At 36.9% G+C, this 121,896-nt stretch overlaps 2 protein-coding genes across 4 annotated transcripts; one reads left to right on the forward strand and one right to left on the reverse strand.

Annotated features, from left to right (window-relative positions):
- Positions 1 to 62,817: 62,817 nt before the first annotated feature.
- Positions 62,818 to 104,698, reverse strand: SLC6A15 (solute carrier family 6 member 15). 3 transcript variants are annotated; one of them, XM_054054928.1, is made up of 12 exons: positions 104,571 to 104,698; positions 93,239 to 93,722; positions 84,461 to 84,618; positions 82,770 to 82,896; positions 80,750 to 80,931; positions 79,082 to 79,192; positions 75,522 to 75,763; positions 75,227 to 75,419; positions 73,712 to 73,904; positions 70,619 to 70,778; positions 67,838 to 68,000; positions 62,818 to 64,180 (listed from the first exon to the last, which is right to left on the reverse strand). In XM_054054928.1, exons 2-12 carry the CDS (start codon positions 93,525 to 93,527, stop codon positions 63,809 to 63,811), a joined length of 2,190 nt encoding a protein of 729 aa, XP_053910903.1. In that variant the 5' UTR covers positions 93,528 to 93,722; positions 104,571 to 104,698; the 3' UTR covers positions 62,818 to 63,808. The 3 variants fall into 3 exon arrangements, with proteins under 3 accessions (XP_053910903.1, XP_053910911.1, XP_053910920.1); XM_054054936.1 differs by lacking the exon at positions 104,571 to 104,698 and adding an exon at positions 104,331 to 104,463; XM_054054945.1 differs by lacking the exon at positions 104,571 to 104,698 and adding an exon at positions 103,583 to 103,606.
- A 190-nt stretch (positions 104,699 to 104,888) lies between these two features.
- LOC128852235 (cuticle protein 16.5-like) lies at positions 104,889 to 105,398 on the forward strand. The gene has a single exon (XM_054067068.1). It carries the CDS (start codon positions 104,889 to 104,891, stop codon positions 105,396 to 105,398), a length of 510 nt encoding a protein of 169 aa, XP_053923043.1.
- The last annotated feature ends 16,498 nt before the right edge of the window (positions 105,399 to 121,896 follow it).

The raw sequence follows: 121,896 nt of genomic DNA on the forward strand, positions 1-121,896 counted from the left end.
ATGCTGGTGTCACTCCCCTCAGCCAGAGACCTGAATGGCTGTGTCTTCCTGGGAGCTCAGTCTGGGTTGACACATCCCTTCTGGCAGGTGCAGAGGATGCAGCCTCACCTGGTGGACACCATGGCTGGGCTCCCTCTCACTGACTGAACTTACCTCCTGAGCCTGCCAGGTACGCAGGCAGCTTGCTGGGTGATCCCATCTGTATCCTCTCCATGCATTCCAGAAAACCACAAATGCCTCAGGCTCTTTCTATTAGTTCTGTTCACAGAGCAAAGGTGGCACCAGCAGCTCTGTTCCTGTACCATCAGTGTGCGCAGCGTCACATGCAGGAGGGCAAAGAGCAACAACATGCAGTCATAGCCAGATAGAAGCCTTGCAGGGCTACGCAAGGAGAGAGTGCCCTGCCTGGCTTGCTTGGTTGCCAGGACAGAGGCAGGCGCCTGCACAGGGTGGATAATGGACACACAGGTGCTGACCATGTGGGAGTACAGGAAGGGTGCAACCCACAGCCTTTCCACTTCACATAATGAAATTCACTTCTGAAGGATGTCGTATGTCATAGAATAATATATACAAACACATATATATATATAAAAGTGACACTTGAAAGCATAAATTAGGTGTTACACCATTAAAAAAAGGTCCAAAAAATGCTTTTGCCTATGGTTCATATTTTTTTTAAATGAAAGAGATGTAGAGAGACCTTTATGCATCCTATTAGCTTCCTTGCTCAACATCAGATTCTTAAAGAAGCTGTGAGTTATGTTCATCTTTCCTATTTCAAACATCTAAAAGTTGTACAGTTGAGGTGAATACCTCTTATAACCTTCAGTGATGAAAGAGGCTTTTAGGATTAAATGGTTCCCTTTTTTCTAGTGCCCATATCTCTTTACTAAAAACAGAGGAGTCACAAAAGGAATTATTTATGTTTATACTTTCAGACAATGAACTTACTGCTATGTATCCTACAGAATGACAACTTAGTGCTCTGCTTCACCAAACTGCCAATCAGCTGATCAGTGGCACTTATCAGGATTAAGTTTAAAATTTCTTTCCTTCTTAAGTAATAGTTTTAAGTCATTAAGTGTCCAAGTTTAATTTTTTGTTTATATTTGTCACAGGGTCTCCTGTTTAAGAATTTTATAGGAGATGCCAAGTGAATGTGACAAATTTATGTTTTTTCAGAGTAAGAAGAGAAAACAATTTCTGTCACATAGTTCTCCCTCAAGTATCTTCTTTAATTTTCTTTCATCAATCTCATTCAAAAACATAATTTACATTTAATCACTAACATAGCTTTTCATAAATTGCAAGAGTTGAAAAGGATGATCTCTTTATGGGGAGAGAAACGCTGTCCAAGTGAAATTTTTTGTTTATCTAATCCATTATGTAGGCAAAACCCTCCAGTATCTTCTGAATACTTCCTTCCTATATACTTGACACCCTGTCCTTTTACCAATACTGACAGCACAAAGAGTGCCAACACCTGGCCTCTTGACATCCTGCCCGCTGGCTGACATTGGCAGGATACTGCTTACATTATCCATGTATGCTATGATTCTCTGAAATCACACTACCATTGGTCGAACCAAGGGAAGGTGTAACTCTTACCAACATTCAAAAGGCCTTTGCACAACTGGATGCCTCTGCCAGATGATCCAGACACCAAGTGCTCCTGGCGGTCCGCCAGAGCCATAACATCATTTATAATCCTATGTTTGCTGTCAGCGATGGGTGAGTTGCCATATGAGCAGGTTGTTGCTCATCTTTCTTACTACCTCAACAAAGCTTTGTTTTATAATGTGCTGTCAGACTCCATTACTGTTTGAAGCACAATTCTTCAGTCCCACAATCATACAATGGCATAATGCACAGAAATACTAGCGACTGGCAGAGCTACGCAGGGTGATAAATCCAGTGATGTAAATGTGAACGAAATGATCACCTACCTGAGCTTGATATCTGTAACAGAACCAACTGGAAAACTGATGCTCAGGAGTCTGAGACTCACAGAAATTGTCTTAATAAAATGAGATGCTGACAGAAACCATTCTGCAAAAACTGGAATTTGTTCATTACATCTACTTATACTGTAAGATGTAACAATCTTTTACAAAACTGAAGGTTCTGTGCTGCTTTGATGGCATGGAAATCCTGTTACCAAAATTATATCCTACCTTTTTTACATAAAGTAATTCAAGAATACAAATAGTATTAGTTTCACTAGGGCACTGGAAATAAGGACTTGTGGGAAAGTGGAAGAGTTCTTGCTGCTTAACAGTTTAAATTTTGGGTTGCCTTAATGTTATCTTGTAATAAAAATTGAAAATCACTGCCATAGTGTGGTATTACATAAAATTGTCTCTTTTAAAATACAGTTTAATCACACATAGTGCTTGCAGTTTTAGTTGACATGATTATTGATGTGTTCTGAGTAATTATAACAAAAATCCCTGAAGTTTTTTATCCTGGAGTGAAAAAAAAAAAAAAGAAAAAAATATTTATGACTAAGCATTCGCTAAAGCTGTTCCTCAGCATTTCGTGTTTTCAAGCAACCTTATGTTTCAATATGAAAAAACATTCTATGTTGATTAGAAGCACTGCAAAACCCCAGAGCAATCAATGCAATTAATTCTTTCCCTAGATTTTGTCTCACACCATAATCTTTGAAATAATTTGGAATATTTTACATTTTAATTTCTATTTAATGAGATTGGCCAAATGAAAGTTTGACATAATCGACAGGACAAAGCACTAACAAAACTGGAAAATTTGTTAGAACATGACCTATGATGTTCTAAGGCATTGTATTTATCAGCTGGGCTCAGTTTTGTCACAGAAACATCCTGCCTTGTCTGTAAAGCTCCAGTTTGTTCCATAATCCTGTTGATTTTCAGGCTGGCTTAATACATTTTCATGATTAGAGCTTCCCACCTCCTTTTTGTAACTATAAAATTGCAAGATAATTCTCATTTGGTGCTTCAACATCTGCCTATTTCACCATTAACTAACTTTTAAAAACCCTTTAATTTTGGAAGCTTATGTCCTAGTTAGAAATTAGGAACTGTAAAGACTAAAAAGTCCATTTTCATGTTTTTCTAGTGCAGAATACGTCAGCAGTTCCCAAGACTTTAGAAGACACTAATTTTGTAACTTTTATAACCCAATGGCTTTTCAATGAACAGCAGAGTTTCTAAGGGTGACACATTAGCTCCCTTGAATTTAATAATATTGACATGAGTGGGAATGAAATTATATATTTGCAGTTTGTGAAAGTTTTAAGAACAAGCTTGCAAAATACAGGAGACCTATTTTAGCCACATTTTTGCCTAGCTTTTATGTAGATACAGTAGTTCAGAATATCTGGTCATTTTCTAAGACAACTACAGCTATCCTAGTATTTAAAATAGTAATGGTAGTATTTTTAAACTCCTAAGAAGGCGTGAATATGAGTTTAAGTTATATTTTTGCAATGATTATGTCAGAGTATGGTCTTATTCTCTACCTGCATGCCTCAGAATTTTGGAAGTAATTTACCTGTTTTAGAAAGATATAGTATTTATTGAACTAGTTTGAAGATATACCTGAGGAGGCATATAAAAAATGCCAGACTTGTGCGTAAACTCAGTTTGGTAACAACGCAGGATGTTAAATCTTACTTCAGTCTTTCCTATATCTTAGCTACTTTTACTCTGTTCCCTTGTATCAGATATTTCTCACTGAAATCCTTAACTCTGTTTGTTAGGAATCATGTTGTTTCTCAAATTATCCACCTGTCTTGTACACATTTGAGAATGCAGCAGAATAAAATTTTACTAAAGTTTTTGACTTGCAGAATGTTGTATAAGAAACCCTCCTCCAAGTATTTTCTTTGCGGTTATAACTCTGGGTTGACAATAGAAAACAGTGATTAACTTTACACCACAAAGGAGCGTTGACACGATCTTTTGCATGCATTCTTTTGATTCTTATTTGTATGTCAAAATTATCCTTTGTTGTTTTATTCATTTGCCTACGGAAGGCAACTGCTTCTGATTTAAATAAAGAAGCAGAAAAGCTTACTGTACAGAAATGTCATGCTAGGCTTAGAACACTTTTCTCAGTAGAGGCCTAAACACTCATAATAACATCTTTGTTATGCCTAAGACAATAATTGTGGTTTATAAGATCAGAACAATTATCACTTATTCTGGCTGTGCTCATCTTTTTTTCATTTCCATGAAAAATACTAAAATTAAATATTGCTCTTTCCAAAACTGAAATTGGTCATGTTCACTTTTGGCTGCTATGCAGACATATTTCTTCCCATGAGGTTGTTGTGGTATATGTCAGCTTTTTCCCATAAGTCTACTCTGAAACATAAGCCCCATTTCAAGGGATTCTTTTCCAAAGTTCTGGACCATCATTCTCACTTATAACTGTAACCGCCAGCAATCCCAGTAGGATCTTTCATAATAATTGAGTAATTCTGCAATGGTTTATGCTTTTCCCAGCTGAAACACTAACACATAACAATCTTTTAAGTAACTTTTCAAACATTATAGAGAAGTAGATGTAAGAATAAAATAAAAACTGATTTAAAATTCATACACAATGAAATGAAATATGTTTGTCTGTACACTTTTTGGTGTGTTTTTACCATACTTATTCTACTAGCTTTTATCCTTTTTTTCCTAGGTTTACTGTTATTTCTTTGCCACTTTTCTATAAAAAAAATCTTACAGTCCTTGCTATTGAGCCAGTATCAAACTTACATGTTCAGTGGCAAAGGCGTGCCTGATATTCCATTTTTCATCTCTAAAGGTGGTTTTCTTCTTTCACCACAACTTCGTAGTGGAGGATTTGTAATATTCTTGTGAACCCTCTTTGTCTTAATGCTCTATTTTTTGTTATGAATGTTTTGCTGCTGTACATCTGTTATCATTTGCACCAGCTGTCAAACCATTGTACCTTTCTAAATAGAAGCCTTGACAAAGTTGTTTGCCCATACTGAAACCTCAATAAAAGTGTTCCTTTATGCAAATCACAGTGACTCTCTTTTTATGCAAATCACAGTCAACAAGTTCTTGTAAAGGATTGTTTTGTGAAGGACTCCTAGTGAGGTGGGTTGCTTAGCTATCAAGGCTTGATTATTCCTTAGCTGCAAGCAGATATGTAGATATCTGCTTATAATCTTGTTTCCTGCAAAATGAAGTTATTTTTCAGGCTTCTGAAATAATTTCACTCAAAACTTGTTCATTTTTGAAGGTCATTTTGATGTTCTATGGAGCTTCTGTTATGACTAGATTTGGCCTGGACTGCATGGAGGGTTAATCTCTGCAGTGCTTATTGGCCCCATCTTATACATGATGTAGTATCTTCCTGCTAAATTAAATTATGTGTATGTGCCATATTCCTGACAAAAGGTTGAGTGAGATTTAGGGACATTAGTCTAGTGAGGTCTGCATTTCACTGTTAAGTTGCAGCTGAGGCAAAATGGAAGTCCACCTCAAACACAGGCATTTCCTCGCTGGTTTGCAAAATAACACTGTGGTTCCAATAATGGGTTCTACACCTACAGAAAGGGGATGGGGAAAGAGAAGAAAAAATCGCTAATAATGTGACAAAAGTAATTGCAGCTAGAATCCTCCTTAAGATGACAAGGTATATTCAGGCTTTTACCTACTTTTTGTAAATACTTATAATGAGGCATTTCTGATTCTTCCAGGATAAGTTTAGAAATATGAGTTAAATTATATACTAAAAAATCTTACATATACAATGTTCTGACAAGAAACCAATCCTTTGCATAAGCAAGTTCTGACATTTGCCAACTGTACTGTAATAACATTACTAAGGGTAACATTATTTCTTAAGAAAACTTAAGCCTGTTGTTTTTTCCTTAATCATCCTTATACCCTCCCCTTCCAGACATATTTTTCTACTGTAGTGTAAATATCTCATCCTATGAATTTGTGCCAAGTTACTATTTACATGATGGTTTGAATAACACAAACATCCAACGTCTTTCCAATAAACTGAGCAAATGTCTAGCCTGGCAGGGCATATACAAAAAAAACACAAAACATTTTGGATTTTTAAAAGTTATTTTTTCTAGTTTTACTTGCGTAAATGAATCTATAGTAGGACTGTAAATTTAGATAATGCTTCTAATAAATCAGGGACTGACTAAACCTGTGACAGATGGCTTCTTGAGTGCCTGAACACTTTAAGTGCTCATTTTTTAAAAGAAACTTTCTTAAAGTGATCTTATATGATAATGCAAAGATAACAGCAACAGCTCTTTTTCCCAAACTGAATCACCTTGACAGACGAGACAGCTTGATTTCTTATGTAACTTCTATATTATTGCCAAATTTCTATGGTGTGCCTGGCAGATACACGGAAATATGATGCTCAGATAGATTATTGTATACACACTCTGGTTGTCTTTCTATTTATGTGTGTATAAATCAGTAGGAGCTCAAGCAGTACTGAATTACACCATTGGCAAACCAGTGAAAATAAGAGTATAAGGCAGGTTCTGCTGAGGTCAATTTGAAGTAACAGCATGTAGTTCAAAGTCTCCAGGGTGGAACAAAGTCTCAAAACATAAGTTGTCCAGGACAAAGAAGAAGGCATACTGGCTGATAAACTATGCTACAATAGTAACATGCTTTGTGAAGAAATGGAAGATCTTTATGTCTTCTAACAAAATACAGTAGAAATAATGAGGAATTAGTGAGGAGAGGCAATGGGAGTGAGTTTTCTATAATAATATTCATCATGACTTTCTGAAACAGAAGTAAAAAACAAAAGAGAAGCCTGGAACACCTTCCCCAAAGAACTGTGTGTGTGTATACTTATCAAAAGTAAATTCAAGAGGCCACAAATGCCACTCTGTCTGGACACAGATGGAAAACATCCCAAAGACCTAATTATATGAGGTTTCTTGAAAATCTTTGAAGTATCATTCTCCAGTAATGATGCCTATGAAGATTCAATTCTTCACAATTCCTCCCCTGCTGTAGACACTTGGCAGCCAGAAGAGGCTCTCTAAGGAGAAATGGAAAGAGAAGGAACATCTTGAAATTCTTCTTGTCTTATCTTAGAAACCTGCTTACTCAGGAACTTTTGTGATCACTTATTCTGCACTGTGAGCAATCCTACATCCCAGACTCTTCTGAGAACTAGCAATACTAGAGGGCAGACTGTCAACCTATCTCTGATCATCATGACAATCTCATTTCATTAGCAACAGACTGGTGCAGAGCTACAGTAGATCTAAGTGCTTAGTCTTTAACATTATTGTCCTCAAGGGAAAGGATAGGGCAAGGGACAGGATAATAAACCTCTATTGGAATGTTGAAGGACCGACACTTTCTTCTGAAGAGATTTAGTGCGGTCATTCACAATTCTAGCAAGAAACCCATTTTTTTAATGTATAGAAACCTTGGAATACACTCTCAAAGATCACTAATGAACAACTAAAGAGTGTGCATTTAAAATTATGCTAGACTTCGGTGGTATTTGCACTCAAACATGTGAATAATTGTTGTCCTTTCTGGAACTCCTTCAGCTGGTGTGGACATCATGAGCTTTCTTCTCAATATGTTCTGAGCAGCAACATCTATGTTATGAACAAGAGACTGGGATTTCCTCTAATAAAGACTGAAAAAAAGTAATGTATTGCTCTAATTTAAAGTAACTAAATTAATTTCATTTAATTTCCTTACTAATTCTAATTCATTGTATTAGTTTAATTCATTTTATTTAATTAATTTTTAATTAAATTAATTTCATTCTATTATTGCAGGATGAATATACAGGACATTGTCTTTGACTAAAAAAGTTGTCAAACAATAAAGCTTCTCTTTTCATGGCAGTGATTACACATACTATTAAATGTTGTCAGCAGTTTTCACTGAGGGGAAGTTATCAGAAACTGCTCAATGGGCAAAGCTGATCTGCTTGTTATTAAATTGAGAGACATTATTGTGCTACTATCAGTTAATCAGTTCTGAATAACACACCCTTGTATGCGTAGCACTGATATTTTTCTGCTCTTAGGGCAAAAAAAATTCAATAACATATGTTACTTTGTTGAATGCAGAGATGCCCATACAAGGCAGTAAGTTTAAGTGTTTTCCATGTGGCAGACAACAGTAGCAGAAACAATGTTTTGGTTTGAGATGGAATGGTGCAGCAGGAACAGAGAGAGAGTGGCGTGACAAGGGATTGGAGAAGGGAAGACAGAAAGTTTATCCTATCTTGAGTTTCAGCTTCCAAGCTTGATCTAGAAACTGAATAGGAAATATAAGTATCAAAACACTGTGTATCTCAGTACTGCCACAATTCCACTGTTCAAATTCCTGAATTCATTTAGACACCGTAAAATAAACCTACTCAGGCCATTTTTTTGTTCTTTGCTAAGAGACTTAAACCTTTCTTTCTTTTTCATGTCTACCCAATTCACATCACATTTTGCACATTGCTCTTTTTCCCTCAGCATCTTATTCTATCCCAATCTTTGACCAATTGATAAATGTATTTTTGCACAATGCTGCAGTTACGTATATCTCTTTCTATTGGATTTATTTGACATCATCCAAACAAAGATTATAATGTGTTGTCCTTTATTAAGCTTATGTCTTTGAAACTATTAGAAACAGAAGCTCTGAGACAAGAGACAACAGTAATTACTGATGATCAAGGAAACAGAAACTGCTGCATTTAATTCAGAGCAGAAATTAATAAGACATGAAGGACAGAATAAGAGCTAATCAAAATAGTGAACACACAAAGACAATAAATCAGATATTTCTGCTTAAGCATTCTTTACCTTAAAGGCAAGGATCTTAAACCTTACTTCTGTTAAGTGGAAGTTACTATGAACTTTCTATTTTCAATGTTTTACATGTTTCCCGGAATACCAGATCATGTTTAAAATATTGTTAGTTGATATTTACCTGTATAGAGCTACTAGATCTTTGTCTTTACTTTCTCATATTCTTTATCAGAGAAGCTGTTTTTTATACTTTCCTCCTTATCTCAGTTTCTGTTTCTAATTTCTGCTTAAAAATATCCACAGATGAATAAGAACTGTAAATCTCCATTTTCCAATGTGATGATAATACATGGTGAACATTAAAGAAAACTACTCTAAAATATCATCAAGAAGACCAAGAGAAAGGTTTAGTCCTACAAACATGCATTGTAATACATGGAAATGAATACTGGAAAAACCCATGTTGACTTAAATGTATTTATCACAGAATTAGTATTTTTCCAGGTGTATAAATTGAACAACCAAAAAATAAGGCTTTCAAAATTAGTAACTTCATGTGGAAATGAGGTCTTTATTACAAATTATAACAAATATGGCTAAAGTTCAAAATCTTGCTTCTGTTGAAATTTCATACCTTAACTGTGGAAAATTCAACCTGAGTTTTGACCTTCTGTATTTTAACTTTAAACTCAAGTCTCAATTTATTTCCTTCTGAAAGGAAATATTTTTAAAAAAAATCAGACCCCCAGCATTTGTGGTAAATAATTCAAGTAGCTTTTTAATGAAAACCCAAGCCTGATTTTTTTACTTCTTAATTTAAGAAGTCCTTATGAGCTCAAATCTAATCCGAATCTTTATTCCACACTGATGACTTCTTTTTTATCCCTCTTTATATTCAATTGATTTTCTACCTTCAATTTAAAGGCAAAGGAAACTTGTTTCACATAATGGGACAGTCAGCCTCTGCCAGAAGGTGACCTTCTACTAGGCTATTCCCCAGATACTCAGTTACAATGTTAAGTTTCCTGCCTGTTTAAGTGAATGTATTCTAATATATTTGTTCTTGACAGCATGTTCCACACTGATAGACAGCTAGCTAAGGAGTGTAAAAGTGTCATGAAGAAAAAACGAGAACTTTCCTTTTTTTTTCATTGCTCAGGGAGTTAAAATGATAAATACATAAATAACAAATTTACCTTAGTTCAGTAATCTGACAGGGTTTATACCTCATTTGACTTGAAATATAAATTTCTAGATTACAATAGAGAGCCTGAAAAATTCTATAAAAAACATTTCTGTGATTACAGAAAGGCTGCAAGAATAGAGAAGGAATATAAGCTTTTTCCTCTCCCTCTGGCAGATAGAGGGATGCAAAAATTTGAAACAAAACCAGCAAATGCCAAGCTTGCAGGTTCTGACCTCTTACATCACATTCCTGAGTGAAAAAGAAACCTTAAACCCTGTTAAAGGAAACTTTAAATCACTTCCTAAATTTTTCTCTATATAAATTGCTTTGTCTGAAAGCTGTTAAAGATCTTCCATGACTGTTTACGTGTTTTATTCCATTTACTTACTTGAATTCAAGATGAAATGCAGATATACTGTATTAGAAGCAAATAATTTTTAAAAATTTTGAATATAAGGCTTTAAAGCAAATTAAGTTATTCATTTGATACACATAAATAGCTTTCAAATGGGCATGATGTATGTCTGTATATATGACTTGCATATATTTACAACTGCTGACTTAAAAAACAGTTATTTAAACTTCAAACGCATATCATAATTATTCTTTCCAATCCAGAAACCAGTGTAATTTTCTGTTGCAGAGTAAATCTTCTCACTAAAGATAACTTTTGATTATACTAAGAAAATTACTTTGAGTTCATGACTGTTTGTTGTATTGACCAATCTGTAATTATCTTACTTCAGAAAGATCCTAGATCTTCCCCTGGAATTTCTTAATTAGCAGTGATAAATTTGAGTGCCTTCTAAGTAATAATGTGATCCTTAAAGACTCATCTGAAAAATGAGAATTGAGGCCCCTCCTCTTACAAGGCAGTGTTGCAGTGCATCTAACTCGGTATTATAAGTAACCCAATGGCTGATCTAGAGGATTGCCAGCTGGATCCACGTCTGAACCAGCTGAACCACAGAGGCAGAAAACCAAACAAGAACCTCCCTCCACTTCTCAAATATGATGTCAATATGAAAGAAGTAGACCTTGGTGTCCACATCTTCTGTCCTTTGCTGCAGCAGTCTTCCCCTATATTGTCACTCTACAAGATGGAACACCAGGAGACTCTGGACAAAACTGGAAGTGGGATCAGGAACCGGTCTCTGTTCTTTGGTTTTGTAGCCAATATTTGTCTTGATGTCATGCCTGGCAGTGGCAAGAAAAGCAAGCAGCTTGTGAACAGAGGTACTAAGTACCATTTCAAGATGTTTTCTGATACTATCATGAACATTATTAAGCTAGATAGACATTACCAGTGAGAATTTGAAGCATATTTCAGGAAACATGGGACATTAGAAATGTTCCAGGAAAATGTTAGTTAAAATACCATTACTTAAACTGGACCTGTACTAAGACTATAACTGCCAACAAGCTGAGTTATAATGTGAAGCTCCAAAGCCTCACACTATATGGCTTTAATAGTTAAATCTTGCTTTCAACAAAATTGGACTGCTTTGTTAGACTTAATTATTAAGAAGCATTACTTATACTTCTGTTCCCTTGGGAGTAGTTTAGTGATATACACTGGAGCCCACAGCAGGAGGGATCACTAAACAGCTCTGTAGGTTGCAGAGAGTTGGAATGTTCTACTTTTCTAACCTGGTCAGAATGTTAATGCTTATAGAAATGTTTACATCTCCTAGTCTAAAAGTCATAGAATCATATCATCATAGAGTGGTTTGTGTTGGAAGAAACCTTAAAGATTATCTAGTTCCAAACTCCCTGTGATGGACAGGGACACCTTCCATCTAGGTGCTAGATTGTACTAGGTTGCTCAAAGCCTCAACCAACCTGGCCTTGAACACCAGCAGAGATAGGGTTTCCACAGATTCTCTGGGAAACCTGTTCCAGCAGCTCACTACTCTCACAGTAAAAAATTTCTTCCTAATATCTAATCTCAATCTACCCTCTTTCAGCTTAAAACCATTACCCTTTATCCTATCACAACACTCCCCATCTTTCCTCTCTACATCTTTCCTGCAGGCATCCTTTAAGTTTTGAAAGGCTACTGGAAGGTCTCTGTGGAGCCTTCTCTTCTCTAGGTTAAACAAACCCAATGCTCTTAGCCTGTCCTGATATAGGAGGTGCTCCAGCTCTCTGTTCACCCTTATGGTCCTCCTCTGGATTCGCTCTAACAAATTCCTGTCATTCTTGTGCTAAGGACTCCAGAGCAGAAAGTACTATTCCAGGTGAGGTAACATGAGAGCAGAGTAGAGAGGGAATATCTCCTCCCTTGCCCTGCTGGACACACTTCTTTTGGTGGAGCCCAAGATGCAGTTGGCTTTCTGGTCTGCAAATGCACATTGTTGGCTCGTGTTGAGCTTCTCATCCACCAACACCCCCAAGTTCTCTTCAGGGCTACTCTCAATTCATTCTCCTCCCAGTCTGTATTTGTGTTTGGGATTGCCCCAACCCACTTGCAGGACCTTTCACTTATCACCTTCTGGTCTAATCCAGACTTCTTTAGGTTAATGTGTCCCATTATGGTAAGCAGAAGTTTTCAAAATAGTGCTGCAGTCTCCAGAGATGTAGAACACTCTTGAGCAGTGTCTTCAACCTAGTTGCGGAAGGGACATCCTAATTTAGAACAGATATTTCCAGAGAAAGTCAATGTGACCAGATATGGTCATGGCGCACAAAATGTCCTAATAAGTAGTAAGGGAGCTTATGTTTCGTTTAGTCAATATTACACCAGGAAGCATTTAAGAGAACATTTTTAAATAGGTGTGAACATTTGTAAAAAAGACAAATCTGCAAATGATCTTTTACTCTGCTTAGGAACCAAAAAATACAGCAGACTGTTGACTGTTTCAGCCATCCTTTAGCAGTTAACTCCTCTTTAATTACAGCAGACACTTAATTTACTTTAAAAAACCTGGGGTCAGGCCCAAACTAAATCATCACGTACAAAAATCAAAGGCTGAAAAGTATGACTGGAACAGATGGCACTGGCGGCATCATGGTTTGAGAACAGCCAAAGAGTTATTGGTTTAATATAAATGAACACTGAAAAACACCCAGAAAATTTTACTATAATACAAATGAATAGAGTTACTGATATTACTCTGAGCCAGTGAAAAGTCAAAAAGTACCTGTGACATAATAGAACTAAAGGTAGAAAATGCTTTTAAAAAATAAAAGGAGGGATTTATTTTGTCCCTTTACTTGCAGTTTGTAGGGTACCTTATAAAAATGCTAACTTAAACTCATACTGCAGTTTGCATGGTGTTTCATTTTGCCAACAACGCTGTGATTCCATATGTATTTGCAGCTGTGTATTTCTCCTTGCCTAGTTCAGGAACATTAGCACATCTTTTTTTTTTTTTTCTTTCCTCTGCCAACTGTCTCCTCTTCTCTTTCTTACATCCTGAAAATAACAAATAATTCAATGCAGAAGGGTTGGGTTTTTTTCTACATAGAGGAATGTAATACAATATGCTAGTTGTGTTTCAGTAAAAGAACAACACTTTCTGCATCCCTAAGGAATCTTCCCATTACGTGCCATAATCTCAGTCCTGTTATCTCTTTCCATAATCTTCCCTGGGAATTCCACATGTAGAAACTTGCACAATGATACATGAAAGACTTTAGGCTCAACCAACCTTCAAGCAGAGTATGGTGGAGTCATTCACAGTACTGTTCCAAATATAACTGGATCACTGCAATTTTCCATTAACATTCAATGGTGTGTTTCCACAGTTCGATAACAGGTAAGCCATACACCCAGCTCAGGAACTGGGAGGCATACCTGGGGTTCCACAGTATGTAGGACTCTTAAAGACTAGAGAAGTTGATTGGCACATTAGTCAGATATATTATTTAACTGACATTTTTATTTCTATATTTCAGCTTCTGTCAGAAACATATACTTCAAGGATACAGGCATTTTGCACAGTTTGTCACAGTTTGCAACACAGCTTAAAAGCAATTTTTAAAAAAGAAGCAGCAGAACCTGAAATGTTATTGCTCTTCCTGTCATTTAATCTCTAAAGTTATGTAGTTAAACCACAAACTCATTTTTTGCTATTAATCTTGGCCATTTGTGCATATGAAAACTGTAACATATGGTTTGACACGTGGTCATTTCTATGGTAGTGAAAGCAGATACACTTGCAAGAGAGACACAACAGGGAAAAGAAATCTGTGTAATGGTGGAGGTGTTTAAAGGAAGTCTTGTGCTTGCTCTAGTATCTCCTAGTCTACTATACGAGTCACTCATTTCTACTTACATTTACTCAAGGAAATTTGCATCAATTCATTATTAAAGACATTTATGGACATATTCCACTACTATGTTCAAAAGATTTTCATATGTGATTCAATCCAAGTGGAAAAAATACTGTCTTTGTATGCTGAATTATGAAATATGGTGAGTTTTTTGCAGTGCTATAACTTTCCAAAATGAAAATCTTTTTCTATAGGTCTAAAACAGAGTTTAGAATTGCAAAACTGAAACTAAAAGCCTCAGTATGACCAAAATGTGTTGACTTGATAGATCTTTTGGGGTTTAATTTGCTTTGAAGGACTTTTAAAACATTTCTTCTTTAATTTGGAACAAGAAAAACATCAAAATAACGGAATTTTTGTGAAAGGGAAAGTCTACTTCTTGCCCAGTCTGCTCCAACTCCTCCTCCTCTAAAATCTGTTATTTTTAAAAATGTAAGTCTGTTAAGTTTATTTGTCCCACAGGTATGTCCAATGACCTCGTATTTTTCTTCAGAATATTCTTAATCTCGGCCACAGACACACAGGCCTTACTTTAGTTATTTATTGAGGCTGTCACCCTCTTCAAAAGTCGCACAAGTGGAGCCACCTCTGTTTGCCAGATGAGGTTGCAGTGATAGGCAAAAGAAGAATAAGTGGCAATCTGACTTCCAACCACTTTTTCTACAGTCTTAGATACCAAAACCACTTCATCTCTGTGTGATGAGGCAAAGAAGAAAATAAATATCTCACTTCGTTCCTTGCTTATTATCATAGACGTGCGGTGATGTTTTACAAGAGGGTGAAGAAAAAATATTTTGTGGGAGAAAGATAAGAAACAATTTAAAGGAAATGAAGGAAAATCAAGGAAGAAGTCACTGCAGGAAAGTAAAGGCTTATTCTATTGTAGCTACCACTAAAGAATTCATGTTTTAAGATCATAACAGGGCCAATTTCTTCCAAGAAGTCTGGAACACGTAATTTGTGTTACTTATGAGATAGAGTGATTATTTTAATATAAACAACAAGAAAGAAGTATCTTTCATATATGACTTGAAACTCTATTCACAATTCGTTATTCTTTACTCAGGTAAAGTCAAATTTTTCATAAATTTATTCTTCCCTAGTGAAAATACAGTGTCATGCTGAAGATTCTGGTTGTTCTTTACAAATAAACTGTGCACCTTTGACCACAGAGATTTATCAAAAAGTGGAAATACCAGCAGACTGTTCATTAGTGGAAGGGGCATGAAAGATTCAACTGATACTATAAGATTCTATGTTTCTAAAAAAAAGTACATTACATAAAATAAAACATCTTAAGATAATTTTGAAACCTATAGTTGAAAAAGTCCTATGGTACCATCCTACTTTTTAGTGCATAGTTTGCCCAGTTTTGAAGCAAATTCCCAAGTAACTTTTCCTATCATTTACTTTTTTATAAACAATTGAAATGTACTAACTCTAGAAAACTTACTAACAAACATGTCAGAAATACAGGATCTAGGTTCATTGTTTGTTTCTTTGGATGTTTTTCTTCACATGGGTTAGACACTTCTATAGAATAATATAAAACCCCAAAGGTAGCGCTGCAGCATATTGTTCAGAATGTGGTTTTGCTTGCTTATTTATATTAGGTATAGTTTTACTTTCTGCTGAATAATAAATGGATGAAATAATTTTCAGTGTTTATTATAGCAAGGAAGAATAGGAATTAAATCCGCTGGATTTTCTACTGTGTGTCCATCAATCCAGTGGTAGCATTCCCAACCAACTCTTAGTAGCCAGGGAAAGATTTCACAGTGTTTGTGTCTATAGTTTGTAACCTGAGGTTTACCACATACTGTAGTGTCATCCTTTATAGACTGAACTCTGCTAAGTTCCAAGAAGACCTTCATGGCCATGTGTATGCGGAAGTGGTATGTAACTTACAGCAAGAAACTCATTTAGTTATTTTTTTTTTCTGATTTTCAGTTGCCCAAGAATAAGTCAGTGTTTTTTCCTAAAGCTTTAAAGACATGAATGACTTCATAACCCATACAATTTTAATTTACTCCAGAAGATGATGAAGTACCAAAGGGAGTACATTGAGGGTAGAGAAAATCATGCGAACAGTCTTCTTTAGAATAAAGTCTAAATCAAATTACATAGATTCTTACAAGTCAATCCAGACATGAATACTAATGCTAGACATTTTAGATGTCAGTTAAAAATACTAGTTTAATGAATATTGTAAGACACTCAGGCCAGCCTAATTGAGCTTTGAATAATGAAAATGCGGGAGAGATTTGGCATGGTCCTTTTCACACACAAAGTGGTTTATCCTTTCAGACACCTGCAGTGACAGGCAAGATGAACTACGCTTACTTTTATTTGCTTATGTTTAGCTAAATTCCTTAGAGCTACCCTTTAGATTTCTGAGGAACATAGTGCCTGTGAAGCCATGCAGCTGTCCTTAGGGTTTGCTCATAATGAGTTATTTATTTTATTTTGCTTACTTCTGCATTTGCCATATATTAGAGAAAACTGTATTTTATCGTATTTCCTTTTGTTTGAAGAATATCACCATTGCAATTTCAGCCAAAAGAATTGTCTTCCTAGTCTTCTTTAGTCCTTTTCTCTTTTTCCAAATGTCCATATTATTTTTTAGTGATCCATTTATTTAGAAATGTCTTTATGTGCTTAAAAATATATTTGCATGATGACAAAGCTCCACACTTGCAGATCAAAGATGCTTTTTCATGCACACTTCTTTGCTTAAATTGAATAATGTACGGAATATGTGTGGATAATAAGGCAAATTTTTTGAGGTTGTTTCAGTTAGATACAAGATACTTTTTCACTCTTCTTGTGTGTAACGCTGCCACCTTCATCATTTTAACAGGTTCACTAGACCACAACACACCTTCTAAACCCTCTACAAGGATTTGAAAGCTTACCTTTTCCACAGTAGATCTTAGAGTGATGCAAGCTGAAGTATATACAAGTGCTATATCACAGAAAAGGAGAAAGACATATACATCACTGACTGGGAGGTATAGGACAAGTCAGCCATTCCAGGAACAAGAACCCATAGAGTAGACTGAGAAAGGAAGAAGAGATGCAAGGGTCAGAAACTAATTCTCCAGGAGGCTGAAAAAATGCAAGAAGCTGCCTCACAGTCTGTAAAGGTGTCAACACATTGTGCTCTGCAGTGTTCATGATGACTGCAAAAACTTTAGAATACTCAGAAGATTCAGAAAAAGGGAAAAAAATACAGTCAGTAGTAACTAAGGAAGTTGCATTGCTCCAAGACGATTCATATGTAATTGTTTAGGAATGTTTCTAATGGGTAATAATGAATTATTAATTACAAAGAAGTTATAGTTACTTAATTCACTTTAACTTAAATATGTTTTGCTTTCTATTTAGTAAGCTAGCTGACAAACAACATAACTCCTGTTTTTCCAATCAGTCCCTTAGAGTTTAATCTATGTTTTTACATGTTATGTCCATAAACAAATTAATGACACCCTAGAAAATCAAGAATGTATTTTCAAAAAGAAAACAAAGAAAATTAAAGCAGAAGATCAGCTTTTCAATGTTCACTCTCTATTATTTGATTTTTTCAATGTTTCCTCCCCAGTTTGTTCACACCAGTCTCAATTTCATGTTATGCCCAGTGCCTGACTTTCCTGTCAATGCTGGGGTTTTTTGTTTGTTTTTTTTTTTTAACTTCCACATTTTTTCTCTGATCAGTGCTGGCTCAACTCAGTTAATAGTCTTCCCATGACTGCCTCACATGCTGCTGTCCTCTTAAACCACAGGCAATTAACTTGCAAAGAAGCAAACTTTCCCCCTCCTCCTGTAAGATCTGGACTTTCCTTCACATTTCATGTGTCATATCTATTGACACTGTAGCATATTTGGAGACTATTATAATGTACTGTTACTTTATGTAATTTAGAGTGTGAAGCAGAACAAAGGCTTATCCTTCGCCAAATTATGAAAAATCTCTGATATAGAACAGAAGAAAAATTATACAACAAAATGAAGTAAAATAAAAAAAGTTTTTCTCAGATGCTCTTATATTGGGTAAAATATCACATAGCTAAGCAATCATGAATAAATGAGCAGTATTAGTTGCAAGTTTCAAAATATTGTAAGCAATTACATCAAATCCAATGGCAAATTGTAGAGTCCCAACTATTATTATACATAAATAAATAAATAAATAAATTATTAAGGTTCTTCTGTTAACTTTGTCTAAGAAAATGTTAATTTTTTTTCTTCAGCTATTGTTAGGTCCATAAAATGTGTAGGACTTTGTGCAATAGTTAATAATGCAGACATTAGTTCAACTGTAAGCCAATTCAGTGACCTTTTGAAACATCTTCTATCAGAAAAAATGTGTTCATTGACAAAAAAAGCCAGAGAAATATCTACTTGTCTTAATATTTAATATAGAATATTACACAATAGATGAAAAACCAACTTCGGACACAAAATGTTTTATCCCGTAATGCAGTTTAGGAAATGTTGCATTTCATAATGCTGAAAAAGAAATGTTTTGATAAGACTTTGATGTGCTAAGCAGTAAGGAAAAGAGACATCTAAAGAAATACGGTTAAATTTTAATCTTTGATTAAGAATTTGCTTATTCTTTTTGTAAAAATTCAGCATTCATTAAGAGTGAAAAATAGGCTTTAATAAAGAGTTAACAAAAATAGACATATACTAAAAACAAACTTCTGTTTTTTATACAACGTTAAGATGCTCTTGGCAGCACTTTTATTAATATTTAACACTTAAAAACCTTTCAGTAGCTAGAACAGAAACAACTCAAAATATTGAGAAAATACAAGTGCATATTAACTGCAGACCTCCTTCTATAGCATTTCATGTTAAAAAGGTCACTGACTGAAAAGTAGCTTAAAAAAAATATCTTTAAAGCCTAAAGAGCAAGAACAGAGTGACAGAGTATGAATAATACTCTGAAAAATAGTGCTATCAAGATACAGTTTATGTAAGATACTACACATCCCGTATCTCTTCACACCTCCATCTTTGCCTGAAAGGCTGTACTACTGAAAGCAATCGCTGTAGTGTTCCTTTGTTCCTTCTCATATCCCAGAGTCATCGCTCAGTGTCCCCTCCTCATTTCTTGCCCTTCATTCACCTTTACCTCACTACCAGTCAGTATTTCAAGGAGACAGCATCCTTCAGGCATTATCGTGAGAAAACTGTCCCTTTAACGTGATTTACTTTTAATGCAGGTAAGATATTAAAAGAGCAGGTCACAGGTGCTGTATATCAAAGCTTGAATGTCAAATTTTTTCAGCCAACAGTCAATCACACTCAGCAGAGAGAAATGGGAGTATAACCTTTTAAGTGCTTTTACATATAACATTCTGGACATTCATCGGTTTTTTTGGTTCATAAATTGATACCTTACCCATTTTTTTCCAGACTTGAATTATCACTTAACAGCTGATATTTAGGCTTTTACACAAAACATAAAGTGTGATCTTTTGTCTATTTAACATAATCCTGAGTGCAATTGTTTGAAACAGTGTTCATAGTAGTCTGAACTTATCACAACAAGCCAAACAATTCTCAGGTATCCTCTTCTGATTCTTTTATTGTCCCCTAAATACAAGATAAGGCCTCAGGAAAAATAGACAAAGGCTTTGGCAACTCAGTGGACTCTTTTTCAAGACCTAATGTGAAGGTCTTTCTCTACAACTTCAAGAAGAATAGAAATAATTTGTAACACAAAAGACAATTAGAAAGTGCAGGAAATTTCCTCATAAGCAACAATTTTCTGTTTTACTAGAAACATTTAGGCAATAATTAATTGCAGAATTGCATTTCTGGCTGCTCTGAACCTTGAGTAACCTAAGCTAAATTGAATGTGCCTTGAGCAAGAGGTAGGACCAGACAACTTCCAGAGGTTATTACTAACCTGGATGAATTTATGCCTAAACAGAATGTTAGACGCAGATTTGTTATGTGACTGGATAATGTACCACTCCTCAGACAAAGAAGAGAAATAGTTAAGACACTGATTGGGAGTAAAGCTACATGAAAATATAAATACCTTCTTGAATTTGTCTGAGAAGTCATCACAGCAAGGGGTACAACAGCAGTCGGAAATGAAAGGGACAGAAACTCTTTTCCAGTCACTCAGCAGCTGGTTTAAACTGTGGTTAATTTCATGGCTCACTGTGAGGAGATGTAATTTAAAAATAGTTTTATGAGAAAATATTTTTTTAACCACAGGTTTTAGAGAAATGAATAAAAACTGATTTGTTAGTTTTGAGATAGATTTTGCTACCACAGTTTAGGATAAAACTTATCCCTCCTCACAGTCAAATGAATCAGATTGTGCTGAGGGTTAGTAAAGTGAAAGAAAGACAGAGTAGGGCAATAAGGTACATAAAATAGATGTCCTCTGTTAGCTTGTATATAGCTCAAGGTAAATAGTCTGTGAAATATGCCACCAAAAAGGTGTCGTGAAAGTTAGAGATTAGGTTTAAAGACTGCCTTTTATACAGAGGCATCCAAGACTTCTTGAAGGTTTCTTTCTCCTAAGACTAGCAGGGACATGTAGCAAAACCAGCAATAAGTTATTGCTGGCATGCAGCTGGCCATGTGCATTTTGGTAGTACATTTACATTTTCAATTGTTTTCATACACATCTGTTTAAATAGAATGGAACCCAGCTCCATTTTTTTAACGGTCTTTCTATTTTCTTCTGAATTTTCAGTATAATGAACTTCTAACGATACAGTTCCTGTGATGACAGCAGTTCTGGAAGCAACTCTTAGCTTGTAGTTGATGCTGAGTTAAAACAACAAAGAAATATTTGAATTTTTGAAAACTTTAGCTGCCTGTTGAGATTGGCTAAGGCTGCTGGAAAACTCCAAAGACCACCAGAAGTAGAGAAGATGCCTTGCCAGCACAAGATTTCAAATTTTGAGTGAAAATTGTATCTAATGATTCCACATGCGATGCTTGTGAGGTGCAAGATTTTCCTTCCATGCAGGAACCTAAAGTGAAGGGCTTGAAAACAAGGCCTGCCTAGCAGCATTATTTTCTTGCTTCTTTATGTGTTTAAAGTTAACATAGTCTGCAACTTTCTTTTCAGCATTCACCAGTGCCAGGCATTTGATTTCCTTCTTGTGGGCTCAGGTTTCCTTAGGAAGATGTTGCTCTGGATAATAATTACAAAGTCTGTTAGCAGTTTTACCTGTTTTTTTTTTTATAAAAGAGTTGTGTTTCTTTTCTGGAAAACTGCATACTTTTTGTTTTCAATCTGATGAACACATTTTTCTGAGTAGTTACATTTTTCCCCATTAATTTCACTGCTCATAAATTATTTTTGGACCATCATCCCCATTTCCTTGCCTAGTGTTCTACTACAGTGGGAAAGGAATATGCCCATCTTACTAGTATCTATCCAGCTCTATGCTCTTTCCTACTCTGGCCTCCTGGCAATGGAGCACACAAAGCATATGAAACTAAACATCAGTTCTGCAACTTGGCAGGCACATAGTGACCTCTGTGGAAATAATCATTTCATCTAGATGACAATTTGATCCTTTTATTAACAGCCTGTTCTTTTCCTGATATTTTCTATATGAGGTAATCTAATTTCTTTCTAAAACCTCTCTGTGAACCATTTTACTACGGAGTCCTCTACTTCATTCTCACCTATCACCCTCTGCTTTTGGAACTAGTTTTTTGACCTACACTGCTTCTGCAATTTTTTACATAGAGAATGGTGCTGTGGTCACATACCTATATCACCTTGGATCTTGCAGTGCTTTAATTTAATTGACAGAACTCTAACTCTGCACAAATGGGTTTTTTGCATTACTGCTTATAAGGAAAATTAACTGTTGCAAAATGTTGTAATTCTTGTGTTCTGCATTTTCTGCAAATCAGTCATAGTGAAGATCATGGTTTTGCTGCCCTGCTGTAATCATGACAGCTGTGTAAGAACTGAGCTTTATCATAAACTGCTTTAATGAAAAACATTTAAAACCCTGTGAAAACGTATGATTTGGTCATCGTATAATTTGCACATCTGACTGCTCACACGTATATATTTCTCATGTATTAATATTCTCCCTGATGCTGCTTCTGTGTGTTGTAAGATGGAAGATTTTGGAGCATTTATGGTGAATTTGTAATGTAATTTTAGATCTGGTTTGCTGCTAAGTTCAAAGTTTCATAGGAAACATTTTTTCAGGTACACTTGCCCAGGAGAAAGAAAAACTGTGGTGATCAGCTTTGAAGTTAATCTCATTTTATTCTCTCAACCTCATTGGTAGAGTTGTTAAGACCATTAGAATGATATTATCATCTGCATATCACAAAATGTATATTTTTATCTAATGTTGGCTACAGGCTTTTCACCTGAAAACAGATGTAACGGCTCCATTCACAAATACAGTCAAGAATGAAGTATGAGAATGCAGGATTTATGTAGGAAGTCAGGAAATCTTGCTACCACAACTGTAAACTGCAACTCAGAGTTATAAATGAATGCGTCTTATCCTCGGAAATTCATGCTTTCTATTTAAAAAATTATCTTTCTTGGGTATTCACAGGGAACTGCTTTCCCTAAACATCAAACTTAGTACTGAAAGAATGAGCACTGTTTCATAAAACTCTTTAAGTAGATTATTAACTCTGCCCACTACAGATACTGTGCTTTGGAACTTCAGACAGCCTTACAATGAGTTTTTACAATTTTTCTTAAAGAACAATGGTGGTGTATAATTCATCAGAAACATTCAATAGTATGAGGGGTGCAAAATCCCAAACACAGTTCTGTGTGATCGGTGTTACACACCAGCTCTGAAGAGCAGAAATTTGCATGAAAACTCTACATAGATGCAAAAAAAGCAGTATTCCAGCCTCAGTACCAGTGAAAGGCACATATTTTGTTCAGACAGCAGAACTGTGTACTTTCAGAGAGCTGTTCAGAATGCAAGTGAGATAGAATGTGTTGGAAATCACCATGAAAGATTACTTATCTTGTCCAAAGGAAAAGAAATAGGAATGCACATTTCTCACCTGTTCATTCCATCTACTTTATCTAAGAAGGAAGGGTATGAGCAACGAAGTGCAGCACATTGGCTATTCCTTGGTTACATTCTGCAAGTCTTCTGCAAGAAAGCACAAAAAAACAATCTATATTTTTCCTACAGCAATGAATGCTGATGAGACAAAATTTGATGCAATCACAAGCATTCCTTCTCCAAGGGGTATCCTCATGGTACAACTAATTAGAACTTCTCTGACTACCTGGAGGGATGGGTTATGCACTTACCATCAGATCCTTGGCTCTATCAAATGGTTTCAAGCATATCAGATCAATTCTAAAATTTCCAGCAAAATTAGTAAATTCCTTCCTAAAGGTTTGACTTTTCAGATGGTATTCATATTTTTAACTTTTTAACAACAGTAAAAAAAATAACTATTTTTCAGTTATTTATCAGACAACTTTACAGCTCCTCCCCAAAAAAAATTTTCTGTCTTTTGAAAATAAAATTCATGCTGATTGTAATAATTACAGAGAATATAATTAGAGAACCATCCACAAGTTCAAAACGCAACTCACATTATACTCCATTTGAAATGCCATTACTTTGATGCTGATCACAGGGTTCAGTACATGCATGAGAGAATTTGAAATCTGACCACAAGTGCTCTGAGCTGCCGCATTCTTTCCAGCAGACTTAATGAAACTAAGCCATATGGTGAAGCATTAAATCCACAAATATGTTTTTAAATCTTTTTTTTCTGCCATAAATAGGATATCCTAGATAATTTGTAAGCATTTGTTTGTTGTTAGTGCATATTTGTTTTACCATTTGGCTGTTGCAACAATCCAAGAAGCTGACAGAAGTTGCAGTTAGTGTGTGTTAAACATTGTTTATTTTGGATAGCACTAGTCACAAGAACTCATTATTATTTATGTTACTGAACAGCCAGAAAGCTCAGACCTTGGATCAGGATTCCACAGTGCTAGACATGGCTTACATTCAAAAAAGGAAGAGGAAGGGGAAGGGGAAGGGGAAGAGGAAGGGGAAGGGGAAGGGGAAGGGGAAAGGGAACGGGAAGGGGAAGTTGTAGCCTTGAGACAGTCCATCATGATCCATTTTTTCACTGTGGTTAGTGGTGGCAGTAGGTTTTCACTTCATAACTCAAAGGTCAACTAACAAGAGGGAAGGGAAGGGAAGGGAAGGGAAGGGAAGGGAAGGGAAGGGAAGGGAAGGGAAGGGAAGGGAAGGGAAGGGAAGGGAAGGGAAGGGAAGGGAAGGGAAGGGAAGGGAAGGGAAGGGAAGGGAAGGGAAGGGAAGGGAAGGGAAGGGAAGGGAAGGGAAGGGAAGGGAAGGGAAGGGAAGGGAAGGGAAGGGAAGGGAAGGGAAGGGAAGGGAAGGGAAGGGAAGGGAAGGGAAGGGAAGGGAAGGGAAGGGAAGGGAAGGGAAGGGAAGGGAATATTAATAGATTTCCCAACTTTTCTACAAAATGTTCTGAAAATTTAAGGAGACTAGGACTATTAGTAATACTATTTCGTTCATACTGTGTTTGTCACTGAGTATTCAGAAACTGATACAAGCTTAGTCAGTTGGGCATGGAATGAGTCAAATACACTTATTTAAAGCATTGGAGTGGTGTTTGATAACACATCTTTTACTTAAATTGAAGCTAGGTGTCTAAACTTCTGCCTTAGAATGCCAGACTGTGTATCAATGTCTCTGTTTTCCAGGATAAAAGAGCTCAATCTAGCAAGTATTTTTATTGGGCAAAATGTGGTAAAAGCACGTCTCACTTTAATGTGACTTAGAACACACACTTCAGTTATAACTGGACCTCCAGATTCATCAGATTCAGTGGGAGTCTTTGTATTGATTTTCAGGGTTTGATTCAGTATGTGGGCGTATGATGTCACAGGATGGATGTGCAAGCTTAGGTACATTTTTGGTTAATTTTCCTGTAACAGTAGATGTCTTAAAATTCAAAACTAGGAATCTTATGCTATGATCATTAATACATTTCCATAATAGTGAATCAAAATACAATGTGCTTTGGTTAAAATATGTTCCAAAAAGGGAAATATTTTTCAGGCTTGAATTTTGGAAGTGAAATTTTGCCATAATCTCTCAAATGTGAAACTAATCAAGAGGGTCTTGAAACATAGTATGCTTTCAGGTTGATCCCAAAGAGAAGGATCAGATTATTTACAAAGATTTACTAGGCAACCATATGCCCACACAGCACAGTGAAAGACTACACTCTACTAGGAAACAGCTCTTAAGTGAGCCAGCTCAGGTATTGGACGTATACTTTTCACCCAAGCAAAGGTACTGGGCTGCACAAGGCAGTAGCCATGCAGCTCCCAGGACCTGATATGCCTCTCCACTTTCCAGGTGCAAGAGGAGATGCTGCTGCACTTGGAACTGGTTGGAAACCCATTGAACCATTTTGAATAAAATGTGACTTACCTAAATTGAACATTTTTAATATGCAAGCATCTTGCTTCGTAAAAAAACCCAAAAAACTAACAAACCTTTATGCCAGAAAAGATGAAACTATTTTATATTGGTGCTGTTCTAGACATTTCTTGCCTGTATCACTCCAACTTTTTGCTGAGGGAACAAGAAATATTTATTTAATCATAGTAGTTTATACTTTCCTGTTACATTACAGTACCTAGGGTTTGACTTTTTATCTTTCTGATGGGTCAGCTGTCATGACTGAGATCACTCCACATAATTTAGTATGAAAGAAACAGTCTGGGAAGCTATTCTAGTTCACAGGTAGCAGGGAATAAATTTCCAAAAGCGAAATGCTATGAGCCCATAAGATTTAACATTCATTAACCCATCTATGTATTTTTAGACAATTTTAGTAAACTATAGATAGTAAATCTATAAATAGATTATACTGACCTTTCAAAATTCTCTTTTTTCATTGTGTACAAAAACGTCTCTTACCTTAATACAGGACAAGAACACATCCTGAAATATTTGAAATGTGCAACTGAACAAACATTTGAATTCATTCTCCTTCATTTGGTATACAGGATTAGAAACAATTTATTTCCCACCACTTCTGTAATTCTAAACCCTATTGCTTTATAGGTTCTAAAATGTCACAAATAATGTCACATTTATATTATTGTTACTCAAAAAATGCACATAAGCACACCAAGGTACAGCAATTTAGTTTTCATTAAGTATTCTAATTCTGCTAGTTACAAAGGGGCATTTGTCACAGACAGTGCAACATCTCCCAGGACAATCAAATAAAGGGATTAAGAAGTATCTGGTCAATCGAGTAACTCTTGCTGCAACATAAGAGATGTTATTTATACACAAAAAAACCCAAAAGGATGTAGGAAATCTGTCATTAAAAATAGCAATGTGGAATGGCTTAAACTAATAGTCTTCCCTCAGTCTTTCTAAATTGGTCATTATCAGTTTTACAAAGCTTCTGATATTAACTGTAAATTATATACCTTATCTTATGGAAAATTACCCTGCTTAAGGATAATTTATTTCTAGATGTGAAGTGTACCACTGCCATTGCAGGAACTCTACTCCTTCTTGAGGTACTAGCACTTACAGATCATCCTGTACCGTTTCTCAGATGTCTTTGTCTACTGCCTACTCTGTAACTGGTGAACAGATTGATACGTATGTAGTCCTTGAGTGACTGGATTTATCTAGCTGTATGCAGAGAAATATTGTCCGCTTAGCACTGAGCTGCTGGGCTGCACTGGCTATGTGTTTTCCTTTGAGTATGATTTTCTAGATTTTACATTTCCAGAAAATATTTTTCTCTATCAAGAAATCAATGCTTCTCACTCGTTAGCTGTTTAATTTCATGAAAACTGTATGAATGAGTAAATCCAAGTAGTTCAGAATAATCTCTTACTCTAAAAGTATTCCAGGTTTATTAGATCTTGCAGAAACAGCATTGGAATACTCATCACCAAGAAAATTTACATTATTGTACAGAAGACATTCATCAGTTTTATTTATCTTCTTCTTTAATCACTAGCAAACACTTAAATCACTAAATATTTTTTTTGGTTTTTTTAACAGTCCCACTGGTTTTATACCCATGATAGCTTTAAAAATGCAGTTTTTGAAATGTAATATAGTTTCTCAAATACGTGAGATTTACGTTTCCCATTGAAATAAAGTGAGAGACAACAAGAGAAATTATTACTATTATTTCTTCAAAGTCAATTTTCCATTTTCTGTTGGCTATTTGATACAGTAACTTCCAGAAAAGATTGAAATAAATGTGGAGATTTATGATGAATCCCCAGTGATCTCCACTGAGGAAAATATGAAATAGTTTGTATTTCCAATCAATACTTAGCGTTTCTTTCCTTCTTGCCAATTCTTTTTAACTTCTTAATGTCTTCCAAAATTTCTGATGTAATGGTTTAAAGTTTTAGGAGATTTTTACTTCTCCTTAGAATTGTAGCAGTGGTGGTGAACCTGGAACCCTTTTTTGGGAATATTTTATGATAGTTCATCTTCATGATGATTAATTTTAGAGCCCCTTCCCATTTGTTATAGTATAATCTGTTATGGCTTTTAGCAGACATTTAACTCCCCTACAGGAATTCAGGTCTCTTGCCTTTACTTACATGACTTAATCTTGAGAACAGAGAGCCATGTTTACTTTAAATTTTACTTATGACTAAATTATTCAATTATTCATTCAAAATGTAAGATTTTGTGCAAGCAGAGTAAAAGCACCCATTCAAAACTAATCTTTAGATTCATGGGTAGGAAACCTAATGACAGGAGAGCAATTTTCTTCCTCCATCTCTTCTTGAATGATGAATAATTTGAACCATTTTACAGATCCTCATCTAACCATCATAGCGAGTAAAAAGTCTAGCAATTATTTCTTTATCTGTTTTAGAAGAGAATAAGCACAGCTGCTCTTTTCAGAGTAGGACCCTCACTACATAAATATAGAAGAGGAATGAGATTTGCAAATCTGAACATCTTTTAGTAGTACACAGCACTTTCAGACATTGAGAGGTAAGAATTAAAACCCTCTCCACAGAGGTACGAGTGCTTGGCTTGAGGCTACCTACTGAGTTTTCCAGACTTTATTCATTGAATTGTTACCCTTCTCTTAACCCTTTTACACAGGGAATGGGATCTAAGTCTTAGAGTTAAGCACTGAAATGCTTCTGCATAATGACACTAAAATTTCTTTATACATCTAGGCCTGAGTTGTCAAACACAAATGTTTTACTGGCAAGATCCCTTTTCCAATAGAATGTTGGCCTTTCCTTATGCATGTTGAAAAGTCATTCCAAGAAACAGGATATGTTTATAACATATAAGAAAAGTTTTGTATAATTAGTTACAATATCCATATGTTTCCCTTCTTTTCTCCCTCTTTCATTAGAAAGAGAGGAATGAATGTGATTTTACTCTTCTGCTTCCAAATGAAAGTCATCAAAGTATTCCACTGTAAGAAATTTAGTGTGGAAGTGATCCTTATGCCTTCTCACGACTCATGAGAAATATTTACATGAAATTTGATGGAAATAGGGGGCTTAGGTCTTAAGAAGGACAGAGAACTGCATAGCAGGAAAAAAATATAGTTCTTCCTTTCAGACAGCTCAAGCAGTAAAGCAAGCAAACAAGTTCAAAGAGGAAAAACCCGTATAGATAGTAAGTTGCAAGTGGTATTTTGAGCCTTGTTTTATGTATTTACTTCCTAGTTGTTAAGAAACGCCTGATCAGACATTATACTAGTTTGTCATTGCTTTAAATGCTTCCTTTACAAAACCTGATTTAGATAATACAAATCCTTTAGCTTATAGAAAGTTCTATGTCTCTGTATATTGTAATACATACTTAAAGAAATACATACTATTTATTGAAATATTAAACATAACAGCTCCAAGCCATATAGACTGTGATTAAATTTCTTTCCAACCTGCTTCATCTCAGTTCTAACTTCCTTCCTATAGATTACTTTAAAAAGATTTTGAAAAGCATAAAAAAAGCCATGTGACATTCGTTGGCTTAGAGAACTCAAGATTTTATGTTGATCTGGCTCATCAAGTGCTGTATTTTACTACAAACGCACAACATAGAGATGCAGACTGATACAAATAGCATATGTTCTTAATTCAACATCTTGCAATGGACAGAATGGAAAAAATATAAAAATGGAGATAAGATTTTATTTTATGATTAAGGTTTCAAAATTCTAATAGCTAAATTTATAGTACAACAAGAGAGAAAAGATTAATAATGCAGTTTCAACTGTCATGTGTCATATTTCCTAGGTAGTGTTTAATTTTTTATTGGAGCAGACTGCTAATTTAGAACTGAAATATAGTGGGCTTCTCAGAATACACTAGAAATTCTTCATATGCCACTACTCTACCACTATGGTTTAAAAAGAGGATTGCAAAGGAAGAATTTTGTGTATTTTCTTCCCATCGACCAAAAGTTGATAGTTTATCTTTCCCTTTCTTCCTTTTACATCTGCATTATTTCTTGGTGCAGTACCTCAGGTGAAGTTTCTAATAAGGATAGTTCAGTTTCTGAATAAAAGTGTTGAATTTTTAAGTATACATCAAAGGCGCTTCAAGGAAAATAATTTATTTTTTTTCTGCCAGCATCATCCAGTTCTGGAGCTAAAACTGCTCTTTTCTCTAAGTGAACATACTGTGCCACTTTTTACTTTCACCTTCCTCTAGATTTATGGACCTAAATTACTCTGCTGGACTTTTGTTACGCAATCTCTGATTCACCTTTCTAATTGAATGCACATATTTATATAAAATCTCAAGTTCATAGGCAATTTTAAGTCCTTTATATTATCTAGAAGTTGGGATAAGGCTTTGCTTGAGGCTCACTTCCACAATGTCTCAGGGAACTGACAGTGTTTTCCACTGAAACAATAAAATAAACCATTTTCTGTCCTTTGTAGAAGAGTTTCCTTCTTTGCTAACATAACTTCCCTGTGACACTCTTTAGGAGGTTCCATCTCTTGCAGGTAGCTAATGTCTTATACTCTGAAACCTACTGGGGAAAAGTATCTCAACAAATTCACAGATCATTTTGCTTCTCCTCTGACTTTCTCCCTTTTTATGACATGTTAGTAATAATAAGAATATAAAAACGTCTGTAATGGCTCAGACCATGCATCTAGTGCCTTTCTGCAGAGGTCAGGCCTGAAGAAGGACATGACAAGGATACACTGACACTTCCTTCATAACATCCTAACTTCCGTTGATTTGTAGTTCATGATTTCTTCTAGAAAGGTGTATTATTTGAGTTTATTAAACATTTATTGTTTTGTCTTTTACAATTTTTTTTTAATTGAGAATCATATACAGAGGAATTGCCTTCAAGAAGGAAGACAGCATTTAAGAATAGTCCAGCTTTTGTACTCATGACTGATAATTGATGTACTTATGTTTATCCAGGATGTTCTCTTCCCACCACCACAGGTTGCTTAAATTATAAGCCTGCCTCCCAAAATGCAAAATTATTTATAAGACTGCCTGATCCCACATTCCTTTATTGCTTCCTCTCTATTGGCATTTCTTTATTCAGACAGAGAACAGAACAAGAATGCTCTGTGCCTACAGAATACCTTTAGTACTTACTCAGTTGTATCAATGTAATTCTTTATACCACCCACAATCTCCACAGAAAATCTGCTAAAAAAGACTTCAATGTCCCTTCCTTAAGATGTGAAAAATACAATCTAGATCAATAAAGTCACAGTATTTGAGTTATAACATTTTTCGTTCATCAAAGATGTTACAAATTGTCTCAAATAAGATGTTTTCCAAGAACTAATTTTTTAATGTGTTTTACCCTAATACTGTAAAGGGTTAGTTTTATTTTTCACTATCTTTTTATAAGTAGTTTGGTTGGATATCATTTACTTTTACAGCTACATGCTTTTAGTCTGAGCTGGCTTTGATAAACATCCTGTCCTAAACTAATTTTACCATTTTCTTTCTTCTTTTACTCTTTCAGTACATCAGTTCTGCAAAACTACAGTTCTGCACTGAAAAAAAAAAGAATGTGTATGTTTTATCTTTGTTCTAAAATAATTGAAACCAAACAAAATAGAGGTTATACTCTGCCAGGAAAGTAACTGTTCAGTAAAGAGAGGTTTCAATTAATCCAGCCTGGTGAAGAATGTGTTGTCTGTGTTTGTGGATAAGAAAAATAAGGGGAAAGAAGCTTATGAAGTTGCAAATTTCATTTTGTCACCTTCTGGGGGACCACATAGGCTTGACAGCTTGCACAACATAGCGTAGAAGCGTCACTGATCACCTTTGCTATTCACATTTTCCTGACAAGGGCTAACCAAGTCAGTTATACGCATCTTCCAGACACCCATTTTCTCTGTGAGAAGCAGTGGGGGCTTTAGAAAGAAGAGATGCGAACTATCTAAAATGCCTTTAACTCAAACAAGAAACAAGGTGTTTCATAAACCACTCCAATGGCAGTCATTGTGAGAGAGTGAAGGAATCATTGATTTTTTGGTTGCAACAGGCATTTAATAATTGCTGCTAGACAAATGACTGACAGATTGAAGAGGGCTTCTCTTATTGATTGTATGTAGTACTAAAAAGCAGGACTAAAAATAGACACGGTATTTGTAGAAAATGAGCAACAAAAGGCTAAAAGGAGATAGCAGTGTAGATGCAGCCAAGTAAATATGATTTTATCCCTAGTAAAAGGCCACCAATGTTATCCAGCCTGACAGTGCAGGGTCTCAGGACTCACCCAAGCTTGCCTTGGCCTGACCTGGTTTTATTTCATTGTGACAACTGTCCAGCTGCCAGGTCACTATTCTCTAGCCCGTTTTAAGCAATAGGGTAAAGAGCTCATAAACATTGACAGTCCCTGTGTAACGAACAGTAAATCTTTTTGTCAAATGAGGCTCAGAAAAGCTGCCATGCACCTTTCAAAGCTTATCTGTAAAACAATGAGAAAGCATTAAACTCTGTTTAAAAACATAAATTAAAAACAAAAAAAAAACAAACCACGACATCCTACTCTTAAGCAGAGAGCTCGGGATGCCAACACATCTTCATTTCATTGCCCCTTCCATTTCTGTTACAGGAGAAGGGAATTATGGATCCAGAGGAGTGCGAAACATGTAAGCAAAGCACCAGAGATAAGGCACAGAAATTAGAAAGGGCCTTTTTTTGTATGATAGTTCTAACCCATCTCTTACTGAAAACTGTTCTGTATTTATTTATCCCATTCAAATACTGAAATGTTAGCAGTAGTAACAATAAAGTCTTACCTCCAACTATATGGTGTGTTCCTTGCTTCTCATAAAAACATTGTTTAGCTGTAAGAGGTAATTGGAATAAAAATCTTTAAAACCTCTAAAGCAAATAAATAAATATATGAAAATTAAATTATTTAAGTTAATTGAGGTGCTGGTAGTTAAATAGCCAAGCCGAGAGTATTAAGGAGTGAGTTTCTGCTTTTATAGGTCCAAAACTATTTCTTTTCAGGTGTGGCAAATACCTTGTTTTCTGCAGCTCCTGGTCAACAGTATTAAGTTTAAATGGCAGTCAGAGTTGGATTCTCAAAAAGAAGCAGGACATAAAATATGTGACAAATCAGTTCTCTCAGAGCTTCCTCATCTATGTGCACATCTGCCAGAGATACTCTGGGCCTGGGAGCAAGTGGAGCGATATTAAATTTTTCACACTTATTTCCTGAAAACCAACACTATAGACCTTAGCCTATCTCTGAATAAAGCCACTGCATCAGTGCTGCTTTGCAGATGCAATGAAGGTGAGGTTAACATCCATGAGCCACATGTGCCTGTTGCTCTGATGTTCAGAGATCTCCTTCAGACTGTCTTATTGGTAGTCAGCAGCAATGCTGTGTTTTTTCTATCCCAGACATTAACTGAGAAGTCAACAATAAAGGAAGGAAAAATTGAAAGGGCCAGGCTGGGGTCCTTTTTTGTTGGGACTAGACTCTCACACAGCCTCGGACTTTTTTTATCCCTATGAGGTTTTCTTTCTGATAAGGTTGCCTGGTCTCCATCCTTTCCTCTGCATGGTCCATCCATTGAAACCCTCATGAGAGAAGGGAGCAAGGTTTTGCCAGAGCCTAGTCTTCACTCAGCGGTTGCTCTCCTCTGTCATGAGGCTACTTTGCAAATAATGTAAGTGGATATGATGGTAAAATATGAAGCTGTTCGCACCTTGAGTACTGTGTTCAGTTCTGGGCCCCTCACCACAAGAAGGATGTTGAGGCTCTGGAGCGTGTCCAGAGAAGAGCAATGAAGCTGGTGAGGGGGCTGGAGAACAAGTCTTACGAGGAGCAGCTGAGAGAGCTGGGGTTGTTTAGCCTGGAGAAGAGGAGGCTGAGGGGAGATCTTATTGCTCTCTACAACCACCTGAAAGGAGGTTGTGGAGAGGAGGGAGCTGGGCTCTTCTCCCAAGTGACAGAGGACAGGACAAGGGGGAATGGCCTGAAGCTCCGCCAGGGGAGGTTCAGGTTGGATATCAGAAAAAAATTTTTCACAGAAAGAGTCATTGGGTACTGGAACAGGCTGCCCAGGGAGGTGGTCGAGTCACCTTCCCTGGAGGTGTTTAAGGAACGGGTTGATAAAGTGCTTAGGGACATGGTTTAAGGGAGTGTTAGGAATGGTTGGACTCGATGATCCAGTTGGTCCTTTCCAACCTGGTGATTCTATGATTCTATGATAAAGAACAAAGGAGTTTGTCATGGCTCCATATATCAGAAGATCTAGAAGGGTCTGAGTCCCTTAGCAGAGTGACAGACAACAGTGAATAAACTGAAGATACTTATTTCCTTGAAGTATGATTAGACTCATAGCTTCAAGGGACATGTGGAAGTGAGGCCCTAGTATTTTAAACTCGAGGCCCTAGCACTTTAAACTCAAGGCCAGGAAAACTCTGTTGATCCTAGTAGAAAAAATGTGAGACTCCAATGTTGATAACTTGAATGTGTTAGCTGAGACAAGGTTGTTTTAAAGTCTAATTGCCATGGTTTTCTCTTGTACACAAAACTATTTTCATGTTGCTAAATAAATAATGAATGTTTGCTTAAATCAAAGACTTAAATCGGCTAGTTTCAAACACTGGGAAGTTGGCTAAGGGACAAGGTCAAAGGCAGACACAGGGACTGCTACAGATTTTTTTTCTGTGACTGGTAAAGATGTTGCTTTCTGGTTCTGTTAGTTGAACCTTTATTAGGGCTGCAGTCCGGCTGTGACAGTCTTGTGTTCCTTCTCCACTAAGCTTCTAACAGGTGTTTACTGAGAAATAGCAGGTTTTTAGGACGATTTTGGAGAATCCCAAGGTAGTCCCACATATGTTTTCCTGAGTATTTTGCATCTAGGCCTCAGAGGGAGAAGGGTATAAGAATACTCCAGAAATGATTTACTCAGCAGAATGAACACCTTTCTGATCTTATTTCTTTTCTTGACACTACAAATAAAAGTCACGAAAGGATGCTGAGTGAGTTGTTTCATCTGCTTGGATTCAAGAATTTCACTGTAAAAAAGCTGGTCTGCAAAACATTTATTATGGTGTGCTCTTACATCCTCAGCAATAGTATTTATGTATCTCACTGTTGTAATCCATGCATGATATCCCGTTGTCTAAGTGTTTCTTATCAAATCCAGATGTTACATACCCTCCTTTCTTAAACTTGCCAAAACATCTGATGCTAGAGCTGTGATGGCATCCATCCTCTATCCACAAATACATTAGTACCTTGTTCTCCTAATCATATGGTCAACCACCTTTTCAACTCACATTCACACTAAGTCAATTTCTAGGAAACAGTAATTTGGAGAGCCCCTTTTTTCTTTGCTGTTGATCTTGTTGGAGCATATCAGGCATGGATGGTTTCATACTGTGGAATGGACATGTCATGTAGTCCTGACACAAGCTTGCAACCACTGTAGAGACTGGGTTTTCCTATGTGTTCTGATAGTATGTCCTCTATACCCTGTGTGGGCCATGGTTAACCACCACTTTTAGACAGCTGTTACCCCGTGTCACATCACTACGCTCCCTGACAAAGAATGCCTCCCTGTCTTTCCTGTAGTCATCCTTTAAGTACTGGAAGGCTGCTAGAAGGCCTTCCCGGAGCCTTCTCTTCTCTAGGCTAAACAAATCCAATTCCCTCAGCCTATCCTCATATGGGAAGTGCTCCACCCCTCTGATCATCTTTGTGACCCTCCTCTGAACTGACTCTAACAGATCGATGTCCTTCCTGTGCTGAAGGCTCTAGAACTAAATGCAACACACCAAGTAAGGCCTCATGAGAGTGGCGTAGAGGGGTAGAATTACTTTCCTTGATCTTCTGGTCACAATTCTTTTGATGCAGCCAGCACTCCAGTCATAAGATACATGCCACCATATTTCCATGATGCAAATGAGATCTGCAGTGCAGACATCCACGTCTTTAGCTCCTCTTATTTCTTACCCATCCTATGCGCTTTTTCATAGAGCCATTCAAGTTGTGTCCCCAATGGAGCCAACTTATTGGCTGGAAATCATTTGTGTTGCTCTTCAGGTGTTTTCCTGCTGACCTATGATCTTTTTCCAGGCTCTTGCATCTATTGCTGGCACTGGCATCGATCTGGTAGGTGTGGGATGGATTGAGGTCTCTCTACCTCAGCAACTTTAGTTTAAAGACCTTTCCACCAGGTTGGCCAGCCTATGACCAAAGATGCTTTTCCCTTTCTCCAACAGCTGGACTCCATCAGCCCCCAGTAGTTTCTCAAAGCAAGTCCCGTGGTTTAAGTAACCAACCACATGGCTGCAGCACAAGTCCTAGATTTGTTGATTTGCTAGACATGACTGGCCCTTTCAAACTCCATCTTTTTGACCAGGAGGATTGATGAAAAAACTGCTTGTGCTTTAGAGTCCCCTACCGATGCTCCCAGGGCTCTGTTGGCCTTCTTGATACCCCTCAGACTGCTCCTGGCTATATCACTGGTGCCCACCTAAACCAACAGAAATCCTTCACAATGAATGAAGTGTGGTGACACATAGAAACAGGTTGCCCAAGGAAGTTGTGGATGCCCCATCTCTGAAAATGTTCACAGCCAGGTTGGATGGTGCCTTGAGCAGCTTGGTCTTAGAGGAAGGTGTCCCTGTCCATTGCAGCATGGTTGGATCATCTTTAGAGTCCCTTCCAACCCAAACCATTCTATGATTCTGTGATTGGTGGGCTGTACAGGGCTTGGCAGCCTCTTGGTGACATACCTAGTAGGAGACACTGCTAAGCAGCACAACTCGACAGAGAGTAAGTCAGATCAGTAAATGGATGCCTCTGTCAGAAGAGAGTCTCCTACTACTATGTAGCCTTTTCTTAGTTGCAGTGGTTGTTTTCTGGGGAGCCAATTGGGCTGCCTTAATCAGCACCAGCATCTCTCCTCACTTGATGAGTGTTTCCTCTTTGATTTGCACAGTTCTGCAAGAAGTCTCTTGCAGAGAGGGGAAGTCTCTTCCTGCTGCTGGTTCTTATAGTCTTCCATTCTTCCTCACCATTGTCCCCTCTCCTTTCAGTGTGTGGTGGTGAAGTTTTTGGCTGGCCACAGACTGTAGGCTCACTGCAGACTGTACTTGGAACCAACTATCTAAGGCCTTCTTAGCCTACCTGATGTTATGCAGCCTTCTCACTGCCTCCTGCAGCTCAGCTACCTTCTATAGGAGGTCCTTCACCTGGTCACAGCTTTGCAAGAAGCTCTGTTGCTTATCCCTGCCCCACGAGAAAGACCTGGGCAATTCCTACAGTCTGAAGTCTGCGCTGCAACCTCTGCCTTCAGCAGCTCTGTCTGTGTGGAGGCATTGACCACTGCTGGGGTAGATTTTGCAAACTCCCCAGCAGGAGCTGCACCCTTTGCTTTTAGACTAGTGCCGACTGTTCTGCCTCGAGAGTCAAGTAGGATGAGTGGCCTTGAACTGTGCAGATGATCCCGGGTGCTGAGTTCTGTGTACCTCATCTCCCAGTCAGTCAGTGGAATGACCCCTTTCCAAGAAGCATCCTCCTTGCATGCTCTTGCTCTCAAACTGCCATGCAAACTGCCGTGCCATGCCCTGGCTGATTGCCACACTCTATTTTCCCTTGTCACAGCACTTCTGGTCACTAGGGCTCCATACGGCTGCCTTTTGTGGGAGTGGCTTCATGGTGGGTGGTTTCATTCTTTAATTCATTCATTCATTAAATTATTTAGGAAATTAATTTAATAAATAGCATACAAATCAGCTATGTTATCTTCAGAAGAGAGGAGATATTTATGCCCTCTTCAATAATGTTACATCACCAGTAAGCAGCAAAAAGCAAAACTCTCTATGTAAAATAAAATAGTATTTTTCCTTTGTTATACAAAACTGTAATATTGCATTCTGGCAAAATGGGATGCTGTTCAAAGCAGAAAATTAACAGTACTTCCTGTATCGTTTTGTCCCTCAGGAATCTGCCCTGAAGCAAAAATTGGTTTTTTCCAAATTTTTAGTGCAGATGAAATCCAGAGCACCCAGCAAAAGAACAGGCAACACTGTCCTGCAGGAATGTACTATAGTTAGTTTACCACCTCTCCTGGAACTCCTTACTAAACTTCAATTTCACATTATCCAGATAATTTTTTTTCTTTAATATTTTTCTGCCTTTTTCCATCAAGATCTCTCATGCTATGGTGGTAGATTACTCCCTTACTGAATGTCTCTGGCTCATGTTTCTGTTCATCTTTCTGTCCTTCTAGATATATATGCATGACGATGTAATATATACAAATATAAGCTGAGTAGTTTTCATCTAGAGTTTCATGTAATATATTGAATTTATACATTTTGTCATGTGGATTTTATTACCTTATGGTGGTATGAATGAATCGAGTGCTTATAGGTAGAATTTATAGTATGATCAACAACAGACATTTCATTTTCTATTATTTATTCTTCAATGTCTTTTGTACATTCTTAATCTTGAAGAAATCTTTGGGCTGCATTTATATCTGAAGATGCTTGAAGTGAGGACAGGTGTTTACATACCTGTTATGATATATTTTTGGTGAAGTACACAACTACTTCTGAAAGGTACACGACTGAAAACTGAGCAAAGCCACAGAAAAGTGAGCCTAGTACTATTTTACACCTGAACATTACACAGATGCCCTCAGAAGTAAAACATAAGTCCTGTGTTACGATGAAATTGAACACATTCTGTCAGAAGAAATGTGGAGGCAAATTAACCAGTATTTTTAATAACATTGCATGTATTAGAAGGAATGAGCACTAAATAATACTCTGAACTCTATTTCTTAGTGTTAAATATTGATATATTTGACATCTAGGTTGACATGTGAGCTCAGATGAGTGTGAATCCTTGTTCTTGAAGTAAACTTCTCCTTCTGAAATTACTTTTTTCATAAATGTTAATAATGGTTTAGGAACCAAATATAGGCAGGTAAATAAAATTTAAGTATTTGCTAATCAGTTAATGTGAATCAGTAACAAAAAGGTACAAGTTACAGGATTTCAGTTAAAACAACAAAGAAATTGAACAGGATCAAATAGATACAGAGTATACAGAGTATAATTTCATTTACTTGCAGAGCTTTGTAAACTCAATCTCTTGTGAAGTGCTGGAGTTAATTGGAAAGTAATGATGGAGGAAGTTTCTCATAAGCATATTTTCCCCTTTCTTCAACATTTTTTAATTGGAAATATACATTTTTCTCTCAAATCATAAAATCTGAACAGTGATAATTTTTCAATTTTAAGATATTGCAGCCTGGACATTTTTGTCCATAAACTTCAAAAACTTGTGTATCAGCTACAGAGTCAACATTCTTTCCAAACTCAGATGTTTGGTCAAAAAAAGTGTTTGAGGAAACTATGCACTCTTTCATTTAACTGAAAACTAATTTTGTTATTGAAAAAATACTGACAAAATATATTTCTTAGCACCAATAATAAAGCAAATACTGTGTGATTTAGGTCGTTCACCCAAAGGAGAAACCACTTATTAATTTCTCTGTCTTCAAACACAGTTTTGAAAGTATTTAATAACAGTGGTGGCCAGTACAATAAGTTTTCAAGTTCTGCAATTCCATTCTGAATTATGAAAGAGCCTTGGGAACTTTACCCTTATTTCCCTGCAGCTGAAACACTTCCGGGAAAATCTAGCTTCAAAATGAAGGAAAAAAGAAAATGTAAGCTATTATAATGAATTTTTTTATTGCACTCAAACAGGAATTTGATGTTTCATTTTATTTTAAAGCCAATACTGAAGCCTTAGAAAGCAAAGAGATTTCTGAGGTTTTAGATTGTGTGTTTTTCTAAGGTCCATACAAGAACTTAAGCTTTTTTTTTGCTGCTATCAAAGAAATAATGATTTAATTTAGTTTATTCTTAAATAAACAGTTAAAAAGCAATAGTTTCTCCATTTATAGAAGTACAAATATTAAACCTTACATTACAAAAGACAAATTCTTTCCAGTTTTAACCTTGAGAAACATTTCACTGCGTAGTATAGAGAGGTCCTTCTCATCCAATTCTAATAATGTTTGGTAGATCTTATGTGTGCTTTATTGTGTGAAAAATGAATGCAATTAGTGTGGAATCATCCTTTATAAAGCAAAAATATTGTATTACAGGACGCTACAAAAGATATGAGTCAGCATAACGAGACATTCATTCATTCTGCCTCATCGCATGAGAGCTAGATAAACCACATTGCCATACCCAGCAAACAAAACTCCTCTTTCAGATTTGGGAACACCTGTACATCAACCTCATTGTACCAATATAGATTAAAGATCAAACCGCTTAAATAATTCACCAGTTTTTCTTCACAGACATATTCTGACACTACAAAACAAACTGAAATAAACAGAATATAGAGGACGACAGGAATTTCCTGTGAAAGTCACTGAATACTCCAGATGTCATTGTGAAATTATAATTAACAAAAGAAGGGATCAGTTAAAGGTCTTCTAGAATAATGTGGAACCTTTAACACTGTTGCCTGTCCCATGCTGCACGATCCTTATTCACCATTACATTGCCAGGTTAAGTTTTAATAGTCATTCCCTTTTCAAACAGTGTGAAACTGAAATCTAAAAGGAAATAGTGTTGTAGTATGTGTAGAAGAAAAGCTTATTAGACTCAGAAATGGTTAATAAAAATGCAGCCTAGAAATAGAAAAAAAGATTTAGAAAACAGAAATATGAGATAAGACTTTTGTCTCAGTCAATAGGACTTTTTCCAAATAGTGTGAAATGTAACAGAGAACAAGATTACTTCTTTGTCTCATCTTTAACAACTTGAAAAAAAAGTACTAGAGCCAAAATGTTGCCTTTAATGTTGCTTTCATTACTCCAACACGATTTTTATCAGTCCTCTCCCTTCATAACAGGGCCTTTTTTCTGTTTCCGTGTTGAGGCCAGTCTTAATACAGAGCAAAACAGATCCTCATTTCCTTTTGCATTTTTAACAATCAAATGGTGAGAAGACCCATTCCAGTCTGAGACTGTGTTCCCACCTCCTTTTTCCTTTCTTAAAATGACATGTCAATAAAACCCTAAACTATTTCAAAGTGCTAGGTACAGAAAAGCTAGATATCTAAGGTGCTAAACATAACAGGAAACACACAAGTCATGTTTTAAAGAGCATCAATTTTAGAGTGTTTTCAAAAGCATTAGGCAAAGGAAGTGAAAAGAAAACAATTTTTAAAAGTAGGAAAAAATTATTTGAAGGAAGACTTCTTCCAGTATGGGGGAAAATAGCTATTACAATACAAGTTTTTTTAATAGTTGTGGGGGAGGTACTTCCAAGCAGATGAAAAGGTTTGGAAAATGAGAAATCACAGGGCGAAAAAAGTTTAAAAGGTGAAAATAATGAAATGTAAATAAATGAAACATAAATCAGAACCAGACTTGCTAGAATAAACTGAGCAGAATTTACAAGGGAAGGAGGAAATAAAAAGAGGCAGATTTACTTGAGAACTAAGGGCCCTTCAAAGGAACCTGAAACGTAAAAGAAAGTTGACCTAAGTGAAATGCTCTGTAGTTAAAACTGGAAATGTAATTAAAAGTAAAATGGTTGGAAATATTAGTATGAAAAACAATCTGAAGACTTAAAAATTGAGAATAACTAAAGAATGAAAATTAATACTGGTGGCCTAAATATAAAACCTCAAGTAAATAAAATCAGAATTTTATTCAAAGTGCAAAAGTAATACAGCATGAAAATCTGCAAGAGATTTGAATTTGTTCATTTCTAAAACTTGCCCCAGTGGAAGTGTTCTGACCTTCATTACAAACACACAAACCAAAATGGGAAACCATTCTTTTTAGTAGGCAAAAAGCAAAGCAGTCATTTTTTTATTTGCCGTATATTTAAGATATATTTTCTTACAGTTTTTCTTAACATAGAAGTTGAAGAAACTCATGCTGAAAACAAGGATTTCTTTTTTTATTGTTACTGACATTACATTGGCAAATACATACCCTGAAACAGACCAAGACAGCACCCTTTCAAACTTAATTTAGGATAAGACTGTTTCCTTTTCCTAATATCTTGCAATTTCTCTTATTTCATATATATTATATATATATATATATATATTTTGTCTTTAATTTTCATCTTTTCAGGACAGCCACTTATGCCGAGTCCTATTGACTGTCAAATGGCTATACCTGGGCAAGGAATTTTTTCATATAAGAGCTGATGTTTCTCTTTGCATGTATTTTTATACAAAAGGACAAAAAAAAATATTATTTTGTTCATGAAGTGAAAGGATAAGTGAGAAAAATCAAAGTTATAGCAACTTTCCTGAAGACCCATGAAAGATGCTGTTTTAATTAGATCGTTCCTTAACTGACTAAATGGGCAGGATCAAATTCATATTTATTTTATGTACTTTTATACACAGGCCGGGGTACAAGCCCGTTCTTTTTCTGTATTCAGTAATTCACACGGAGATCCAAAGATTGTATGTCCTTCTGAAGGTTCCTAAAGAGAAAGATTAGACTTTTGACTAATCATCAAAGACTTAGAAGTATGCATCTGGGCTTAAATGCCCTTTATTTTCTCTTAAACTGTCTGTTAATGTCTGTTATGTTTGAAATCAGTGAAAAATAATAAACTGCAGTGTGTGTCTGGTGAAATGAGGCTGACAGAGTGCGTTTCAGATATTTTTACTTATTTTGTTTTTAAAACTTTAAATTGACTGATGACATTTTTATTCACAGTACTGCCTTGAATCTACTGCTTGTATTAAGTATCTCTACAATAAATAGCTTTACTTCTTGTTTAAGCATCAGTTTGGGGTTATAATATATGGATCAGAACTACGGAAAAGCAAGACTTCCAAAATTAAAACACCATGGCACCTTGATTTTCTTAGATCACCTTTAAGAATACAGTACAATGTTATTCTGATCCACATTTACAGTAAGTATGCGTGTGAGAAAGAAACTTTCAAGACATAAAATCTTATTAATGAGTATTGTGTTTCCTGCTGTTGGGAGAATAATATACCATTTTCTTTTTAAATAGAGTATTTTATTTCAAAGAGTATTATTAAGGTTACAATTATAGAAGCAACCCTAAAGGTTTTAAACAGTATTTTAAAATTCATTCTGATGACAATAACAGTGAACACACATTTCTTTTGAGAACTCTGGATTCTATGGAACAAGCAATTACTTGAATAGATATCTTTAAATAGGATAGATTACCTAATCCAACATGGAAAATGATAGCTACTCTCCATACTATGGAAAGTTTTCTAACTTCATATTAAAAAAAAATGGAAAGAACGCACTGTTCTTTATGATTGTAACCTTAGATGTACAGCACCCTATTTTAAGCTGGCACTGAGCAACAGAATTAGAGAAATAAATATTGCCTGATGATTTGGCCAGCATTTTCTTACTAAGAGACAACTTTCTCTGCAATTCAGCTGGCACAAAGACTCATGATGGGGGAAAATGGTGCTCTTCCAATTTGTTGAAAAGGAGAAATTTCAAGGAGGCCCTAATTGGGATTGCAAATCTTTCATGAATTATAGGGCCAATATAAAGGTGATAGTGTTGTTACAGCAATAAAAGGATTGATGAAGTAAAAGGCTAAGAGAAGAAGATTCTTACAGTGAGGGAAAGGAAAGATAGACATCTGTTAGTGCAACCAAGGCAGCATTACTGCAGATCCCTCAACAAAATCCTACAGACTACATTCCCCACACATCAGACGAGGTGTCAGGAAAATACAGCTTTCTCCTGGTTTGCTTTTGTCATGCCCATATTATTTAAACAGTGTTTAAAAACTGTTGGGAATTGACCTATTCATACAAGGATCTGTGCCCCTAAGTTAGATCCTCTATCATAGAAGGGAGGGAGTGTTTGCTATATACACTATGCAGCCTCCACTATCTTAAATACAGTTTTCAAAAGCCTTTGTAAAAATTAACTTTTCCTAAGTACGGGGAGGGGGAGGCAAGAAAAAACATTCTGTGCTCTTCTGTCCATACTTGTTGGGCCAGAGAGGGGTTTTACTCACAATTTCAATTTCTTATTAAGGCTGCCAGTTAAAATATGGCCCCATGCTTTAGCATAACTTTTGGCACTGTTTTCTCATCCAAAGTAAGTTAAATCATCTGTATCAAATGTTGTTAAGTTGGACAAATACTGTCTGAGGGAAGACTATCATGTGCTTATGAAAAAAGGTATTGAAGTTCTAGAAAGACAATTAACTACTACTTGTCACAAACCTAGAGGGTGATTTGGATGTTTTAAATACACTTCTTAGTTATCCAGAAAAAATAAGCAGATATGAATTCAACACGTATTTGTCATTAAGCTGAGAGGACAGTTAAAAGTAAAGAATAAAAATAAAGGATACAAAGGAATCCAGTTAATGTGCACGTAGCTAAAAATTTTTAGCAAGTTTATCAATGAAATGACAGAAAACATGAAATTGTTGTTCATTAAATTTTTAGATGACACAAAAAGAGAAAGAGTATTTGAGTTGGACTTACACGTCAGGGTTTTGGCAGAGATGGCTGCTGTGACAATAAGTGAGAGTAACGTACCACAGTCCTTTCTGGTGCCACACATGGACTCTGGAGAAACATCAGATAAGGACAGTAACTAGAAGAGGTAATGAGGAAACCTTGGTCTGGACATTGGCTGAAAGCGGAACATTTGTGGAGAAATTTTTGTTGTTGTTGTTGTAATGTGGTGAAGGAATGAAGGTTGCAGCATGTGTATATTGTCCACCTTTGTTGGTGCAGCAGTGATATGAGTTTAACTTTGGTGTGGGAAAGTCTTTTTATTGATAAAAGTGAAGTCGTGCAGATTGTGTGATGAACATATATTTTAATGGCAATTCGTAAGTGTGTGTTTCACAGAGGTGGGGAATGCAGTGAGTACATGATCCAGCACCTCGGTGTCTCTCTTGTAATGAGGGTCCCGAAACTGAACAGAATACTTGACATGGGGCCTCACCACTGCCAAATATAAGGGGATGATCACTTCCCTAGTCCTGCTGGCCACACTATTTCTGGCAAAAGCCAGGATGCTATTTGCTTTCTGGACAAACTGCTGGCTTGTATTCAGTTGGTTGTCTATCAGTACCCCGAGGTCATTTTCCTCCAGGCATTTTTCCAGCCACGCTTCCCCAAGCTTGTGGCATTGCATGGGGTTGTTGTGGTCCAAGTGCAGAAGCCAACACTTCACCTTGTTCAACCCCATACAACTGGCCTTGGCCCATCGATACAGCCTGTCCAGATGCCTCTCCAGAGCTTTCTTTCCATCAAACAGTTCAGTACTCTACCATAATTTGGCGTTGTCTGCAAACCTACTGAGATACCACTTGATCCCCTTGTCTAAATCAATAATAAAGATACTAAAGAGAACCTGCCCCAACACTGAGCCCCGGAGAACACCAGTTGTGATCGGCCACCAATTTTCCTCAAGTTGAGTCTGTTTTGCTTGTGACAGTAATTGTGAGAGGTCTCCACCACTCACACCATATTTTTCATCTTACATTGTCCTATTGTCCTGCTGAGGAGGGGAAGGGAAGGACTGGCTGGGTGGGTGTCTGGCAGTCAGCCAAAGTTAACCCACTGCAGTACTGAACAACAAAAGATTAATTCTTATCCATATCTGTGTTGATACACATTTATGCAAGTCTTGCACAGGTAAAAACAAAGGCAATAAACTACAAAATCTGGAGAGTAATATTTAATAGTAGTGACTGAGAAAAAAGGTACTGAGGTAACCAGATCAAGGACAAAATGGTTGAAATGTATTCAATGTGCAGGTTTGGGGAATATCATGGTGAATCTCTTATGTGCAAGCAGAACATAAGGTGCAATTGTAGATACTGTGATTTCCTACTGCCTTTCTCTGAATGGGATTTTTGAAACCATTATTTGACAATGATGTCCACATCTGGTGTTTATTTGAGAGAAAAATAAAATTAGTTTTATTACATTCTGTAGGCAAGCATGGAATCAATTTCTTAAAATACAAGCATCTTTAATCTAACAAGCAGGAACTTCACAGTATGCAATGGCAGGAGACCAATGTAAGACAAATTCAGACAAAAATTGAGGAATGCATTTTTTACCATGAAGTAGCTAACCATTGAAATGCTATTTGTAGTGAGGCAATGAATTCTATATCACCTGCAGTCCTTAAATAAAATCTAGGCCATTTTCTAAAAAATCCTCTTGCTGAGAAGTTGTAGACTGTATACATCACTTACCAGTTTAAAGTAAACAGTTTCTGCGTGCAGGTCAGGTTATGGCAAATCCTTGTAGACTCGAAATCTACGTTAATTGTTAAGAGGGATAGTAAATGTGAATGACAGGTTGGAAAAGCAATTACCAAGAAGACCAAGGAAAGTTAGGCATAAATTTACAGTGAGGTGCTTGGAGAGGTGAAAGCAGCAAACGCGGATTACTATTTTTATAAACACAAAGGTCTGCACGCAAACAAGACGTGTAGATTCTGTGCCTGATTAGTGATTCACTTTTAATGTGTATCATTCTGTGTGTTATCGTGTAAAACAAACTGAAAATATTTTTGAGAAAATCAACAGTTTCATAAGGCAGAGATTATTTTTTAGTGAGGCATTTGACTTTAAATAAGCACATTGAATGTCTTAATGGTAATTGTGAAGTAAAGGAACATGTTAGTAAACGAGTACGGCTGGCAAGGATAGTAAAGATGAGATGGTTCAAGATATTCATCAATCCATTCTTTCTGTATGATTACCCTCACACAAACCTGCTTTATCAGTAGGATCACTGGTATTTCAGCATGTCCAGATTACCAATATCTTCAATTTTCACAACTCAAGTAAGATTTACTGCAGAAATTACTCTAAAAAAGAATGAAGCCACATGATTATAACCAACCATATTGCATATATAGTTCAAGATTTTGTTATGACTGTAGATAGCCATGCACCTACATTTAGGCTTAAACTTTTACTGATTCGTGGAAATGTTTACAGAACACTTTGAGGAGCTACAGAGGAAATTGCTCATAAATATATCCAGCTCTGAATAAGTAGCACAGTATTTCTCCGTGACCTTTTATACAAGCTGATTTTGATGCAATTGCTGGTAGCAACAGCAGAAAACAGCAAAAATAAGGTGTCTACAATTAAACCTGAAGAAAATTTACGATTAAGCTAATAATCCTAACAGACTGTTATGGCTGGGGCCGTGCAAATGGTTTCTTACTTTCCAGACTGTATCTTCTGTCAGAGTAAACATATGCTGTTATTACATTAACAATAATGCTCTGCTCCAGAAAATGAGAGTGATTAACAATTGATTAGCCATTGTTCCATACACTACTATATTGTTATTACTCTGTTTCAATTTAAATGCAGACTTTATTGCAAACAACTTTGTTTTGCTTCTCTCAAATCTTGTTTTTGCACAATAGGAATAGCAAGGAAAGCTGCCAAAGGAGTGCCAAACTTCTCACATAGTACCTGTGCACACGAGAGCTGCACACTGATAGTCTTTACAGGGCCAACTGTGTTGATCAGTACGCATCACCTTCCTTTAAAAGACACTGTATCTTGTGGAAAAGCCATGTCTGAAGTTTTATTGAGTCTCTTTCAGTCTCTTATTCCTAGTCTGAAAAATAAATGTTTTTCTCACTTCGTATCAAGGCTGTTTAAGTTTGGGAGTTCTGTACAGTGAAAGTTAGTTCATATGAAATCCGTTTATAGCCAGTTCTGGTTCCATGCTTCCCCTCACTGTCTTCACTCAGGTGTTAGAATCCTACCTGGTCTAGCCATCTGTGATCTTTCATTTTCTGGATGACATCTACAGGCAGCTCAGTTTTCACCTCCATGTTGGAACAGAGGTTTCCTGGAAGTGTTCTCCTTTCTCAGAACTGAGCATGACAGCTCAAATGTTGATAGAGCTTTTGTTAAATGGAATTTTGATGGTGTCTTAAGAACAGAGGGAACAGGATACTGATCAGGATGTCTTGCTCTACTAAACTAAGATGCATAGGTGTGGCAACCTTAAACCTTTTCTTATTTTCTCCTTGGCTGCAAGGAAAAGGCATTGTGTTAAACCACAGAAATGTGGACTCAAATATAGACAGAATCTGGTGTAATTTTATCGTAAGTATTACTTGATTCTCCCTATTCTTATGGGACCTGTCACTTTTGCCTCTTAACTAACCTGGCACCAAATCTCCATCCCCACATACCTTGCAATATAGGGATTACTTTGAATAAGTGTAGTTGATATTTTCCTTGTGCAATAGGTGGAGTGGCAGACATTGAAATGTTCCAATATTATATCCTAATTCTAGACAATATTTATCCTGTAAAATATATTTCCCAAACAACATTCATACTACATAGCTATCACCTGATTTTCAGAATCTTTTTTCCATTACAAAAGAAAAAAAAAAAAAAAAAGGAAAGAAATCTCTTACCTATGCATTTACCCTGATTACTGGGAGTTGATTATGTGGGAGTCACTTAGGGAAAGCGCACCTCTACTTGTGAAATTTGAAAAGATACCGTAGTGTTCTCCTTGGGTGGTTTTATGAAAATACAAAGCCATGAGTCTGTTTGCTTCAAATTATTTATTATTTGGTTCCTGTTGTACATGAGGATAAAAAGTACTTTCAACTACCAAAACAGAACAGACCATTTTTATATAAAATTATCTATGTCCCTTCACCAAAAAAAGAAAAAAAAATGCTATTTTCCTAGAAAAGTTGTGAAACAAACTGTACAGTCAATTTAGGAAAATTGAGATTTTCTCATAGCAAAATGTGACTAGCTGGTAATTATGCATTTCTTTGCAGCAGCAGGCAGAATAAAATGCCTTTCTGCTTTGTGCTTGTGGATTGAAAAAAATAGCTGCAAAGTTCTCAAGGTGAGAGTGTTCACCTTTATAAATTTGTCTTCTTTCATATTTTAAAAATAAGTTCATTTTCTGTATATCAAGAAGAGAAATTGAAGATCTATTGATAACTGGCTTTTTCTGCATTTTGAGAGGCTTCTCTAGCCCCTTGTAACTAGACAGAATGACACACCAGAGCAGTACATGTAATTTTTTTTCTGCTTCACTAATTTGGCTCTCAGTACTGTACATTTTCAGCACGTATATGACTATTCTGTACTATGTCGTTTTGCATTCATGAGTTTGATCCTTCCAAAGCTCAGAAGTCTGATTCAAAGAAACTATTAAAACTCACAGACAGCAGAAATGACATCCTCCAATATCGTCTGTGGTTAGCAGTGAATTTGAGCCATGACTTCTGACTCCTATTACTTTGTGTGGGTGGTCATTGGACAAGTTATCTGCAGGGATATTACTAATACACTGATACTTTTATTTGAAGTCCAAGCCTATCAGTTAGAATGAAATCATTCTGAAGAACAAACACATTTTACGAGGACAGGGAAAACCTACTTTCAAATGAAATTAAGCCTCATGAAATCCACAGCTCTGGCAAATGTCTCCTATTGGCTGACCTACCCATCACCAGCAATTTCTGTAGCAGGTTGAGGAAAACTATCAACAGAACACCTCATTCCCATGTGTATCAGAACATCCCAGCTGCCAAAAATAGCCTTATTTTTATGACTGTATAAAGAGTCTAAATATGATGATTAACCACAACACAGTGGAGAAAACAACAGCTTTGATTTTTTGAGGAGCTGAGTATGCACAGTTCCCCATGATATAATCACCCTAATAAGAAATTCAAGCCTGATATGGCCTGTGGATTGTCTAAGAAGAGCTACCCTAGCTGATGTCTCAACGTATACATGTACATTAACTATAGGATTACTATTTCACTAAATACAAAAGCCAATCTTCATTTAGCACCACTCAGCTAAATCTCAGCAGCTAAAGCAATCCAGTTGAACTTCCAAAATCCCTTCCCCCACATCCAGCAGGAAAAAGGAAGAGGGAAAATGAGAGGAAAAAGACTTGTGAGTCGGAAACTAGAACTACAGCTTTAATTAAGTGATGATGAGAAGAAGAAAAAGAGGAAGAAGAAGAAGAAGAAGAAGAAGAAGAAAGCAATAAAATATATACAAATATATGAGATCGTGCCCTCACTATAAGTCACCACACATGTTGCAAAGCAGATACAAGGGAATGGGTCCATGGCTAGGAGGGAGCTGGACTCAGGAACTGGACTGAGGAACTGTGCTCAGGAACACACGGATCTGGAATCAGAAACAACCAGACATATGAGGTCCCCACTGGACATCAGCTATCGCAGAAGACAGTGAGACCCCTGTGATATCTTGATTTTATATGTAGCATGACATATATGGGATGGAATACTCTCCTGGTCAATTTAGGGTCCCATGCCCTATTCACCCCTCATCACAGGTGCAGCCTCCTTCCATCAGCTTGAGGATGGCCTTGGTTACGTATAAGCTTTGTCCTTTTGCATACCAATGCCTGGTATTATTACTTTTAGAGAAGAAAACTGTCTCAAAAACATGCAGTTATCTCTCAGAAAAACAAAGTTACTCACAGCAACTGAGTTAGTCTCAAGCCAGACTCTAATTTAGCTCAAACCACAACAGCCACCAAAGCTGCTTGCATCAGTCTACACATGGTAGAGTTTTTCTAGAAGAGAAATATATCCTATTATGAATAAAATCAGACCTTGGAACAAAGTTGCAAAACATGATGTTTTCACCATGTTTCTTTGAATGCTTTTTACCAGAAATAGCTGGAATGGGATTTTTTTTCCAGGAGATTTCTACACCAAATAAACATGTTTCTTCCACAAAGAATTTCCAAGAAACCACCAACTTCAGCTTGTCATCTTTGAGAAATGATCACAAAATCCCAAACTCTCCTTCAAACTTGAACATAAACCTTTCTTTTTGTGGAGTCCTCTGAACGAAAGCAGCTTTGCCTACATTTCCTTCATTGTTTGTGATGTTGACTGAATCAAACCTGAAGTAAGAGTACCCAATTATGGTGCTAAACCACTTGAGAAGACGTGCAGCTAACATCCCCAATGAACGCTTTTTCAGGTTCTCATTCTGCAAGAGACAGCATTACACATCATTCTGCCCACTTTATACTTGATCACCTCAAGCTTGTTTCCATAAAACTGAAATATTATGCACCACGCTATATTGAATGGGCTGAATGCACACTTATGACTACACTTGAGCGGATGAAATGGATAGACATTCTGCCCAGGTTAGAGTGCTCTATACTACCATAATGGAGAAAACAGATCAGTGTCATAGATAAGTCTGAGGCATTTCTATCATTGAGAGAAATGGTTTTCATGGGAAATGACTGATCTCTCTGTCTCTGTACCTATCTGTATTTCTGTCTCCATTAATCTATTTCCCAAGAGCTATGCAGTGTTTTGCCAGACATGTGGCACAGATTGCAATCAGTGCTCTTATCAGCAAATCTTCGTACCAGAAGCACTTTGACACTTACAGTGAAGGAATACACAAGAAATGAAAATGTACTGTTGTTAACAAATCTCTTAATATCAGCTGGAACTTTACTATTTTGTTTTGAATTTACAAGCAAATTTCTGACTGAAATCTTAAAATACACCTGAACTTCCTTCTGCCTCTGAAGGGGCATAATTTTATTATCTGCAGATCAGGTCATTATTGTTGATATTACAGTGATCAGATTCATGGTTGTACTATTCCACTCCTAGTGTAGTAATATTGTCAGAGAAGCAGAACGGTACATCAATGACTCCTGCCCTTAAAGAGAGGATTTCTGTCCTGACCACCCACAACTTAATTAAAAAGGAAAGTGAAATGAATTATACACCTAATAACAGAAGTGTAAAGCCAGTTTCCTTCATAGAAAAAAGATATTCCAAGTGGCCCGCATCATATCTGGCTTAAGAGATAAGCAACCTGAGCGTTACTTGAGATCCCAGACTATGAAAGCCTATGTTTTGACTAGGTTAGTGGTACATGTTTTCTGTGTAGAGGAAAATTCAAGAGAGTCTCTGATGCCTGCAGTGTTGCCTGAGTGCAATACTGACTTACGCAAGAGACTTAGCACTTTATCATTGCTGATCTGATCTAACTCTCTTTCACTTGTGTTCAGCTAGAGTCCCTTATGCATTCTTGAGAAGAAACAATACTAAAAATAGAAAACTGTTATTAACTACAATAAGAATAGTCACTATCTTATTTTGACTGTCTTCTATATATCAGTGAAAAATTTACTGTTACGGGATTGTTAAGATATGGCTTGCAACATATTCATACTTTATGGAGGAAATAACAGATAGGGAGAGAGATTAATTAAACAATGTCACACAAGAAATTTGTGTCCAAGTTAGGTTTAGAATTGGTATTCCCTGATGGTCCTCTCACTTATTTATAGTAATTTTTTGTAGGTACTTTTTGCATATACGAAACAGACTTCAGCTTGCATTGTATGCTTGTCATGACATCCTCGACATTCTTGGTGCTCAGCTGTTTAGATGTTCAGTCACCTTATGTCACAACTCCACATGTACATTGTCCATACAGCATCTGCTGCCACACAATCTCATCCTCCCAAAGGACAGCCAGGTGCTATGCATAACTACACACTGTCAAGAAATGTCAATATGCATTTGATTTTTTTCTTTTAAAGTAAAAAAGCCCTACTTATTTTTTTTTCTGCTGTAAAAACAAAATCAATAGGTAAAAGGATAGTTAAAATCTTCAATTAAACTAGGTAAATGTCTGCTCTTGCTTTTAGTTAAAAAAAAAAGCCATAAAACAAGCACAGAAGAAAATGTAAGGTAAACATATTGGCCAATGGCTATAGTGCCAGACGGCTCAGTACTAGACATGTGAATTGCACCAGTATCCAGTTCCTAATCCCAGCAAAATACATTTTCAAGTAAGGACTCATTTCTTTCTTTGGTTTTGTAAGGAAGAATCAGCTCCTTCGTCTTCTTTCAATGGAGTGTGATTTTATCTTTGTATCTAAATCTGTCACAAACTTCATTCATGATCCTTCTAGTTTTCCCTACAAAACGCAGATCACATGCCCTATTTCATGGGTGTTTTATGCAAGTACAGACTTAAAGTGGAAGAAGAAAAATTAAAAAAAAAAAAAGAACATAACCAAAAAATATGCATCTTGTGCCTCTCAGTTCTGGGAAGGGGCCAAAATGGTCTGAAAGATTTTTGCATTCTCGTAGGCTTAAACTTTGGAGGGGCAGCAGTATCCTAACTCCAGCAAACAGGGAAGTCCTGTATAGGTTGTGCAACCCTCTTTGGACTGCACTGTTGTTTCCAGCAGCTTTCACAACCTTCATTCCTGTTTTCCCAATTGCTGACAGTGCCCTGCCTCCTGTAGGCTGGTACCTGATTCATTCCAGGGCTGGTGTACTTGCTAGGAAGCAGATGTGGCTCCAGAAAAATCCTCACCCATGCTGGTTTGGAGGTTTTTACAACGTTAACAACCATTATAACAGAGATTACAGTCTCACAGTTTTGCTAACAAATATGGGCTAGCTGGAATAAATTCCCAAACCTGTGTTTATTCCTCTCTCTTTTATAAAAAGATAGAGATGGAGAGTTAAAGACAGGGAAATGCCACACATACAGCCACCTACAAGTCATATTCCCTCCCATACAACATACAGTCTTGGCAATATTTTTTTTTTTTACAAATAGAATAATTTAGTCTTAATACCAATGTGTACAAATAAGTCCTCCATGAGGAAAGGAAGCTCTTGTCAGCACAAAGTCTTTCTAGTGCTGTCAGTGATGCAGCTGTATTAGTTCAAGACTAGACTTGTCAACCTAAACTAGGGGCCAGAGTACTGGAAATGAAAAACATACTCTCATATACTGCACAGTTAGGCTCAAATGTGTGATGCGAGAGCCAGGATGCTTAGTATATGTAAGATTCAAAAATTAAAATCTTCATCTTTAGTGGTTGTACGGGGACAAATTTCCACAGGGTTAAGCTGCATGACACCTACTAAAATAAACAGAAGTTTAAAGCTTAAATCTTCTGTCCCAGTTTCAAGACTTTCCTCATCATAGCATATACAGAGCATGAAATATCACATTTCCCTTAAGATTTGCAGTTCACAGAATGTAGGGCTCATTCATTTAGTTTATTATGCACCACCTGACTTACCTTCTTAACATCATGCAAGCAATAAAAAACTGAAAAGAGGACTTAATTTCTCAGGCTTGGGAGAGGTTTGCTCCTATAAAAGCATGGGAGATAAAAAAAGGAAAGTGGAGAGTGATGTAACTGAGCATCCCATTTAGTATTTTATTTTGTTGCTGTTGAATTGCTCTCCCTTTTTCAACAGCTGTCATAAATCTTCCAGAGTTAGGGTGAGGCAGGCTGCAGAGGCCAGAGTGATGTTACCCCACAAGTCACTTCTATCATAAAAGGCAATTGAAAGAACGTTCAAAATCTCTGAGACTGGATGAGGTTTTCCTTGGCTTTTGCTCTATTCACATTGAAGAGCCACATCAAAGTCTCACTAAAGCTGACTACTCATTTATCCCTGCTCAGTAAAACGCTATCTTGAGGGAGAAAAAGGTATTGCCCACTCTATCTGTTTGCCTATGCCACTGTTTGTCAGGTCAGATTGGAAACTGTGAGATTCAATCCTCTATTAGTAGAGTAAACTAAGAGAAGGGACTAATCTCTTTGTGTCTGTGGTGGGGGGTAATTTCTGGCTTTATTCTGCTTTTCACAGTTTATACCTTAGCCAGACTTCTGGAACACCCTAGCAGAATTAAAAAATAGCTGTCTTGATCAGTTTATCCCCTGCAAGGCTGAATTTAAATGAAGGATGGCCCAGAAGCATGCACTGTGCATCGTGCATGTAGTATATGTGAGGGGTTATAAAAGCAAAACACTAAGACAGTTTTTTGCCCTTTCTGTTGCTGTTTTCTTGTTCCAAGCAAGCAATACTTGTAAAATACCTTTCATTCAGAAGTCAGAAACATTAGATTTTTTTTTCTCCTTACTAATCAAATTAAAACAAATTATTTATGTCTATATCACTGAGAAATTACTCACTGAACATAATCTTTTCTTCTGCATTTTTTTTTTCCTACAGCTCTACTCCATAGCTATCCTTTTATTAGTTGGCATTGTCCGGTTACCTCAATATTTACTTAAGTACCTTTTAACTTCACTAGTATAGGATATCTTGGTGTTTAAAGTGATCATCGTATTGTCATCTCAATCAGTTTCTGGCTAATTGCATACTTATAACATATTGTTGAGGAGCTGATTCACCCTACAATGATTAAAGGGTGCTCAAAATCTGCTCCTGAAGCTGCCGAGGCAAGGTATGCCTATGCCTCTGAGACCAACGTGATACTTGTTGCCATTTTTGTTCAAATCTTTCATCTGAAGAAATTGAATTGTCTAACATTGCTTCAAATGCTTCAGGTTTTATCTCGATATTGTGTCTTCAAGCAAGATTTCTACATGTTATATGGCATATACATAATTATGCAGAGAGCCAGCAAGGACACTGATGTGTTTCATTTTTATTATGCATTTTTCTTCATTTCTAGACACAGTCTTAAGATCTGTTACACTACATGCTGAGTTCCTGAAATATTTTGCACAGGCAGCACTCAAAACTTCACATATGTCTGTAAATATGCTAGGAGTCAAATCTGAGATCAAACTTAGACAAATCTGCATTGTCTTTGAAGAAATGGATTCCTACAGCTAAGTAATGATATCCTGTAAAATAAAATTATTATAATTATGTATTGTGACTGTGATGATGAGAGGTCAACAGCACACTGAAGCACACATCAAGGCACAAAAGCCTACTATGTCAATTCAGCAGCAGTAAGCAGGCAGAGTTAGAAACTAAAAAAGCAACAAATTATTATATTCACATTAAAGATATGATAGGGCATTAACATTTTCCTCACAGTTTATTCTAGAATATTAATCTACTTTAATGAAAAAGTGATTTATGAATTCAATTAGTAATGCGTACTGTGAAAGTTCATGTACACATAATATAGGATTTTTAATGACATAATGGAACTGAGAATTATTCCTACTGGGTCAAATTTCAGATTATCCAGCCATACATATCCAGCCTGGGCTAATTTTATAAGGCTAAACAGATATAATAATTCCATTGCCACCAAAAGAGAGAAGTCCACCCCCCATCTCACTCCAGCTGTCTGTTCCTCTCCTGACTGCAGAGTTGCCTCCTCCCTCCTGCATTTGAGCTTGCACTCATTTCATTCTGTGATGAATCAGTTCAATTCACAACTTAATAAAAAATAAACTGGAATAAAAATTGAAGCATTTTGCTGGACTAATGAATTGGTTCAGTCTGTGAAGATCTGACGAATGACAAAGTGGGCAAGAGTGAGAGTAGTAAGATAAAAACATCCTCTTTTTCCTTACCAAATTGCTGGATTTGCTCAGTTGCTTTTTGATAGCACAACATCCCACAACAGGTTCTTCACCTGAGAATGGTTTGAAGTGTTTCAGAAAACAAGAATTAGAACCCTGGGTCCTTTACACAGCCAATACAGAGAGATGCAGTGTATGTACAACATCAGAGTGTGATCTGGACCAGACCCTTACTGGCCTGTGCAGTGTCAGCATGCTTTCTGTCTAGAGTAGTAGTAAAGATTCAGCTCTTTTGCATTCAGACTGCAAAGGTAATTAAGAAATCTAATGCAGATAGTTAGAATGTAACTTGTATGTATGTGATAGATGCTGTTAGGCTGCTTCTGCAAATTCCAGGTACTTCACTAAACTGTTAAACGAGTCCTGAAGGATGGGTGATTGCGTAATGCAGAAAAGACAAGTATGGAGAGCTAGAAATAGTTATCCATAAGAACAGAAGGAAAAGGTTGAGATAATAAGTTTAAGAATTTCAATTCAGTCTGTCATGTTGTTTTTTAATGATTGTTATAAACCCACAGTTCAGTGTCAACAGCACTATTTATACGGCCATATAACTGCATGCATTGTTGGCTAATTTTCAGCTACATGCCAACAGTAAATTAGGTAAAACCCTTAAGAGACAGCGGATATTTTTGCTGTTGTTTAGATGTCATAACATAGCTTTCATAGAGAGAACTGAATATTTCTGAGACTGAAAGAAAGATCCCATGCTTCTTTCTTCAGTGGCAGTGAAGGTTTAAGCAATTTCTGCTCTCAGCCTGTTTACACACCACCACATCCACTGTGCCAGCACAGGCGTTTGTGCAGCCTGTGGTGAAAATGCGAACCATCTGAGAAATCCTGAGGTGGCAGAGATGAATCAAACTCAAAAGGAATCTTATAACAAAGTGTGAATTAAGATGTATGAGAAACTGACCTTGCACAGGGACATCTATAGGGTATATAGAGGCCTTGATAAACTGACCTTAGAGGATCTGAGGTCTGACGAAGATTTTACAGAATCCCATGAAATTTCATAAAGTGTCTTGAGGACCCTCGTATTTCTCTAATTCAAAAGCCCTTTCTGTAGTGACCATACTTTCAGCCATTTGTCACTTTTAAGACTCTTCATGGAATCATCTTAAACTTATTTGAAAAGAAATCTTCTTGAGGAGTAAAGGCAGATCCTTAAGTGCCAACTGTTCCATCCTTCTTTTGCTCTTCTCTCAGAAAGTCAATTGAATTGCAGTTATATACATGTTTATGTGTAAGTATAGATACAGGTAATGTGTACGTATACTGCTTACAACATTTTTGCAAGCCACTCTATTTTTTACATCAAATACAGAGTTTGTCTTTCATGTTTTTGCTGCCTCAAGGAGAGCAGAAAATTCATGACATCTTCATCAAATACAATATCCATGTCATTAAGCTCTTTTTTTGTTCAAAATGTTTTATACTGAAACAGAGTTGAAGAATTGATTTCCATAAAGACCCACAGATATTAGTATCTCATCTGTCTGATTTGGAAGCTTCTCCAGAGTGCCCACGTTTCTCTTTATTTGAGAACAAGGGGTTCTGTCACACTTAAGTCCCACACCAAATGTTGCCCATTTATGTATCTATAATTTTGAAATGCTTCACTGCCCAGATGCATTGCACATGGGAGGCTGGGTATCTGGGTTCCATTCAGGGACTACGCAGTAAAATGCATATCATTTAGGTGCTTTGACGTTTTGGCTAATTTCAAGTCTGTAAGTATTGGCTGATTATTCACATCCTTGAAGCTAGGCAAATGCTCAGGAGATTAACAATAATGTTAAGTCACAGTAACACAGTGGTCTCCAACTCAGAGCTTTTAGTCACAAACTCTCATTCTTCTTCACCTTATATCCTCATACACTGAGTTTTCTGTGCTTTTAAGTAATTATTTTTCTCCTTAAATCTTAAATTCATGTCCCAATTTACCTACTATTTCACCATTATATTTTTGTCTTCAGTTCAGATGGCTGAAATAGAGTGATTTTGGAAATCTGCATTTCTTTGACATCCTTCCCCAGACCACCTCAAAATGCTTTATGAAAAATAACCAAGCTTTTCAGTATGTCAAAAGCACTTGAATACTTAAAAAGAAATTGATTCTGACACAGCCCAAGCCTTTCCTCCCAGACAAGCACTCTCTTGTCCTGACTCATTCCTTCTCTTTCCCTCTCCTCCTATACTAGCAAAACTTCAGGCACCTTTGATTCATAACTTTCTTTAACAGCTGTTATCTAACTGCAGACTATTTCTTCTAAAGGCTTGATTACACCATACTTCACACAGCCATCAAAACCTGTTTTCTATCTGAAGTCCATTTTTTTTTCCATACCTATTTATCTTTCCGGTCACCTCCTACCTATTTAATTTACACTTGATCATTCACTGGGCGAGTCTTATTTCCCCACTATCTTTTTCCCTCTTCCGTCTTTTAATGAGCTCTACTTCAGTTCCACCCCATTTCACCACTCTTGACTTTTTAACTTCTTTACTCTTTTGATTGCAAACCTGGCCCTTCCTTTGCATGTATTTTCTTTCTGCATGAATCACAAATCTGAAAATCATCTTCACTGTCTGTGAAGCAAATTTTCTTTTTCTTTCTATACAATTCTTCTCTTTGCTAATCAGTTCTACTTCTTTTAGTTAAGAAAGTATCTCTTATCCTTGAACTTTCAGTGACGGAAAACACATTCTTCTTTTTCTACCAGTTGATTTTCAATTGGACATGAGACATACAGAGGGTATCTCAAAAGCAGAAAAAGATATGGGACAGAATGAAAAAGGATAATGTCCAAACCTGCTTTTTTCATGGAATAAACTCTTTATCTTAACACCATAATTTAAATACTACAGCATGGGAGCTCTCTTTGTCATTCCATGTACTTTATTGGGAAAAAATCAACAAGACAGACGTATTCATGCTGATTAGAGACAAGAGTGCCTTAGTTAATATTTTTCACTCATATTTAGTGCTAAGTAATGACAAATACGTTACAAACGAAAGACAAGATGGTTCTGTCAGAGCCAGTAAGAAATGGTTTAAACCCCCTTTACCAAAAGGGTTAAACAGCTGTCTAGGGTATGTTTTAGTAGGCATACTACTTTTAAAACACTACCAGATATCACAGTAGTTGCTTTCTTCAGAAGCAAAGTTGTAGGCTTGAGTCGCTCCTTCAACTGCTGTCCCTTCTCTGTACTCCTTGCTGCCCCAGCTCTCATCTACCTCATTGCAACTTCCATCATTTACTGATGATGGCAGTGAGAGAAATTAAAGTAATTAATATTATTATTACTGTTAGTAGTGATATTGTAGTCTGAGATTCTCTTACTCCACTGATTAATTTGTCTACTATTTAATTCATTAAATGTGTTGTTGCTTTTACAAGAATTTGTTGTGTCTTTCTTTCTTGGGTATAGAAATTTAAATGTATAGGAAATCAGCTGAAAGTACAGAAGACTAGTAAAGTACTGAGTCTGAGCGAGACCAAAGAGTTCTCTGTCTTAGTAAAGAACAAAAATACATCATTCCCTCCTTTTAAAAACTCCTGAAGATGCTGTTTTACCAACACATACAAACTATGAGCACCATCCAGTGGCCAAGGAAGTAAATCACACCTTTTATTTCCTATTTCCCCTTTTTTCTTCAAACAGCAGAATTTACCTAGGCATTTAAATGTTTATATTAAATTTCCTGCATTATTTAAAACCGGTATAACTACGTTTCTGCTAATTTGTAAAAGATGTTGTAGCAGTAATATTTTTTTTGAGCACACTGCATCCCAGCTGAACTGTGCATGTTACTCCTTTCATGGTGGTCCATACAGTGAAGTGTTTTCAGAGTATCTAAAACTCTTTTGCAAACATATCCTTCTTTACTCTGCTATTTCTTTCACAAATACGATTCCTCCCTAGTGTGAGAAGCTCGCTGTTCCCCTTACACCAGCACAAGGATTCATCAGCTCACATATATGTGCTGTTCCCTGAGAACAGGGTTGATCAACTTCTTCTGTTCTTAGTTGTTTGGGGTTTATTTTCGTCCATTCTTATTATTTTTTTCTTTGTCCTCTTTTTTTCTTCTCTACATGACACTCTGTAAAGTGTCCATAAAATTTTGTTATTTCACAAATGACTAAATCAGTTAACAGGACTATATAATCTCTGTCCTGCATCTCACTGAATTTGAGAACCTCTGTTGAAAAGTATGCAGGTAATGACATGGCCTTCGCTCGTGCCATACTGATGCTGACTGATTCCATTATCTTTCTTTGGGGAAATCAGATCTCAAAAAGCATATTGGTCTCAGAAAACTTACATCTTCTGCAATAAATTATATCAGAGATGTATTTTCACTTTCCATGTGGAAGACCTTGTTCTTACACAATCAGAAATAGCCTAAGACACAAATAGGATTTTCTTTAATTTTAAGCATGACCATCTTTTGTAATCTTTTCTTTTAAAAAGGCAAATTAATTTTGGTTATGAATGACATGACATGCGTACATTCCGCATTTATAATAGACAAATACCTGAAACCTCTCTCTCTTCTACGCTACTTTTACTTCTTTTTATCCATAAGGACAGCAAGTAGTGACTTGCTCCCAGAGTTGAAGTATGGAAGTGGTGTGAAACCCCTTGGTTTTCATAGCAATAGTACATCTAAATTCATATTTTGCTGCAGCAGTTCTTCCATTAATATTCAAGGACTTGGATGTTACACTTTATAGTTATTATTTTTAATGTTTTTTAATCTCCACATATAGCTATTTTGTAGTCCAGACCTGCTTCCTTAGGCAGGACAGACAGTTCCTTCATTTTTAGCCCTTCAGACTAAAGCAGATTAAAGGAATTTCTGCACTTCAGGGTGTTTAATCGTGGTTGAGATCAAACTATGAATCAAACATCCAGCAGTAGACAGGACATACATTCTAAGCTTTCTCAGGCCTGAAAAATTTCATGAAGCTGAGGTGAGACATGCTAATGAGAACTATTAGAAGCAACTGCTTGAGAAGCAGTGGTTTAAATGAGTGGAAAATCCAAATACTCATTAAGTGTTGAAGGAGACAGGCAAAAGACCAGAAAGAAGACAGACATTCCCAGCAGAATAATCAGCAGTCTCCTTAAGTAGCATAAGTAGTCCCCTTAGCAATACTTAAAGCAGAAGTAGCTACTGCACTTTGATAGTAAGATCTTGGTTGTAGTCATCCTCACAGGTCCTATGTAGCAGTAGACATTTGGCCACTGCTTTACATTTAAAACTAGGGTCTATATAATTAAAACTCTGTGTCACTACAGGCAAGAAGCCTGTAACAGCAGGCTTCTGCACTCTGTGGTCTGGGCACAGAGGGTATGCATGACAATTACCCTGAGTAGTCACTTACTTTAGAAGCCTGATGTGATATGATGGTGGAAATCTGCTGTAGCTTTGCCACAGCAGGAATGTGCTGTACATGCTGTCTCTGTGTCTCTAATGCTGATGCATTACACACAGAATAATATTGCGAATTGATCAGCTACGAATGCACAACCTGCTTAAATTATGCCAGCTTTCTCCCATATGTTCTAGTACATGCATTTTAGACAACTACCTTCAACTGCCTTTTATGTGCACAACTCCTCATAGACGTAAGGCAAGTCTGGTAATTAAATGCAGATTGTTCTTAACTAATACTACTAGTTCTGCTGATTCAAAATCACTTCAAAAGCTCCCAGGTGAGATATAGAAAATTACTTGGGATTATCCCCCCAAAGACAGAAGAGTTGTCTTTAACAAATTTTATTAGGTTGCTAAGATATTTTGATTCAAGATTTTGCTCTGTTTCATTTGACATAGCTTTTCCATGTTGACATGCTTAAAGCTGTACTCTCGAAGCACACAGCTACAGTACATGTTAGAACCCTGTTGTTCCCCACATGGAGAAGCAGAAATCACTTACCTCTTGGGACACCAGCATCGTAATTCAGCCTTCACAATTTTTCTTCACACATCAAAGGGAAAGAAGTGGAAAATAAATGACAGTCAGAACTATGCGAAAGATCTGTATCAGCTTTTGGCTTCTGAAACAGCATTAAACTGGAGTATTGAGAGTAAAGACAGTGAAACATCCATACCTGCTTATGATTCTGAGACTTGCATTTACCTCAAGTGAATTAATCTGGTTCTTTGATGTGGCGACAAGGTAAACAGGTTCTGCTCTGTGCTTATTAGAGGTACCAAAGACAGAATTTATTCCTAACTTTAAAACTCTTTAAGTAAGGAACAAATCATGTACTAGCTTCTGGAGTACCATGCCAGTTAACAGCGCTAAATCAACTACTGGATTCACAGTAAAAGTCCTTAGCCAATAGTTTAAGATGACTGATTTAGCATTATTTGGGTTTAGTTTCTTTTAGCATCTCTATTCAGCCGGCAAACCTTATTCTTTCAGATAGTCCAGCTGAGAAAAATGCAGACTGTTATTGCCAGTTTAACCCCAGCCAGCAACTAAGTACAACACAGCAACTCGCCCTGGTGGAATGGAGAAGATAGTCAGAAGAGTAAAAGTGAGAAAACTCAGTTTATAATAAGTAAACAATTGTAAGTGTATTAGGAAATCACAGAGAAATACCTTGTCAATCTCTTTATTCATAGGTTAAAATGTAATGCCATACAGTTCTTAATAATTACTGACTGAAAAAAATTATCTGCATAAAACAGAAGCTTAACTGAAGGAGACCAATTAAAAAAGCCATCTTGCTTCAACTTTTGAAACGATTACATACAGAATAATATACATATTTACATTACAAGTATATTATATAAATATAAGATATATGTAATCTTGTAACCACAATAAATATCAAGGTCTTTTTTAGGCACACAGCATAGAAAAAAATGCAGAATCTGCACAATCCTTAAGATTCTTGGAGTGACTCACTCTTACATAGTTTTCACACTGAAAAAGCAAATACTTTACATAAAATATACAGCTGCAGTTTATGAAGTCCCCAGTGAACGGGGAATCTTTCCTTGTCTTACTGTAAGTCTACTCCTTGATTTTCTAATACTATTGCTCTATACAGCTATTACATAAGAAAATAGTTTGCAGGTTTGTTTTTCACTCAGCTAATAGCCTAAGTAATAATCAGTGCTAACAAAATAAGTACAACATATCTACATAATGTATATACAAGTGTTTGCTCAAACACGGGTTTGAACTACTTCTGAGCTCACTTTTAATACTGGGGAGTTGACCTGAAAGCAGAAAAAAAAAAGGGATTTTCAGTGATATTACTTCAGAAACATTTTATCATTTGAGTGAGACCTAGACTTCAGAGATAGAAAGCTTTAAATGTAGAAATTAATTTTAAAAACCCAAATCCTTGGCTGTGCTGGCAGATGTAGGCTGCCACTGATTTTGAATGTATTCCCTTCAGTGCAAATGAAAACCCAGAGAATTAATCCAAAGGGAGTTTTCTCAACCTATGCATACAGTCATGACATTTTAAAGACTGTCGCTATGGAGCACCTGAGATCGCATTCTAGTAAGTGAAGCTGACCCTTCTTGTAGCCGTGATCAGCGAGAGAGAAGAAACAAACAGCAGGGGAGTGAGGGATTTCTGCAGTTACAAATCAGACTCTGGCATGTCAGGCATATCTGCCATAAGGTACCCAATACCATAGCGCCCATTTGGAGCAGTGTCCAGAGTTGGTGATCCAGTCTGTTTTCGATATATATTTTTGCCAAAACTTGGAGATGGCACTTCACTTGGACTCTTCCCATGAATCAGACTTGTATTATCTCCCTCCAGATTAACAGGTTCCTTTATTATCCGGCCTCTTTTGTACGATACAGATGCCAAACTACCAGAGCTGTCATCAATAAGGTTGCAACGGCGCACCATGAAGACTATTGGGACTGGCAGCATTGCCAACACAATCAGAGATATACAGACAACCATTCCCCACGTTGGGTAGCTGCGGAACTCTTCTGTAGCCTGAGCAATCCAAGAGAAAAACTATTAACACATCTTTACTTAAAAATGAACAAACCTAATCCAAGGTTTGTTCTAATGAACAAACCTAATCCAAGGCCTGCAGTTTTGTCATCTTTTTGTAACTTTTGCACATAGTCACCTTTTTGTAACTTTGCACCCAGTGAGCACCACTACAGATCTCAAATTTGAACAGTCACAGAGATGTAGGATTGCTATCTTTCTGCCAGTAAGCAGGACCAAAACACTGTCCCACAGTGTCTGAGATGCTCAGAGCAGAACCCAAATCAAGATTTTCACATTAGGCTTTCTGCTGTATTTGTCTGTAGTTGTCCCCTGATCCTTTAAAGGATGTTTGGAACAGACAAATGTGCAGTGGTATCTGTAACTGTGGCTGGAAAATAAGTCCTTGTTCTGCAGGCTAAGAGCTGGTCTAGACAGGGACTGTCTCAGGTCACCTTGTGGGACTGTCCCACTTCGTACAAACTCCATGTTAACTTATAACACATTTACTGGGGCAGGGACTGCATGCCACACCTCTATTGCATCCATGAATCACCGGCCAACAGACTTAGTTTGCCTAATTTTATAAATGGAAAGGAATGGTATGTTTGATATTCTAAGGCACTTCCCTTTCTAATTTTTGAGGGCAAAAATCAAACAGAATGAGCATTTTAATGAGAATTCCTAGAAAGTAGTAGTGGTTGTCTGGTTAAAGGCAGGTATCTACCCACAGTAAAGCCAACCTTTTGTATTTACACTTTACTTGTCTATGCTCCAATTTACTCCCCCAGCTAATTCAGACTATTGTCCATTCAGGAGGGTCCCCGAGATTAATCTCTCTATCATTTTATTCTTCCTATATATTGTATGACAAGCCTGTAGAAACAGTTGAGGGCTCATGAGCCTACAAGCTAGCAGATCTCTTATAAGTTACCTTAACTAAATCTCTTCAGACCCAACACATTGCATACAGACAAGTTTTCTACAAATCAAACCTTCTTATAAGAGACAGGTTTAATGAGGCTGTTATCTACAATGTGATACGTGTTCCCAAAGGGGAAAATTTATGACATGTCTAAATCTCAGTATTTAATTCCATATAAAAAATTGATGTGTTTTCTGAAATGATTTATTCAGTGTTGTTATCCAACTACTTTATCACAGAATCATAAAACCATTTAGATTGGAAAGCACCTTTAAGAATATCCAGTCCAACCGTCAACATAACACTGCCAAGTCTATCACTAAACCACGTCCCTAAGTGTCATGTCTATATTTCTTTTAAATACCTCCAGGGATGCTGACTCAACCACTTCCCTGCATAGCCTGTTCCAATGCCTGACAATCCTTCTGGTGAAGTAATTTTTTCTAATATCCAGTCTAGACCTCCTGCAGTACAAGTTGAGGTCATCTCCTCTAGTCCTATCACTTGGTAATTGGTAGAAGAGACCAGCTCCTTTCAGGTAGTTGTAGAGAACACTAAGGTCTCCCCTCAGCCTCCTTTTCTCCAGGCTAAACAATCCCAGTTCCTTCAGCCACTCCTCACAAGACTTGTGGCTCAGACCCCTGACAAGCCTTGCTGATGTCTTTGGATGTGCTCCAGCACTTCAATGTCTTTCTTCTACTGAAAGGCCCAAAATGGAACAATATTCAAGGTGTAGCCTCACCAGTGCTGAGCACAGGGGCACAATCACCTCCCTAGTCCTGCTGGCCACACTATTTCTGACACAAGCCAGGATGCTGTTGGCTTTCTTGGCTACCTGAGCACATCATTGCTGCTCACATTCAGCCGTCTGCCTACCAACACCCCCAGGTCTTTCTCTGCTGGGCAGTTTTCCAGCCATTCTTTCCTAGGCCTGTAGCACTTCATGGGATTGTTGTGACACAAGTGCAAGACCTGACATTGAGTCCTGTTGAAACTCATACATTTTACTTGGCCCATCGATCCAACCTGCCCAGATTCCTCTGCAAAGCCTTCCTACCCTCAAGCAAATCAACACTCTTGCCCAACTTGGTGTCATCTGCCAGCTTACTGAGGGAGCACGAGATCCCCTCATCCAGATCATTAATGAAGATATTAAACTGAACTGGCCCCAACACTGAGCTTTGGGAAACTCCATTTGTGAATGCCAAATGGATCAAAATCCATCTACAACTCTTTGAGCTTGGCCAGACAGTTTTTTACCCAACAAAGCATATGCCCATGAATAGCCAGTTTCCGCAAGAGAATGCTGTGGGAAATCCTGTTGAAGGGTTCATTTTGTTGTGTTGACAACATCCACAGCTTTTTCCTCATCCGCTAACCAGGTCACTTTGTCATAGAAGGAGATAAGGTTAGCCAGGCAGGACCTGCCTTCCCTAAACCTATGCTGACTGGGCCTGACCACATGCCATGTGGTACGTGCCATGTGATGTCACTCAGAATGATCTGCTCCACAACCTTCCCTGGCACTGAGGTCCGACTGACAGGCCTATTCCCCAGATTCTCCTTCCAGCCCTTTTTGTAGCAGGTCACTAACCATTTCCCCTTGGGTAATAGATTATAAGCTAGGTAGAACAGGTTACCCAGAGCAGCTGTGGGATGCCTCATCACTAAAAGTGTGCAAGGACAGCTTGGATGTGGCTTTGAGCAATCTGGTCTAGTAGAAGGTGTCCCTGCCCATGGGAGGGGGGGAATGACCTTTTAAGGCCCCTTCCAACCCAAACCATTCTGTGATTCTATGGAGGCTTCATTCTGCTCCTCTTCCCTATCTTCCAGCTCTGTGGAATGGGTACTCAGAGAACAAGTAGTCTTACTATTAAAGACTGAGGCAGCGTTAAGCACCCTAGTCTTTTCCTCAGCCTTTCTCACTACGGTGTAGCCCTTCTTTTGTTGCTAATGTATTTACAGAAACATTTTCATTGTCTGTTACTTCCGTATCCAGATTAAGTTCTAGTTGAGCTTTGGCCCCTCTAATTTTCTCCCTGCATAAAATCATGACATCCTTATAGTTGTTCTGAGTTGCCTGCTTCTTCCAAAGGTCATAAACATCCTTTTTCCTGAGTTCCAGCCAAATGTCTCTGTTCAACCAGGTTGATTTTCTTCCCCACTGGCTCATCTTTCAGCACATGGGCATGGCCTGCTCCTGCACCTTTAAGATTTCCCTCTTGAAGAACTTTCATCCTTCCTGGACTCCTCTGCCCTTCAGGACTACCTCCCAAGGACTCTATCAGGCTCCTAAATAGGCCCTCTGGAAGTCAAAGGTACCGGTTCTGTTCACCGCCCTCCTCACTTCTCCAAGAATCGAGTACTCTATCATTTCATGATTACTATGCCCAAGGTGGCCTCCAACCATCACATCACCTGCAAGTCCTTGTCTATGAAGATTAAATGAAAGTCAACTAACTCTTCTGTCCTTAAGAATTTCTTCAACATACATCAAGAAACTAAAATTCACAAAAGCATGAAGGTTTCTGTTAAGAAGTTAAATTTTAAAGCAGAACTACTCTAAAATTAAAAACCAGTTCTTTTTACATTAATATTACTTGAGATAAACACAACCCTGTCATCATTTATACTGATTTTGAATTTCTGATTGCAAATCTTTTGTCTTTTCATGTACTTCTGAAATACTTCAGATAAGATCATGATGGTGATGGCATCTGTTGTATACATACCTTTTCTTCAACCCAAGCATTGTAGCCAGGAGGACTTAATGCCATTTGGACAACGCTAGCTCCTAACAAACATAACAGTACTAAAGGTGAAACATATTTCCACATGTAGTAATAATACTGGCTTGGAGAAAACCCAAGCATGTCCTTCAGATCCTCCATAAATCTGTGAAGGGAATAAAAGATTATTGTTAAAGTGTTAGATATCGAGATTTCAAGTACAATAATTGATACATAGCACCTAATTTGAGAGAACAGAAACACAGAAAAAATGCATGTGTTGAAACGGCTGCAGTTTATATCACTTAATGGGCAAATTGCTTGTATGACTAGTTCAGAACAGATGAACAGAAGAAATCGCTAGAGAGTGTGGTGACTCAATAAACTGTTTGCTGGACCATGCTGGAAAGATATGTAAATTCACATTTCTTTTCAAGATTCTTTTTTTACATCTTCTTTACTAAGGCCTGTGCAATTACTTTTGAGGACATATACTACCAACATATCACACAGATTCTGCAGAATAAATTTTGAGCCCACAAGTGTGCTGCAGTGTATAAAATATCTTCATGCATAAGCTATGCTCTGCATCATGTAAGTTACTGAAATAAAACTTTTTGACATTTTAAATCTCCCTCCTTGTGCCTCAAAATTGCAAGTTATGACATGAACAAAACTCCCATTTTTGTACTTTTGACAGAGGCATACATGGTTTAGACCCAGTAGAAAAAGATTATTTTTCAAGTTAATTCTTCTGGAGTATGCACAAGCATTGATTCTGTTTTAACTCCCTCGTGGTCCCACTCCCCTTTGAAACGTGTATCTCAAAACAGCTCTTACAGCAATAAATATGTTTTCAAAGCAGTTACACATGTGAAACTACTGTCATGTAAACTCTCAAAAATCTTTTTGAGCTGCAAAGTTTGGGGTATTCTTTCCTTTGTTTACACGGCAATGAAACACATCATTAAAGAAACTGAATTTACAAATGGGTTGTGTGTTCTGTAGATAGCTTTTTCTTTCTGTGATCTCCAGTTCTTCAATGAGTTAAACACAAATACAGCGTCTTCACTTCAAAGTCTTTCATTATCTTCATTCCACTTATTCTCCTTTAAAAGCTACCAAGCTCTTTTAGCACTGATGCCAGAATAGCATATTTTCCTTCTTGGCTACAAGGATTCACATGTTGTCTTTTTTCTATTCTTTAGCTGTAATGCCTTTGGATGTAATATTTTGGTTGTTTGAGTTTTTTTCTATCTGATCGAAGACAACGTGTCTAGCAAGGCATGTACATGGAACTTCATCTACAAGGAGGACCCCTTGGTACTATAACAGCCAACGACAACCTGAAGTTTTTGACTCTGACGGTTTTTACAAAGAATACTAGGTTCCTGAAGAAGGATATTCTGGAGAAATATATATCAGAATAAATACTAGGATTACTCCAGAGGGAGGTTCAGGAGGCCATTATGAATGAGGCTCTTAACTTTTCACTATATCCTGCCAGAACCCCCTATGAAAAAAATGAATCGACTGATTCAGAAGCATGTATGACCACACTTTAGCTATTCCTAAACACCAGCTTCCTCACAGGTAGGTTGCTGAGTTTTGGCATGTCTAACTGTCTGCAGTGGCACTCTATCCAACTGAACCAACCTGATAACCAGGACATCTGTTTCATCTTTTGTTTGCGTGCATAAAAACATCTCCATGGTGTTTTCATGTCTATGTGATCAATTATAGGATTACACATATGGCCCAAGTGGCAAGTCTCCCTTAAAGAGTAAGTAAATCAGGCACTGCTTGCGTAGGCCAGAAATAATGTCTGGAAACCATATAATTAAAATTTCTTATTATAGTTCTATTTCATTATGGCGAGGAACTGGCTGATTACTCAGATTAAGTAAGTGAAAAGTCAAATGAAAACCCACCCATTCTATGTCACCCTTTGTACATGCAAAGAAATCACAGATGTTTAAATTACTTAAACATGCTAGTATAGCATACTCTGTTTTATCTCTGGATGGCATGAGTTATTTTTGATATGAACTCTTCTATTCCTCAAGTGTGGCAAACACTGATCTCACTTAGTGAACACATTCTGGTGATTTCAGTCATAAGATGTAAAAACATCAGAGGGGCCTGACAGTGTCTTCTCTTCAGCCACCAATGACAGGAGGTCACTTCACTGTCAACTGTGCTGCTTCCAAGTAAGATTCAAACCTGTCCCTTGCTATCATTTCCTCTATTTCCTCTCTCATAACTAATGCAAAGAACAATTAATTGCTACAACATCCCAAACTAAATCTAGGTCATAAGCTGAAACATTCTTATTGTTACTGCCATTAGACTTTGCTTTGTTCCTTTCTTGGGCTGTCTAGAATGTTGCAGATCTGTTCAGAACATTCCTTCTCATCTGCTGCTCAGACCGTGGTTATTACTTCTTGAAATCTTTCCCTTGCTGTCTTATTTCTATATAAATTCCTCAAACTAGCGTATCCAGTCTCCTTTCTAACTCTCCAATTTTGCCTTCTTTACTGCATTCTCCTCTATCTGGATCTGCTGTAATCACTCTCTGGATTTTACTATGCTGTCTTGATGCAGTTTATTTTGCTCCAAACCTGTTCTTAAAACCAAACTGGATTCACATCTGGATTGACTCACTTTCTACTGACTTGTATTTATGTGCACACTGCAAATATTTTGCATAATACAATTAAATAGTCGTAATTATTGTAATTAATACTGTTGATGTGGACAGGGAGATACATTTCCTTCACTTACTTGTCTATTCCATACATTCGGCTGACTGCAATATTCTCCAAAGTGACCACAATAAGCAGGGGCAGAGTAGCCGAGTAGTCATCGAACATTGTCACAAAATAATTTCCAGAGCGCTGCACGAAGATCAGGCCAATAAAAAACGCTACCGAGCAGCAGATGACTGGAATAAAGAACACGAATGTGAGCTGCAATTATAACAAAGTTCCATAAGCAAAGAGGAAATAGAGTTCAAACCACCAAAAACGTACTTTAACGTGTTATTTCATATAATCAGGGTTGATAAAGGGTCTCAATTTTAAGAATACTAGGAATCCTACCTATTCTCTAAATAACAGAAAAGCCAAGAAATTAGATTTACTGGAGCTGCCATACTATAGCAGTCCTGATTGAGCAACAGGGATGATCAAGTGACTATTTCTCATGAAACATTGAATTTAAAGTGGAAGTGCAAGGTTAAAATAAACAGATCTAATAAGCTAAACATCGTATATCATGTTACTTGGTCAATAGATCACTTTTTGGAATTAAGAACTGAAAAGAACCAAAATTTCAGACTAGGATTCTGAAAAATAAAAAGGCTGAATAAGCTCAAAAAAAAAGCATGACCATGCACGGCATGAAGTCCCACCAGGATCTGTCTAAATCTATTTAAGCACTAACAAACAACATTTTTGCCCCTTCTTTTTTGAGAGACAACCTAAAATATATTTTTGAATGCTTGATGCTGTATAATTAATCGTAATACATTTTTTTCCTACTAAACTCATCAAAAATAGGACTGAAAGCTTATGTTGCCATAAAACAAGCCAAATTTCAATAGATTGTGAAATCTGTTGTAGGTTGGGGAACCAGTAAGAAGATTCATAGAATCATAGAATAGTTTGGGTTGGAAGGGACCTTAAAGATCATCCAGTTCCAACCCCCCTGCCATGGGCAGAGACATCCCACTAAATCAGGCTGCCCAAGGTCCCATCCAACCTGGACTTGAACACCTCCAGGGATGGGTTATCCACAGCTTCCCTTGGTAACCTGTTCCAGTGTCTCACCACTCCTATGGTGAAGAAATTCTTCCTAATGTCTAGTCTAAATCTGACCCTTTCCAGTTTATACCCGTTCCCCCTTGTCCTACCGCAACAAGCCTTTATGAATAGGCCTTCTCCCACGTGGAGTCTTTTTTTCTGCCTACTGGCAACTTATGCTAAAAATACACTCATCTGTAAGTAGGTTAAATGAATCTGGGCCAAAATATAAAATATCCTTACACAATATACCCATGGCATAAATTCAAGATAATCAATTAGTATTGATTACAGTAGTGAAGACAATGGCACTTTTAAAAATATTGTGGTAGAAGATCAATCACTTTTTTCAAACCTTGTAAAAACCATTGTTATAATGACTTTCAGAGAATGGACATTTATAGAATTAAAGAGATCATTACAAATTGATTTGAAATTCTGCTGCAAGATAACAAACCCAAAAGACAATAGGTAAAATCTCCTCAACCTGAGTCTCCTTTTTCACACTGAGTTTTTTTACTGACCCTGAGGAAATAATTAGACCAGCAGAACAAGGATTATGTGAATTCAGAAATCCTTGGTATTCTTATGTTCTCCCATTGTGTCTCACCATTACATCCTCTAAATACGCATCTTTAGTTGTAAATTAAGGCTCAGGTAGCTATACTCATCATAATTCAGGACATACATATGCAGACTAATTTGGAAATAGTTGAACACAAAATAACTTTAAGCATGACCTCCTGCACTCAAGAGAGACTGAACTGGAACCACTGTGTAAAAAGTTGCAAATGTACTCACATTTCTGTAAATATTGAAAATTTGTGGTGTCTTAGGTACAAACTCTAGTGTAGGCATAAACAAACTCTAGTGTAGGCATAATCCTTGTTAAATCACATCCATACAACATGAAATATAATCCAGACATTTAATTTTTATAAGTTAATTATAAAAACTCCACACCATGTTGTAATTCTCTGACTACAAGAGTTCAGCAAAAATCACGCATGCATATCACTCAAAAAAATTACAAGAGAAAGGCAGTTCTTGAGTATTCCTTTATCCTAATAGGATTTTTTATCAAATGTAATAACAGGGAATTACTGTAAAATGCTCCATTACTCCAGAGTAATGACTATATATCATAAAATTTGCCTATAAACTTAGGAATAACAACTAGATTCTAAATGTCACATGGGTTACTCAGTAAGAATTTGAAAGCTGATTAAACAAATCAAAACAAGTGCTCTATAGGTAAGGAATTCTGAAAAATCAGTTGATTTATCTTTATGAAGAACTTTATTCTTAGATCTAAGAAAGTGAAAAAAGACATGTTTTCTTTTAAATATTACCTAAGTAAGGTAAAGAAAGCAGTCAGGAAAGAGCAGTGATCTCCTGCATCAAGGGTTAACTCTTATGAAATATATTAGTTCCTTCATAGAGTTAGAAAACGTTAAAGCAGTTTGTTACATTTTTTATCTTTTATCTTTACTGTCACAGGTATTGATACAAAATCTGACTTCTTGCATAACATACCAAGTCCCTTGCAGCTGTCCTGAAAATTTTCAGTAACCTAACTTCCACATTTTATGCTGATGTGCTATCTCAAAAAGAGATTCCGCTACAAGATCATAAGAGCTATATGACCAGGTTACATCATAAATAAATTTGGGCATTTAAATAAATAAAAAAAAAACTAGACAACTGAAGACCCTTCCTACATTCAACAGGGTAAAATATGTTCCTCTAGAGAACAACCATACTGACTTTTAAGGTAATAAATATTTCATCATAAATTAAGATTCCATTTTGCCTACTTAGGATTATTTTGTAGTTGCTTGCAATGTGTTTTTCTTCTTCCTTTTCTTTTGTTTCCCTGATGTGTGACACAGGCAGGTACAGAAAAGAGCTCAGAAGGATTGACCACACAGAAAACTGTAACAGAAATCCTCCATTAAAATTTAAGTTCCAGGACATTCCCTCTTTTGTAGTACTCAGGAAATGGTTTTACTTGCAGATATCAATGTGCCTTTGCTTACTGCTCTAGTGAAAAAATAAAATTTGTGCAACTCACCAGTAAGAATTTCTTTCCTGACTTTGAAAGTATCAACAATAGGTGCGATGATACCTTCAATGGTTCCAAACATACTTCCAAGTCCTAGATTTACCAACATGAGGAAGAACATGACTGACCAGAAAGGAGAAGCAGGGAAGTGTGTCATTGCTTCTGTAAAGGCAATAAAAGCTAAACCAGTTCCTTGAACTGCCTGTCAGTGAGAAAAAAATACATGTTATTATTCACAGACAGTACTTTTTTTTGTAGCGTGACAGTCTGACTTCAAGTTCATACAATCACCAACTAAACCTTGAAGGTCCAGCAGGAATCTGCTATCTAATATGTGATGCTTCCAAACCTGCAAACTTAACTAGTACTGTTTACTGAAATACTGGATTTGGCTGAGCTTCTATAACTTAACTGATCTTAACAACACGCTTCTTCCTCTCTCTCATTGACAATTTTTTAAGAGAGAAAAGACGGCTCTAGGGAGACCTTATAGCAGCCTTCTGGCACTTAAAGGGGGCCTACGGGAAAGATGGGGAGGGGTTCTTAATGATGGAGTGCAGTGATAGGACAACGAGTAATGGCTTTAAGCTGAAAGAAGGTAGATCTAGATTAGATATTAGGGAGAAATTTTTTACTGTGAGGGTGGTGAGGCACTGGAACAGGTTGCCCAGAGAAGTCATGGAAGCCTTATCCCTGGAGGTGTTCAAGGCAGGGCAGATGATGCTTTGATCAATCTGATGTCGTGGAAGGTGGAACTAGTTGATCCTGAAGGTCCCTTCCAACCCAAACCATTCTCTGATTCTGTGATGACTACTAGAAAATATTCTGGTTTCTCCAGAAGTGTATCAATTACTCTGTTCTAATACCTAGTTGTTTCAAATTTAAATGGCAGGAATAGCATAGAAACTTCTAATGTCTAAGCCACCTATTTGACATTTTAGTTTCAGATGCAGGTGCAGCTACATATTGATCAGTATTTAAAACTGCAAGTCCCTCTTGAAAAGCTAGAAAAAATATCTTTACTTATCTGGCTTACTGTAAGATTGTAAGATTTCAAAACATCAAAAATTATATTCATTAAACAACTATCTAATAAATAAAGAATATCTTTCCTACTCTCTAGTAAAGGAGTATTTATATATTATCATTGTACCTTAAAACTAAACCACAGCACAGTTTAAGATGTTGCATAGGTACACCTCTGTTTAGTATTTTGAAAAATTCTCAAGCTCAGCTCCTCTACAAAATGCATCTTTAAAATTTCTGGAGGAAAGTGATATAATGATCAGACTATATTATAAATCAATAAAGACCACATTAAGACATTGGACCCAAAAGTCCCCAGGTGAGCTGGAATGTGACCCTGCTATGAAACTATGGTTTCATATGGATCCCTGTAGGTGTACTCCTCATAAGTACACCATACTGACATTTGCTGTAAGTATACTTCACAGTTTATTTCAAGCTTAACAAATATTCATCCATTAATAAACTCTGTATTTAAGATTTATTTATTGCTCTCACCTTGTTAAGTTCATCTTCAATTTGACAAGATTTCAGACCAAGAGAATCAAATTCTTCCTCTTTAACCTTCTGAATAATGTCATAAAGTAAATTGTAATCTTCTGCTGTAACACTTGAGAAATTTATATGATGCGGGATCATATCCTGGCTGAGATTCCCTATTTTCAAAAGTTTTAAAATCTTCTCTGAATTTCTGTAAAACACAACGAAATAGAGAAATCAAATTTTATGATCTGTTTTAACCAATAAATGAAATATACCATAAAATAAATAAAAAAGAAATGGATATTCATACTGGATAACACATTTTTCATTTATGATATTGGCTTTGAAGCCCAGAACTGCAAACACCACCAAAGTTGCCAGCACAGAAGTGAAAAAATTGATGAAGGACACCAGTACAGCATCAAAATGGCAGTTGTTGTCTCTCTTGTTGTAGCTTGAAAAGGCAATGACTCCACCAAATCCAAGCCCTAAGGCAAAGAACACCTGAGTAGCAGCTTCTCTCCAGACCTTGGGCTCCAGCATTATTTCAAGCTGTTTGAAATTAGATATAATATATGTCAGCTACAAAATGCATTTCTATTATATGAAAACACAATAGAAAAAAAGCAAGATAATGATCTGTATCACAAAATGCTAATACTCCGCTAGAAATGTTTTTTTCATCATACCATTAAAGTTGAATGTGACACAAAGTTAAACAAACTTATGGCCTGAATTATTTTTTATTTTATACTATATAATCCTTAAAGAGACACAGAGTACGTTCCCAACAATGTAGTACTACTGGAGTTACAAGATAACTGAAATAGCAGCTAGCTATACTGTGAAATGAGAAAACGTTCTTTGTTTTTATACAGCATTTACTGTCTTTTTGTCCAGTACAAGTATTATCAGTTGTAAGATTTATTTGGGGACTCTATTAACCCTCTTATAAACACAAAAAGTATGCTGCTAGTTGTTCTGTTGCTATTTTAAAAAAAAATTTAAAAGTGAACAGAGATACACATGCTTATATGGAATTCTATCACATGCAAACTTATAAAACAAAATGCAACATATGAAATAAACACTGGACACCGCAGCCTGTACTGTACATGAGTCAAATCTCCCTTAAACTAGACACCTCAAACTTCCTCTAAGTTAAATGAGCCATGTATTTGAGAAACAACTGAGCCTTTTATAAAAAAAGAAAATAACTATCTTGCTCTTTCATACGACCACAGTTCAAGAAATAACTTTATTAAAGTTACAATCCACCCATCTGTCTATCTCAGATCCTTCTAGATACTGAATCATAAGAAAGAAGTACATGTGAAATTTAAACACTATCTTCTCAAGCTCAATCAGGGCCTCCATTTTTTTAGCAGTGAAAGATCTTACTTCTGCAAATGTGTTGGGAGTTTTTTGCCTTTTTTTTTAAGCTGTCAGCTTACTGAAAACAGTAAAACTAAAATGCATAGATGCCAGCATCAGAAAACTGATAGTCTCACTTTGAGGGGAAAAAATAAATCTGCTATTGTTATGATAATATTTTTTAAAAATCTTCCAAATTCTCATAAAGGTATAATATTTATTATAGATTGGCAAAAAATACTTTATTTATTTTTTACATATAGCTGAAACCCTAAATATTTGGGGGAAAAAGTGTTTATGACAACAAACTTTTTACTGACATTATTTTTGTCATAATTAGAACGCACAATTATTGCAGTGGCCTGTATCACAGTCATGCTACAGTTTTTCCACCAGAGGGAGCTCGAGGAATAGTCTTAATTTTACCAAACCTGGACATGGTATCAAAGGTGCATTCTCCAACACACATTGCCTCGTATGTCACAATAAAATTGTAATTGATTTGCCATTAGAAGATATTTACTGTGGCATTTTGTGGGCTCCGTTTAAGCTTCATAGTCTCCTGCATTTCCACTGCAGTAGTCGACTTCAGTGGGCCTTTCATATACCTTTCTTTAGATTTTTCATCAAGTTTATTATTTAGAATTTCTGCTTTGTTCATCAACCACACCAAAGAGGGAAATTCTCCCTTTCTTCATCAGCTCTGTGCTCTCACACCTGCACCAATACGTGCCAGTCCTCTGGTGTGCTGACACAACTGTTGTGTGGAGATGTATTGTGATTGTCTACGGTCAAAGTGTGGTCGTTTGCTGAACTAAACCAAGGCTGAAAAGAACTCATCCCCTCTCATGTCTCTCTACATGGATTATTTTCAATTTAGATCAATTTAGCAATACTTTTTACAGTCTGCCTACCCAAATAAACTGTTAACAGAATGGAGCAAATGGAAATAACAGGGCGGGAAGTCTGAATTCCTACAAGTTCGTACAAATCTACAGTCCAAATTAGTACTCAAGTATAGAAGCAATCAGAGATTATAATTAAAATACTTGGCAAGTTTATATACACAAATACTGCATGTGATGTATAGGCCTCAAATTAAAGGCACAACTTAAGTTTTGTGATGCAGAACTAGAAACCAGTAGAAGAAATAAAAACAATTTTTCTTTCAATTTTGTTTATGTGAACACTTGAAACGATTGCATGATTAAGTTGTATTTCTAAAGTAAGCATCAGCTCCAACTTATTTTAGGTATAACTCATAAAAGATGAAATAGTGAAGGGTAAAGAGATGTTGGTATTCAAGAGGAGTTTTAGTGTTTACTTTCACTCAGTAGCTAGCTGTGCTTCTCAAGTTAAAGAAGGCATTAATACTATGGTGGAGAACCCAAATTATTACTTTAAGAGGTCTGTATTCCATCTCTATTCTAAGACTTCCTCTTTGCCACTAAGCACTGCATTTCTCCATTCCTCACATTTCCCCAAACTTGCCTGAGCAGCCCGCATGTTCCTACAGAACCACAACTCTCTAAAGCAATGACAGTGAGTGAAGCGGAGCAAAACTTCATATCACAGTGCAAGAAATAACAATGTGATAGCTAACAAAGGTCAATTTTATATGTTGACAGCTCTCCATAAACTAAAAACACCTTGAATCAAAACAACTGCCAACATCTTGTCATCTGACATTAGCCACCACATGCGCTGATTTTAATCATCTTATTATTTGGCTTTAATTTTTGAATCATCAGTCCTGTTCTGCTCAACTGTATTATGAAATGGACTTGTCGGAAATACCATTTCACCATACAATAACACAATACGAAGCCCTGCATTATGCATCCTTGAGCAAGTAGGGCTCTGACTATTCAAACTTCCTGTAGTATAGACAGCTACAAGCATTTGAGATGTGTGTGAGTAGAATTTAAAACTTTAGACTAAACAATGCTTTGTAACATCCCTTCTCATCCCTGTAGTTATAAAACTTAAAAGTTTAAACCTGCTGCTGTCTTGGCATGACAGCCATAAGGAAATTGGTAAGGAAAGCTGAATGGGCAGTACCTACTTTTAGAACACAGCAAAGTACTAAAGTCAAGTCTCGGTACTTTTTGTCTGGGCTACTAAGCAAATGTCATTAATTTATTTGTAACTTTAGACTTATTTGTAACTTTAGATTTAAAGATTTGTCCTCTTTCAAAAAAGGGACGAGTTACTCATGTAAATTCATGACAGTGTTAAAGGTAAGGCATTTCTCTTTGACATTCCAGAACTAGGTATTTCGGTCCTCGAGAATGGCAAGACTTAACAATAATTTCTCTTTTCAGTATTTGGAGCTTTCTAAACATCTTAAATTCTGGAAATAGCACTTATAGTTGCCTAGCTTTGTAAGGGCATCTAAATCTGGGAACTTGTCATCTAAGGGAGGTAACTCTACAGAGACCCATGGAAATGGGCAACTCTACACAGACCTACTACAAGCAGAAACTAAGCACATACCTTAGGTGTGAACATGTGACGAATTCCATCCACTGACCCATTAAGGAGTAGTACTCTGATCAGAAAACATAGAAGCACCACATAAGGAAAAAGGGAGCTAAAATACATGATCTGAAAAACATGAAAAAAAAATTAACATGAGATCCATGGTCTTTCATTTTCAATAGCTTCATTCACTACTCATTATCTTTTGGATATATGACTGAACAGAAAGTCATATGCTTTAAGAAATATGCAGAACCCTTCCCACTCCCCTCATGTCTGCATTAGAAAGCAAAATCACATGACTGTAACAAATTCCATACTGTATTAAAACAATATGGTTGCCATCGTGTTGAGTAACTGATAACAAACTTCTGGGCTTCCAGGGAAATTCAGTTCAATAAGATGACGACAAGAAGAACAGAGTAGTCTGGTTTATAAATGCTTCGCTTTACAAATGCTTTTTGATTCAAGTGCATAGCATGGTAAAGATACACAGCATGAACAGAAACTCTGCCTTCAGAAGAAGAGAAGATAGAGTCAATAGGAAGTATATAACCAATTGCTTCGAAACACTAAGTAATTCTTACTGACAAAACAGAAGAAAAGCTGGGGATATTCTCTGATCTAAAGGTCTAGTAGGCTTCAGTCACAAAAACTAGAAAGCAACATTGCACCAACTATTGGACAAGCAAAACGACATGGAACCATCAGAATCCTGAAGCGCAGTGCTGCACAGCTTTCTATGCCGTGAACAAGCATGCTTTTGCTACTGCATTTCTGAAGCCTAACACTTCTGGGCTTCCCTATCACTGAAACACTTGTGTAACAGAATACCTTTCTGACACACTCATTCACCTAATACAAAGAATAACAAAAAAATAGTAGTCAAATACAGTCTTTCACTCTCTATCACGAATGAAAACAAATCTATTCTGTGCTTTGAAGTCTGACAAAACGATTCACTAAATTTTTTAGTTGTTTCTTAAACTGAAATACACTAAAGACGTCACCTTAGTGCCAGATTTTTTAATAGTAAAGAATTTTGCTATCAGAACAGATCATTTTTCACCTCAAGATTCACTGGGATCAATCGACATAGCAAATTATTCAATAGCCAGTCCAGCTGGCTGCATGGAAAAGAAAGCAGACAAGGTGATGTACTCAAATGCAATGGGGTGGTTAGTCATTAGTCAAAAGAAACAACCCACAACCCAGAAAAGCAACTGTGTTAATGACAGTAGCGTCGATACCAGTGACAACAATGATAAACAGAAAAACACTAAGGAATTTTGAGGACCTGGATGCACTGCAATCATACTGTGAGTACACATGGAAACTTAATTTCTTAAACATTCAGAAACACACAAACTTAATGCTGCATCAACAATCAAACACAGCTGAGGTACAGTTAGTTGCAACTGTTAAGTTGATGAGAACAGAAATTATTCTTCCTCAGATCTCAATTCCCACTGAATTACTACAATTCCCACTAAAACTACTACAATTTTAATGCTTAACTGCTAATATTCCTCTACTTGAGATTATACAAATACTGGGGTGAGTCACAGATTCTAACCTGTTCCTACAGATTTCATGAGAGAAAAAACAGAGGGTGTGGTGAATAAAAAGGTGGTGAAATGTTTCAAAGTAAAATGCTGTCATTTAAGTAAACGGTATACTCACTTTGCCTGAAGACTGAATGCCTTTAATCATGGCTAGGCATACCATGACCCAGGCAGCCAGCAAGCAGATAGTCATCTTCCAGTTTAAACCCCCACTCTCAGAGAGAGAGCTGGAAATATTCAGTGCTTCCCTGTACCAGTAATAAGTGGTTGCAGAACTTTTTTCACACTCTGGCTCCACAACTGTGAAGAGATGTTAGCAAGTAAAGAATGGGCTCAGGACAGAAGTACTTTCCCAACATTATAGAACAATGTCCTACCAATTCCCAATATCTGCAACATATCATTTACTGAGCAACTAAACTCAAAAGAGTCTTAAAACATTCACTAAAAGAAAGGGGTTCTGGAAAAATCTTTGTAAAATTTTTGGGGGCATAATATATTACTCTGCATATGGTCAATCTGAGTCCTGGGCAAAACTTGACTTACAGTGATGTACTAAATAGTAAGGCAGGCCTAGCTGAAGACATAAATTTCATTTATCAAACACTAGATCAGATTACCTACAGGGGATACTGCCACTTACATACTACTAAAAGTATCTCTCTGAAATTGCATGCTGAACTATACTAATTTTGAAACTATATGCAAAACAAATTATCAATTGTGCCTGCTTTGATGACATTCAAATTGACAGGCGTCTAATCACTACTATAAACAACAAAATAATAACAGTTACCAAAGTGATAAGAAAAGGAAAAAACAGTTCCTACACAGCTATGATAAATGAAAGTTACTACATGTATTCCAGAAGAAACTTTATTATAGTGCAATTCTGCTTTACTCACATTGCCAAACAGTTTAAGCAACTGTATGTATCTAGACATAACACATAAACAGGACGAATTCTTCATAGCAAATATTTACTTAACTTTTTTAGAAATTATTATACCTGACAATCAATAATATCTCTAAGCTAGGTCCTGAGGTAAGGTTAATGAAAAGAAGATAAAAATATACTTTTAAGAAATCTAATACTGATGTCAGACCTTCACTGAAATAAACTGTCAAAAATGACAGGACATTATCAAATGTAATGCTTTTCTGTGTTAAAGCTTAGTTCTGATGACCTCTGCTGAAGTTAGGTTTAGACATTGCATATTACTACTTAGGCAAGATAAGACTACGTAAACAAACACTATGGCTCGATCAATAGACAATAGCTTGTGAAATACAATCAATTGGACTGTGTACCAACATGTACATACAATGATTATTTCACATAACTGAAGCAAGCAACTTTAGCAAAGACACTATAAAAACCTTGTACAACTTTTCAAACGTCTCTGGTTATGATCTTTGTTAAAGGGGTAAAAAAAGCACAAAGGGAATTAAGGAAAATTTAGGATCTGAAATTAAAAGCAATATTTCATATTTCAAGAGCAAGGATAATGCAAAGTATGTAACTATTATGCTATAACCAAAATCAAGGGATAAGGAACTTTTAAGTACTATTGCATAGATATGTCCAGTTGAGCAACAACAAAGCAATAACCAATTATCTAATTTTTACTGGTTTACAAAGAAAATAATGTTTTTATCACATGCATTTCATTAATGTATACAATTTTCCATTTTCTGCTTTGTTAGCAATGCAAAGCTTTTTTTTTTCTTTGTTGCCAGGAAGTATCCTACTAATTGTAATGTAGAAATAGCCTTCTTCCACCTTTGTTTGTCATAAAGAAAGCATGAAAAGCAGTATCAAAACCATAAAAAAATAGAAATTCCTTTTTTCTTGCAGCACACTAAATAGCACTCAGCTAATTTAATCACTCTAAAATACTGTTGACAGTGTTATTTCTTTCCAAAGACAGTATATTTATTGTAGATTAGGTTTCTTTCTTGTATTTTTTTTAAATTAAGTATTATTACATGACATCATATTAAAATGCAAACCTAGCATTACATAAAACACTTTTTCCAAAAAAATCTCTTTGAATTCTATTTTTTCTCATTTTTATTTGAAAAACTCAACTTTCATATACTTTATATGATTTTTAAGAACATTAATATAGACTTACATGTATGAGATGCATTTTTAACTAAAGGACACTGGTTCCATGGTAATGGATGCTGAAAAGACTGGGAAAAATAAAACAGACTCCACCCAATAATGACATTGTAGTACAGGGCCCCAAAGAAACATACCTATTAAAAAAAAAGACAAAACAGTTACATTTATTAACTACATTTGTAATTTAAAAAAGCCCAAATCCCTACTGATCTTCTGGATGTTTCTGCATATCAGCCACTGACTCTAATTTTATATTAAAAAGTCAGAATAAGAACTGAATGGTTTGCCCCATTAAAGTACCTGACATTTTCTACATTTTCACTTCTCCCTACATTTATCACGTATTACCTATTTTTTTAAAGAATTTTTTTCTCTAGAAGACTACTGTGTTCCCTAATTCCTAATTTCAAAAGAATCACAAAGTACAAGTTCACTGATCTTACAGACACATCTGTATTAAATTTGAAGTTTGGATTTGATGGGTGGACTGTATGGTGGATAAGAAACTGGTTGGATGGTCGTATTCAGAGAGCAGTGGTCAATGGCTCAAAGTCCAGATGAAGATCCGTGACAAGTGGTGTCCCCTCAGGGACACAAGATATTAAACCGATGCTGTTTAGTATCTTTATCAATGGTATTGACAGCAAGATTGAGTACATCCTCAGCAAGTCTGCAGACGACACCAAGCTGAGTGGTGTAGTTGCCACACCAGAAGGATGGCATGTCATCCAGAGAGACCTGGACAGACTGGAGAAGTGGACCTCTGAGAACCTCATGAGGTTCAACAAGGCCAAGTGTAAGGTCTTACACCTGGGTCAGGGCAATCCCTGGTTTCAGTACATGATGGGGGATGATGTGCTTGAGAGCAGCCCTGCAGAGAAGGACTTGGGGGTGCCGGTCGATGAGAAACTCGACATGAGCTGGCAATGTGCGCTCACAGCCCAGAAGGCCAACCGTACCCTGGGGTGCATCAAAAGAAGTGTGGCCAGCAGGTTGAGGGAGGGGATTCTGCCCCTCTATTCCTCTCTTGTGAGACCTCATCTGGAGCCCTGTGTCCAGTTCTGGAATCCTCAATGTAAGAAGGATATGGAGCTGTTGGAATGGGTTTAGACAAGGGCTACAAAGATGATTGGAGGGCTGGAGCACCTCCCATACGAGGACAGGCTGACAGAGTTGGGCTTGTTCAGCCTGGAGAAGAGAAGGCTGAGAGGAGATCTTACAGTCACCTTCCAGTACCTAAAAGGGGCCTAAAATAAAGCTGGAGAGGGACTATTCATAAAGGCTTGTGGGGATATGGCCAGGGGGAACAGGTATAAACTGGAGAGGGGCAGATTTAGACTAGACACTAGGAAGAATTTCTTCACCATGACCGTGGTGAGACACTGGCACAGGTTGCCCAGGGAGGTTGTGGCTGCCGCATCCCTGGAGGTGTTTAAAGCCAGGTTGGATGGGGCCTTGGGCAGCCTGACCTAGTGGGATGTCCCTGTCCATGGCAGGGGGGTTGGAACTAGATGATCTTTAAGATCCCCTCCAACCCTACCTGTATTATGATACTATGAAGTACTGATTTAAAATCTTCCAAAACGTTGTCAACTGACTTTGAAGCCCAGCTACAAATCAGTCGCCTTTTCCTGCAGCAAAACAATAAGTCTAAATAATACAGACTGAAAGCAAAACCACACTATGTTAAAAACTTACTACGCAGCTTGCAAATCCAATTCCTCCAAGTTTGGGGCTGATATAATTCCATACACCAATACTCCCTCGGCGGATCCTCTGCCCAACAGCAAGCTCCAGGAAAAAGAGTGGAATCCCTATTATCAGTAGTAAGATTAAGTATGGTACAAGATAGGCACCTATGAAAGGAACAAAGTATAAATCAGAGTGAGTGGAAGAAGAGTCAGAACTTGACACTAAAAATGTGAAACCTTATAATAGCTTCGATTTTGAATTAGTATCATTCACTGCAAAGTTTTTTTGATCACATTTCACATGAATATTGGCCACACATCTTGTAAGATCTGACAAGCCCAGAGGCACTGAATTTCTAAAGCGCTGTAATTTTTTGAAGGCAAACCTTACTGAAAGTATGTCATTACCTAATCTAGTAGTTTGCTTGTGTGAATGGGCATTTGATCAAAGTTTTTCAGATACAGTGATGATGAATCAACATTTCTTTAAATAATCTACTTTCATTTGTATCAAAGTGGCAAGACTGAATTTATGAAGGAAATATTCTGAATTCTATCCCATCTTAAGTGGTTTCAGAATACTGTACTGCTGATTTCCCTATGTGCATCTCAGGTGCTCAGAAAGGGGATTTCACAGTGTACAGAATAATGACTCTATCCAACTAAGCAAGAAAACTTTATCCGCCTGTTTCCGTTTCTACCAGGGTCCAGCTAGCGACTAGAGACATAAAGTGGAAATGAAATGGAGTATTATAGGTCTGGATCTTGGAGTACTCACAAACTCTCCTTAAAGTAGTATTTGAAAATGTTACTTCACCTTTAGACATATTTATGTGAAATGATTCCTTTTTCCTAGTTCTTATTCCCAGGTAGCCACCATATAAAATTTTAACTTAAGGATATATCTCCCCTTATTTCAGTAAAACTAATTGCAAGCAAATATATCCATACACCATACACTGACCAGTTCAGAGCCCAACTTCCTCCTTGATGCTGAGGAATATTTACTATTACAGCTAACAAAACTTTTAGGCATCAGCAATTAGCAATGTGGCACCCAGTTTTCAAATGCATTGCTCTTATGCTGCAATACAGAGTACTTTGCTGGTCACCTAAATCAAAGTACTTAGGACTTCGGATTGCAACCTCTGTTAAGGTTAAAGAAAAACTCTTGAGATGCAGACTGCAGCATCTTAGAGCAAGCCACAAAGCAAAGACCTCAGAGCTATTAATTTGTCCAACTGGTCTATGCATCTCTGTGATTAGAGAAAAGCTAAGTAAAGTTCAGAAATTAGTCTGGGATTGATCCACAACTCCAACTCAGTCCCACTTTATCATCTTTCTAGGACGTTTTTAGGACTCTGTCAAAATACATGTCATTTGCATATCCTTAGCAGGTAGCTTATCTCATGTAATATTGTTTATTTAAGAAAAGTATAAACTTTCCTAAGCTACACAGGAGGCCTCAGATTTTCTAGTACCATCCAGTCCCATATAGGTCCATTTGCTATTTTGGTGTTCATGAAATACACACAGATTGAACATCATCTTCTATTATAAATATCTTATAAGATTCTAAGCATGGAGAAACTGCAGTTTTCAGCCTAAGAAAAGTGTGAAAAATGTCAGAGGAAAGTAAATCTGAGGAAAAACTACTGGTAAAACAAAGAACGTTGATCTTTACCTCACAGCCTGTAGGCTGTTGTTAGCAATGAACTAGTGCCTTGTGTTTTGTTTTCATGACTTGATAATATGATGTGCAATGATACTGCCTGAGCAGCATTTGGTCAAAACCTATGCCAGGCTCTGAATACTGTACTGGTTTTAAGCTTACAATTCTCCCTCATAAAGACAAACATCATGGTCCACCTACCCATGTGAGCACAGTATAGACTGTTTACAGAAGTATTATTCCTAATAAAGGCAGCAGCTACATTCCCATTCAGTAAAGAACACAAACGACTTACTTTCTACTATGAAAAGAGAGACAACAGAGACAGAAGAAAAGAAATATGAGGAATGCTGAGGAACAACCACATTCCAAAATGGGGGGGACTATCTGTCTTAAGGATACATAAGATAAATAATATCATTAAATAGCATTGATTAATCATCAGCATTCTCTCAAAAATTCTGTGAGACAGAAGTATAGTGTAAAACCACATTGCAAATGAGCTTTGGCATCACTCTCTTTAAAAATCTGGTCATACAATTAATTGAAATCCAACAGTACGTAGTTTTTAAAATAATATAACACTACTGTAAATGATACCTGAGATCTTAATTAGACAGGTGTTGCATAGCTGAGCAGAGACAAGCCTAAACAGCTCAAAAAAAATTGGGGCCTAAGTGACTTACCCTGTATCCCACTGGATGACTGTACTAGAGCAGGAACTGAACTCAGCTCAGCTCTTCAGTGTCCCAGTCCACAACCTTAATCACAAGGCTGCAAAGTTAAGCACATGTTTAAAGACTGGGCTGATGTGGGTGTTTCATGGTGCAGTATCAATGTAAGTTGCAAGATTTATCAGTTAGATTCAACTAAATGAGTTAAATAAATGTGGTGTTAAAGCCACATGACATTGTACGTGACACAACCCTGTAATTCAGTGTGAGTAGCCAGCAGAGTTCACCCCTATACTGCAGAGCTTGCGTAGAGCACCTGAATTGCTGGTCTTATGACCATTAAAATCTGCTGAGCTCCCTTATGATTTTGTGCCCCTCCCCAGAAGAACTATATAAAGGAAAATATTGTATGTATGAGTTTCAGTGCAAGATAGTTTCAACATAGCTGGATTATACAACTGTGCATCACAGCTGCACAGGGCTTCTCTGCCCTATAGTCAACATGAAACTGTAGCAACTCTGGAAAACGTATTTTGTTCCAGCCCTCCCTTGAAGCCGGACGTGCTTCAAAGAAATGTAAGACATCTTCACTTCATCACAAAACAGAATCACTACGGAAACAGCTCATGATGTCTTTTATTTGCCAGTGCATGAAAACATCGGCCCTTGGAGTTATAATATTGAACAAGGATCAAGTTTATTTGAATTAGGAAAATAAACTACACACACTGGACTTGAACAGCATCCCACAATTAGCCATATTTTCTGCTACATCTGCCAGCTAAGCAGCCTTCTGAATATCACAGTTCTGTGTGGTTCAGAGTCCCCAGGTCCCCAGTCTACATTTTAAAATTACTCTCCTGTGAAGTCCCTTTTTTGCATATTTTTGCCTTAAGCATTGGCTTTCACATTAAAAAGCCTCATCTCAACTTTATAAGGGGGGAAAAAAAATAAACCTCATCCTTCTTCTCTTAAATACGTGGCAAAAATACAAAATATTTCAGCAACTGGTGAACAGTAATACTGTGCATAGCACTGCTTTGATTTATTGGGTTTTTTTTTTAATTTATCTAAGCAGCCTAATGGGATAACTGGTAAATTGTCTCTCTTGATATCACAATATTTACTACAGTTAGAAACATTATTGACAAAAGCAGAATATTAACACCAGTTTTTATATAAATTCTTATAAATGCATCGGGAAGGGAGGGAATAACATAAAATTATGTGACTCATAATGATTAAAGACTTAGAAAATAATTTCAGAAGCAATAATGCAAGACGACAGAACTGTTACTATCTCGACACCACAAAAGAACTTTTCTCCTTCTATTCATTCTTGATGTAATCTGAAAAATGTAATAACTTTCCAGATTTGTCTCAAATGCTGCTGTGCTAGTTTTTAATTAAGTGCCTAGTGTATGATTTAATTCTTTATTCAGTGAAGGTGAGCTTTATCATTGTCTTGAGGAGACATCCCGCTTATTGTTGCTTACAGCACCCTTACTAATAGAAAACTATCAAGAAGCTGATATGACAACTGGGCAACAAACACTATAGATTTAAAATCTACTAAGTTACCATAGGTGATTTTATTTCCTATTACAAAATACAAACTTACTTTAACAGGAAAACTTTGATAAAAGCGTCTGTATTTTATCCGTAGATTTGTACCCTATCCTACTCATAGATTAGTCTTTCTGTCAGTAGTCTTTCACAGTTGAAGTATGTTCAGGTGTGCCTATGTACAAAACTGCACTTAATCATTAAACTTTAATGAAGAATTACGCTTGCAAAATAAAAATAAGACACTTTCAGCAAACCAAACTATATTTTATGAGTCTGATAATGCAGTTTAAATAACAACTCACAAAATAATATAGAAGACAGCAATGACTTCAAGCCACTAATTATAAATTATTGATCAAAAGCTAAATAATGAAGCTATCGAATCCATACCCAGTGTTAGAATACAAGAAAACACTTGCTTTGCTCCCATTCCACTTAAATTAGACAATCAGACTGTAGCTTCTAGAGACTGCGCAGTCTTTAACAGTTCGCATATTATTTCCTCAGCAGTTCTCAGCAATAACTGCTTTGCTTTTTGTAAGACCACAGAACTGAACTGCTCAACCTATTATGAAATCCAGACTATTTACAGTAGAAATGCATTGCGTGATTCCACCCATGCCAATCTTTTGTAAGTGTAAAGGTAAGATAATCTGCTACAGATTTCTCTATGCTGCTCACAGCTTCTATCTGTTTATCATTCTTTACTCATTCTTCCAACTTTTTACATAACAGAGATATTAAAAAGACAGACCTTCAAAAAAAACTAGGAAAATTAAGTTAATGTTCATGAAAACACGACAGAAAATCTTCCAGTGTGCAGTACTTTGTAGACTACAAATAACTTGCAACATTAGAATCACCTCTTAGATAACTACATTCACTTGTCTTCATAATAACACTTGCTCAAAAATCACTTATTCTAGCAGAACAGCTAATTTAATTTGCTTTTGTTACTTCCAGTATGTGATCAGCATTTTACTTCTGCTAATCCTAAAGGAAAACAGTGGCCAAACAGAATAAACTTTAAGTATTTCCTTTGTTTGAAAAAGGTGAAAGTTGTGCAAGCTACTCATCAGACAACAGCAATAATGAGGAGCAGGAAAACACAAGTCTGGTTTGTCACTATTTATTAGCCTCACAAAAAGACTAGGTAGATCAGAGTCGTGTATTTTTAAGGCTCACTATCAATCACATGAAGCTGCAGCAGCTCTGAATCTATGTTAGCATGCAATAGGTTACAAAATTGTTATATAGAACAATATCTATATGTATATCTATCTGAACAAATACACATTTTTCTTCATATGGTAAAGGAGTAATAGATAAACTGTATAGTACAAAATAATAAATATGCAAAAGAAAGAGTAGAGTATACCTTTCTTCAATGCAAATCACCATTGTAAGGCATGAAGGAAGAAACAATTTTTTTGTCTTTTAGGCTGCAAAGAGTTGAAGAGGTGCCTTAAGTGCCAAGTGAGGACTGGGCATTGCCTACCAGGGAGAAGGGGGACCTGTGGTGAGGTCCGGGTGAAGAAGGCAAAGACTACTAAAGTCAGTTCCTCAGAACTTTACTGAACACCTTCAGCCCCTCATTTGGAGGGCCTAAAACTCCTTTGCCTCCCCCCCATCTCAAGTCAAGAAAATGACTCCCCCTGGAGTGCTCAGTCTCTTCACAGCTTTTGTCTTTCTCTTCATACTTCCTGCATTACAGCTACAACCTAAATGTGGGATGCTAGGCTGTGCAGTAGTCTCTTCTCTCACCTCTCACAACAAAGTGTTTCTGGGAAAGAGCCAAATGTCAAAGCCAGTGAAGAACAACCCAGTCCAGCTGTAACTTAGTTGAGCATTAAAAATACCAGGTATTAAATATTTGTGAGTTTATATGAATTAAAATAAAAAAAAAAACCACAAACAAACTGTTAAAGGATCACAAGAAAAAGTAAAGGAAGTTGTTCTGGTGGCACAGAGCAGAGCCAGAAACAAGACACTGGAAAGATACCTATGGATGTCCAAGTATCAGTGCAGTGTAGCAAGTTACATTCAAAAATGGTATTGCAGATACTTCACTGAAGTGGTACAGAGCTCTGAAGTCAGAAGCCTTACCATACCACAGGCCGTAGCCATAAACAAACCCAGTCTCTCTAGTAAAAAGAGCAGAAGAGACCAAACATTTTCTCCACAAAACCCTTTAATAATAGGCACCTGTTTGGGCTAACTTTCTGTGTCTTTTTTATGCTTATTTATTTTGTTGGTTTTGTTGTCATGAAAGTTCAAAAAAAGACAAACTTGAAGATTGCTACATGGTTAGGATTTACCCTTTTTACTGGTGGCATTGGAACACCTAACACTAGGTGAAATCTGTGAAGGAAACCAATGAGTAACTATGTTTTTTTACTTCTTTTCGGTTTAAATTTGAAGTATACTTATTGATTTTGCCACTTTTCAATAGTCTTGTTGCCTGATGGCATTTGCCAGATAGAAGTTGCTTAAACATAGGGAAGAAAACAAAAAATATTTGGAAAAAACTGAAGGTGGAGATCAAGCCATCTACTTCACTTAAACAATTCTAATGAAAACCCTCAGAAAGATTGTTCATCTTATAATGAAAGACTTCAATAAGTATTTATAGTAAAGCTTTCTCAGCAAAAGACTACAGAACCGTTCTGACACTGATATTTAGAGAGGGTTGCATAAAATTGCACTAATTTTACCTAGAATTAAACATATGTGAAATAATTAACTGTAGCAGAAAGCTGGAACCTTGTTTAAAATGCGCAGCATTGCGGGTTCTTACCATGCATTTGAACTTCTCCCTCCCTCTATTCTTTACATACTTGGGAGAATTATCTATCCACCTACAGGCACATATACAGGCACCCATGTACTTTAAAGTTTTCTATGTTTTGTGTCACCTTCTCCATCTTCCATTATGGTTATCTTGAAAACAAAGAAAGCTTTAGTTCTCATGATCATTTGCTTTCCTCTGTTCTGAAGGTTGCAATTTGCTCAGATGGTGTAAAATTACTGTTATTATTTGGCCATGTGCATTACATCTCCACAGACGACGTTATACATCGAAGTTCTTGCAAGAACGGCACAGCAGAAAGCATTTAATTTCAACCTGAAATGACTCCACACTTATTTTTTCCATTTTGATTAATGAAGTGCCTTAATCCCTGAGGGCTGTGGGCAGGGGTCTAAAATGTGTGATTATTTACTTTTATACATTTACATTTTATCTGAATTAAATTTACACTCACTGGCAAAGTAACTTTAAAAGTGCCTGATGGTATGAATCCACCAGTCTAAGGAACATACCAAAAGATCTTCTCTACTGGTTCTAAGGAGAATCCAATGGGCTTGCAAAATCAGTAACTAACTACATTAACCACAGACTTTCAGAAGGGGCAAAACTACACAAACCAAACCACTGTAATGCATTATCCTTGAGTTTACACTTTGACACCATACATAGGACAGAATATAAACATTTAAATAGCTACATCTTTAACTACAAATAAGTTTGGTTTAAAAATTGTTCATTAACAAATGTATTAGTTTTTTTCAATCAGTACTGATATACAATCAATTCTATATTGTCTAGTAGACTAGATAAGACTGTCATTCACTGAAAAGTTCTGGGTTTTGAGAAACTGATTTCAATATGTTTGCTCAGTTCATGACACTTACAGATAAAGAAAACTTTAGTTTCGACACAAATCATTAAGCCAACCATTTAATGACTTTCTCTCCAGAAGAAGAAAAAGAAGAAAATAAGGGAAGCTAAATGACTGAAAAAAAATCTTATATCAAAATATAAAACAATTTACACTTTATCCTGGAGATGGAATACTAGAAAGTATAAGCTTCATTTTTACTGCTTGAACTGAGAGAAAACAAATAAGAAAAAAATTATACCCCAATTATATTCTAGGCTCATTTCTGTACTCCTCAATGATACCAGTTTTACCATTCAACTTTTACAATCCACCATGAATAAAATATTTTTATTTTCTATTCTGTGATACAGATTCACTTTTTGTATCATAAAAATTGACAGGTTTGTTTTAAATTCAGCTAAGTAATTAGCTACAATAGGATCCACCTTAATGTAGTATAGTAGGGTACAGTACAGCATAGGATAAATCACTAATCCTGCATTCACAAAAGAAGGTCTTCAGCCTCATACTTTATACTGCATTTAAGATGGACGGCAAGAAATGAACAGCTTGATGTTATTGTTCTAAGTGAACGCTAACTTGATGTTTAGGAAAACAGATAACTACATAACAGCACAAAACAGATGTATTCCTTTAGTGTAAATGTTATGATTTAAATTATTTATTATCAGTAAAAATCCTTTTCACTCCTAGAGTATCTTATTGTTCTTGCAGAAAGCAAATCACGACCAAATGGCTTACGAGCTAAAGGCAATTAAAAAGTAAATGCGTGAAGCTCTGTACCACTAAATACTAAATACCAAATACTGCTTTGGTCTTTAAAGTGAATGAAGACTTAATGCCTTGATTGTCCAAGTACTATAAAGAACACTTCAGCGCAACACTAATCAGGACCTAAATAATGCAACCTTCCCATGAGGATGTGTTTTGCTTAACCACTAGTTTGGCCACTAGTTAAGGTCATACTAAGAACTTTCTACCCTAAAATGAGAAAATGGAATCTTAGAAGAATCTGTTGCTTTCTTCAACAGACAGGTCTCTCTAAATAAAGAGAATATGGGTTTTCCCTGTTAGGCTCTGGTAGAAATTAAAAGACAAAATTGACATGCTGGAGCAGGTTTTACTGTGGGTATCTGCTGACCTTGAGATCTGAAAGGTTATCTTCATCTAGCTACCACTAGACTTACCTCCACCATTTTTCTGACACAGATATGGGAATCGCCACACATTCCCCAATCCCACAGAAAATCCAACTTGTGCCAGAATATACTGAAGTTTGCTGTTCCAGGCAGGTCTTTCATCTTCTACATCTGAGCCTTCTTCAACATCTACATCTTTTTCTTCTTGATCATCAACCATAAGTTCACTCTTCTTAAAGGCATCATCTGAAGAGTCTTCATTAGAGAGAAGGTCCTTAACTGACTCAATGACCTCATCATCTAGTTCTCTTTTCACTACCTTGCTGTTCTTAGGCATTTGTAATGTAAGAAAAAAAGAAGTAAGGAATTTAAACGCAGCTGTAACAGAAGAACAAGCGCTGAAGACAGCTCTCCCTCTGCTTGGCCAAAAATATTTAAGAAATAGGCTGAAGATGGTGCCTGATGAGTTCTTGACACCAGGTAATCAAGAGTAGGTAATTCTGTTTCTGAAAGTTTGTTCTAATGAAAGTATCTGTGAAAAAAACATAAAAAGGGATATTATACTATTATGCATTAGAAACTTAATTTAAATATCACATGCTTTGGCTTACCCATTTCTGCTTTTCTCAACAATTTGACAGGAAGAAAAAAAGAGAAGAAAGGAATGTTAAACCACAGAAATTAAGTCCATTTTTTGGTCTTAAATATTTATGTAGAATACATTCTGTTAATTTGCTGAGTTTTTTTGGTGAGGTTTTTTTTCCTAAAGACTGATAGGCTAATTGCTTGCATTTTTACAGCATAACAAGATTCTTCTTAGCAGGTACAATGGAGCATGCACTTTACATGAAATTTAGAAGCCCAATTCCAATATTTTCTGATATAACAGCTATACTTAATTTTATTAAAAATGTATTTAAAACAAAGTAAATTAAGTCTTTCAGACCATTTCTGAAAGTCATGTAGTATTTAAAATTTTGATATATAGGATGTGCCTAGTGCTTCAAAGGCAAGTTTGACTTACTTTTCCTGTATTCTTCATCAAGGAATATAAAATTACAATCATTTTTTCAAAGGAGAGATGCTCACCTCTTATGAGCTTTGATGATTTGTATAGTTTCTTGGAAATAGGAAAGAGTTACACATACCTGAAACATCTGAAAAGCTGTAACCAAATTAATTTTAAAACCTCACTTTTTCAGACATGTATGTACAGACATAAAAATGCCTCCATTTGAATATGTGTTTTTCTTTTAAGGCAATGATTCATTTAAAAAGACAGATCTACTTGCTTGCATCTGCCATACTGAAGGTAACTGTAAGATCTCAGCGAGAAATGTTTTATGAGAAATTCTTAACTAATCACATGGGACAAAACTAGTATGTGCAAAACCATCCGCGCAATTAAGAATCTTAAAAGGGATTTAGATTATGTGTTAAGCTTCATGAAAACCCTAAAGAGGGAGTACACATGGAGTCTAATCAAGATCTGCTAAGTGATGACAATCAAAAATTGCTCTGGGATACACAAGACCTTTCAGTGTTATCTTAAGACTTGCCGCAACATGAGGTCCATACGTCGAAGGCTGTACCGTGTAGCCAAGAACTGCAAGGTATTACTGGACTGGTTAGCACAATAATTGAGATCAAGCACCTCGTGGCTGCTTCAGTGACAGACCAGAAGGAAAGATGTTAAGCTACTGGAATGCAGCCCACAGATTACCAAGATCAGACTCACAACAGAACTAAAACCTCTGTCACCACAGGTACTACCACCGGCTTTGCCTCTAACAGGACACTTACCTTTTTTCAATAGTTTCCAAGGATTTGGAAGTTGAACTTCACTCCAGTTGCCAACCAAACTCCATTCTAAGCTCCTTCCATCCATCTCCTAGACTCCTGTCACTGCCTTTCCACTTTCTCTACCCCCACCCCTTCTACTGCCTTCTCTCAGTTACTCCAGCTTTGGCAGTCAGCTTTTTAAGCACAGTAGAGCCTGTTTGCCTGTGATCTGCTTTGCACTCACCACAAACACTGGAAAGGTTCAGGATCCTTTAAGCCTTCCTTCTGGCATGTGGTAGAAGTAGTAACAGGCTTTGTTTTGTCTGACAGCAGTTATTATAAAAAAATTAAGTATATGAGCTATACTGAGAGCAGGGAGAGTTGTTAAGACAACAGAGAAATCTTAATACTGTATCCTTTATATCTGGGCTAAATGAATGTCCGCTTAGACCTGTTTATACCTGTTCTGTCTTTCAGGTTGTAAACTAATCTAAGAACTACATCCTCTCCTAGTCCCTGTATGGTTCGGTAGCTCTTTGTTATGACTAAGATATCGAGGTAAAACCAGAATGCAAACACCAATAATACATTAGGTGAAGCATTTAAGCAGTCCTAATGGAGCTTTCTTACTGTAAGCCACAGCATCTGGTACTTCAAGCATTACTTTTAGTCACAATACAAACTTTTCCTTTTGTTCCACCAATGTAAATTAGAGCAGCTTTGCAGTTCCAATAATTAGTAATAAGTTCATTGAGTACATAAAATGAAATTATTTTCTCTCTGTATTTAATGTAACAGCTGCACAAGTGAAACTAGATCAGTATTTGTCTGCAGGTCTGAAATCCTTCTCCAACTGTAATAAGCAAAAGATATTTTCAGTCAAAAAGGCAAAAGCTATCCATCAGTATTTACTAAAATGTTTAAAAAGGTCACATCCGTATTAGTTATTTCAGATGTAGTAACTTGCAGGGCAGCAAAATGATTTATCTGGAGCTCTCAAAGATGGGTCAATTTCAAGAGAAATTGCATCATTTTGCCTGGTCATGCATTAATTAAACACTGCATTACCACGCTTCAGAATAAACTGGACTTGATACTTCTATTCCTAGCACAGCATAGTATTAATCTCCCTTTTAGTAACCTTCCATTAAGCTTGATTACCCATACCACTATCGCTGTACAGACTCAATACTTCCAGGGCTTAAGAAAACATGAGAGACATGCTCAGCAGGCTGTTGCTTGGTTTCAACAGCACTGTTTTTCTAATTTAATATGTATCACTGACCTGATTGCAACAGAGATGCAGGATAATCCTTAGGGATGCACCATAAATTCACAGGTGGTCTCCAACTGTCAGATTTAACAACTTGTTCTCTGTACTAAAGGGGTCAGTGGTAAACCAAACAAGCACTCCTACCTCACTAGACACTAACATCAGGTACAAAGAATCAAAGCGTGGTCCCAGCTGGTCTGTGCAAGGATCATAAGGTTCTGTGTTCAGCACTCCCCGCAAGCCCTCTAAGACACATGGGGAAGCCTCTCTCTTTGATCCAAATCACACCCGCACAGAAGACAGACCACACTTTACTCAGTCCAAGTTAGTCCTAGATATGAGGGCTACCGAGTAAAGACTGAATAGGGAGACATCTAGTAAAGTTCCTCACCAGTACATTTCGGCCAAACACTGGAAAAGCTTCTTTTATATCACAGTATCGAATTTTAGCACTTCTACTCAAGAAATGCTTTTTTAGGTTCCCACATCACTTGGATCTAGTCCACTATTGAAGTTCTTAATTAGCATCGAATAGTAATTAAGACATTTCCTGCCAAAATCTGTTAAACCAGTCTATCAGTTAGTTCCACTACTGGCTACCTTCTATGTACTTTGTGCAACAATACAGCATTATGTGATAGGCCTGTTTCTCCTAAGAATCATTAACAAATCTATGTAACCAACCAGCATATTTACTAAAGAATTACAGAAGTCCGTATCACAGGCTCAGACATTACTGGAATAATTTTAAACTCCAAGTCTTCATGTATGTTATAATGTATGTTAAAACATTACTGTACTATACAATTACCAGCACCTTGGAATAAATGTAAGATGCCTAAAATATAGCTTAGCCTCACTGAAGCTGGTTGGTTGGAGGTTGGGGTTTTTTCTACATTCGATATAGATCACAGAATTTGATCAAGTGATTTAATTCTGTTTTCCAGGCAATTTCACTCATTCTTTTCATAAGTCAAATGATATCATGTGTCAGATGAAAACACTGACGGGAAATTTTTATTATCACATTTACTGGAGAATATAATTTTCCTCTGGACTTTTCTCCACTACTGAAATGAACAAATAAGATAGTATCTCTTTTCTTATGTAAAATCTCCTTTTAAAAAACATCTAGAATTAATCTTGAACTGACTTGACAAGTGTCTCTGTTGTTTGAGGGAATTTAACAGAATGGAAATTGCTGAACAGTACATGATTCAGTTAGAAGAACACTTCAAAAGTTATTCTGCCACTGAATTAACAGTAATCAATAATGTGGGCTAACATAAACAAACTTCTGGAAACAACTTACTAATCAAACTAATCAGCTAGATTTTCATGTCTTACTACCACTGAACTTGATATGTTAAAATCTCCATTTCATTCTCATACTGGAAGATAAAACTGAGATTTTTTTGACACATCAAGCAAACTGCAGACCTATACTTCCCCGGAACACAGTAGGGATGGAAGAAAAACAAAGCCGTAATGCATGAGCATGCAGAAGTAAAGCAACCTGATTAAACCACCACATTACTAGCAGATTAAGTAATAATAATCTCTTGCAACAGAGATTTCAGACCGAAATTGGCTCCCTAGGAGATCTGAGCTCGCCAGAGAACGTTTACTTCAGCTTCAAGCCTGCATTCAGAAACGCTGGTACAGGGTGATAAGACATTTAAAGCCTCTGCTGACCACACTGCATGTGTTTATAGTTAAGACTCAAACTTCACTAGTCAAACCACTGAAAGACACGTTGAAAAAAATTGCTGCATACCATTTTCTCCCAATCTTTCTAACATCTGTTGCCTAGTAAGGGCCCTGTACTAGTTCCGCCCTACACAGCCTACTCCTCTTCTCCATTACACTGGTCATGACCCTTATGTTGGGCTCCCATTCAATACATCTCTATTAGACAGATCTGCATGCCAATCGACAGACACTGCTAGACCAACACTGTACTTCTAGTTCTCTCAACCACATAGAACCAGTAAACAGTTAAAAGATACGAGGATGGAGATTTTCACAATTTTTATGGAGAAATGGGTACAAAAAAATTTCTCTTTCATGTAAATTTGGAAGTATAATTAGTACAACTGCCCCATGTTCTTGCAGTTACAGAACAAGTATCTATAAAAAGCTATTTGTAAAGGCATTTCACGTTTAAAACATCCCATAATACCACTGCAACAAGTGATATAAGTAGTGAAGAACTTTTAGCAACCCTTTTCTGACACAAATTAAAACATGATTCTTTTTACACTGTATTCCTTTTTAAAACCAGCAGTCTTCTCTGGAAAGAAGACAGACCGATAAACCCTCCATCTTTTCTGACACAGCATACTTAATTACTTTTATTATCTTATCTTTACATCTGATGACAACACAGCAATTTGGCAAATTTATCTACATTTAAATTTTAACGCATTACAAATAATCCTCAAATTTTCTTTGATCAAAGAATGGTTTCAATCTTCAATGTGAGTAGGAAGGAAAGAAGGGGAGGATAAAATACTGTATTCATACTTTCATAGACTCATAGAATTGCTTGGTTGGAAAAGACCTTTGAGAACATGGAGTCCAACTGCACCTGTCTACTAATAAACCATATCCCTAAGCACTTCACCTACCCATCTTAAAAATACCTCCAGGGATGGTGACTCGACCACCTTAAAAAAGAGTCTTTCATAAAAGACTATGGAGACAGTCCAGACAGAAAATAACTTTTTAGAAGGCTACTGTAACATTATTAAAAAATGATAGAAAAAGGAAAGAATGGATACCTTTTTTAATTTCAATGTTTGTTGTTAAAGGGAGAAAAATATTTATGTTCTGTTCTTCAGAACTCTGAATTCTTCTCCCAAGAAACAGTCAACACAACAAAATGCTGCTGTGGAGGTAGCAAAATGCAATATAAAGCTGCAGCCACTTCACATTGCTATAATCTCTGCTTTGAAGGTAGGTTGTGATAGCACAGTGTACCAGTCCAGTCCCACAAGCTTCTGTCTTATGCTCCCATTCATAAAATCTCCTCCATGAATCCCAGTGAACAAATCAGTAAGATTCAGCCGAGGACATAAAAATAAAAGTCATGATTCTCAACGTGGCAGATGTTCATAAAAGATCTTAACTACTATTCACACCAAAGGTGTCAGTCTGTATGAAATCACTGGATGACACTTCTATGCAAAACAGAGGAAGAGGAGCTTTTTCACGTTGAAGGAAACCTATAAAGCAGAACTTAAATACAAGTCTACGAGCTAGGCAGAAGAAAGCATGACAGGAACAACCAATACAGAAAAACAAAAGTTTTAGGAGTGAAACAGCACTGTGAGTCTGCAAAAAGGAATCAGGCCATAGGGGCAGACAGGGTGGGGCTATCGCTAACAACCATCATATTTGACTGAAAAAGCAGACTGCAGGAGGAAATCAGGATTCACGGGAGTACTGTGATTGTGAAGAATGGGTATCGCTGGGGAAATCTGTGTACGGATAATTGTTTCAGCAAGAGTTACACTATGTTACAGTACTCATGCCATAGACTGAATTACTGCTGCAATGCAGCATTGTGTTCTTCGGCGGAAATAAGAATATGCACCATAGCCTTTTTGCATAGTCAAACCCATCTTTATCTGTCTACTGAAGCAGCCACTATGCTGCTCTTCAGAGTGAAGTACACGATCTAGCATTATGCCCTAGCAAGTTCAATACAGCCTGTCAGTAATGGACACAGATTTGATAAGTACTTAACTCAATGACAATGAAAAATAATAATATTCTATACAATGAAACTCACATTTCTCTACATACTTCAATGACGTTATCTGAGACATAGTGTGTGTTACAAATACTACACTACATTTTAAAAAATAAGAGCTCTTTGGGCTATCAGAGATTTGAAAGCATTAGAAAATATGAATGTGTTTTATTCTGGCATCTCTATACTAAATCATTTAGACTACAGCAAAACTATTTAAAGATGCAAGACTGAACTGACACCTGCTGTGAATATGGGTAGTAGCATAGACTTCAGCGACACTGGATCTGTTCAATATTGCTGGGAAATTTGCTCCCAGTTCCTACAACATATTCTTTCTGGCCTCACGTTACTTCAACAACCTCCACAGTCTCAAGTGCACACAATTTCTCTCACTGATTAGTGTCCTTAAATTTTGGTTACTGGAGAATGCGTTCTGCTATTATAAGACAAAATGTTTTCACAAGAGTAGTAAGATTTCTTTCTCAGAATTGTTCATTCTCAATAGATTTGATCTTAACAGGTTGTATGACTTCCTCAAAAGTCACTGTCCAAACAGAAATATCTAAAAAAGAAGATGTCACAACCTGGAGCTCTTGAGTATATCTTTTTTCATTTTCATTTCAAGTAATCTCTACAGACTTGATTGGCCTTACTGTAGTTTCTCACCTGCTTTCACAGATTTCTCAGTAGTTTCTTCTCACAAATCAACTTCACCTAAATACTTCACAGACTTACATGATGTGCTAACAGTAATTTTGCATTCAGATGGAGAAAACGTATCACTTATTCTGTAGTTTTTTGTTATATGTACCGTACTGAAAGAACTAATTCAATAGTTAACAATCCTCCAGATGATGCGAGTGAAGTAATCATCTCAGCAATCCTGACAATAATCTACCCTTGACTGCTCAAGTTCAAGAGGCATAACTGTTGGCAACTTGAAACATAATGTCCATTTTCCAAGTTCATCACATAAGCTACAACAGTACCATGACTTTAGTAAAAAATCCCATCATACTTCTAAGAAGGGAGAGGATATAGAAGTATATTAAATATTTCATTCAAATACTAAAGTTTTTTGAGTCACAAAATCAAGTACTGAAAGTTAGACCTTACCAGATATACAGCTGCCCTTAAGACTGGCCTCTCTGATTCAGAATGAATCCACTAGTACATCAAGTTGTCTTCCAGAAAAATGTATGTGATTACTTCTTTGTCTGTTTTTCATACACCAGCAAAGAAGCTGAACTGTTCATAGATAGGTTAGCAGAAATCTTGTTTCTCTTCAAATCTGATTATTTAATTTCATTATATATACCATGCTTTCAAGTTATGCTACCAATAAATCACTGTCTTTAAAAAGAAAATTATAAGTACCAATTCTTCTATGGAAAATCCAACCCTGTAAACTTCGTATTCCGATTACCCATCACTTCTGACACTTGAAATGCAAAAATAATACAATTTGTCAGGAGAAAAAACTATTTTCCTAAAGTGGGAAATAAACTACTGGCACCGTGAGTTAGATGCAAGGCTTTGTTGTACACAGCGTTATGCAAACCTTTTTTTTTCCCCACACAAAAAATAAGGAATACTTAGTCTTAAGAGCGAAGGATAAAAATTAAGTCCTCTGTTTCAGTGTAGGCTTCTGGAGAGTTCAGAACAGTTATTGCCTAAAGCAACAGTTCTGGCAATCACCACTGCTCTTTCATGCTACTTTGCATGGGCTTGTCAGGTTTTGAGCATCCAGCTCTTCAATAGAATAGTGTTCAGTTACCATTTGTTGATGATACTTTTTTTTCCCTAAATTATTCAAGAATGTTTCCTCTGTAAAGGCAAAGTTACTTTGAATCACATTTCAAGAAAGAAGGGAGTTGCTTAATTTCTGAGATGCCACTTGCTGATATGTCAAAATTATTCTGCAACAAACTGAGAATTCAGAGAATTTTAAAGTCACATGGGAAAGCTGCAACTGGTATCACCATTTTTATAATCCACTGCCTACAAACTTTATGAGTGAAGAACCCAAAATTGTTCTTCCAAAATAAACAGATATCTTGTCTTTTGGGGCAAGAACATTATTCCTTAATATAAGTGAAACAGTCAGTGTAAAGCAAAATAGCCGGAAACACAGGTGAATCTGTCTTTAAAGTTGTGGACATTTTTGGTTGGAGACTAGAGAATTCCTGAAAAAAAAAATCTTTCTTCCCAGAAAGACTCCTACCACAAATACTTCCCAAGTGACACAATTCAATACCACTACTCCAATATATAACAATTCCGTACATATCAAAAGGAATAGCTGAAAGTAGTAGATTGTGTTTCTGAATAACATGATTTTCTTTTCTGATAAATTCAACATCTTAAAAGTTTTGTGCATACAGAATTTTGTGATACATAGCAGAGAAAACAGAGTTGACAGAGTTGTTCTATTTACGTGGTCCTCATTTGAACTATTACATTTTTGCTTGCTTGCTTGCCTGTAAGAAAAAAAGACAACTGTAAGAATGACAAGACACTAAAGGTCAAAAGGAATCAGCTTATGCTGCAAAACGAGTTTCTAGATGCCTTAGCAGTTTCACTGTTGGTGGCAATTCTGAACAGCTATGGAATGGCTTGGATTTTTCACCCGCAGATCAAAACCAATGGGGTTTTTTTGTTCTTGAAGCTGAAGTGCAGAACTGAGCCCAAAGGGAGTGTGCGACACACACTGAATGCAGGCTGTAATTCTAGTGTTACCTTAATATGGTCTTTGTGTAAATCAAAATCTTGTATATTGGCCAAGACAACATTAAGCAACCTTTCCTGAGTATTTTTTTAAGGTTTCTTTTTAATGAGATGTTGATAATGGGAAATATACTACTAGACAGAAGAAAAAAAAAAAAAAGTACATCGTCATCATCTTTTAATCAAATGGACTAATCTGCAGAATACATCAAGTGCACACATGCATGACATCAGATAACAAAATCTTTACTTCCTTCATTTATACTTTTATTTGGAGGGGGAAACAGAGATTTGGATCCTGGTCCTATAGTGTGTCGTGGTGACATATTGACGGTGACACACTGTTTAAAAATAATTAGGTTTCTCTCAGAAATCAATAGTACAGCAGCAAGCTTGTTAGGTAGCGCTACCACACAGAAAATAAAATGGCTGATGAGGATGAGGTTTTGACTACAACATCTTTTACAAATAAAACTAAAGTCCAATTTACTTAAAGGGAACAAATGCCATTGCAAGCACCCATGTGGCAGGTAAAGTGTGACTGTGCAGACATATTTCAATTACCTCGTTTACTCCCACAGCAAAAGCAAGCCTAGCAAAGAAATTCCAGTTTACTATGATACTAGCAAAATCTGAACAAATCCAGTCAATGTGGAATAAGAAGAATTAATAAGAAAACTGAATAGAATAAATAAATCAACTGGGAGATGACTGTAGATATTAGACTGCAGGTGTTAATCTACCCCGTGGATATACCGTAGCGGAGAGGGCTGCAACCATTAAAATCCTTAATAGAAAATAAATCCAAGACGCGTAAAGGTTGAGATAAGGTCCTCATTAACATACCCACCCAAACAGGGCTGAAAGCAGGGTGCTCCAGCCCCCCCAAGCCGCGGGATGCGGGGATGCCGGAACGCGCGTCGCTTCCCGCCGGGCGCCGCCCAAGCTCCGCGCCGACGATGCAGCGCCCGGGCTTCCCCCCCGCAACCTCTGCGCCTCCACCCAGCGCTCAGACACCCCTCGCCCTCCCTCCCGCGACCGCATCCGCTGCTCCTTCAGCTGCCGGAGCGGCGAGGTTCGTCCCTGCGAGCCTCAAGCCGTGGGCGCAGCCACACGGTGCGGTGGAGATGGAGACAGCCCTCTCCATCCCCGCCGAAGAGGCGCTTTTACGCAACACGCGAGAGATGAATGAAATTGCTATCACGCAGGTTGGAATCATAGAATCACCAGGTTGGCAAAGACCTCTTGGATCATCGAGTCCAACCATCCCTATCTGCCACTAAACCGCGTCCCTGAGCACCTCTTCTACTCTTTTAAACACCTCCGGGGATGGGGACTCAACCCCCTCCTCTGGGCAGCCTCTGCCAGTGCCCCATGACCCTCGCTGGGAAAAATTTTACAGAATTTGTAAATCTGTAATGCGCGAAAAATTTTACAGAAGACGATGTCAGTTTCCCGCACCCTAGATAATAATGATAGTAATGATAATAATGATGATGATGATAACAATAGTAGTAGTAGGAGGAGGAGTAATAATAATAATAATAAGAATAGTAAATAATAATAAAATAGCACTCCTGTCCATGCTCATAACCCACCGCCAAGTTCAAACGCCGCTCCCAGCGGGCGCTCGCTATTGTCTCCCAGGGGCCGTCTCCCTCCCTGCGAGCGACCGCCTGGCGCCGGGGGAAAAAAGGCTGGGAGAACCCTCCACTCCTTCCCGAAGGAAAGCAGGACCCGCATCCCTCCCTCCCTCCCTCCCTCCCCGGCACCTCCTGCCCGTCCCCGCCCGGCGACGCTCGGTCGCTCCCCCCACGCCTCGCCCAGCGCTGCCTTACCTCGGGCTGCGGGGATGGGGGGTGCGAGCGGGGCTGAGCGGGGCTGAGCGGGCAGGCGGCGGCAGGCACGTGTGCCCGGCCCTGGCTGCGGCGGCGGCGCTTAAAGACAGACATAAAAGCGGCGGGGGGAGAGGAAGGGGGAGGGCAGCGCCGGACGGGGGAGCCGCACCCCCTGACGGAGGGAGGAGCGCCCCACGTTTGCCCCCCCCCCCCGCCCGCCGCCCCGCTCCGCCTGCAGCAGCATCTCCTGCGCCTGAGGCGGGCGGGGAGGAGGCAGGAGCGGCAGCGAGGGGAGGAGGGGGAGGATGAAGAGCCCCAATGCCCTGTGGCCGCGCCCCATCGCCGCGGGTGCTCCTGCCTTGCAGCCGTGCCCCATCTCCACGGGCGCCCCATCTCCGTGGGTGCCCCATATCCGTGGGTGCCCCTGCCACCTTCACGGCTGCCCCATCTCCGTGGGTGCCCCATCTCCACGGGCGCCCCATCTCCGCGGGTGCCCCATCTCCGCGGGTGCCCTATCTCCATGGGTACCCCATCTCTGTGGGTACCCCATCTCCACGGGTGCCCTATCTCCGTGGATACCCCATCTCTGTGGGTACCCCATTTCTGCAGGTGCCCCGTCTCCGCAGGCGCGCCAATTCCATGGGTGCCCCTGCCATCTCCACGGGTGCCCCATCTCCATGGGTGCCCCATCTCCGCAGGTGCCTCATCTCTGTGGGTGCCCCTGCGATCTCCATGGGTGCCCCCGCTATCTCAATGGGTGCCCCCGCTATCTCAATGGGATGCCCCATCTCCACAGGTGCCCCATCCCCATGGGTGCTGTATCTCTGAGGTCACCCCGCTGCCCGCATGTGTATCTTGTACTACATCTCATGCGCCTCTCACGGTGTCAGCAGGTAGTGGGATGCCGGCTGGGAGGGGGATGGAGGCAAGAAGCAGGCACACAACTGTGAGATTCCAAGGGGAACAAGGAGGTCTTCCAAAAGAAGAGGTTGAGTGGGAGGTGTGGGTCCAAAGAAGGAAGAGGGGTCCAGTCACAGCAGGTACCCCTGCCTGGTGGAGGTGGCTGGGAGGATCGAGGATGAAAATTCCAGCAAATAAAACTCTCTTAAGACTCGTTTTGGAGTTTTAGGAAGGAAGCATCCTTCATCAGGCCTAACCAACACGAGGGAGGGAGTGACCTCCATCAGTCATGTGCAGTGAGGCAAGAGCTGGTTACAGAATGTATGTCACACTTCAATGAGGATGAGGGATGGAGACATGGCAGGGGGGAGCCTGGAGAGCAAAAGGAAGGAGGGGGACCACGAGGAAGATGGAAGGCACCAACCAGTACATGTGGCAATGGTACAAGAGTCTTTTAGCCCAGACTTCTGCTGCCGCAACCAGGTGAAAATGATGTTTAAAACCCTTCCCTAAATTCCTGTCGTTAAGTCTGTCCATTACCCTTCTACTGGCTTTTTTTTCTCTTCCCTTGCGTTTTTTCTTTAAAAAAATTAAAAAAATAAATCAATTCTGGCTGTAGAGGAAGGCTTGTAGGAAAGACGAGACGGCAAGCTGTTCAGAGGTGTGGCAGTCAAACACAAAAGTCATGTTGACTTTGTTGAAGATGGGCACGATGGAATGGAAAGCAAACTGTTTTCATGTTCAGTCTGTGAATAATTATTGCAACAACTTCAGTCTTAACATGGCGAATAAAGTATGTAACTTTCTTACACTGCATGAATCCAGGAGAGATTTTTCTTCAAAGAGCTATGAATTTAGTGTGCCTAGGGCATTTGCATTTCTTTCATATTTTACTGAGAAAGACGTGATGCAAACTTATTTTTGTATTTCTACTTCATTATCAAAAACAATCTGACATAGTATTGTGCGTTTCTCGTTATTTGTTGCTGGTACTATTAACTAATAATTTCCACAGGCTGAATTTCAGTTATGTGTAAAAACAGACCTGTACACGATATATTTTGCACATAGTGATTAAGTATTATTTAGAACTCAGTAAAATTGAACTCACCTTAAGTTTCTAATCGTTTAGTTTCTTTTATACTAAGTACTAATGAGCAGAAGAATTTATGGTTTCTACTGCTAGGTCATAGGAGCAATACTTTTATTTAGTTAATTAACTAATAAGGATAATGTTATCACATGACAGCATAGTTAATTGACACAGGAAAAGGTCGTTCCTGGACCCCTTTGAGTTCTGTGTACGGGTAATGATAAACTTAGATCTGAAACCATGTTCTCAATTAAGTGATGCCTCTAATTTTACCATGGGAAAAATATTCGATTTTCAATGTCCACCAAACATATCAGATATTTATACATTTTGCAATCCCTTGGGGAACTTAGGAATTTGCAGTTCCTCAAATAACATTATTATAAAAGAAGCAGGTATAAAATACCATGTTGGTAGCTTTCAGTAGCATTCTTCAGGCTTTCTGCAAACTAGCAGGCTACATTCAGAATAGATGGACTAGGGCATTTTTACTGCAGCTCCTGTAAATAGGTTAAGTTTTACACCATTGCTTGTAATCACTTTTGTTATCTTTTTATATTAGGTTTATTGGAACTTAAGTCTTTACGTTTCACACTGGTTTGGTCTTCAAAGGCCAGGTATTTCCCACTTCAAAACTGTAAAAGCAATTCCACTTACAGTGTAGAACTATTTCCACTCTTGTTTCTGGGTGCAAAAGACAAAAATATGATACAAAAATAGCTCACTAATTTTTTGCTATTTTTTTAAAGCACAGGAAAACACTGATAGACACGAGGTTTGTAATCAGCTGTTACAAGCTTGAGCTACTTTGGAGGGGAGCTCATTCTCTAAGCTAAGTTATGGGCCTACAAACACAAGGGAAAGCCTCATCTGCTCATCAGACTCAGTGTACCTGTGCTTGTGAGTAAGGAGGACTAAGAAGAGAAACAGATTTCCAAGTGGAATGCAAGAAATGCCAGCATGAGTAAAAAACACGCTAAAGCAAAGCTGAGATGCTGATGTACAAAACCTCTACCTTGTCAAAACTTCAGATATAAAGAATGCATGAGCAGAGAAAATTAATGTATACTTTTTGGAAGAAAATGTTTTAGGTAGTAGTTGTGCCAATTTTATGCTTTATTTTTCTGCTAGGTTTTGTCATCTTGTCATTTGAACAGTGATTTTAAATGTAAAGCATTATTTTATATGTTTTTTGGAATTATGAAATAAGCCACTCAATAAAAAATATTTTTATACATCTAACTATCAAATAAATATGATCTAAATAACGTATTGAGTTCTTTAAAGATCTCTTCTGCCCTGAACTATTTGTTTCTGTTAGATTGATGGTATGCCATTCAGTAATGGGTGAAAGTTAGGAATAACATTCTTGTAACTAGAATGAAGTTAACAAGCATATACAAAAAGTTAGTATGCATCAATAAATTTGAATTGAAACAATGGTATGTGATTGTCGTTACTACTATACTACTATACTGGCTATACTGGCTATAAATCATACCTCAGGTTCATAGTTCAGGGCTTGAATTTTCAGGAGAGAACCATTTAGTGTTTTGAACTTCTCCATAAAATCTATTGCACTGTGCTTCAATAAAAAAATGGCAGTTTCTTGTTATCTGGGCCTTTCACAAACAAGTATCATTAATATTCTCAGGGCATATAAACTGCACTTTTTCACATGCTGGCTAAATGTGCAATTATTTAATATTGCCTCTTGTACCTGTTAAATTTGTCACTGTAGTTAATGTTCTTTCCTTTTGTCTCAATATAAGATCAGCACCTTAGGTCGGATGATGACCTAAGTCTCCGGAAGACTGCTTTACACCAATACTTTATTTTTACAGATTTTGAACTATGATTTGAGGCATGGTAAGCACACAGATGCTACACACAACCCCCCTGAAAAAGTCAGGTGTACTGTCAATAGCAAGTCCAGAGTTTTGTACTTACAGGGCAAGCTGATTATTCTAAGGATCGTGTTTAGTCTGAATTCTGATCATGTGTTACTTTCTAATTCCATTAAAAGTTGAACAAGAAAATATGCTTTACTTTGTTAATATAATTTGTCAATGACAACCTCAGTTTTAGACAGCATCACTTGATTGTGTGTTGTCAAAATAGCAGTTTTTTATTTTCTGTCTTGGGGTGTCATTTGTATTCTTTTATTTAGAATTTAACTTAGTGCAAATTAAGCCCCAACCAAAGTTTTTAGCATCCCTCCACTCGCTCTTCAAACCTGCTTATAATTTTGTCTGTCTGTATGTGCGCTTCAAGTTTGCAATTATCGTCAGACAGAAGCTCAACTAGTTTTTGAAACACCAATTCTGGACAATTCAAAAGCTTTCCAGCTTATTAAAACCGTGTCCAAATGTCTGTGATCACGTTTCTGAGTCCAATAGTGGGAATTGCTGAACAGAAGGGAGAGAACAACTTTGGATTTTTATCTAACTTAACGTATCCTTCAAAAATTAAAAAAAAAAAAAATGAGACAGGATGACATTTCAGTCTGACCCAACAATGCTTCTCACTGTAGAACCATCTGATGAGACAAGCAGATTTTGTTGGATGAGCAAACAAGCATCATAGTGTTTTGCGGAATCAAACCCTATAACCCAAAATGAGTTATAAAGCAGGTATGTTTATTTCCAGCGCTGGGGTACAAGGGGGTTCTCCTCCTAGCTTGCCAACCGTATAGCTTAACAAGCAGCTACTTATAGTGTAAAGACATGCATAGCTATGAGCACCTACTACATATTCATACCCTATCCCCGCTTTGTATTATAATTAGATCTGAAAAGTTTGCTCCAGTCTTGCGCCTGCGTAGTGCCTCCTGATGGTCGTGGGCCGAGGTCTTAGGGATGAAGTAGGAAGTCTTCCTTGGGATGAATATACTTCTTTTTGAGCTTTGCGCAGACTCAGCCTCCTCTGCATATTTTCAAACTCCTGAACCAAATGCAGCCAGCTTTCTGCATTCCAATGCCTACTTATCAGTAAATTGCTGTTAGCTGGCTCCTTCATTATCAACTTCCAAGGTCTTCAAGGCAAACAACGCCAAGCTCTAACGAACACTCCCAGCCCCCTTGTCTGCTTTCACACATCAATAGTTGTATTCCTAAGTGTTTTTACCATATCTACAATAATATCGTAGACTTCAATGTGGTTCTTTTATGAATGATGAGCTATGAACACCGTGTCAGTGTATCTTGGATCACGTGAGAAGCCATGCTAATTTAAGAATCATAGAATTTTTGGGTTGGATGGGACCTTGGTTATACAGCAATATGGAGATATTGCCAACTACTGTGACCAGTTGTAGGCCACTGTAGTTGCTCCTGCATGCTGCAGTAATGGTGCAGTCCTTGAAGTCTGGCTGTACTTATTCAGTTTTTTAGGTTTTCATCTTTAAACATTTTCTGAAATATTAACAGATGTAAGAGATTTGCTACTTTTTGCTGGCTTCATCCAAGGACACATCTGTTTCCATGTTGAGAAAAAATGTGGATTGTCTGTTACTCTGTGTTTAACATCGTTGCAATATTTAAGTTTGTTGAGAAGCTGACTGAAACATTTCTAAAATTTCACCCAGAAATTAGTAGCAACTAGGCAAAATAAGATGAAAAATCAGTTGAAAAATCATCTGAGCGTACCAGTGAAGTGACAGGACATGATCAACAAGCCTAAAACAATAAAGTTGACCCATGGATGATTCGTATTGCATTGCTATGTGTACTGTTTAATCTGTAACTACTCACATTGCTATTACAGTAGAATTGTACTGGGCTATTGTTAATACAGAGAGTGTGAGAAAATGTATCATCGTCAGCATTATCAGTAGAATTGGGTGTTGCTACCTTACGTGTAGCTTCTCTAACATACACTGGAGGAGAAAAAGACCATCAATCTCCTGGCTGATCAACCAGCAGGAGCACGAGCACTGTGTGAAAGGACAGTGTCATGCTGAGAGAGAAACATCTTAAAAGTTAAATCTTGCCTGCAGGCTTTGTCTCTTAAATGTATATGTATTTAGGTAACTGGCAGCTGGGTTTGATGGTAGCTTCAGTGTAAGCAACCCAATTTAGGAAGTTGCTGCCCACCTAGTTCTAGTAGGAAATAACATGAGAAATAACATCCTGGAAGATGTGAGCTGTTGTAGAAATGAAACCAGAATAAATGTGTTCTTCTGTCACTTGCTGAAGAAAAAAGAACTATTATAGATACTTCCAAATGTGAAATAATAGTATTGTACTGAATGGTAAAACAGAACACTGGGAGGGTATGTAAGCCACCATTGCTCAGAGAACCACATGGAAACCAAGCAGAAAAATCATATAGAGTCATATTTTAGCAGTTAATATCTAACATAGATAATTATGCAACTTGTGAAAATGTGGAAAATGAAGATATAATTCTGATAATGGAGCTATTCTCTGTATCTTTAACAATTTAGAGATCACTAAAATTAGGCTGATGACAGCACCGTAGAAAGCTAGCAGTCAACCAGCTACTCCTTCTTTTCTTGAATATAAAATAACAGATATAACAACTACAAGAATTTATGTCTGTATAAATCAAGTTTCAAGACACCAAAATTTAAAAATAATATGGTAGAGTGGGTTGAGAATGGGGCTAAAGCGAAGGAGCTGAGAAATCCCCTAGCAAATGCACAACAACTAGAAAAATAAAAGAGACTATGCAAACATAAGCTACTGTTTCAAAAATGTGGAAGAGACCCTGGACAAAGCTAAAACGTGAATTTATTATCCACTGGAGTCTTAACCACAGTTTTCAGGAAGCTATCATTCCTGGTTTTCGCATATTTTTCAAAAAGCCTCTTGACCCAGTAATTCTTAGCAGTTAGGACCATTTTTAACTTAAAATTTTAAATATAGCACGTTTAGTAAACAATGTTAGTGATCTGTTAATGGAAATGCGGTTTGTCCCCAAAACCAGCAGAAAGATTACATTAAAAGAAGAGTAAAACTAGTTTATGTAACTTGCGTATTTTCACTGATTTTGTGATAATGAACATATTGAGTAACTTTGGTACAGAGTCACTGACCATTCACCGTGGCTTCTTATTGCAGCATTGTGCTAGCTACTTAGTTCTTTAGGAGATTACATCTGGTCAGCATTCTGAAGGAGATTTTTTCTTGTTCCATGGGACATGAATTATCCCCTTGGACACAGCTGGCATGGATCTGTTGACTGCACACTTGTTTCTGTGTTCTGGAGACATAGGAAGAATTTATTCTCACTAGTCTGGGGCAAATCATAATGCATTGCAAGATGTGGGCGTGTATACAGATTAACGTTTTCAGTTCCAGGAAAACTGTGATTTGAGGGTTTGGCTAGTTAGGCCTTGAAATGTGTATATAAAGTTTAATTTTCACTAAATTGAAGGTTTAAGTATAATTAATGGAACGGTACATTGAACATTTCTTCAGCAGAATAAATTTAATACACACCTTATTTTCATCAGAGAAGAAATAAATAGCATGGCAAATGTTGTTCAGATAGATACAAAGTATCATGTAAAGTGTAATTGTTGCTATAAACATGAATTTTAGTTTTGAAAATAATATAGAACATACTAATTACTAAGGACCGATTCCATGTGTTATGTTCATCTGTATAAGCATTATGTCAATCTCAGAAATCAAGTTCTCCATTTAAAACCAGAAGTCCAGTGTGTTTACCATAAAATTATAAAATCACACCGATAAAATCATACCTGGGGGAAGGACTTTCTGATTCCCCAGACTCACTGAGACTAGAAGAAAAAGACTGTAGCCACTCAAAACTCTGCATTAGTTTCAAAAAAGTTTTCTCTTATGATGTATTGTATCCAAAGTGACACATTTTCCAGAAAATTGTTGGGAAGGTATTTTTTTAAATAAATTAAAATATTAATTAATATAGGTAGGGAGTATTATTTCAATTAATGCAATTCAGAATACCATGTAAATAGTTGGATGTAATATTCAGACATTTAAGAGGGTTTATTTTCAGAAATCCCCAAAAGACACTCTTACAGATTTAATCAATGATAAATTAATTTTTGTGACAGCAAGTAATGAATAGCATAGAACGTTAAATTGCAAGGCATCCATGAGAGGTTTTTTAATGCATTTAGGCAAGTAAGTGTACAGAATGTTCTATATGGTCATTTAGGACATGGGGAAAAGAACAAATCCTCTGCTTCAGGAAAAAGAAGGAAGATGTCACAGTGATGGGTATAATTGCAAAGGCTGGACTAAGACAATTATCACTTTGAAAATGGAGTTGCTACCAGTTCACTGAATTGTTTTCTTTGCACCAGAAGTCTGTGTAGATTTGTGTTGCAATGCAGCATTCACACAATCAAATGTTTAAATAAATATCTAATGTTTTCACCTTGTCGTATACTAAGCTTTAGCACATTTAAGATGGAGTTAATGTAAACCATTATCATTACCTTTCAGGCTACACACAGAAGCATCACATAATAGTGCACTATACAGCTTTGTCTAATGATCTGTTCATGGATGTACTATAAGTCTTGAATGAAGTGATTGAGTGATAAAATGATAAAATGCCAGGAAGTTTGTTAAGGTTTTTAAAAGCTTGCAGAATAGCTCTCTAAAGACAATTAGTTTTGCTTATAGAACCACACTATATACCACGTTTTTAATACTATAATGAGGACTCAGTTCTGAATGGTGTTTTTGTTCAACTCTTGCCTGAAACTGCACATAATATTCGAATTGTTGCTTATGTTTGAGCTAGGCCGACTATTTTAAATATATGCTTTTGCTTTTTTTCGCTGGTTTTTATCATCTCACAATGAGATGAACCAGAATGAAATCCTAGCCTCACCGCATGTATTCTAAAATTCATGGATCTAGGATAACATGGACTAAGTCTATGTTAATCTGTGCATTGCATGAAGAAAATTGTGATTTAAAGAAAAGTTACAAAATGTCTGTGGCCGTGTTGACTCAGTGATATTTCAAAGCAAACTGGTTTGACAATATACTTTGACATATGACCGTAGATGCAGAATTTTGTGTTGAGCAAATGTAAGGCTCCACACGTCTGTAATACTATCAGTCATCACTGCCCACAGAAGCTATCATTCTTTACTTGCGGCATAACTCGGTTCTTTCATAATAATATGAAATCCATGTTATATTTTGCCCATATACAGTCATGCTGTTTCATACTTAATTATTCATAAGCAAGAGTGGAAATAACTTTTTCACTTCTGCGTGGAATTTTCTTAAAAAACTGCAGGACAAGGAACTGGTATATTCCATGTTTGTCAATCCGAATACCTCGTGAATTAACCACCACTTTATCTTCCTGTCAAGACACAAACAATAAATTTCAAATAATTTTAACGCATTCCAATCATAAAGCAAATCTGAGGAAATGTAAGCTGGTAGTTAGTAGTTGGCCATCAATTAAGGTCAAAGAGTGAAGACCAAGATGTGTGTTTCATTCACAGGAGTAAGAGACTGGAGGGGACAGCTTGCACTGGCAAACCCAGTTCTGTTATGTTCTAGTCAACCTACCTGTAGGAATTCATCTCTAAACTTATCATATCCAGCCTTAAAACTTAGATTTCACAACCGCACATTGTTGAAAAGTTTCTCCAGAACTTCTCTCCTGTGATTGTTAGAGATCTCCTTCGAACATTCAGTTGCAACCTATTCATCATCATTTGTTCTTGTGCCAAAAAGTTCTTAAACTGATTTTTTTACTCTGTGTTTTATGTATCATCTTGTATTTATGGAGAGTAAAGCTAACTCTTTCTGTCTTTGTTTTGGCAAGGTGAATAAAACTGAGATCTTTTAGAGCAATGAAATGTAATATAAAGCTATCCTCATGCATATTAGTCATGCACATCATGAAGAGAGATTATAATAGCTTGAGTCTTAAAAGGAGCAGGCATGTGATAGTTCACTACAACTTTGCAGTAGCGAAGCATTATCCCTGAGGACATTTATTCCATTGCTGGAATATTATTATTATTATTAGCTCATGCACAATACAATGCCAATGTCACACATGCTGTTCCCAGTTTATATATGACCAGAACAAAGGTCCACCTGAACAGTATCTGTCTGCTGCATGGTAAATGGTAGAAGTTTTCAGAAGAGCATTAAGAACAGTGCAGGTATGATTTCCCTTATTATATCAAATGCTTAATAAATTTCAGACAAAATTTCCTGTAGTTAAAAGAAAATACTAGTTTATTAAAGAAAAACACAAAGCTAACATGCATGTCATCCTTAGGAAACTCATAGAAAACTTACTGATTTTTCTTTCTTTGACTAACTTTTCTTTCAAATTTGATTGAAAACTCTGTATATCGTTCATATCAAATGAGTAGTCTCACTGTTTATTCTTAAATATATTTATGTCCAGACGTATTTGCAATATTTGGCTTTAATTTATTAATTTTAAAAAATTGCTAAGAAAAATCTTATAAGCTTTTATTAAAACATATCATGCGTAGCACTTTTGGTATCCTCTGATAGAAATAATGTAGCTTTTTTTCCTTCAGCTGTCTCCAGCTATACAGAAATGGTAGTTTTATTGCTGAGGTTAGCTCCATTTTAATAAATCTCATTAGCAAAGCTCATTTTGCCACCAAGAGTTACACCATCAGCTTTTCTGAAGACCCAAGAAAACTCTCATAATTTTTGCATATTTTACTTAAGGAGATTCTGTACTTCCTATTCTGTAAGTCTGCAGACTTCCCTAGTAAATTTCCTAACTTCTTACTATTGGCTCTTCTAGTACCAAAAATGTTAGTAGCAGAATTACTTAACTGGTCTGTTTATGCCATTGAACAACCTAGTCATCATCCTACTCTTCCTTTAACTGATTTTTTTTTCCCTTATGATTTCACTGTTTCCCAAAACATGTTAATATTAACCTATTCTTGCTTCATTACTTATTTGGAAAAAGAAAGAAATCTACCATATATTCTGCACAGAAATAATTGCTGTTGACAGTAGTATTTCCTCTCCAAATTGTCTCTAGTTTCTATCTGTATGACACAAGCTTCAGTAGTATATTTATCTTGCCAGTAACATTGTTTTTTTCATGTTGTGTCCTGCTCTGACGGTTTGTAGTAGACCTACGCCATTATTACAAAACCAAAAAAACCCTCCCACCATCAGCCCAAAAAAAGGATTTTAACCAAAATATGTTTTATTTATGCTCAACTGTGATTTAATTAAAGCTTCCAGCAACAGCCACCAGAATACTACATATCTTTAACTTTGTCTTTTTTCCATATCTTACACCAGCAGTTCCAAGTCTTTTGTTTTACTCTCAGAGGTCTTTGCACTGATGTAAAGTTATATTAGCTATTTTCTTTTGCATTCATCTAATTTTCTAGCTCAATTAGGCAGTCTTTCTCTTATATCCATGACTTCTGCTTGTCACTCTCATCACTGTTTATATTTTCTTTATCCTGAAACACTGTTCTTTGTTTTCTGTACCCTTTACCATTCCATTTATCCATTTTTTTTTCCTCTTTACTGAATGTAAGTAGACTGATTATCTGAGTCTTTCAGATTTAATAAAACATAAAATAAAAGCTGAGAGACCAGCTTTGATCTTAGATACCTGGGCTTACTTACATGCTTAGAATCAACTCCATCTGTTGAGAAGAGTACTTTTCCTGCAAATACCACCCAGAAGGTGGACATCTCCCTCAAATCTTCTGTTCAACCTTGTTATCTAGATCTGGATTTCAAAAATCTGCTGCCTGCAGGCTCCACTTCTGAAGGGTTTATAACCCTAAATGCTAATTTAAATAATCAAAGTGAGTCTTTGCTGTCTCATTCAAAAGGCCTAAAATTTCATTTGTGTTCAGATTCCTGTTACGAGAACTGGTGGATTAGCAGCACTTTTGTGTTCACTGACTTCCCAGTTTTATGACTTTTGCTTGTTATTTATTCATGGTTTTCAGTGGAAACCAAGAAGCTGTTTGCCAGGGCATGAAGAGAAGTCAATGGCTTTTCTGCATTTGAATCTATTTCAGTCTACAGTCAGTATCTTAAATCTTTATTGTGTCTGAATGGACAGTCCTCTTTATTGTTTATTTCGAACTACAAAGACCAGACTCTTTTGATGCTGTAGTGAATATCAGACTCTCCCCTATCTGTTCTGTTCCTATTTAAGGATCATTCTGCCTTGTAGACATTCTCATTTTTCCTATGTATCATCCTGTCTTTGCTTTTCATCTGGTTCCTGGTTGTCTCTTCTCTTCCTTAAATTATATTAGTGAGATGAACTTCTCTTCTCCTACCTAAGCCACTCTCTCTTTTCTTTTGGTAGAAACAAGGATATGTTACTGCTACTGATCTGCAAAACTACTTTGCAGTTTTCATCAGATCTGCAGTCTTTCTTATCTCCTGAATGATACTACTTAAAAAAAATAAGTCTTTCACCCCTCCCGTATTACTAATGGCTTAATCACTTTTTGGTGTATCTTTTGAATAAGCATTTTAAATTTTTTGTCTTTCCATTTGCCTGTGTTTTAGGTAATGTCAATCACACTGGCTATTGTAAAAATACAACTAACACTGACTAAATTAGAGGTGTTTTTTACTAAGGAAAAGCAGAAAACTACTCAGTTACTCATTTTCCTATGAAAAAAAAATAGTTTCCACCACTGCACAAAACTTAAATCTTTCATGCAGTTTTAAAGACTTATTTTATGCCATCACAAGGGAAAACAGAATTGGTAACATACTGGAAAATTATTTTTCACAGTAAATAGTTGCATAGGTTTTAACTACTAAAATGTGAGTACAAGTTATAACACTGGAAAATGGGTTGTAGTTTTAAAACCTGCTGATTTTAGTAGGGGTTTTTCCAGTTTTGTGAATTGCAGTAAATCATATCCTTTTATATTTTTTTTTAATTTTATACCTTGCTTAGATTTCATTATAATTTGTTCAATTTTAAACCAAATTTTAGTTTGCAATGGTGCCTTTAAGATCCAGTTTGGACTAGAAAAATCAGTAATTCCTTCAAACATCAAACACTCACTCTTGAAAATAAGATGCTTTCTTCAGGTTGCGGTTTTCTTTTGTTATACAAAAATCATCATATGCAGGTGTATCTCAACTACTTTAAAGGCAGGATTTATCTAACACAGAGTGACCCATCCCAACAATATTGTTACTTACATTCCTCTAGTGGGATGGGATAAATTGCCCTGTGGATATCTTTTTTGTCCAGCAGCTGAAAATAAGACAAAAGCTTAGTTTAATCCAGACATCTAATTTTGAGGCAATTGAAAAAATTCCATCCCTCGCCCATGCACCTTACATAGGTACAGGTTTGAGATCCTAAATCCTTAAATTAGTCTCATAAAAGAAACATTTTGTCATAAGCTTTGGATTCAAACTAACTAGTTGTACACTTTGATTAAGTCCATATTAGAAGGATTTATGAAAAGCAAGGATTAAAAAAATGTTGAGGCTAGAATGACATAATTTACTACAAGACTATGTAAAAATGCTGGTTTAAAAATAACAGGCTGTAGTAAGAATCGCTGTGTATATTATTTTGGATTCTACACATTCTTTTGCATTCTATGTTTTATATTATCATATAAAGATACTATGATTCAATTTGGTCATAAAAGTTTCTCAAATTGCATTTTTCTGAATATATGTTTATAAAATCATTAGTAGAAATCATTAGTATTTGCTAGAAATCATTAGTATTTGCTTGAAAATAGAATAAACAGTATTTTCTCTATATAGAAATAATATGCAGTATTTATACTATTATTCTTATACAATATTTCTTTATAGAGCATTCTAATTTGATTCCCCTTTACTGCTTGATAAGTGATTTATCAAGGAATTTGTCTTAGTTTGGTGAGACTTTTCTATGAAAATATACCTCGACTTTGAAGGGTCACTGTAACAATGCAGTTTAAATGTTCAGAATGAGAGACATTGGGCTTCACGGGCTTGTGACTCAAAAGCAAACAATGCAATTTACAGAGAAGCTACTACAATTTGTAAGTGCTGGTACGCAACACCAGAGTTTTGAATTTGCAGCATTCTTGTCCAGTTCATTCTTGTTCCTAGAGCTGTTGATTTAGCCTGGATCCTACTGTGTATGTGACAGCAGAATGAAATGTTATACTGTGTAAGTGAAATTACTAACCGATGAGTAAACTGCGAGTTGAATTCTCTGTCAATGTGCTGTCTTACACTGTTCGGGGCTGTGACAGAAAGGACTGATCCCTCGCTTAGCAAAGTCTGGCAAAATTTGCATAGTAAGTAACAATTAGAGTCTCCCCACCTTTGACAATTTGTAAGTAATGTGAAGAAAGGAAAGCTTTGGTTTCCTGCAGGTATGGACTAGCAAGAAATAACACCCTAGAGTAATAGTAGGCAGGAATGTGCACTGCATCAATGTGTGCCTCGGGGCAGATAGTCAGGGTACCAGTAAGGGCTGCTGCTTTGTGCATCAGACTTGCTTTAGAGCTAAAACCTCTAAGGAAGTCAGTACATAGAACCAACATTTCAAGCTGCAGTTATAAATTGAGGAAGTTTGGTGAGCTTGATATCTTTGTTCAGGTGAAGTATATGATTAAACAGACAGAAAGCATCTTTACAAATACATGTTTTGTTCGCAAAAAATAGTTTGTCCAAAGTAATGAATCTATTGTGAATATGCACAGAGACAATTAATGCTGGATTCACATGAAGGCACCAGTTAGACAGCTGATTTTTCTGGTCTCTTATCTTTAGCATGCAATAGTCTTTCCTGGACATGACAAATGGGGACCACAAGACCCTGCAAAACAAATCTGGTCTGCTACCTAGCACTGATATCATTGTTTAATCTATGAAAAGGTTGGATTTCGTTTTAAAAAATGAAAACATATTATTGGTTCCAGTGAAAGAAAGCATGCAAATGAAATTATTCTCTTTTAGCTGTAAAAGTAAACAGATTATACACGAGTAAACCACAGTCTTTAATTAAGGAAAATGCTTGTTCAGCTTGGGGGCAGAGAGTTACAGCCATATTTATCCAATGGAACAGATAAATGCTACTAAATTAAACCGAGTATTTTCCCAGCCAATTTACAGAGGATTATATATTTCCAAAACGTTTTGATAAATTTGTCAAAAGCTGGAAAAAAGTGAATACAGAACAAGCTTCTTGCTAAACAAATAAACTCATTAATATGGCAGAAGATGGGAGAATAAGATTTGGTACATAGTTAATGATGGCAACTTGAGTGTTGTGTTACTTTGGAACCAGATTCATATATGCATAACGAGTATATCACTCACTGGAGGATCAGCACATGTGATGGGTATGGAGAAGAAGCAGCACCAAGGGCTCAGTTCAGCATTTAGTCCAGGAGTGGACTATTAAAGTACGTGATTTAGTTTAGCAAGTCTAGTTCTTCAAATATACATATACTTGTGTAAGTGTAATGTGCCTGAATTTTAGTTTTTATTCATCAATAGAAATTATGTGCTCATTTGGGGATTTTCACAAACTGAATCATCCAGTCATGGAAATTTGTCTAATTATTTTCCTTATCTCAATCTGCTTTGATAATAACATTCCTTTAAGTAACAAGATCTGTACAAGTAGAATATTTACGTCTTTGAGAATTTAACCTTGTATTTAAAAGAGCAAATTATCTGTTGTATAAATTCACTAGGCCAGCTCCTTAGTTCATGCAGTTCGAACTTGGCTGGAATTACAGTATAGTACATACTTGAGAGCTTGGCCTTTTCAGTTAAACATTAAATGGAGTTAGAGGAGGAAATTGTGATTTCAGCCATTTTAGCTTTGCTTATTTAGGAAGATTATGAAAAAAAAAAACCTCACTCAGATGTTCTTGTTTTTCTCTTTACAGTATTTTAGCAATTTTGTTTGGTTTCGTCTTTAGAATTTTCTCTCTTTTATCTAAGCTAAAACGCTCTAATCTTTCCTATATCATCTCCTTTGATGTGAGAAACAGAAGGATTATAAATCACAGAATTCCTGCAAAAAGAATCTGTTAAGTCCCCTGGAAAAATTGTGTGAAAGACTTTTGATGCACCACTGTGAAACCCAAACAACTTGTGTTCTAGGAAGAAAAAAAGAGATGGATCTTACTACCTCATACCAGCCAAAGGATGATAGCTATTATGTGCAGAATGCCTAATGTGAAAGATGTAGCTAGTTTTTCCAGAGATTAGCAAGCAAAGGGAAAAGCAAAAGGAAACTTAAAAGATCTGAATTTATAATGTTAGAGGATGGTTAAAAAAAATCCTGAGAGTACATACAAAAGAAAGGGTGTCATTCTACAAATGCATTTAAAAACATAGTATCTTTGAATATGTGATAAAATCAAGTCTTTGAATAAACAAATATTGTTATGAAATGACTCTGTAAAATAAAACACTCGTGGCTCAAACTATTTGAAAGCAAGCAAGTTAATAATCTAGCATGCAGTGTTTTAATTTAGCCAATGAACTTTGTTTTATGATGAGTAAAATAAAAAAATGAGTCTGTATTTGGGATTCTTAGAAGGACAGACTGATTATATTACTCATCATCATACCACTTGATTCCTAATTTCAAGTCTGTCAGTGATCAGATCATTGTACAAATAGTGGATTAACATGAAAACAGTTTCAAAAGTTAACTCTGATTGGCTTTCAGGTGTTCTTAACCGATAATATATAAAATTATATATATTTTACTGGAGCTGACATATTCTCTAAGTAAAAATACATACATAAACTGTTCCTATATATGTACACCTATGTGTATACATATATTTGCATATATATACACATGGATATCTATGTCTGCGTATATATACATACACACACTCACCTAAAGATAAGTATATAGATACCTATGATGAATAGGTAGATTTATAGATAAATCATGTATCACAGACCGAGAGAGAGAAAGGGAGAGACAGGAGCATATCCAGCCGTCAGGTCCACCAACACTCACAACTGAAATACTTGTCCAAAGACCAGGACCAATAAGGTGCTGTTGCTAAGCACAATACAGCTTTGGTGCAGGAATCGCATGGTAACATTTTCCTGTGAAATTCTTCATGTGATTAGCCGGGGCTAATCACATGATCAATAGAGAAAGTTAGTCCAGGAGTGACAGAGAATTTAGAACTTGGTGTGTTCCTCTGCACAAGCATCTCTCTATCCAGAACTGCAGGGATCCTGGAGAGGCTGTACCTCCTAAAAATATCATCTGAATAAAGTAGTGCCTCACTCATTCTGCATGGTAGAAATGTTATAAGCTTTCAGTGTCTCTGTGAGTGCATTCTCA

This window comes from Cuculus canorus, chromosome 1 (assembly GCF_017976375.1).
Source record: "Cuculus canorus isolate bCucCan1 chromosome 1, bCucCan1.pri, whole genome shotgun sequence".
NCBI lineage: Eukaryota > Metazoa > Chordata > Aves > Cuculiformes > Cuculidae > Cuculus > Cuculus canorus.

Excerpts from the sequence above, each read along its gene's own strand:
- SLC6A15 (XM_054054928.1), bottom strand. The coding sequence starts at position 93,527 with ATGCCTAAGAACAGCAAGGTAGTGAAAAGAGAACTAGATGATGAGGTC. Across the intron at positions 80,932-82,769 it reads TAAAAATGCATCTCATACAT|TTGTGGAGCCAGAGTGTGAA; the intron begins GTAAGTCTATAT and ends ATCTCTTCACAG. Across the intron at positions 73,905-75,226 it reads TTGAAGATGAACTTAACAAG|GCAGTTCAAGGAACTGGTTT; the intron begins GTGAGAGCAATA and ends TCTCACTGACAG.
- LOC128852235 (XM_054067068.1), top strand. The coding sequence starts at position 104,889 with ATGCCCTGTGGCCGCGCCCCATCGCCGCGGGTGCTCCTGCCTTGCAGC.